The sequence below is a fragment of the Scyliorhinus torazame genome, chromosome 13, assembly GCF_047496885.1.
Source record: "Scyliorhinus torazame isolate Kashiwa2021f chromosome 13, sScyTor2.1, whole genome shotgun sequence".
Lineage (NCBI taxonomy): Eukaryota > Metazoa > Chordata > Chondrichthyes > Carcharhiniformes > Scyliorhinidae > Scyliorhinus > Scyliorhinus torazame.
In genome coordinates, this window is record NC_092719.1 from 223,417,222 (window position 1) to 223,561,400 (window position 144,179).

General features: G+C 49.7%; 4 protein-coding genes across 4 annotated transcripts in view; 2 read left to right on the forward strand and 2 right to left on the reverse strand.

Moving 5' to 3' along the window:
• Positions 1-29,252: 29,252 nt before the first annotated feature.
• On the reverse strand, positions 29,253-68,577 carry lsm3 (LSM3 homolog, U6 small nuclear RNA and mRNA degradation associated). The gene is made up of 4 exons (XM_072473089.1): positions 68,418-68,577; positions 44,617-44,727; positions 38,439-38,534; positions 29,253-29,550 (listed from the first exon to the last, which is right to left on the reverse strand). The coding sequence occupies exons 1-4, from the start codon at positions 68,436-68,438 to the stop codon at positions 29,470-29,472; spliced, it is 309 nt and encodes a 102-aa protein (XP_072329190.1). The 5' UTR covers positions 68,439-68,577; the 3' UTR covers positions 29,253-29,469.
• Positions 68,578-68,947: 370 nt separating this feature from the next.
• xpc (xeroderma pigmentosum, complementation group C) lies at positions 68,948-110,418 on the forward strand. The gene is made up of 16 exons (XM_072473090.1): positions 68,948-69,132; positions 74,122-74,332; positions 74,939-75,030; positions 76,197-76,317; positions 77,592-77,676; positions 79,674-79,831; positions 81,338-81,458; positions 86,655-86,744; positions 89,508-90,509; positions 93,386-93,546; positions 95,489-95,570; positions 100,368-100,502; positions 103,961-104,130; positions 105,604-105,697; positions 106,671-106,760; positions 108,604-110,418. The coding sequence occupies exons 1-16, from the start codon at positions 68,967-68,969 to the stop codon at positions 108,805-108,807; spliced, it is 2,982 nt and encodes a 993-aa protein (XP_072329191.1). The 5' UTR covers positions 68,948-68,966; the 3' UTR covers positions 108,808-110,418.
• Positions 110,419-123,532: 13,114 nt separating this feature from the next.
• LOC140387646 (transmembrane protein 43-like) lies at positions 123,533-143,374 on the reverse strand. The gene is given in 11 exon segments (XM_072470843.1): positions 123,533-124,071; positions 125,249-125,366; positions 125,961-126,062; positions 127,121-127,195; positions 132,256-132,377; positions 136,670-136,740; positions 138,162-138,231; positions 138,978-139,027; positions 142,035-142,129; positions 143,235-143,296; positions 143,299-143,374. Coding segments are annotated over 11 exon segments (1,041 nt in total). The 3' UTR covers positions 123,533-123,871.
• A 35-nt stretch (positions 143,375-143,409) lies between these two features.
• LOC140387647 (mitochondrial intermembrane space import and assembly protein 40-like) overlaps positions 143,410-144,179 on the forward strand; it is a 29,364-nt gene continuing 28,594 nt past the window's right edge. Inside the window, exon 1 of the mRNA XM_072470844.1 lies at positions 143,410-143,470. Coding sequence (XP_072326945.1) covers positions 143,410-143,470 — 61 coding nt within the window. The remainder of the gene's footprint in view (positions 143,471-144,179) is intronic.

The following is a 144,179-nucleotide window of genomic DNA, read 5'->3' on the forward strand; positions in this document are numbered from 1 at the left end:
GTGTGTGGGGAGTGTCTGGGTGAGTGTGTGTGGGGAGTGTCTGTGTGAGTGTGTGTGGGGAGTGTCTGGATGAGCGTGTGTGGGGAGTGTCTGGATGAGTGTGTGTGGGGAGTGTCTGGGTGAGTGTGTGTGGGGAGTGTCCGGGTGAGTGTGTGCGGGGAGTGTCTGGGTGAGTGTGTGTGGGGAGTGTGTGGGTGAGTGTGTGTGGGGAGTGTCTGGGTGAGTGTGTGTGGGGAGTGTCTGGGTGAGTGTGTGTGGGGAGTGTCTGGGTGAGTGTGTGTGGGGAGTGTCTGGGTGAGTGTGTGTGGGGAGTGTCTGGGTGAGTGTGTGTGGGGAGTGTCTGGGTGAGTGTGTGTGGGGAGTGTCTGGATGAGCGTGTGTGCGGAGTGTCTGGATGAGTGTGTGTGGGGAGTGTCTGGGTGAGTGTGTGTGGGAGTGTGTGGGTGAGTGTGTGTGGGGAGTGTGTGGGTGAGTGTGTGTGGGGAGTGTCTGGGTGAGTGTGTGTGGGGAGTGTCTGGGTGAGTGTGTGTGGGGAGTGTCTGGGTGAGTGTGTGTGGGGAGTGTCTGGGTGAGTGTGTGTGGGGAGTGTCTGGGAGTGTGTGTGGGGAGTGTGTGGGTGAGTGTGTGTGGAGAGTGTCTGGGTGAGTGTGTGTGGGGAATGTAATGTGTGTGTGCGGCTGGGATGCGTGTGTGTGGGGAGTGTAATGTGTGTGTGTGGCTGGGATGAGTGTGTGTGGGGAGTCTAATGTGTGTGTGCGGCTGGGATGAGTGTGTGTGGGGAGTGTAATGTGTGTGTGCGGCTGGGATGAGTGTGTGTGGGGAGTGCAATGTGTGTGTGCGGCTGGGATGAGTGAGTGTGGGGAGTGTAATGTGTGTGTGTGGCTGGGATGAGTGTGTGTGGGGAGTGTAATGTGTGTGTGTGGCTGGGGTGAGTGTGTGTGTGGGGAGTGTAATGTGTGTGTGTGGCTGGGATGAGTGTGTGTGGCGAGTGTAATGTGTGTGTGCGGCTGGGATGAGTGTGTGTGGGGAGTGTAATGTGTGTGTGTGGCTGGGATGAGTGTGTGTGGGGAGTGTAATGTGTGTGTGCGGCTGGGATGAGTGTATGTGGGGAGTGTAATGTGTGTGTGTGTGTGGTGAGTGTGTGTGGGGAGTGTCTGGGTGAGTGTGTGTGGGGAGTGTCTGGGTGAGTGTGTGTGGGGAGTGTCTGGGTGAGTGTGTGTGGGGAGTGTCTGTGTGAGTGTGTGTGGGGAGTGTCTGGATGAGCGTGTGTGGGGAGTGTCTGGATGAGTGTGTGTGGGGAGTGTCTGGGTGAGTGTGTGTGGGGAGTGTCCGGGTGAGTGTGTGCGGGGAGTGTCTGGGTGAGTGTGTGTGGGGAGTGTGTGGGTGAGTGTGTGTGGGGAGTGTCTGGGTGAGTGTGTGTGGGGAGTGTCTGGGTGAGTGTGTGTGGGGAGTGTCTGGGTGAGTGTGTGTGGGGAGTGTCTGGGTGAGTGTGTGTGGGGAGTGTCTGGGTGAGTGTGTGTGGGGAGTGTCTGGGTGAGTGTGTGTGGGGAGTGTCTGGGTGAGTGTGTGTGGGGAGTGTCTGGATGAGCGTGTGTGCGGAGTGTCTGGATGAGTGTGTGTGGGGAGTGTCTGGGTGAGTGTGTGTGGGGAGTGTCTGGGTGAGTGTGTGCGGGGAGTGTCTGGGTGAGTGTGTGTGGGGAGTGTGTGGGTGAGTGTGTGTGGGGAGTGTCTGGGTGAGTGTGTGTGGGGAGTGTCTGGGTGAGTGTGTGTGGGGAGTGTCTGGGTGAGTGTGTGTGGGGAGTGTCTGGGTGAGTGTGTGTGGGGAGTGTCTGGGTGAGTGTGTGTGGGGAGTGTCTGGGTGAGTGTGTGTGGGGAGTGTCTGGGTGAGTGTGTGTGGGGAGTGTCTGGGTGAGTGTGTGTGGGGAGTGTCTGGGTGAGTGTGTGTGGGGAGTGTCTGGGTGAGTGTGTGTGGGGAGTGTAATGTGTCTCTGCGGCTGCAGCTTGCCAGCCTCCCGAGTGTCAATCACGGACCCGGTGAATCCGGTCCCGTTTCCCATTGGAATCGATTGTGTTCCACGTGGCGTCGGTGGGAGACCCTTGACGGTCACTGAATCGGTCCACGTGTGCCGTCAGTTTCACTGTCCTGGAACTCCACAAATCCTGCCCAGCATCTTAGTCTCAGAAACGGAGAATCCCGCCGATTGGATTTGAAAGGTACAGCTCGGGAAAAACAGATTTCACGCTTTGTTGATTGCTGACAGCAACTTCGGTGATCCAATTTAAACTGAAACAGGTTTGTTCAGGTGTGTTTGTTCAAACTGTGTTATTACAATCGATTGGAAGAAAATGGCATTGCCAGGTTTTGTACTGATTAACTAAAATCAAGTCAGAAAGCTCATGAATGGACACTTTCTCTACATGGTTCTTATTTTCTAAAGCAGTCCATTGTTCCCTTGGGGGCCATGGAAGGAGTTGGGGACTTATGGCTCTGGTTTGCTTTGGTCCGCACACTTTCCAGCCCGGGATTTACCAATAGGTAAGGGGTTTCGGACAATGGCGGATATCTTTCCCAGCCGCAGGAGAACCACACATTCGGAATTGACCAAGATTACTCTTCCCCCATTGGGGTCGATGACAACAGCATCTGTTTTTCATTGAAACAAAACAGTTGTCGATGCAGATTCATCATCTCACACTTGTCTTGTGTGTAACCTAACTCCAATTATTGGATGTCCTGAGGCTCAATAACCTCACAGAAAATACCAACAGCATAAAAACTGAAGAATAAAATCATTAATTTTCTTGGTCTATAAGCATGACCTTGACCGCTAACTCTATAAGCTTCCATGACAATCCGAGTGTCACGGTACATTGCACAGAGAGACCTGCATTTAATATCGCTTTTCAGGATGTCAGGGCATTCCAAAAGCATATTTCAGAAATCAAAGTTCCTGATAGGCCAATATACGTTCTATTACAGCAACCAGGACAGCCAATTTTAACCCAACAAAGCCTTCACAACAGCAAGGAGACAACAACAGAATAGCTGCTCTCCCTCAGTACTGACCCTCTGACAGTGTGGCACTCCCTCAGTACTGACCCTCTGACAGTGCGGCACTCCCTCAGTACTGACCCTCTGACAGTGCGGCACTCCCTCAGTACTGACCCTCTGACAGTGCGGCACTCCCTCAGTACTGACCCTCTGACAGTGCGGCACTCCCTCAGTACTGACCCTCTGACAGTGCAGCACTCCCTCAGTACTGACCCTCTGACAGTGCGGCACTCCCTCAGTACTGACCCTCTGACAGTGCGGCACTCCCTCAGTACAGACCCTCTGACGGTGTGGCAATCCCTCAGTACTGACCCTCTGACAGTGCGGCACTCCCTCAGTACTGACCCTCTGACAGTGCGGCACTCCCTCAGTACTGACTCTCTGACAGTGCAGCACTCCCTCAGTACTGACCCTCTGACGGTGCGGCACTCCCTCAGTACTGACCCTTTGACGATGCGGCACTCCCTCAGTACTGACCCTCTGACAGTGCGGCACTCCCTCAGTACTGACCCTCTGACGGTGCGGCACTCCCTCAGTACTGACCCTCTGACAGTGCAGCACTCCCTCAGTACTGACCCTCTGACGGTGCGGCACTCCCTCAGTACTGACCCTTTGACAGTGCGGCACTCCCTCAGTACTGACCCTTTGACGGTGCGGCACTCCCTCAGTACTGACCCTCTGACAGTGCGGCACTCCCTCAGTACTGACCCTCTGACAGTGCGGCACTCCCTCAGTACTGACTCTCTGACAGTGCAGCACTCCCTCAGTACTGACCCTCTGACGGTGCGGCACTCCCTCAGTACTGACCCTTTGACGGTGCGGCACTCCCTCAGTACTGACCCTCTGACAGTGCGGCACTCCCTCAGTACTGACCCTCTGACGGTGCAGCACTCCCTCAGTACTGACCCTCTGACAGTGCAGCACTCCCTCAGTACTGACCCTCTGACGGTGCGGCACTCCCTCAGTACTGACCCTTTGACCGTGCGGCACTCCCTCAGTACTGACCCTTTGACAGTGCAGCACTCCCTCAGTACTGACCCTCTGACAGTGCAGCACTCCCTCAGTACTGACCCTCTGACAATGCAGCAGGCACTCAGTACTGACCCTTTGACAGTGCAGCACTCACTCAGTACTGACCCTCTGACGGTGCGGCACTCCCTCAGTACTGACCCTTTGACAGTGCGGCACTCCCTCAGTACTGACCCTTTGACAGTGCCGCACTCCCTCTGTACTTATCCTCTGACAATGCAGCACTCCAACAGTACTGACCCTCAGACAGTGCCGCACTCCCTCAGTACTGACCCTCTGACAGTGCCGCACTCCCTCTGTACTGACCCTCTGACAATGCAGCACTCCCTCAGTACTGATCCTCTGACGGTGCGGCATTCCCTCAGTACTGACCCTCTGACAGTGCCGCACTCCCTCAGTACTGTCCCTCTGACGGTGCAGCACTCCCTCAGTACTGACCCTCTGACAGTGCGGCACTCCCTCAGTACTGACCCTCTGACAGTGCAGCGCTCCCTCAGTACTGACCCTCTGACAGTGCAGCGCTCCCTCAGTACTGACCCTCTGACAGTGCGGCACTCCCTCAGTGCTGACCCTCTGATGGTGCAGCACTCCCTCAGTACTGACCCTCTGATGGTGCGCCACTCCCTCAGTACTGGCCCTCTGACAGTGCAGCACTCCCTCAGTACTGACCCTCTGACAGTGCGGCACTCCCTCAGTACTGACCCTCTGACGGTTCGGCACTCCCTCAGTACTGACCCTCTGACACTGCAGCACTCCCTCAGTACTGACCCTCTGACAGTGCAGCACTCCCTCAGTACTGACCCTCTGACACTGCAGCACTCCCTCAGTACTGACCCTCTGACAGTGCAGCACTCCCTCAGTACTGACCCTCTGACACTGCAGCACTCCCGCAGTGCTGCTCTGGGAGTGTCAGACTGAACTTTGTGCTCTGTTCTGTGCAATGCGTGATGAGTGAATGTCTGACTTTCTGACCCTTAGGTGAGAGAGCAACCCACATCACGTCCAATTCAATAACTTTATTGCTGTATCATCAAAAAGTAAAAATTTGTGTTCACCGAAAATTGTCCAGTTTGCTGGAAGGAGCAGCGAGAATTAATCTCACAAAATCGTTTTTTTCTTTTATTTGTTCATGGAATGTGGGAGTGGCTTTGCGGTGCCAGCATTTACTGCCCATCCCTGAGGGCAATTCAGAGACAGCCACATTGCTGTGGGTCTGGAGTCACCTGCAGGCCAGACCGGGTAAGGACGGCAGATTTCCTTCTCTAAAGGACATTAGTGAAGCAGATGGGTTTTTACGACAATCGGCAATGGCTTCGTGGTCATCGTTTAGGCTTTTAATTCCTGATTTTTATTGAATTCAAGTTTCGCCATCTGTCCTGGAGGGATTCGAATCCGGCTCCCCAGAGCGTGGTTCTGGAGTGCTAATCCAGCGACAGTCCCACACAAAGCCACTGCCTGCCCTGAAATTCACTGTTGCAACTTGGCAACTCTGACATTGGATTAATATTCTTGTTGGCTTTTTGAGCAGAATACAATTATCTGCGCAAAACACGGGGGTTGCCATAAGATCTGGTTTCCATGGCAACTGCTGCAGCATTAATATGGGAAGATTTTTGGATGACATCAAAATGGGGAGGAGTTGCTGATACTGAGATACGTGTAAACATGCAGGGGAAGGTGTTAATGATCCTGCAGAATGGCTGGGTAATTGGCAAATGCATTCTTTCTAAATATCTGTGAAGTGTCATATTTTAATAGGTTATTTAAAGAGATAACTGAGTTTGGGGATTGATACAGGGCTATGGGGAGAGAGCGGGGCATTGGGATTAGTTTGGGATTGATACAGGGCTTTGGGGAGAGAGTGGGGCAGTGGGATTAGTTTGGGATTGATACAGGGCTATGGGGAGAGAGTGGGGCAGTGGGATTAGTTTGGGGATTGATACAGGGCTATGGGGAGAGAGTGGGGCAGTGGGATTAGTTTGGGGATTGATACAGGGCTATGAGGAGAGAGTGGGGCAGTGGGATTAGTTTGGGATTGATACAGGGCTATGAGGAGAGAGTGGGGCAGTGGGATTAGTTTGGGGATTGATACAGGGCTATGAGGAGAGAGTGGGGCAGTGGGATTAGTTTGGGATTGATACAGGGCTATGGGGAGAGAGTGGGGCAGTGGGATTAGTTTGGGGATTGATACAGGGCTATGGGGAGAGAGTGGGGCAGTGGGATTAGTTTGGGATTGATACAGGGCTATGGGGAGAGAGTGGGGCAGTGGGATTAGTTTGGGGATTGATACAGGGCTATGGGGAGAGAGTGGGGCAGTGGGATTAGTTTGGGATTGATACAGGGCTATGGGGAGAGAGTGGGGCAGTGGGATTAGTTTGGGGATTGATACAGGGCTATGGGGAGAGAGTGGGACAGTGGGATTAGTTTGGGATTGATACAGGGCTATGGGGAGAGAGTGGGGCAGTGGGATTAGTTTGGGATTGATACAGGGCTATGGGGGAGAGTGGGGCAGTGGGATTAGTTTGGGATTGATACAGGGCTATGGGGAGAGAGTGGGGCAGTGGGATTAGTTTGGGATTGATACAGGGCTATGGGGGAGAGTGGGGCAGTGGGATTAGTTTGGGATTGATACAGGGCTACGGGGAGAGAGGGGCAGTGAGATTAGTTTGGGATTGATACAGGGCTATGGGGAGAGAGTGGGGCAGTGGGTTTAGTTTGGTATTGATACGGGGCTATGGGGAGAGAGTGGGGCAGTGGGGTTAGTTTGGGGATTGATACAGGGCTATGGGGAGAGAGTGGGATTAGTTTGGGATTGATACAGGGCTATGGGGAGAGAGTGGGATTAGTTTGGAATTGATACAGGGCTATGGGGAGAGAGTGGGATTAGTTTGGGATTGATACAGGGCTATGGGGAGAGAGTGGGGCAGTGGGATTAGTTTGGGGATTGATACAGGGCTATGGGGAGAGAGTGGGATTAGTTTGGGATTGATACAGGGCTATGGGGAGAGAGTGGGGCAGTGGGATTAGTTTGGGAATTGATACAGGGCTACGGGGAGAGAGTGGGGCAGTGGGATTAATTTGGGGATTGATATAGGGCTATGGGGAGAGAGTGGGGCAGTGGGATTAGTTTGGGATTGATATGGGGCTATGGAGAGAGAGTGGGGCAGTGGGATTAGTTTGGGGATTGATATAGGGCTATGGGGAGAGAGTGGGGCAGGGGGATTAGTTTGGGATTAATACAGGGCTATGGGGAGAGAGTGGGATTAGTTTGGAATTGATACAGGGCTATGGGGAGAGAGTGGGGCAGTGGGATTAGTTTGGGGATTGATACAGGGCTATGGGGAGAGAGTGGGGTAGTGGGATTAGTTTGAGATTGATACAGGGCTATGGGGAGAGAGTGGGGCAGTGGGGTTAGTTTGGGAATGATACAGGGATATGGGGAGAGAGTGGGGCAGTGGGATTAGTTTGGGATTGATACAGGGCTATGGGGTGAGAGTGGGATTTGTTTGGGGATTGATACAGGGCCATGGGGAGAGAGCGGGCCAGTGGGATTGTTTGGGGATTGATACAGGGCTATGGGGAGAGGGTGGGGTAGTGGTATTAGTTTGAGATTGATACAGGGCTATGGGGAGAGAGCGGGGCAGTGGGATTAGTTTGGGATTGATCCAGGGCTATGGGGAGAGAGCGGGACAGTGGGATTAGTTTGGGATTGACACAGGGCTCTGGGGAGAGAGCGGGGTAGTGGGTTTAGTTTGGGATTGATACAGGGTTATGGGGAGAGAGTGGGGCATTGGGATTAGTTTGGGATTGATACAGGGGTATGGGGAGAGAGTGGGGCAGTGGGACTAGTTTGGGGATTGATACAGGGCTATGGGGAGAGAGCGGGGCAGTGGGATTAGTTTGAGATTGATACAGGGCTATGGGGAGAGAGTGGGACAGTGGGATTAGTTTGGGGATTGATACAGGGCTATGGGGAGAGAGCGGGGCAGTGGGATTAGTTTGGGATTGATACAGGGCTATGGGGAGAGAGCGGGGCAGTGGGATTAGTTTGGGATTGATACAGGGCTATGGGGAGAGAGTGGGGCAGTGGGATTAGTTTGGGATTGATACAGGGCTATGGGGAGAGAGCGGGGCAGTGGGATTAGTTTGAGATTGATACAGGGGTATGGGGAGAGAGTGGGACAGTGGGATTAGTTTGGCGATTGATACAGGGCTCTGGGGGGAGAGCGGGGCAGTGGGTTTAGTTTGGTATTGATACAGGGCTATGCAGAGAGAGTGGGGCAGTGGGATTAGTTTGGGGATTGATAGAGAAAAGGGAGTGGTGATGGCACAAGGAAAGAGAGAAAACAAATGGTGTGTGGAGGAGGCGGGAATGGGGAAAAAGCAGAACTGTTACCACCAGCTGCTGTCTGGATAACAGGAATAACCTGAGATTGTTGAACTGTGCTGAATTCAGGGGCTACCCACCCTCTTCAGTTTGTTGGGTAGTATCAGAAACTTCCTGTGCCTTGCGGTAACTCAATAGGCAGGCTTCGCTGTGAAAACACCCTGGGGAAGGTACTTCCACTGGGACAATATCCTGGCCTGACTCACCGCCCAGAGGAGAGAATAATATCTCCAGATTATTAATGCTCCTTATTCAAATTTGATTGGCACCTTAATGTCATGCAGAGCCGCACCTGTACAAAACTAATTATAGCCTCTCAATGATCACATGAGCATTCCCAGCCTCTTATTTTCAATCTCCGATCTCGATTATATATGTGTGAAAAAACACATTCTCAGGGAGCTGGTGTCTCTGGCAAGGCCGGTGTTTAACGCCCGGTTTCCCGGGAGGGTGGGTTTGGTGGGTTACACTCCATCACTCGGAGGGTAGTTAATAGTCAGCCATGCTGCCTGGTGTGGGACTGGATGTTAGATCCACACCAGGCAAGAATGGCAGCTTCTTCTTGGTAAGGGGGCGTCGGCGAGCTGTTAAATCTGAATAAATACTCAAAATGTTGTGCTGCCTTCCTTTCCGCGCTCTCTAGAATGTTCTGCGAAGCAAAAGCAAAACCAAAACATGACGCTGGAGTGTTATTTCTACCATCAGCTTTGCACTTCCAGTCGCACACCAACGGGTTTGACCCTTAACACGGTAACAGATATCCCAAGCTGCTTCACAGCAGCATGATCAAACAGGATTTGACATTGTTGTAATGTACAATTTTTTTTGTACACACAGCTCAATGTGTTGAGCAAGGTCCCACAGACAATAATGTCATAAAGGTCATTTAGTACTCACAGGGGAGTCCAGAAAGGAGAGAGAAAGAAAGGGTTTGTTACCAAAAGGAAAGTATTTACAGGTGACAGTCCCAGTGGGGCCGACTCTTTAAGGTCCTACTAACTATCTCGGGGATGGGTCTCCACCCCTCAGCGGGAGCTCGCCCTTCGCGGTCTTCTCAAGGTTAACGTGCAGGTTCAGTCAGCCGTTAGGAAGGCAAATTCAATGTTAGCATTCATGTCGAGAGGGCTAGAATACAAGACCAGGGATGTGCTTCCGAGGCTGTATAAGGCTCTGGGCAGACCCCATTTGGAGTATTGTGAGCAGTTTTGGGCCCCATATCTAAGGAAGGATGTGCTGGCCTTGGAAAGGATCCAGAGGAGGCTCACAAGAATAATCTCTGGAATGAAGAGCTTGTCGTACGAGGAACGGTTGAGGATTCTGGGTCTGTACTCATTGGAGTTTAGAAGGACGAGGGGGAATCATAGGTCATAGAATTTACAGTGCAGAAGGCGGTCATTTGGCCCATCGAGTCTGCACCGACTCTTGGAAAGAGCACCCTAACTAAGCCCACTCCTCCAACCTACCCCGTAACCCCACCTATCCTTTTTGGACAATTTATCATGGCCAATCCACCTAACCTGCACATCTTTGGACTGTGGGAGGAAACCGGAGCACCCGGAGGAAACCCACGCACACACGGGGAGAACGTGCAGACTCCGCACAGACTCTGCACAGACAGTGACCCAAGCCGGGAATCGAACCTGGGACCCTGGAGCTGTGAAGCAACTGTTGTAACCACTGTGCTACCGTGCTGCCCTTATCAGATCTTATTGAAACTTACAGGATACTGCGAGGCCTGGATAGGGTGGACGTGGAGAGGATGTTTCCACTTGTAGGAAAAACTAGAACCAGAGGACACAATCTCAGGTTAAAGGGACGATCCTTTAAAACAGAGATGAGGAGGAATTTCTTCAGCCAGAGGGTGGTGAATCTGTGGAACTCTTTGCCGCAGAAGGCTGTGGAGGCCAAATCACGGAGTGTCTTTAAGACAGAGATAGATAGGTTCTTGATTAATTAGGGGATCAGGGTTATGGGGAGAAGGCAGGAGAATGGGGATGAGAAAAATATCAGCAATGATTGAATGGCGGAGCAGACTCGATGGGCCGAGTGGCCTAATTCTGCTCCTATGTCTTATGGAGGCTCATAGGGAGATTAATCGGGTGGTCCCCATGAGTCTTGTCGGTGTTATAACAGATCAGAAAACCTGTAGTTCTGGTACTTGGCCAGGAATTCTGGACGGGAACGCCATTGACCTTTTTCCGAGGAGTCACCATGGGATCTTCCACATCCACTTTCGCCAGCAAGGTAACATTGTACCTGAAAAGCAGCATTTCGGAGAATGTACTCCCTCAGTACCACACCTCGCAACATCAGCCTGAATTTAGTGCTGGGGTGGGGCTTGAACCCACCACCTTCTGGCTGCAGGGCAAGAAAGAGAGCTTCTCCCTCACTGAGCCAGAGCTGCCTCGCAGCTTCACTCACGCAGGGGATTCTGAGGACCCCCGTCACCAGCTGCAGTGGATTGAATATCCCAGAGAGGGATTCATGCTCATCACCAATTGTGCCGTGCATTAATGACAGGCCCATAATACCTCCTTTGTCAGTTGAGCTATTTCTACATTCTTTCAGCAACAAAGACCGAAAAATGCTGCAGGCAAAATATAGATTTTAAAAATAGCCCACTTGAAATTGTCACGTACTGCAGGCAAGCAGGAGATTGCAGGAGCTGACCACAGCACTGTTACTGATAGACAAACAGGCACCATGGTGTCAGAGACAGGAAAGTGAGAGTACATTACAGCCCCCTGTGCAGAGGAGGTTGGAAAATAAAAATTAATGAAAGGAAAACAAAAACAGTGTGCAGAGGTTCCGCATTGTCCCCTCCAAGAGATGTAAGGCGCGATGTTACTGAATGGGAACAAAGTCCCCTACCGGGCACCTTTTCCTGCCGTTTGCACGCCAAGCAATACATGGCTATAAAACAGCACACACGTTAGACAGAGGGACACAGCGGGGGAAACACGCAGCTGAGGCCACACGTAGCCCCGTTTTGTTCACTGAGGAGCTCCGCTCGCCGGAACTCATGGTGCTCCGATCTCCGAGGCCCCCGCGGCGACCCCCGACCCCACCTCCAAGCCCCAATGCACTATGGGAGGGCTTGATTACGGAAAGTTGAGGAACATCCAACTAACTCTCTCCAGAAAGCCTCTGGGTGCTCTCTCCCGGAACTAAAGACAAACCACGAACTGAAGCGAAGCTGCTAACAAACCATCTGATGCAAAGACTCTCATCTTTTAACTTTCATCCTTATTATTTTTCTCCCCTTTCCCTCCCTCTGTGTTTGTTTGTCTTGTGTGTGCGTAGCGGGTGGGGGCAGTTAAAGTGGGAGTTAAGAGTTCAATGGTCGTTAACCAGTTATATTTACTGCATATTTCATGATAGTTCTGTTATAAGCCAACAGTAATTATGTTTACATTTACAAACCTGGTGACTGTAATGATTGGGCAGCTAAGGGCCAAAGACTTGGGGAGTTTTTCGAAGAATTATTGGTTGATTCACTTGTGTTGTAACTCTGGGGCCTGTGGGGCAGGAATTGACCGCGCCCTGGCCCAGGGTGCGTAACAATGGAACGGAGATATATTTCCAGGACGGTGAATGGCTTGGAGAGGAACCGCCAGTGGTGGTGTGCCCTGATATCTGCTGCCTTGCCCTTCCCGATGCTGGTGGTTGTGGGTTTGGAAGGTGTTGCCCAAGGAACCTTGGTGAGTCCCTGCAGTGCATCTTATAGACGCGTGTCAGGAGGGAGTGAATGTTTGCGGGTGGGATCCCAATCAAGGGGGCTGCTTTGTCCTGGATGGTACTAAGCCTCGTCAGTGAGTCAGAGCTGCACTCGTCCAGGCAAGTTGTTGGCAGATCCTATGTCATGGGCAGGATTATCCAGTAGCTGTAACAGTTCCAGCTGTCATCATGTAAACAAAGAGCCTGGGAGATGAAAAGTTGATAAGGGGCCAGAAGAGGAGGAAGTAAATACTCAGCAGAGAGAGAGAGAGAGATAGAGACATGGGCAGAGATAGCGAAAGACAGGCAGAGACACACAGGAAGAACGAGAGATGTGTGCCGGGATTCTCCGTTGCGGGTCCCCCCCCGTTTCTGCTGCCAGCGAGGACGGAGAATTTGTCGCTCAGTCAAATCTCCCGTTAAGCAGCAGGGTCCCGGGTTCGATTCCCGGCTTGGGTCACTGTCTGTGCGGAGTCTGCACGTTCTCCCCGTGTCTGCGTGGGTTTCCTCCGGGGGCTCCGGTTTCCTCCCACAAGTCCCGAAAGACGTGCTTGTCGGGTGAATTGGACATTCTGAATTCTCCCTCTGTACCCGAACAGGCGCCGGAATGTGGCGACTAGGGGCTTTTCACAGTAACTTCATTGCAGTGTATTTGAAGCCTACTTGTGACAATAAAGATCATTATTATTAAAATCCGCGGCTGTGAAAGGACACAGAATCCCACCCACAGAGCCAGGGAAAGAGGGAGAGGCACAAAGAGAGAGGCCGAGACACAGTGAGAGGAGACAGACAGAGACAAAGAGTGAGTGAGAGAGAGATGGATAAAGTCAGAGAGAAAGTGGTTTTCCCAATTCATTTAATGAGAATAAAAACAGGAAATAGGTTTAAGGCCTCGGAGGATGTTGAAAGGAAAATGAGTCTAAGGACAAACCAGGCTCCAAGACAGAGGGGATGTCATTGGCATTGCGGGGAGCTCAATTATTAGCCACACATGGGGCGGGATGAGGCTTATGTTAACATTTTTCAGCTTTTCCTGAGGGGAGATGCTGACCACATGTGAAGCGGGTTAGCTGCCTGTACAGACAACATAAAGAGGGGTTTGCGGTATCCATTGCCTGCGGCATCAAAATGAGACGTGGTTAAGACATTGTAGAGACAGAACCAGGCTTGACAGATGAAACAAAACATCCCCCCCCCTCCTTAGCTCATGGCACAAGCATCAGGGGAACTAAGGTCTAGGAAAACCTACATGGAACTGCCAGAGAGATATTCAACTGTGTGGGGGAGGCGTCAGGCCACAGCCACTCCTGTCCTTCATGACAGCAGCCGCACAGAATTATTTCAACTGGGATCACTGGGCAGCAAACACAAGCATGGAAACGGGATATTTGTCCTTCCTGACCAATGCTGCTGGGGTCAATCTTGCCCCCATGCCACCAGCTCTCCACTCCCCCAGGTTCACTGTCCTCCATGTAAACGTGAGGCATTGTAATAATATCAATCTTCATTGTCACAAGTAGGCTTACATTAACACTGCAATTAAGTTACTGTGAAAATCCCCTAGTCGCCACATTCCGGCGCCTGTTCAGGTACACTGAAGGAGAATTCAGAATGTCCAATTCACCTAACAGCACGTCTTTCGAGACTTGTGGGAGGAAACCGGAGCCCCCGGAGGAAACCCACGCAGACACGGGGAGAACATGCAGACTCCGCACAGACAGTGACCCAGCGGGGAATCGAACCTGGGACCCTGGAGCTGTGAAGCCACAGTGCTAACCAATGTGCTGCCATGCCGCTCATTAGTCATGTTGGAAATGAAGAATGAGCCTGCATTTACATAGCGCCAATCACGCTACCTCAACACTCAACACACAAGCCAATCCACAAACACGACGTGTAATTTTAGTGATGCTGTCTGAGGAGATAACTATTGGCCCCAGGATACCAAGAAGTTCACGATTCCTCTTCAAAATAGTGACTGCAGGGTCCTTAACATCCACCTGGGTGTGCAGGCACGGCCTCGGTTTAATGTCTCGACTGAAAGACAGCACCTCCAGCAGCGGAGCACTCCCCCGGAACTGCAGGGGAGTGCCAGCCTAGATTATGAGTCAGAGGTAGAGAGAGAGAGGGGGGTGGAGGAAGGGGTGGGAGAGAGAAAGAGAGGGATCCACTGAGCCAAACTACATCTCTCTCTTTTGAGTGCAGATGGTTAACAGGAGATGGCGTGAGTAAACAGGGGAATTTGGTTCCCATTGCCTGAAGGGTCGGTAATCGGAGGGCACAGATTGAAGGAGATTGGCACAAAGATTGCAGGGCAGTGTGGAGAGAGCAGGGGAGTGATAGTAATGGAACAGCCCTCTCAGAGGGCCTGAATGGCCTCCTTCTGCATGCGCTACATGGCTCTATCATTCGTCAGTGTTGAAGCTACTGTGAGTAAATGGCGCCACCCTCAGGCCAGGAGGTGTTACAGCAGGCCAAACATATCCCACAAGAAAAGGCGAAACAGACTTGTTTGTAGAAAGGATAATTTTGTAGGAGGAATGATAACAATGGGTATGCTGGTAAAACATCCCAAGGTGCTGCCGGGGATGTGATTGGAGAAAGATTTGACACTGTGCTATGTAAGGTGATATTAGGGACAGATGAACATAACCGTATGAATGATGTGGAGAGCCTCGTAAAGTGGGAGTGAGGACTGGAGGTTGAGGGAGGAAATTCCAGAGTTTCGGACCGAGGCAGCGTGGCTGCCAGGAGTGGAGTGATTAAAATCAGGGATGTGTAACAGGCCTGAATTGGAGGAGATACAGAGGCAGGCAGGGGGTGAGGCCACGGAAGGATTCAAAACCAAGGGTAAGAATTTCACAATTGAGGTACTGCTTACGCAGGAGCGAACGTTGGTCTGTGAGCACAGGGGAGGTGGGTGAATAGGTTTGGTGTGAGTTAGGATGCGGGCTTTGGAGATTTGGATCAAGGTTTGTGGAATGCAGCAAAGTGGAGGATGGCCAGGGAGCGCTGGATAAGCACAGAGAAATAAAAAACAAATAACTTGCCCATATTGCAAACATGATCATCAATCTGCAGTATCCACTACTCTTCCCTCACTGAAAATCGACGTTTTTTTTTCTTAGCAGTATCGGTTTATGTTGAAAATCTCTCATGGACAGGACAGCTCGGTAGCACAGGGGTTAGCACTGTTGCTTCACAGCACCAAGGTCCCAGGTTCGATTCCCGGCTTGGGTCACTGTCTGTGCGGAGTCTGCACATTCTCCCCGTGTCTGCGTGGGTTTCCTCCGGGTGCTCCGGTTTCCTCCCACAAGTCCAAAGATGTGCAGGTTAGGTGGATCGGCCGTAATAAATTGCCCCTTAGTGTCCAAAAAAGGTTAGGTGGGGTTACTGGGTTACGAGGATAGGGTGGAGGCGTGGGCCCTCTTTCCAAGGGCCGGTGCAGACTCGATGGGCTGAATGGCCTCCTTCAGCACTGTAAATTCTCTGATTATTTTCACAATGGAACGATTACGTAACTCAATGATAACCTGCTCAGGGACATGGGGACTCCATGTCGGGTTGATCGCCCGACCCGAATTTCCTTTCAGCAGCTGGTGTTGAGCTCCGTTCTTGAACCGCTGGAGTCCCTGTTTTTTTTAAACTTTATTCACGGGACATGGTCATCGCTGGCAAGGCCATCATCTGCATCCTTAATTGGCCCTTTCAGAGGGCAGTTCAGAGCCAGACCAGGTAAGGCTGGCAGATTTCCTTCCCTAAAGGACATGAACCTCAGGGGTTATTGTGGCATTCAACAATGGGTTCATCATTACGCTCTGAATTCCAGATTTCTTTTAAACTCAAATTCGAATTTCACCATCAGCTGTGGTGCGATGTGAACCCAGGTCCCCGGATTATTAGCCTGGATCTCTGCATTGCTAGTCCCAGCAACAATACCACAATGCCACTGACTTCCCTGTGGGCACACCCAGGAAGCAGTCAGCCTCTTTGTGCAGCAAAACCTGGACAATACCCAGGCTCGGGGCTGCCAAGTGACAAGTTACATTCGAGCCACACAAGTGCCAGGCAATGCCCATCTCTGACAAGAGAGGATCTAACCATTTCCCTTGATATTCAATGGCATCACCATCGCTGAATCCCCCACAACCAACATCCTGGGGGTTCCAATTGATCAGAAACTGAACTGGACCCAGCCACATTAATACTGTGGCCACCAGGGCAGGTCAGAGGCTGGGAATCCTACAGCGAGTAACTCACCTCCTGACCCCCAAAAGCCTGTCCACCATCTACAAGGCACAAGTCAGGAGTGTGATGGAATACTCTCCACTAGGGGCTGGTTTAGCACGCTGGGCTAAATCGCTGGCTTTTAAAGCAGACCAAAGCAGGCCAGCAGCACGGGTTCAATTCCCGTATCAGCCTCCACGAACAGGCGCCGGAATGTGGTGACTAGGGGCTTTTCACAGTAACTTCATTTGAAGCCTACTTGTGACAAGAAGCGATTTTCACTTGCCTGGATGGGTGCAGCCCCAACAATTCTCAAGAAGCTCGACACCATCCAGGACAAAGAAACCTGCTTGATTGGCACCCCAACCACCACCTGAAACATTCACTCCCTCCATCACTGATGTACAATATCAGCCGTGTGTACCATCCACAAGGTGCACCGTGGCAACTCACCAAGACTCCGAGACAGCACCTCCCAAACCCGTCACTCCCGCCGCCTGGAGGTTCCCTTTCCAAGTGGAACGCCATCCCGTCTTGGAAGTACATCGCAATTCCTGGAACTCCCTTTCTAACAGCACTGTGGGTGTTCCTACACCACACGGACTGCAGCGTTTCAAAGGAGCATAGTACCAACTTCTGAAGGGCAATTAGAGATGGACAATCAAGGCTGTCCCAGCCAGCAATGCCTACATCAACCCAGCAGGAGGGCAGCTCAAAACCCAGAAGGGTGAACCGGGCACAGTTCTCCAGAAAAATCTCGACGTGCTGAAGCGAGCAGGAATTGCCCTGCGGTTCAGCGCTCAGCCCAGCGCAGCCGGCAACACAATTCAAACTCAGATGGTCCATTTAATGAGGCCTCGGCTCTCCCCCCCCCCCCCCCCCCCACCACCACCACCAAATGCCGGCTCGCCAGCTGATTCGCCGGGACCCACTCGCCAGCCCCCCGCTAACAAGGTCGAGCAGCACAGAGACTGCAGTTGCTCAGCCAGCCCCAGCCAGCTCACAGCAATGGCGCCCAGGAGACCGAGCCCAAGATTCGGGGATGCTGACCTGGGGAGGCGCCTGGACGCGATGGAGGCCAGGAGGGGTGCCCCCCGCCCCCCCCCCCCCCCCCCGAGGGTCCCGGAGGGTGAGTCATAGGGCAGCCACTGCTGCCTGGGATGAGGTGTTGGCAGCTGCGAGTTTAGGCAGTGGGACAAGGAGGACTGGTCTCCAGTGTCGGAAGAAGGTCAACGGAAGAAGGGCAGCACGAGTGAGTAGACGCCAACATCACCCCCCCCTCCCAATGGAGTACCCCCCCAGACAACCACCCCCCCAACCCTCCCTCCATCTCCCTTCCCCTTCCGCATACCCTGCACCCACCCCTTCAACCCTCCCCCCACCACAACCCTCCCTCACACTCCCCCCCCCACCCCCCCCCAACTGTGACCCACACGTGTGGCTAACAATGCCATCTCAGTGTCCCCTCAGGAAAAGCTCTCCCATAATCGCCGGGGGAGAGCCTAGACTGGTGGAGGGGTGCTGGACTTGTGAATCCTCACCTCCTTGGAGGAGCGTGCCCTGGAGGTGAGCGGTGTGGCCGAGGACAGGGGGGGGCACCCACACGGAGGCTGGCGGACGCCGCAGAGGTGGGGAACCACCGGGCTCCACCCGGAGGACCTGTCAAACGTGAGTTGTTGTTGCCTTACTGACTGACCCATCCCTCCCACTGACCACCTGTCCATTCTCCCGCAGGACCTCCAGCCGACAGCGCTGGCCATCCCGGGCGGCCCCCTCTCCGGACTCTGAGAGCTCCGAGGATGCAACTGGTATAGTCGCGGCACAGCTGTCACCCCCACCCTCCACCCGCGCAGATACACACCCCTCGGTGGGAAATGTTAGTGGGCAGGCCTCTGGGGCACAATCTGGTGAGCACCACACTGCTGATGATGCACATCGGGTGGAGGCAGGAACCCCCAGGCGAGACAGCAGTCAGCGGGATCCCAGAAGCCAGCTGGGCCCCAGCCTGATGCTGAGCCTGTGGAACACTCTCAGATGGGAATGGCCGAGGCACTGCGGAGCTTGTGCCAGTCACAGGTGAGCACGGCTGAGACACTACAGAGCATGGCCTGGTCACTGAGGGATGTGTCTCAGTCACTGAGGGTCATCGCCGAGGGCGGTGACTCGATGGTGAAGACCATGGGGAGCTGCCAAGGCTGGCATAGCCAGATGATGCAGGGGCAGCCGGAGCTCGAACCAGCTCCCCCTCTGTCCACAGGTGAACCCAAAGGCCTGTGGGCACCGACCGGGGGGAGGGTGTGCTGCGTGCTAACCCATAGGGCGGTGACGGTGGGCACCAGCACTCCCAGGTTCCACCCCTCTGATGAGGCCGCGTCTCGGGGTCAGCGCACGGGACAGGGCGGCTGTGCAAGTGCCGTCGGCAAGTGAGCCGGGACACCCCAGAGGTGCTCGCCAGGGGCATCAAAGGCCACGGGACGAGGTAAGCAGCTGGCTGCCCCCACCTCAGGTTTGCATCCTGGGGAAACACCAAGACGTAGTGTTAGAGCTAGGAGGGCACACTGAGGATCACCGAGAGCACTGGGGAAGGGGGGGGGGGGGGTTAGGTAGGGGGTGGGGTTGGGTAGGGGGTGGTTGGGGGGGGGGGCGGCACTATCGGGAATGGGGTATTGTACAGCACATAAAACAACTCTTTGCACAAACATTATGATGCCTCTGTCACTTTCTTCTGCAATGCGGGCTGATCCCCGGACACTTTGCCTGTCTCTCCAGGTGACCCCCCCCCCTCCTCCCCGTGGCACCCACCCTCTGACTGTGGCCGTCTCCTGGGAGATGTGTCCCGTCCCCTGTGTGTTTGGATGTTGGCTGTTGACTCCCAGAGTGCCCAGGCATCACGGTGCGATCGGAATGCTCGGCAATGACTCCCACATGCTACATGGTCCGCCCACACACGGGAACCCACTTGGCATGTGTCAAGTGCTCACCTTACCGCAATTGCCAATTCCCTATTAGCGATAGCCTTCAGCCGCGCAGCCAGAGACTTCAGCAGTCAGTGGGGGTTATGGGTGATCGGTGGGGTAGACGGGGAGGGGCAGGGTTTGCCCCCGGAATGGCATGGGATCCAAGGGTTGGCATGATGGTGCCGCGGGTGATTGCCCCTCCAGCACTTCCCCGGCCCCCCCACCCTCCCATGGCAGCCCACCCCTGCAGAGACTTCCCCACCCTCCGCCGAGCACTGGGGTGGCAATCCCAGTGTCCCCGGTCTCTTTGCCTGTGAGCAAAGATGGCTACTCCTCTCCCCGGCTCCCCACAGAATCCCTTCCGTCAGGTTCACCTCTTTCAAAAGGAGTGCCAATCGGCGCCAGTGTGACCACTTGCTGGGAAGGCCGCTGAATGACGGGAGGCCGTTGGATATGGGGACGCTCCCGTTAATTGTATGGAAATTGGGCTTAAGTGGTGATAATTGGTTTCTCGCCCCGCTGCAGCGAGATTCCGAATTTGCCTACAGGAGCCGGCCGGTTTCATCACAAACTGTTTGACGCCCGGCGCAGTTCCCATTGGAAATGAAGTGAAATGAAAATCGCTTATTGTCAGAAGCAGGCTTCAATGAAGTTACTGTGAAAAGCCCCTAGTCGCCACATTCCGGCGCCTGTTCGGAGAGGCCGGTACGGGAATTGAACCCACGCTGCTGGCATTGTTCTGCATTACACGTCAGCTGTTTAGCCCACTGTGCTAAACCAGCCCCATTTTTGGCCTCTCCCGCTATTCACCGGCTTATTTACACTGGAGCTCGAGCTTAACGAGGCTGGAAGATCGCTCCCGTCATCTTCTCGGTTCACGTTTTTGATTTTAATCGGCTGCTCGTTCAGGGGAGACTGTTTCCTGCAGCTGGATGTGGCTGTGATGGTAGCTGCTGCCCTGTGTCCGTCTGCAGTTATTGTGCTATGGATATATCATTCTCTCCCTTTGCTGTTACCCACCCCGTGGACCTGCCTTTCAGCATAAAAGTATCAATTCCCTTGTCTCTCCACTTTGAAGTTACCTCTTCTTTAAACCATTGTTTTCCCCGAGTCACATAAACACTTGCTTTTCTCACGGCTATGCGAGTTAGGTCATTTGGACATTCTGAATTCTCCCTCTCTGTACCCGAACAGGCGCCGGAATGTGGCGACTAGGGGAGTTTCACAGTAACTCCATTGCAGTGTTAATGTAAGCCGACTTGTGACATTGATAAAGATTATTATTATTAATCTTTCGGGTACAGAGAGGGTAATTTGGACAATCTGGGGTCCAGAGCCAATACTGAAGACTCCTAGGGCAACTTTTGCCTGACTGTATACCACTGTGCGTCACCTCTGCTGGGTATGTCCGGCCGGTGGGACAGGACTTACCCAGGGTTGGTGGTGGCGGCACCTGGAATAGCCTACTAGGCATAATTCTGTGAGTATGACTGCATCACACTGCTGCTTGACTAGTCTGTGGTTTGACTAGTCTGTGGTACAGCTGTTCCAATTTTGACACAAGCCCTCAGACGTTAGTAAGGAGGACATTGGGAGGTCTGGGCTTGCTGTTGATATTTCTGGTGTCCAGATCGATGCCAGGTGGTCCATTCGGTTTCCTTGTAGACTTTTGAATATTTTTGATACAACTGAGTGGCCAGGCCATTTCAGAGGGTATTTAAGACTGACTGCTGTGGGGTCTGGAGGAGTTGCATGCAGATTCCCTTCCCTAAAGGTCATTAGCAAACTCGGTGGGTTTTGTGACAATTGAATTGTAAATTCCAGCAGTTGTCAATTTGAACCCGTGTCCCCCAGAGCAGTCTGGATGTCTGTTTCTGTGACTATGCCACCACCATCCCAAGGTACTGAGGTTTACTGCCATAAAATAGTGACTGTGGAATTTTTTTTTCATTCTTTCAAGGCTTCCATTAGCATTTGCTGCCCAACCCTAATTGCTCGAGAACGTTGCTTCGAGGACAGCTGGAGCCTCAGGTTTAACTGCCTCAGGAGAGTGACAGAGCAGCCAGTACACAGTACAGTGAAAAGTATTGTTCTGTGTACAGTCCAGACAGATCATACCAGACATGAAAAAACATAGGACATACGATAGATACACAATGTAAATACATAGGCACAGGCATCGGGTGAAGCATACAGGGTGTAGTGCTGTACATTGGAGAGGATGGCTGATCAGATCAGTTCAGTCGATAAGAGGGTCGTTCAGGAGTCTGGTTTCAGTGGGGAAGAAGCTGTTTTTGAATCTGCTTGTGCGTGTTCTCAGACTTTTGTATCCACAGCCCGAGGGAAGAAGTTGGAAGAGAGAATAAACTGGGTGGGAGGGGTCTTTGATTATGCTGCTCGCTTCCCCCGAGGCAGTGGGAGGTGTAGACAGAGTCAATGGATGGGAGGCAGATTTGTGTGATGGATGTGTTCACGACTCTCTGTAATTTCTTAGTCTTGGGCCGAGCAGTTGCCATACCAGGCGGTGATGCAGCCCGATAGGATGCTTTCTATGGTGGATCTGTAAAAGTTGGTAAGAGTAAACGTGGAAATGCCGAATTTCCTGACAAAGTATAGGCGGTGTTGCGCTTTGTTGGTCGTAACGCGACCTGGGTGGTCCAGGACAGATTGCTGGTGATGTGCACACCCAGGAATTTGAAGCTGTCGACCATCTCCACCTCGGCCCGTTGATGCAGACAGGGGTGTGTACGACACTTCGCTTCCTGAAGTCGATTACCCGCTCCTTAGTTTTGCTGACATTGAGGGAGAGATTGTTGCACCATGTCACCAGGTTCTCAATCTCTCTCTTATAATCATTTCTGTGAAGGAGTATTCTCCACCAAATGGTCTAGCTCTGATTTAAAGATTACGCCCCTTGCCCTCGACTTCATCAGTTCCTTGGAAATTTTTCAAAGCGTCCATCAAACCATTCCTTAACCTTCCGCATTGCAGGAAACAGAAGCATGTTATATGTGATCGCTCCTCAGAAACATGGAGGTTGACAACATGTTGGTGGATCTGTGATGCATGATTCCAAGCCAACAAGTCTTTTCTAAGATGTGGTGCCCAGTATTGTCATGATACACACCAGTATATCATGGTGCAGACACACACACACTGATGGACACAGCGGGACCAATCACCAGTTAGAGCACACTCACTATAAGGACAGGGGGCATCAGAGTTCCCACCCACTCGGGATGCAGCCTCTTAGAAGGACAGAGCTTACAGCTTACCGCACAGATCCTCACCATGTGCTGAGTGCATAGACTGGTTAGGACAGGCATAGGTCTTTAGTTTAATCTAACATCGTGTTAACCCACAGTGAAAGTATGTTCAACAGTTTCTAACTTAAAATAGTACAACGTTATTTTATTAAGTGTTGGTGGCCTGTATGTGTTCCACGGATCCAGAGCACCCAACACATCATGGTACCAGGAGTTGAGGGATATTAGAACTTCTTAGACCTACCTGCAAGTGATTTGCCTTCCACCAGCATACCGTCATCCTGCAAAATGGACAGCGTCCGCCCGCCGCCGCCGCTCTGCATCACCGGTAACCTGGGGGCCAACTGGAAGATATTCAAACAACGATTCCAGCTCTACCTGGAAACCACAGACCGGGAAGCTGCCTCAGACACCAGGAAGATCGCTCTCTTCCTATCCACGGCCGGGGAACATGCCATCCACATTTTCAATTCTCTCACCTTTGCTGTGAAGATAAATCAAAATTCAAGACGGTCCTCCTCAAGTTTGACACTCACTGCAGCGTGGAGGTGAATGAAAGTTTCGAGCGCTATGTATTCCAACAGCGTCTGCAGGGTAAGGATGAACCTTTCCAGTCCTTTCTCACCCACCTCCGCATCCTTGCGCAGTCCTGTAATTACGGGCCCACCTCCGACTCCATGATACGCGACCAGATTGTTTTCGGTGTTCAGTCGGACCCCCTACGCCAGCAGCTCCTCACGGTAAAGCAGCACACCCTAACGACCGCCATCGAGACCTGCGTGCTACACGAACACGCCACTAGTCGGTATTCCCACATCAAAGCGGCTGAAACGGCGCTGCAAGGTCCCCAGGAGGCAAAACGGGTCCAAGCAATCGAGCAACTCCAGGGCCTCAGCCTGGATGAGGGCGGCCATTTCTCACGCTTTTCGCGGACTCCCGCGCTTGTGCGCACCGAACGAGGGGACGTCGACGAACGTACTGCGTAGGCGCGCACCACGTACGGCCGCACCGTGCATGCGCGGTGGCGCAGCGAACGTACTGACGCTACAACATGCGGCAACTGTGGCTCCGCCCACTTAAACCGGCAATACCCTGCCAAATCCCGACGATGCCTGCGATTTGGCAAACTTGGCCACTATGCTGCTTTATGCAGATCAGCTCAGCCTGCCAACTCTTATCGCTCCAGCCAGCCTCGCAGGAATGTCCGGGCCATTCAACTCACGGTCACCGAGTCCGATGCGGACCTGCTACCCGATATTAACACCGAGGACCCGAAGGCGCCTTTTTGAGTCAGTATCGTTACAAAAAAACAGGGTGTCCCTGAAGCAAAGAATCCAGCCTCTATCGGTATACAGCATCGATCCAGACGATGAGTGGTGTGCCACCCTGACGGTCGACCAGAATTCGTCGCCCACCTCAGAGACTTCATTTATGAACTTTGCGAAGTGATGGACTCTTTGAATTGTTTCGTTGCTTTGTTTGATTGTTTCCCTGGTTTGTATATAGTGTTGATCTCGTTATTCTTGTTACATACTGCTTCTCTGCACCAGGCACCTTCCCATGTAAATAGCTTAGTTCTCACGTACGTAGTCCTGTAAATATGTCTTCGCACCCCACACGTAGTTAGGAACATTCTCACCATACATTATTTATTGCGCACACATGCATTTTTTTTATAAAAGGGGGGATATCATAATATACACCAGTATATCATGGTGCAGACACACACACTGATGGACACACAGCAAGACCAATCAACACACACAACACCGCAGCCAATCACCAGTTAGAGCACACTCACTATAAAGACAGGGGGCATCAGAGTTCCCGCTCATTCGGGATGCAGCCTTAGAAGGACAGAGCTTACAGCTTACAGCACAGATATTCACCATGTGCTTAGTGTTTAGACTGGTTAGGACAGGCATAGGTCTTTAGTTTAATCTAACATCGTGTTAACCCACAGTGAAAGTATGTTCAACAGTTTCTAACTTAATAAAATAGTGTTCTATTTTAAGTGTTGGTGGCCGGTATGTGTTCCATGGATCCAGCGCGACCAACACATCAAGTATTGCACACACTAATCCAGATGAGGTGCACAGAATTGCACACTACTCCAGATGTGCTGCTCTGATACTCCCAATATAACACAGGAATATAGGGAACAGGAGCATTGGTCCCATCAAGTCTGTTCCGCCATTGAAACAGGTCACGCTGATTATCTCGGCGCCATTTTAGCTTAATATCTTCTTAATATACGTTTATATTCTCATTTCCTTTGATGTTATCAGTATGCAGAAAGCTATCGTTTTTGATGTGGAAACATTTCTCTACGTCGGCCCTTTGTGAGAGACCAGAAAGGTCCATATGTTTTAATGCAAGAAGTATTACGGGTAAGGCAGATGAACTTAGAGCTTGGATAAGTACTTGGAACTATGATGTTGTTGCCATTACAGAGACCTGGTTGAGGGAAGGGCAGGATTGGCAGCTAAACGTTCCAGGATTTAGATGTTTCAGGCGGGATAGAGGGGGGTGTAAAAGGGGAGGCGGAGTTGCGCTACTGGTTAGGGAGGATATCACAGCTGTACTACGGGAGGACACCTCAGAGGGCAGTGAGGTTATATGGGTAGAGATCAGGAATAAGAAGGGTGCAGTCACAATGTTGGGGGTTTACTACAGGCCTCCCAACAGCCAGCGGGAGATAGAGGAGCAGATAGGTAGACAGATTTTGGAAAAGAGTAAAAACAACAGGGTTGTGGTGATGGGACTCACTTAGTGCCAGGGGCTTAGACTGGGCAGAGTTTGTAAGGCACATCCAGGAGGGCGTCTTAAAACAATATGTAGGTAGTCCAACTAGGGAAGGGGCGGTACTGGACCTGGTATTGGGGAATGAGCCCGGCCAGGTGGTAGATGTTTCAGTAGGGGAGCATTTCGGGAACAGTGACCACAATTCAGTAAGTTTTAAAGTGCTGGTGGACAAGGATAAGAGTGGTCCTAGGATGAATGTGCTAAATTGGGGGAAGACTAATTATAACAATATAGGCGAGAACTGAAGAACCTAGATTGGGGGCGGATGTTTGAGGGTAAATCAACATCTGACATGTGGGAGGCTTTCAAATGTCAGTTGAAAGGAATTCAGGACCGGCATGTTCCTGTGAGGAAGATGGATAAATACGGCAATTTTCGGGAACCTTGGATAACGAGAGATTTTGTAGGCCTCGTCAAAAAGAAAAAGGAGGCATTTGTCAGGGCTAAAAGGCTGGGAACAGACAAAGCCTGTGTGGAATATAAGGAAAGTAGGAAGGAACTTAAGCAAGGACTCAGGAGGGCTAGAAGGGGTCACGAAAAGTCATTGGCAAATGTGGTTAAGGAAAATCCCAAGGCTTTTTACACGTACATAAAAAGCAAGAGGTTAGCCAGGGAAAGGGTTGGCCCACTGAAGGATAGGCAAGGGAATCTATGTGTGGAGCCAGAGGAAATGGGCGAGGTACTAAATGAATACTTTGCATCAGTATTCACCAGAGAAGGAATTGGTGGATGTTGAGTCTGGAGAAGGATGTGTAGATAGCCTGGGTCACATTGAGATCCAAAAAGACAAGGTGTTGGGCGTCTTAAAAATATTAAGGTAGATACGTCCCCAGGGCCTGATGGGATCTACCCCAGAATACTGAAGGAGGCTGGAGAGGAAATTGCTGAGGCCTTGACAGAAATCTTTGGATCCTCACTGTCTTCAGGTGATGTCCCGGAGGACTGGAGAATAGCCAATGTTGTTCCTCTGTTTAAGGGTAGCAAGGATAATCCAGGGAACTACAGGCCGGTGAGCCTTACTTCAGTGGTAGGGAAATTACTGGAGAGAATTCTTCGAGACAGTGTCTACTCCCATTTGGAAGCAAATGGACGTATTAGTGAGAGACAGCATGGTTTTGTGAAGGGGAGGTCGTGCCTCACTAACTTGATAAGACTTTTTCCGAAGAGGTCACAAAGATGATTGATGCAGGTAGAGCAGTGGATGTTATCTATATGGACTTCAGTAAGGCCTTTGACAAGGTCCCTCATAGTAGACTAGTACAAAAGGTGAAGTCACATGGGATCGGGGTGAGCTGGCAAGGTGGATACAGAACTGGCTAGGTCACAGAAGGCAGAGAGTAGCATTGGAAGGATGCTTTTCTAATTGGAGGGCTGTGACCAGTGGTGTTCCGCAGGGATCAGTGCTGGGACCTTTGCTGTTTGTAGTATATATAAATGATTTGGAGGAAAATGTAACTGGTCTGATTAGTAAATTTGCAGACGACACAAAGGTTGGTGGAATTGCGGATAGCGATGAGGACTGTCAGAGGATACAGCAGGATTTAGATTGTTTGGAGACTTGAGCGGAGAGATGGCAGATGGAGTTTAATCCGGACAAATGTGAGGTAATGCATTTTGGAAGGTCTAATACAGGTAGGGAATATACAGTGAATGGTAGAACCCTCAAGAGTATTGAAAGTCAGAGAGATCTAGGAGTACAGGTCCACAGGTCACTGAAAGGGGCAACGCTGGTGGAGAAGGTAGTCAAGAAGGCATACGGCATGCTTGCCTTCATTGGCCGGGGCATTGAGTATAAGAATTGGCAAGTCATGTTGCAGCTGTATAGAACCTTAGTTAGGCCACACTTGGAGTATAGTGTTCAATTCTGGTCGCCACACTACCAGAAGGATGTGGAGGCTTTAGAGGGTGCAGAAGAGATTTACCAGAATGTTGCCTGGTATGGAGGGCATTAGCTATGAGCAGCGGTTGAATAAACTCGGTTTGTTCTCACTGGAACGACGGAGGTTGAGGGGCGACCTGATAGAGGTCTACAAAATTATGAGGGGCATAGACAGAGTGGATAGTCAGAGGCTTTTCCCCAGGGTAGAGGGGTCAATTACTAGGGGGCATAGGTTTAAGGTGAGGGGGGCAAGGTTTAGAGTAGATGTACGAGGCAAGTTTTTTTACACAGAGGGTAGTGGGTACCTGGAACTTGCTGCCGGAGGAGGTGGTGGAAGCAGGAACGATAGTGACCGCAAGAAACTTCAGAGTCGTGAACACCACCCAGTCCATCACACGACCCTGCCTCCCATCCATTGACTCCATCTACGCCTCCCGCTACCAGGGGAAAGCGGGCAGTATAATGAAAGATCCCTCCCACCCGGCTTACTCTCTTCCTCCAACTTCTTCCATCGGGCAGGAGATACAGAAGTCTGAAAACACGCACGAACAGACTCAAAAACAGCTTCTTCCCCACTGTCACCAGACTCCTAAATGACCCTCTTATGGACTGATTTCATTAACACTGCGCCCTGTATGCTTCATCCGATGCCGGTGCTTATGTAGTTACATTGTATATGTTGTGTTGCCCAATTACGTATTTTCTTTTATTCCCTTTTCTTCTCATGTACTTAATGATCTGTTGTACACGTGACAATAAACAAATCCAATCCAAACCAATTTAAGGGGCATCTTGACAAATACATGAATAGGATGGGAATAGAGGGATACGGACCCAGGAAGTGTAGAAGATTGTAGTTTAGTCGGGCAGCATGGTCGGCGCAGGCTTGGAGGGCCGAAGGGCCTCTTCCTGTGCTGTACATTTCTTTGTTCTTTTTTTTGTCGACAGGGAATTCAGGAGGAACCTCTTTGCCAAAGGGAATGGTGAAAATGCAGAACTCGCTACCACAAGAAGTGGCTGAGGTGAATACAATAGAGGCATACATAGATACATAGAACATACAGTGCAGAAGCAGGCCATTCGGCCCATCGAGTCTGCACCAACCGATTTAAGCCTTCACTTCCACCCTATCTCCATAACCCAATAACCCCTCCTAACCTTTTGGACACTAAGGGCAATTTATCACGGCCGCAGTTCGGTAAGCACTGGGGAGAAACGAAGGTCGTGCAGATAGGGTGCAATGAAGGAGGGTAAAAGGAGGCTTGTGTGGAGTATAAACATCGATAAGGACCAGTTGGGCTGAATGGCCTGTTCTGTGCTGAAAATTCGACGATCACATATTCCCACACGGGGCATTCACACACGGGACAGTAACCAAAGTTCCTCTCTCCGACCCATAAACGCTGAAGATAGTTGGGGAACTCAGATGTCCCAGTATAACCCAGGAACTGCAACAAAGACATTCGCAGCCTGCAAGCTTCAGGTTTTACGGTGAGCAACACATTTAAATGATCCTTCTGATAGATCAGAAGACACATGCTTAATTACTTACTCTTACTTTAATCAATAAATTAAGGGTGGGTAAGAATCATTGTCCCTGGTCAGGCGAGCTCAATATTCATTCACTGTACAGGTGAGCTTTAACATGTGTGTTTGCTGTAACACCGGAGACGCAGAAAGCTGAGGGAGCGAGTGCTTTACTTCCCTGGTTACTGAGTGTCGAGCGATGTTTGTTCAGTAAATATCCATGTGTTAGGTCTGTTTACCTGGATTGTGAGTGAGGCTCTTTCTACTAAAATTACTGCAAAAGATTAAAAAGGCGCCACCTGTCGCCTTACCTGTGGCGAGTCAGTGGTTTCAACTGAACAACATTGGGTTCGAGAGAAAGAGGTCAAGTTCAGTCTATAATCAAGTGTAGCTGAAAATCAAGGTGTAGAATTTGAAGGCCAATCTTTATTAAAACAAACAAAAATATTTTATTTACTTCTGACAAGAGCCCAGGCTCCTTTTAAAATTAAACAACGTACATGCCTTTCGCATCGTAATATTGAGGTACATTTTATAAAAATAATATCGGAGCATTGTCTCCATCAACTGAAAAATATAATCACAGATTGAAGTTCAGTCCACAATGTTCAGTTTGGTTTTGTTTAAACGACCCTTAGCGGAGGAGCAACAAGAACAACACCATCACCACGGACAAACAGCATTGGGATATTCCTCTTAGTGGACTGGGGAGAGAAAGGATAACAGAGATTGAGAATAAAACATTGTTGATAAAGTTGAGATCATTTTATTGATGGATGAAGACATGTATTTGAAGGACAGAGGCTCCTTTCCTGTTGCTGTTTATCTACCTACCAAGTACACTGGACATTGAAAGCTATGGATTCCTGTGTTTTCACGTTGTTTTGGGCAGCATTGGCTGGGAGAGTTTGATTAACAAACTCAGGTACAGAACTCAACCCGTTGTGTGCTGTAACTGCTGCAACTCTTTGTTACCACTGAAAGTGAGCTGTGAAAATCCCAATTCAAAACAGACATAGTGGTATCTGTAACATGAGAGTCACATATATCCCATGCTCTCCCACCTGTGGCCTGTCGTTGCCTGGGTTTCATTCATTGCTGTCCTCACCCAAGTTGGGATTCAGTCTCCTTTCCACTCTCTTAAACAAAAGACAGCAACAAATTGTGAATACTGGCACATTTTTCAAACTTGCAAACAGTAAGTGGAAGCAGGTAGAAACATTTGTCCAAGGTTATTCCCAACAGAGGGAGAGTTTGGTTTGTACATAGTAAATGCCTTCCATGGCATACTGCACAGAATCCACAGGCCAGTACTGGGGAACATTATTCAATAGTGGTGTAGAGTGCCGTCCGGGTGCCACTTGAATGCAATGCTGGCTGCAGCCTTCAGAGTAACACTGATACACAGGCAGCTTTGGGGCACTCCAGCCACCTTCCTGCAACCTGGAATCTCAAGTCCCTTTGCACCACCTTTAAGCAGTGCACTAACACGGTGGCTTCAGAGAATTGAAGTAGGCGTGGCAAGGCTCAAAGAACTCGCAAACCGGACAATGCAACCAGAACGAAACCACTAGAGACACAAAGCGAGATAAAGAACCCTGGAGAACACCGCTCCTTGCACTGACTGGGACTCCGGTAGACACAGGAACATAAATGGGAGTGGGGGTAGGCCAATACCAGCCTGACCTGCTCCGCCATTCAATAAGACCATGGCTGTTCTGCTACAAAAACTTTGCTTTTCCGCTCAATCCCTAGATTTCTAAAAATCTACTGCCCTCAGTCTTGAATATATTGAACGATTGAGCGCCCACAACCTCTTTGGACAGACAATTCTAAAGATTCACGAGGGTAATTAGGAATGGGCAATAAATGCCGACCTGGTTAGTCAGTCATGTCCACATCCGATGAACAAATAAATAGGATTCACACCCCTTGCCTGAGGAAGTTTCTCCTCATCTCCGTCCCAAATGGGTAATGCTTTATGCAGAGGCTATAACCCTCTTGTTGCAGCCAAGAATAAGCCGTCTCTCATTGTCTGGACCTCCAAGAACTTCAAATGTTTCAGTGACAATCACAATATTTCAGGAATAAAACGCTTCCTGATAGGAGTAGTCACGGGGAAATGGCTGTGGAGCTGAACAGGTTTTTTGGGTCGGTCTTCACAGTGGAGGACACAAATAACATGCCAGTGACTGATGGAAATAAAGATATGATAGAACATAGAACGATACAGGTGAGGACCTTGAGATGATTGTAATCACTAAGGAGGCAGTATTGGGCAAGCTAATGGGGCTAAAGGTAGACAAGTCTCCTGGCCCTGATGGGATGCATCCCAGAGTGTTAAAAGAGATGGCTAGGGAAATTGTAAACGCACTAGTGATAATTTATCAAAATTCACTAGACTCTGGGGTGGTCCCAGAGGATTGGAAAGTAGCAAACGTGACACCACTGTTTAACAAAGGAGGTCGGCAGAAAGCGGGTAACTATAGGCCGGTAAGCTTAACTTCGGTTGTAGGGAAAATGCTGGAATCTATCATTAAGGAGGAAATAGCGGTGCACCTGGAGGGAAATTGTCCCATTGGGCAGACGCAGCATGGGTTCACAAAGGGTAGGTCGTGTCTGACTAATTTGGTAGAATTTTTTGAGGACGTTACCAGTGCAGTAGATAACGGGGAGCCAATGGATGTGGTATATCTGGATTTCCAGAAAGCTTTTGACAAAGTGCCACACAAAAGGTTGCTGCATAAACTAAAGATGCATGGCATTGAGGGTAAAGTGGTAGCATGGGTAGAGGATTGGTTAACTAACAGAAAGCAGAGAGTGGGGATTAATGGGTGTTTCTCTGGTTGGCAACCTGTAACTAGTGGGGTCCCTCAAGGATCAGTGTTGGGCCCGCAGTTGTTCACAATTTACATAGATGATTTGGAGTTGGGGACCAAGTGCAATGTGTCAAGGTTTGCAGATGACACTAAGATGAGTGGTAAAGCAAAAAGTGCAAAGGATACCGGAAGTCTGCAGAAGGATTTGGATAGGTTAGGTGAATGGGCTAGGATCTGGCAGATGGAATTCAATGTTGCCAAGTGTGAGGCTATGCATTTTGGGAGGAATAACAGCAGAATGGATTATTATTTAAACGGTAAGATGTTAAAACATGCTGCTGTGCAGAGGGACCTGGGTGTGCTGGTGTACGAGTCGCAAAAAGTTGATGTGCAGGTGCAACAGGTGATTAAGAAGACTAATCGAGTTTTGTCTTTCATTGCAAGAGGGATGGAGTTCAAGACTAGTGAGGTTATGCTGCAATTGCATAGGGTGTTGGTGAGGCCGCATCTGGAGTATTGTGTTCAGTTTTGGTCTCCTTACCTGAGAAAGGACATATTGGCACTGGAGGGAGTGCAGAGGAGATTCACTCGGTTGATCCCAGAGTTGAGGGGATTAGATTATGACGAGAGGTTGAGTAGACTGGGACTGTACTCATTGGAGTTTAGAAGGATGCGGGGGGATCTTATTGAGGCATATAAAATTATGAAGGGAATAGATAGGATAGATGCGGGCAGGTTGTTTCCACTGGTTGGGGAAAGCAGAACGAGGGGGCATAGCCTCAAAATAAGGGGAAGTAGATTTAGGACGGAGTGTAGGAGGAACTTCTTCACCCAAAGGGTTGTGAATCTCTGGAATTCCTTGCCCAGTGAAGCAGTTGAGGCTCCTTCTTTAAACGTTTTTAAGAAAAAGATAGATGACTTTCTAAAGAATAAAGGGATTTAGGGATATGGTGTACGGGCCGGAGAGTGGAGCTGAGTCCACAAAGATCAGCCATGATCTCATTAAATGGCGGAGCAGGCTCGAGGGGCCAGATGGCCCACTCCTGTTCCTAGTTCTTATGTTCAGTAATCAAAGCAATAAACGCAGGCCCAGCCAGCAACACCAGTAACCCACTGCCGATACTGACTGTCGCTTCTGGATGCCCTGTTCCCAACTATTCACAATGTGGAGATGCCGGCGTTGGACTGGGATGGGCACAGTAAGAGGTCTTGCAACACCAGGTTAAAGTCCAACAGGTTTGTTTCAAATCACTAGCTTTCGGAGCGCAGTGAGTGAAATGACGACTGTTTTAGTCTCTTCCTCAGTCTCTTTCTCCACTATCGGAAAGCACTCAATATTCACTTGGCATCTTCTATATTCATGCAGCAGAGGTTAGGTAAAAAAGTGTTGGGGAGGGGGATTGCAGTATACTGTCCAACACGGAACTCACAGACTAAAGTCTCAATGCCCATGAGAGAAGATAGAGCACCTTTCAATGAGCATGATATCATGCAGTGTAGTGCAATGGATACTGTCAAGATGAATTTTAGGAAACTGTTGACAAAGTATTGTGTAAAGGCTGGTTAACAAAATCAAGGTCCATAGAATATAGGATGAGTGCCAGTCCAGATAACAAATTGACATAACGGGAGAAAACAGTGAACTGGGTAAATGGTTAATGTTTCAGACTGGATGGTGGTAAACAGCAGTGTTCCTGGGTCAGGATCAAGGGTCTGTGCTAGGACCACTGTCTTTTTTTTTGCTTTTTATAAATGACTTGTGTCATGTGAGAGTACCTTTAAAAAATGGATGTTTAGGCAATGTACCTTTAAGAAATGGTACGAAGTCTTACAACACCAGGTTAAAGTCCAACAGGTTTGTTTCGATGTCACTAGCTTTCGGAGCGCTGCTCCTTCCTCAGGTGAATGAAGAGGTCTGTTCCAGAAACACATATATAGACAAATTCAAAGATGCCAAACAATGCTAGGAATGCGAGCATTAGCAGGTGATTAAATCTTTACAGATCCAGAGATGGGGTAACCCCAGGTTAAAGCGGTGTGAATTGTCTCAAGCCAGGACAGTTGGTAGGATTTCGCAGGCCAGATGGTGGGGGATGAATGTAATGTGACATGAATCCCAGGTCCCGGTTGAGGCCGCACTCATGCGTGCGGAACTTGGCTATAAGTTTCTGCTCGGCGATTCTGCGTTGTCGCGGGTCCTGAAGGCCGCCTTGGAGAACGCTTACCCGGAGATCAGAGGCTGAATGCCCTTGACTGCTGAAGTGTTCCCCGACTGGAAGGGAACATTCCTGCCTGGTGATTGTTGCGTGATGTCTGTTCATTCGTTGTCGCAGCGTCTGCATGGTCTCGCCAATGTACCACGCTTCGGGACATCCTTTCCTGCAGCGTATGAGGTAGACAACGTTGGCAGAGTCGCACGAGTATGTACCGCGTACCTGGTGGGTGGTGTTCTCACGTGTAATAGTGGTATCCATGTCGATGATCTGGTACGTCTTGCAGAGATTACCATGACAGGGTTGTGTGGTGTCGTGGTCACTGTTCTGAAGACTGGGTAGTTTGCTGCAAACAATGGTTCGTTTGAGGTTGCGCGGTTGTTTGAAGGCAAGTAGTGGGGGTGTGGGGATGACCTTGGCAAGATGTTCATCGTCATCAATGACGTGTTGAAGGCTGTGAAGAAGATGACGTAGTTTCTCCGCTCCGGGGAAGTACTGGACGACGAAGGGTATTCTGTCGGTTGTGTCCCATGTTTGTCTTCTGAGGAGGTCGGTCCGGTTTTTTGCTGTGGCGCGTTGGAACTGTCGATCGATGAGTCGAGTGCCATATCCCGTTCGTACGAGGGCATCTTTCAACGTCTGTAGATGTCTGTTACGCTCCTCCTCGTCTGAGCAGATCCTGTGTATACGGAGCGCTTGTCCATAGGGGATGGCTTCTTTAATGTGTTTAGGGTGGAAGCTGGAGAAGTGGAGCATCATGAGGTTATCCGTGGGTTTGCGGTAAAGCGAAGTGCTGAGGTGACCATCCTTGATGGAGACGAGTATGTCCAAGAATGCAACTGATTTTGGAGAGTAGTCCATGGTGAGTCTGATGGTTGGATGGAACTTATTAATGTCATTGTGTAGTCGTTTCAGTGATTCTTCGCCGTGGGTCCAAAGGAAAAAAATGTCATCGATGTATCTGGTGTATAACATCGGTTGAAGGTCCTGTGCGGTGAGTAGCTCCTGTTCAAACTTGTGCATGAAGATGTTGGCGTATTGGGGTGCGAATTTGGTCCCCATGGCTGTTCCGTGTGTCTGAATGAAGAACTTGTTGTCGAAGGTGAAGACGTTGTGATCCAGAATGAAGCGGATGAGTTGCAGAATTGCGTCTGGAGATTGGCAGTTGTCGGTGTTGAGTACTGAGGCTGTTGCAGCAATGCCGTCGTCATGGGGGATGCTGGTGTAGAGTGCCGAGACGTCCATTGTGACGAGGAATGTTCCTGGTTCAACTGGTCCATGGGTGCTGAGTTTCTGTAGGAAGTCCGTCGTGTCGCGACAGAAGCTGGGCGTACCTTGTACGATGGGTTTCAAGATGCCCTCGATGTAGCCAGAGAGGTTCTCACACAGGGTCCCATTGCCTGAAACGATAGGGCGGCCTGGTGTGTTGGCCTTATGTATTTTTGGGAGGCAGTAGAGATCTCCAATGCGGGGAGTACGTGGGATGAGAGCACGTAGGGTGCTCTGAAGATCTGGATCCAAGGTCTTGATCAGTCTGTTAAGTTGGCGGATGTGTTCCTTGGTCGGATCTGCGGGTAACTGTCTGTAGTGTTCTTGGTTGTTCAGTTGTCGGTATACTTCTTTGCAGTAGTCCGTTCTGTTCAGTACGACAGTGGCCCCCCCTTTGTCTGCTGGTTTGATGACGCTGCTGTGGTTGGTCTTGAGAGCGCGGATGGCATTGCGTTGTGTTTGGGTGACGTTCGGGGTTGTCTTGTGAATGCGACTGATGAATCTGGCATTGACGCGACTCCTGACGGCTTGAGCATACATGTCGAGTCTAAGGCAGCGGCCTTCCGGAGGGGTCCAATTCGACTCTTTCCTCTTCGGTTTCCGCACCGCAGATCTCTCGGTCTGCTGTTCCGGTTCATTGGTAGTTTGCTTGGGTTCGCTGTTGGCCTCTTGGGGTCTGTGGAAGAATTCCCGGAGCCTCATTCGCCTGATGAATTCCTCCGTGTCTGCCGCGAGACTGATGGGGTCCATTTTGGTGGTGGTGCAGAAATTAAGCCCTCTGCTGAGGACTTCGATTTCGTCTGGTTGAAGGGTGTAGTCTGACAAGTTGACAATAGATTTCCCTGTATTGTTTTCTACTGTGACACCGGGGGTGGCTTGGTTGCTGCCGGTGGTGATGCCAAGTTTCTCAAGCTTTCTGTTCTTGGTATGCATATAGGTGGCATAGTATTGTTGTCTCATCTGTTTGTCGGTGTTCCGCAGCTGGTCTGCTGCATCCTGAGCGCAAATTGAGAATATGGCCTCTATCTTGGTTTCCAGGTTGCGTCGTCTGCTGGAGAGCTGGCGGACGAGGTGGTTGAGGAGTGTGAGAGAGGTGCGACGGCAGAGTCCCTCAGCGAAGTCTGTGTTGTAGGTCGACTTGAGTGGGTTTGTGATCTGTAGCCCTTTCGGGATCTTGTCTGCTTTATTGCATCTTTGTAGAAACTTAATGTCAGTGTCTATATGCGCGATCTTCCTGGAGATACTGGAGATCACACAACCCTGTCATGGTAATCTCTGCAAGACGTGCCAGATCATCGACATGGATACCACTATTACACGTGAGAACACCACCCACCAGGTACGCGGTACATACTCATGCGACTCGGCCAACGTTGTCTACCCCATACGCTGCAGGAAAGGATGTCCCGAAGCGTGGTACATTGGCGAGACCATGCAGACGCTGTGACAACGAATGAACGGACATCGCGCAACAATCACCAGGCAGGAATGTTCCCTTCCAGTCGGGGAACACTTCAGCAGTCAAGGGCATTCAGCCTCTGATCTCCGGGTAAGCGTTCTCCAAGGCGGCCTTCAGGACCCGCGACAACGCAGAATCGCCGAGCAGAAACTTATAGCCAAGTTCCACACACGAGTGCGGCCTCAACCGGGACCTGGGATTCATGTCACATTACATTCATCCCCCACCATCTGGCCTGCGAATTCCTACCAACTGTCCTGGCTTGATGTAATTCACACCTCTTTAACCTGGGGTTACCCCATCTCTGGATCTGTAAAGATTTAATCGCCTGCTAATGGTCGCATTCCAAGCATTGTTTGGCATCTTTGAATTTGTCTATATATGTGTTTCTGGAACAGACCTCTTCATTCACCTGAGGAAGGAGCAGCGCTCCGAAAGCTAGTGACATCGAAACAAACCTGTTGGACTTTAACCTGGTGTTGTAAGACTTCGTACTGTGCTCACCCCAGTCCAACGCCGGCATCTCCACTTTAAGAAATGGAGCTGATCATATTACTGAAGTGATGTCAGAGGGTGGGGAGGGAGCTGAGCTCACTTCTGCTTTTGTGTTTCAGTTTGAGAAGGCAGCTGGGAGTGTCTGTGTGTTTTGCTGTGAGCTGCAGGAAGAAACACAGAGCTGGTCTGTTGATGTCTGCAATCCAAAGACTATAAATATATTGAATGTAACCTCATGTCTGTTGTTGAAGGTTTGAAGTCTTTTGGATGTTTAAAGGAACAGTTTGAAGGATTATTTAGTGTTGTAGTCTTTGGGGTTACCTTTGAAGTAATGGGTGTTAAGATATTCAGCGTTTGTTTTTAAAAGGTTAACTTGAGTTCATAGAATAAACATTGTTTTGTTTTAAAAACCACTTATCCATTTCTGCTGTATCACACCTGGAGAGTACGGCGTGTGCTTCCCACACCACAATCTATTAAAAGTTGTGGGTCGGTTGAACCCCATGAAACACTTTGGGTTCTGTAAACCCGGACCCATAACACTTGGCTATCGGAATTAGAGTAAAAATTTCAAATTCCAAACTTGGTGTTAAAAGGAGGGTGACGAGGGTGGCACGGTGGCACAGTGGTTAGCACTGCTGCCTCAGAGCGCTGAGGTCCCAGGTTTGATCCCGTCCCCAGGTCACTGTCCGTGTGGAGTTTGCACATTCTCCCCGTGCCTGCATGGGTCTCGCCCCCACAACTCAAAAGATGTGCAGGGTAGGTGGGTTGGCCACGCTAAATTGCCTTAATATTGGGAAAAAATAATTGGGTACTCTAAATTTATATTTTTAAAAATTAGGCTAGCAAAATGGGCAGACAAGAAGCAGAGGGGAATTATTACAGAGAAATGTGAGATGATGCATTTTGACAGAAGGGGCAGGGAGAGGCAATATAGGCTTAACAGCACAGTCTAAACAATGTGCAGGGACAGAGAAATCTGGGGGTTCATGTGCATAGATTCTTGAAGGTGGCAGGGCTTTTTTAAAAATTCTTTCATGTAATTGAGGAAGTAATTAGCTAAGTATATGGGATGTAAAGCTTTACAAGTTTGAGTACACAAGTAGGGAAGTTATGCATCTTGGATGTGGGCATTCTTGACAGGATGCAGATGGAGATTTACCAGAATGGTTCCGGGGTGAGGGATTTAAGCTCCAAGGTTGGGTTGGACAAGCTGGGGTTGTTGAGTTTGGAGCAAATGAGATTATGGGGAGATTTTATAGAGGTGGACAAGGTTATGACAGGTTTGACTCCTTAAACACAAGCGCGAAAATCAGAGAAAAGCAGTCCACGCTTACTTTGTAGATCTCCTCATACGTTTCCTCATCAATTTCTACAGTTGTGACAGTTTCTTCAACATCTCCCAAAATCATGTTTAGATGCTGATCGTAGGCCTACATTTAAAAGAGAACACACATTACACTGTAAAGAACAACATAAAAGCTCAAACTATTGAGAAAAGGCAATAAAAGCATTTTACACACAGCTATATTAATTATAAATCGTACATCTGCACACACTTCTGAACTTATTCCATGATAAGTTCCGATTCGACATGTCAGCGAGTCATGCTGCAATTACACTTTCCCACTGGTGAAGATGCTGTTGCATCACCACTGGTTGAAGGGTGCAATTACAGCGTGACAGGTTTACATGGGCAGTTTCCATTATAAATATGGACATTGGAACGCCTCATGGAAAAACGGAAAACTGATGGACAGAATTCCGAATAACGTCTGGTCAAATTACCCACTGACCCTTGGGATCAGTTTCTGGTACGTAATAACCCCCTGATATGAGCAGAATAAGCTTTGTTACATACTAAAATATCTTTCCATAAATGCACATTGCCCTCTTTTTCACATCAGATTGGTTGCCATGTTTCAATCTTACAACACCAGGTTAAAGTCCAACAGGTTTGTTTCAAATCACGAGCTTTCGGAGCGCTGCTCCTTCGGAAGGAGCAGTGCTCTGAAAGCTAGTGATTTGAAACAAACCTGTTGGACTTTAACCTGTTGTAAGACTTCTTACTGTGCTCACCCCAGTCCAACACCGGCATCTCCACATCATGTTTCAATCTGACTGCCCTTCAGAAGTACTTCATTGACTGAAAAGCACTTTCCACGTTTCTCTACCTATGAACACTTAACTGTTCTATCCCCTGCTACCAAGTTACTTCTAATAGTCAATGCAATGCAGCACAGTCGCACACGTGGCTAGCACTGTGGCTTCACAGCGCCAGGGTCCCACGTTCGATTCCCGGCTTGGGTCACTGTCTGTGGGGAGTCTGCACCTTCTCCCCGTGACTGCGTGGGTTTCCTCCGGGTGCTCCGGTTTTCTCCCACAGTCCAAAGATGTGAAGGTTAGGTGGATTGGCCACGCTAAATTGCCCTTAGTGTCCAAAAAAGGTTAGGAGGGATTATGGGAATAGGGTGGAAGTGAGGGCTTAAGTGGGTCGGTGCAGACTCAATGGGCCGAATGTTGCACTCATGGCTATCCTCAACCGTATGGAATTTAATATTCCTTAACAACAGATGCCTGCATATTTTCCCTAAACATTCCCCCCCCCCGCCGAGAGGAGATATGTTTCTTTCTGAAGATTTAATTTCCTGGAAAGCTTCCAATAAGCCAATCCACACAGGAAATGGCAGTAGAATTAAAAGCTGCTCCTGGCATCCGACACACAACTTTTTCCAATAGTCATAAAACTGGGAAACTGATCCAGTGACCGGGTCACATGGGGCTCCAGGGTTTTAACTAGCGCTTTGGCTTTGAGGAATTATATTGCTTTCCCATCCAAATGGAAATCCTAAGACATTGCTCATAATATGCAGGTTACTATTCCTAATAAATCAGGGCCGCCGATTCACAGAAACAAATAAACTTCTATTTTTGTTACAAGCTCCCATGGTTTTTAAACTCATGGTCTGGGAACCAGTCTCTTTAGCAGTGGATCAGTCCCCATCTACAAACATCAATCAACTTTCCAGAAAGCAATGGGGGTGGATTCAGCATGGACTAAATCAATTCTATTTTTAAAAGTTAGCCACATTTTAGCAAATAGTCAAAGAATCATACAGGGCAATAGGAGGTAGCCTTTTGGTCAATTGTGTCCATAATCGCTCTGTTAAAGAGCTATCGAGTGAGTCCCACTCCCCGTGTTCTTTCCCCACAGCCCTGCCATTTTTTCTCCTTTTCAGCTATTTTTCCAAGTCTCTTTTAAAAGTTATTCTTGAATCTGCTTCCACCGCCCTTTCAGGCAGCACCTTCTAGGTCACAATAACCCACTCCATAAAGGAACTTCTTCTTCCTTCCCTTCTGGTCCCTATTACCGTGGGCAGCATGGTAGCACAGTGGCTAGCACTGTTGCTTCACAGCGCCAGGGACCCAGGTTCGATTCCCGGCTTGGGTCACTGTCTGTGCGGAGTCTGCACGTTCTCCCCGTGTCTGCGTGGGTTTCCTCCGGGTGCTCCGGTTTCCTCCCACAAGTCCCCAAAGACGTGCTGTTAGGTGAATTGGACATTTTGAATTCTCCCTCTGTGTACCCGAACAGGCACCGGAGTGTGGCGACTAGGGGCTTTTCACAGTAACTTCATTGCAGTGTTAATGTACTACTTGTGACAATAATAAAGATTATTAGATGTCAATATCCCAAGAAAGAATAAAGCAAAACAAGTGACCGTGAATCTGGTGGACTATCCTAACTTGTTCATTCTACCGTCTCAGAGCAATGAAGGATGGGTGATAAAGGCTGGCCTCGCTGGTGACTCCCACATCCCTACAATGTATAGCAGCCCTGCCGCTTTCAAATTATAAATATCCCTGCTTGTGAAATGGTCAGCAGGACTTGCATCGAGATAGATTAACACTGTCACCCGTGACCTAAATTGCAGCAAAGCCCTATGTCTATCTGATCCGCAAGAGGATGTAAAGATTTAAATAGGAATAAATTAAACAAATGCTGGGAATGCAAAGCAGATCCTACAGCATCTGAAACTGCAGGTCAGTGAGTCAGGTGGATCTCACCCCCCCCCCACAATTATAATTGCAGCAGCTGATTATCCCTCAAGAGGATGGGCAGCTGAGCGTCTGGAGTTGCTATAACTGTTTACAGGGCCATGTGGCTCCTTGTCTCATGGCAGCCTTGGTCCAAACATGGACAAAGAACAGAACTAAAGAGGTGAGGCGAGAGTGACTGCCCTTGGGATCAAGGCAGCATTTGACCGAGTGTGGCATCAAGGAGCCCGAGCTAAACTGGAGTCAATGGGAATCAGGGGGAAACTCTCCGCTTTGGAGTCATACCCGGCACAAAGGAAGATGGTTGTGGTGGTTGGAGGTTAATCATCACAGCTCCAGGACATCACTGCAGGAGTTCCTCAGGGTAGTGTCCTAGTCCCAACCATCTTCAGCTGCTTCATCAATGACCTCCCTTCCATCAGAAGGTCAGAAGTGGGGATGTTTGCTGATGACTGCACAATGTCCAGCTCCATTGGCGACTCCTCAGATAATGAAGCAGTCCCTGTCCAAATGCAGCAAGACCTGGACAATACCCAGGCTCGGGGCTGACAAGTGGCAAGTTACATTCGAGCCACACAAGTGCCAGGCAATGATCATCTCCTACAAGAGAAGATCTAACCACCGCCCCTTGACATTCAATGGCATTACCATCGCTGATTCCCCCACAATCAACATCCTGGGGGTTACCATTGATCAGAAACTGAACTGGACCCAGCCACATTAATACTGTGGCTACCAGGGCAGGTCAGAGGCTGGGAATCCTGCGGAGAGTAACTCACCTCCTGACCTCCCAAAGGCTGTCCACCGTGTACAAGGCACAAGTCAGGAGTGTGAAGGAATACTCCCCGCTTGCCTGGACGAATCCAGCTCCAACAAAACTCAAGACGCTCGACATCATCCAGGACAAAGCAGCCCGCTCGATTGCTCCCTCTTCCGACAAACATCCAACCCCTCCACCATCGACGAACAGTGGCAGCCGTGTGTACCATCTACAAGATTCACTGCAGTAACTCACCAAGGTTCCTTAGACAGCATCTTCCAAACCCACAACCACCACCATCTAGAAGGACAAGAGCAGCAGATACCAGGGAGCCCCACCACCTGGAGGTTCCCCTCCAAGTCACTCACCATCCTGACTTGGAAATATATCGCCGTTCCTTCACTGTCGCTGGGGCAACAGCCTGGAACGCCCTCCCTAACAGCACAGTGGGTGTACCTACATCTCAAGAACTGCAGCGGTTCAAGGCAGCAGCTCACCACCACCTTCTGAAGGGCAATTAGTAATGGGCAATAAATGCTGGGCCAGCCGGCGACACACACATTCTGTAAATGAATATTTACAAAAATTGTTGATGGTTGTAAAAACCCACCTGGTTCACCACTGTGCATTGGGGAAGGAAGTCTGCCCTCCTTACCTGGTCTGCCTACATGTGACACCAGACTCACAGCAATGTGGTTGACCTCTCACTGAAATGGCCCAGCAAGCCACTCAGTTCAAGGGCAATTAAGGATGAGCAACAAATGCCAACATCCCAAGAAAGAATAAAGCAAAACAAGTGACCGTGAATCTGGTGGACTATCCTAACTTGTTCATTCTACCGTCTCAGAGCAATGAAGGATGGGTGATAAAGGCTGGCCTCGCTGGTGACTCCCACATCCCTACAATGTATAGCAGCCCTGCCGCTTTCAAATTATAAATATCCCTGCTTGTGAAATGGTCAGCAGGACTTGCATCGAGATAGATTAACACTGTCACCCGTGACCTAAATTGCAGCAAAGCCCTATGTCTATCTGATCCGCAAGAGGATGTAAAGATTTAAATAGGAATAAATTAAACAAATGCTGGGAATGCAAAGCAGATCCTACAGCATCTGAAACTGCAGGTCAATGAGTCAGGTGGATCTCACTCCCGCCCCCCCGCAATTATAATTGCAGCAGCTGATTATCCCTCAAGAGGATGGGCAGCTGAGCGTCTGGAGTTGCTATCACTGTTTACAGGGCCATGTGGCTCCTTGTCTCATGGCAGCCTTGGTCCAAACATGGACAAAGAACGGAACTAAAGAGGTGAGGTGAGAGTGACTGCCCTTGGGATCAAGGCAGCATTTGACCGAGTGTGGCATCAAGGAGCCCGAGCTAAACTGGAGTCAATGGGAATCAGGGGGAAAACTCTCCGCTGGTTGGGAGTCATACCCAGCACAAAGGAAGATGGTTGTGGTGGTTGGAGGTTAATCATCACAGCTCCAGGATATCACTGCAGGAGTTCCTCAGGGTAGTGTCCGAGTCCCAACCATCTTCAGCTGCTTCATCAATGACCTCCCTTCCATCAGAAGGTCAGAAGTGGGGATGTTTGCTGATGACTGCACAATGTTCAGCACCATTGGCGACCCCTCCAATACTGAAGCAGTCCCCGTCCAAATGCAGCAAGACCTGGACATTATCCAGGCTCGGGGCTGACAAGTGGCAAGTTACATTCGCGCCACACAAGTGCCAGGCAATGTCCATCTCCTACAAGCGAGGATCTAACCACCGCCCCTTGACATTCAATGGCATTACCATCGCTGAATCCCCCACAATCAACATCCTGGGGGTTACCATTGATCAGAAACTGAACTGGACCCAGCCACATTAATACTGTGGCTACCAGGGCAGGTCAGAGGCTGTGAATTCTCCGGTGAGTAACTCACCTCCTGACTCCCCAAAGCCTGTCCACCAAGGTACAAGTCAGGAGTGTGATGGAACACTCCCCACTTGCCTGGATGAGTGCAGCTCCAACAACACTCAAGGAGCTCGACACCATCCAGGACAAAGCTGCCTGCATGGTTGGCACCCCATCCACCACCTTCTCAACATTCGCTCCCTCCACCATTGGCACACGGCGGCAGTGCTGTATACCATTGACAAGATGCCCCATAGCAACTCACCAATGCTCCTCTTCGTCACCTGCTCAAGGGCAAATCAGATGAGCAATAAACGCTGGCCTAGCCAGCAACACCCACAGCCAATAAATAAAATAAAAACCTGCAATTATTCTCCTTCGAGCAGGGAAGGTTAACGCAAGACTTAATAGAGGCGTTCAAACATTATGTAAGATTTTGATAGAGCAGAGGGGAAGAAATATTTACAGCAGTGGGCTGATGAGCAACCAGAATACACACGTTCCAAATAATTGGCAAAAAAGCCAGCTGGGAACTGAAGAGTATTGTTTTTATGCAGCAAGTAATTGTAATCTGGAACGCGCTGCCTGAAAGGCCGATGGAAACAGATATAGCAGTAACTTTCAAAAGGGAATTGGGTAAATACCTGAAAGGAAACATTAACAGGGCTATTGGGAAAGAGTGAGGGGACTGGGACTAATCTTTCAAAAAGCTGGCTCAGGCACCATGAGCTCAACAGCCTCCTTTGCTCTGTGACTCGAATGATTACTAATACAGGACTGAAATAAACCGGCTGGTTACCCACATGCAGCCTTCCTCGGAGCTCCCGATCGTTTCGCATTTTCACATAAATTCGCTCGTCCAGGCTAAGCCTGATCAGGTCAAGAGGCTCCTCGACTGTGTTGGTTGTTTGCGGCTAACAGAGAGGGAGCAGAAAACAGAATCTTAGTACAAGAGAAACATTTGAAGAGGCGTATTACATCACAGTGTGGTCACTAGGATTTCAATAAAGTGCTGTTCACGGCAAGTCAGATTATGCACTGTTTTATCATGACAGGTGTTCAACCACACAACGCACAAAGCAACAACTTGCATTTACACAGAATCTTTAACATAGTAAAATATCACAAGGCACTCCACAGAGGCAAACAAATGTGACACCAGGTTACACAAGGGAAACTAGGGCAAGTGACCAAAAGCTTGGTCTAAGAGGCAGGTTTTACAGAGGTTAAAGGAGGACAATGAGGCAGAGAGAGATTTAGGGAGGAGATTTCAGAGATCAGGGCCCAGGCAGCCGAATGGTAGAGCGATTAAAATCTGAGACATGCAAGAGGCCAGAATTGGGGGAGTGCAGTGTTCTCTCTCGGAGGGATGTAGGCCTAAAGGTGATTATGAACTGTCTGCTGAGGTAGAAATGGTTCCTTGCAGCCAGCAAAGTTTATCTTAGCCACAAACAGGTAAATTATTCAGCCAGTGAACTGTGTAGGCTGCAATGGCTTCAGGCTACAGGAGCATCCGGCATTAGGTGACACTCACTCAGAGATTATTTTGTGGTATCGATGTGCTGCACCATTGTTCCTGATCTGTCAAGTGCATGACAGGCACAGACACCCAATACCGCGTTTAAGGGCTTACAAGTTAAACTATTAGGAAATCTACACCACCTGTGAAGCTTCTTTTTGTTTAATTGTCAATGCAAACTCTTCCCCCAAAGGGACATATCCAGCCTTTACAAGTCTGGATAGCTCAGGCCTGAGTTACCAGTGCCAAGGCTTGGAGACTATGTATAGAACATGGAACATAGAATTTCTACAGTGCACAAGGCCAGTGGCCACTCGAGTCCACACTGACCCTCTGAAAGAGCTAGACCCACTCCCCTGCCCTATCCCTGTAACCCCACCTGACCTGCACATACTTGGTACACTAAGGGGCAATTTATCATGGCCAATCCACCTAACCCACACATCTTTGGACTGTGGGTGGAAACCGGAGCACCCGGAGGAAACCCACGCAGACACGGGGAGAAGGTGCAGACTCCAGGGCAGACAAGGCTATGGGCCAAGTGCTGGAAAATGGGATTAGAATAGTTTGGTGGTTGCTTTTGACCGGCGCAGACGTGATGGGCCGAAGGGCCTGTTCTGTGCTGTCACAGAGACAACCCAAGGCTGGAATTGAACCCAGGTCCCTGGAGCTGCGAGACAGCAGTGCTAACCACCGTGCCACCTGGACTATAAAACAGTTGAATCTCACATTCCAAGTTTAGAGTCATAGAGTTTTACAACACTGAAAGAGTCCATTTGGCCCATCCCATCTACGCCAGCCAGCAAGCACCTATCCCATTATAATCTCATTTCCCAGCACATGGTCTGTAGCCTTGTGTGCTACGGGCGTTTCAACTGCTCAACTAAATGCTTCTTAATGTTGTAGCAGTGAGCACTTTCAGGCAGTGAGTTTCATATTCATACCACCCTCTTGGTGAAAAATGTTTTCCTCAAATCTCCTGCTCCTTAAGTTAAATCTATGCCCCCTGGTTACTGACCCCACCACTAAGGGGAGACGTTTCCTATCTATGTCCCTCATAATTTTCCACTCTCTAGTTGGAGAATGTTAAGCCATGTGGCATTCGCGTATACAGCGATTACAAATCAAACACTGGGAGGGGGACAATTTAACAGCAGCTTGCATTTTTATAGTACAGGCTGGAACAAACCGAGACTCTGGCTGGGGAGGGGGATCAGCAGAGGGGGAACATGAGTTTATGGCAGGGATGAAGGTGATGGGTTTGATTTTCCCAAAGTTTGACTGCAGGATATGGTGACACATCCGAGGCTGGACAGAGGACAAGCAGTCTGACAGAGCCAGCCAGCACTGGAGGGGTTGAGTGAGGTTGAGCTGGAACCAGTGATCATGAAGTGAGTTATCGATCAGAGAATCATACGGCTTATATGCAACATTCCCCAAGCCAACAATGAACAATACTCAAATATTTAAACAGCTTGTGATTAAGATTGGTGAACTGTTGAGATTCATTTAAATATAATGCATTAACTGGAGAACACAGCTGGATTTCAAATTCTGTAGTGAGCCAAGAAATAGTCTCATTGCAAATCTGAAGAATTATGGTTGTCCAGGTTTGGGCTTTGCTCTATTTACCTTCAATGATAATACAACTGGGAGAGTTTCAGTTTGAAGGAGGCTAAAAGCTGGATCATGATTAAAGCACGTTCAAATGATTAATGAAGCAACAGATAAAAATTTTAATATCAAGCTCTGGATTCACTTTTTAAGTAAAATCCCAGAGAAACGCAAGAACAATTTCTCAAATAAAAATGACATGTTTAAAGGTTCCCACTCAAGGGATTCCCCAGCCGGTGGTTAGATGAGCTGCTCAAAGTGAGACTGAGCTAGACTAGGAAGGCAACACTTGTTTAACTGATCGATACTGGCTAACAGCAAGGGTAATACTGCTCTCTGCAATGGGGCAAGCCTGCTGGGAGGAAGGGTATTCAGCCACGTTTCCCTGCTGGAAAGTCTGTGTTGAATATTCAGCGATGGGGTCACCCTGTGGTGAGATTCCATGATGTTCTCCCCACCACTTCCCTCAGCTTAATAGCCACGCTAGACTTACAATGATTCCCAAGATTTACAAATGAAGAACTGAACTTGTGCAAAGGCTCGAAATACTGCCAGTAATCCAAGCTCAAGTCACAGTACCTTCAGGAGAGAACATAAGGAGGAGTGGGTGAGAGAGACAGACAGGAGAAGGCCTGTTTGACAGAAGTTTGTATCTCTGGAAATTCTGGCTCAAGGTACCCACTGCACTTTGAGAGAACAACAGGGCTCCACTAGCACACTCTCCCACCACACATCAGTTAGAACATTAAGCATATCACCCTGCAAACTACAACGTTCTTTGTAACACTTGTTCACTTGGCTCGACAGCTGGTTTGTGATGTAGAGCGAGGCCAGCAGAGAGGGTTCAATCCCCTCACCGGCTGAGGTTATTCCTGCCCAACCTTGCCGCTCGCCTGAGGTGTGGTGACCCTCAGGTTAAATCGCCACCAGTCAGCTCTCCCTCTCAAAGGGGAAAGCAGCCTATGGTCACCTGGGACTGTGGCGACTTTACTTTTACCTGTATAAACTACCGGCATGCAGCTACTTTCAAAGACACAAGTCTTAGAAAAACAAATTAAATGGGTTCTCTTCCCATTATAGTAAGGTGCTCTACTGGGTCTGTTAATGTAACAGTTCCTTAATGCCAAGAGTTCGTAGCCAGATGATAATGTGCTTTCTAAATGAAGTGAATGGATGCCAAGAGATTCTGCCAGACTGGGTGTGTATCCACTTGCTGGCCTAACATTATAGTCTACAGCACCACCATGAGGCAATGGCTAGTCAAATATATACACACAAAATAGCAAGATATTCACGATTATAAAGCACATTTGGATTACCTGTCATTTCAACTCATGTGGTTTTTGATATTCAAAGCAGCCAATTTTATAAAAATGCTCACAATATTTGATTGAAGTGTTCAAAATCATGAAGGGGCTGGACAGAGGAGACAGGGAGAAACTATTCCTGCTCGTAAAAGGGTCAAGAACGAGAGGTTTAAAGAGATTTGCAAAAGAAGCAAATGTAATGGGAGAAATAACTTTTTCACACAGCGAGTGGTTGGAGTGTGGAATGCACGGCCTGGGCGTGTGGTGGAGGCAGGTCCAATCGAGGCACTCAAGCGGGCATTGGATGGGTATTTGAATAGACACAATGTGCAGGGGTACGGGGAAGAGGCAGGGGAACGGCACTAAGTCATGATGCTAATTTGCCGAGCCGGTGCAGACAGGATGGGCCGAATGGCTTCATTCTGCACCGCAACAATTCTGTGATCCTGTGAATACCATTAGAGCTCAGGAAGTACTATATATAGCAACGACCTCTCATCCAGATCAATTTAATGCTTGGTAATTGATATCACTGCAAAGGAAATAAAAGCTCTTACAGGGTCAGTCACGTGACACAGAGCCATGGACAGGTACAATCTGCACCGTTTAATAATTGAAAGTCACCAGCACTGCATTTGAGAAGTGGCTGACACTGTTTAAGAATGAGAAGTCTCCTTTTTAATGCAGATATGAGGAGAATTTACTTTTCTCAAGAGGGACATTAGTCTGTGGAATTCTCTGCCCCAAAATGAAATGAAATGAAAATCGCTTATTGTCACAAGTTTCAATGAAGTTACTGTGAAAAGCCCCTAGTCGCCACATTCCGGTGCCTGTTCGGGGAGGCAGGTACGGGAATTGAACCCGCGCTGCTGGCCTTGTTCTGCATTACAAGCCAGCTGTTGGCCCACTGTGCTAAACCAGCCCCTGGACTGGGTCACTGAACCTAAAGGATAACACCACAGATTCTTCACAGTGAGTTATAATCCTCCAGACGTGCCATACTCAGAAATACTTTCAGCCACCAACTGAGATTTATACATTTAGTGTGATGAATGAAGGGGATTTATATATTGTATTGTGTTTGTTGCAGCAATGGTATTAAAAGAACTTAAGTTAAGGTAAACAGATTGGGGGCACGATCGCATGGCCTCTTTGCGCCGACTTGGTGACACGCCGAGGCTGTGAAATCCTATGGGATTTACCACGCTCGGGGCGCAACGTATTGCGAGGTTAACAAGATCTCGCGAGACGACACCATCTGGATCTAGATTTGGGTATTTATGTGAGCAGTTAGCTTCACGTAAACACGTCTGCGCTGGAGTATCCCAAGGCCTGGGATTGAAAGCCCGCACCTGGGAAACCTTGCCGTGGCGCCATTTAGCGCTGGTTTCCACAAACACACATCAGGCATAACAGCACTTGGTGGTGGTGGTGGTGGGGGGGGGGGATGATGTCGCTGTCTCCCAGGTGATCGGTGGTTAGGCTCTGGGCAGGATGGTACACTGGCACCCCCGATGCCACCTGGACACCTTGGCACTACCACCCAGGCAAACTGGCCATGCCATCCGGTCATTGGCTGGCGGTGCCAAGGATTGGGCCGGGGGGGGGGGGGGGGGTGCCCTGCCCTTATGAGATGGGATGAGGAGGGGCTTGAGGACCCCCAATCAATATATTGGTACGTTGGGGGGATGGGGGGTCCGGTGGCGGCATTTATAAATGCTGCTCCGATCTCTTCCTGTACTAACTAGCTCGTCAGTGCAGGAAATGAATGCAAGTGCGGCATCGGCGGGGTATTTCCCACAGAGTCCCCCAATCAAACCAAAGACCCGTTTAATAACAGAGTCGTTCTCAGAGTTACATGCTCCGAGAAACACCCCGCTATTCACCACGCTATTCCTCAAAACGGGACTCTTTTTCTCCCAATTAAATCGCGCCTTATACGTCTTCTAAAGCTGCGATTAAGGAGTTAACTGTGATGTCACTCACAGGACGGGCTGGGTCTGTTTTAGTTCAGTTTTTCAGCTCTGCCCTGTGTCTGTTTTGAACTTCATTTTGAGAGTTCTGCTCTGGATTCAGAGGAATGGAGGTGTGTTTCTCAGACTGACTCCTGAAAGCTTCTCTCCCAAGGACGTGGTGAATAAATCTGTAAGCCACTGAGAGTTAACACTATTAATAAGTGGCATTTGACCAGTGAGTGTGGTTTTTGCCCAACTGAAAGTTTAGAAGTGGATGGGAAAGTCAGCTCCAAGACTTTATTTTACTTAGAACTGCTTAACTGTTAATTGAAAAGCTAATGGAACTACAAGGGAACAAGCGGTCCTAGATCTGGTCCTGTGTAATGAGGCAGGATTGATTAATGATCTCATAGTTCGGGATCCTCTTGGAAGGAGCGACCACAATATGGTGGAATTTAAAATACAGTTGGGGGATGACAAGGTAAAATCAAACACTAGTGTTTTGTGCTTAAACAAAGGCGATTACAATGGGATGAGAGAAGAACTAGCTAAGGTAGACTGGGAGCAAAGACTTCATGATGAAGCAGTTGAGGAACATAGAACATAGAAAATACAGCACAGAACAGGCCCTTCGGCCCACGATGTTGTTCCGAACCTTTGTCCTAGATTAATCATAAATTATCATTGAATTTACAGTGCAGAAGGAGGCCATTTGGCCCTTTGAGTCTGCACCGGCTCCTGGAAAGAGCACCCTACCCAAACTCAACACCTCCACCCAACACCAAGGGCAATTTTGGACATTAAGGGCAATTTATCATTGGCCAATTCACCTAACCTGCACATCTTTGGACTGTGGGAGGAAACCGGAGCACCCGGAGGAAACCCACGCAGACACGGGGAGGACGTGCAGACTCCGCACTGACAATGACCCAAGCCGGAATTGAACCTGGGACCATGGAGCTGTGAAGCAATTGTGCTATCCACAATGCTACCGTGCTGCCCTTAAGAACAAATAAATCTACACTATATCATTTTACCGTAATCCATGTACCTATCCAATAGCTGCTTGAAGGTCCCTAATGTTTCCGACTCAACTACTTCCACAGGCAGTGCATTCCATGCCCCCACTACTCTCTGGGTAAAGAACCTACCTCTGATATCCCTCCTATATCTTCCACCTTTCACCTCAAATTTATGTCCCCTTGTAATGGTTTCTTCCACCCGGGGAAAAAGTCTCTGACTGTCTACTCTATCTATTCCCCTGATCATCTTATAAACCTCTATCAAGTCGCCCCTCATCCTTCTCCGTTCTAATGAGAAAAGGCCTAGCACCCTCAACCTTTCCTCGTAAGACCTACTCTCCATTCCAGGCAACATCCTGGTAAATCTTCTTTGCACCTTTTCCAAAGCTTCCACATCCTTCCTAAAATGAGGCGACCAGAACTGCACACAGTACTCCAAATGTGGCCTTACCAAAGTTTTGTACAGCTGCATCATCACCTCACAGCTCTTAAATTCAATCCCTCTGTTAATGAACGCGAGCACACCATAGGCCTTCTTCACAGCTCTATCCACTTGAGTGGCAACTTTCAAAGATGTATGAACATAGACCCCAAGATCTCTCTGCTCCTCCACATTGCCAAGAACTCTACCGTTAACCCTGTATTCTGCATTCATATTTGTCCTTCCAAAATGGACAACCTCACACTTTTCAGGGTTAAACTCCATCTGCCACTTCTCAGCCCAGCTCTGCATCCTATCTATGTCTCTTTGCAGCCGACAACAGCCCTCCTCACTATCCACAACTCCACCAATCTTCGTATCGTCTGCAAATTTACTGACCCACCCTTCAGCTCCCTCATCCAAGTCATTAATGAAAATCACAAACAGCAGAGGACCCAGAACTGATCCCTGCGGTACGCCACTGGTAACTGGGATCCAGGCTGAATATTTACCATCCACCACCACTCTCTGACTTCTATCGGTTAGCCAGTTCGTTATCCAACTGGCCAAATTTCCCACTATCCCATGCCTCCTTACTTTCTGCATAAGCCTACCATGGGGAACCTTATCAAATGCCTTACTCAAATCCATGTACACTACATCCACTGCTTTACCTTCATCCACATGCTTGGTCACCTCCTCAAAGAATTCAATAAGACTTGTAAGGCAAGACCTACCCCTCACAAATCCGTGCTGACTATCCCTAATCAAGCAATGTCTTTCCAGATGCTCAGAAATCCTATCCTTCAGTACCCTTTCCATTACTTTGCCTACCACCGAAGTAAGACTAACTGGCCTGTAATTCCCAGGGTTATCCCTAGTCCCTTTTTTGAACAGGGGCACGACATTCGCCACTCTCCAATCCCCTGGTACCACCCCTGTTGACAGTGAGGACGAAAAGATCATTGCCAACGGCTCTGCAATTCCATCTCTTGCTTCCCATAGAATCCTTGGATATATCCCGTCAGGCCTGGGGGATTTGTCTATCCTCAAGTTTTTCAAAATGCCCAACACATCTTCCTTCCTAACAAGTATTTCCTCGAGCTTACCAATCTGTTTCACACTGTCCTCTCCAACAATATCGCCCCTCTCATTTGTAAATACAGAAGAAAAGTACTCGTTCAAGACCTCTCCTATCTCTTCAGACTCAATACACAATCTCCCGCTACTGTCCTTGATCAGACCTACCCTCGCTCTAGTCATTCTCATATTTCTCACATATGTGTAAAAGGCCTTGGGGTTTTCCTTGATCCTACCCGCCAAAGATTGTTCATGCCCTCTCTTAGCTTTCCTAATCCCTTTCTTCAGTTCCCTCCTGGCTATCTTGTATCCCTCCAATGCCCTGTCTGAACCTTGTTTCCTCAGCCTTACATAAGTCTCCTTTTTCCTCTTAACAAGACATTCAACCTCTCTTGTCAACCATGGTTCCCTCACTCGACCATCTCTTCCCTGCCTGACAGGGACATACATATCAAGGACACGTAGCACCTGTTCCTTGAACAAGTTCCACATTTCACTTGTGTCCTTCCCTGCCAGCCTATGTTCCCAACTTATGCACTTCAATTCTTGTCTGACAACATCGTATTTACCCTTCCCCCAATTGTAAACCTTGCCCTGTTGCACGTACCTATCCCTCTCCATTACTAAAGTGAAAGTCACAGAATTGTGGTCACTATCTCCAAAATGCTCCCCCACTAACAAATCTATCACTTGCCCTGGTTCATTACCCAGTACTAAATCCAATATTGCCCCTCCTCTGGTCGGACAATCTACATACTGTGTTAGAAAAGCTTCCTGGACACACTGCACAAACACCACCCCATCCAAACTATTTGATCTAAAGAGTTTCCACTCAATATTTGGGAAGTTAAAGTCGCCCATGACTACTACCCTATGACTTCTGCACCTTTCCAAAATCTGTTTCCCAATCTGTTCCTCCACATCTCTGCTACTATTGGGGGGCCTATAGAAAACTCCTAACAAGGTGACTGCTCCTTTCCTATTTCTGACTTCAACCCATACTACCTCAATAGGGTGATACTCCTCGAACTGCCTTTCTGCAGCTGTTATACTATCTCTAATTAATAATGCCACCCCCCCACCTCTTTTACCACCCTCCCTAATCTTATTGAAACATCTATAACCAGGGACCTCCAACAACCATTTCTGCCCCTCTTCTATCCAAGTTTCCGTGATGGCCACCACATCGTAGTCCCAAGTACCGATCCATGCCTTAAGTTCACCCACCTTATTCCTGATGCTTCTTGCGTTGAAGTATACACACTTCAACCCATCTCCGTGCCTGCAAGTACTCTCCTTTGTCAGTGTTCCCTTCCCCACTGCCTCACTACATGCTTTGGCGTCCTGAATATCGGCTACCTTAGTTGCTGGACTACAAATCCGGTTCCCATTCCTCTGCCAAATTAGTTTAAACCCTCCCGAAGAGTACTAGAAAATCTCCCTCCCAGGATATTGGTGTCCCTCTGGTTCAGAACAGTGGAGAACCTTCCGAGCGATCTTTCACAGTGTTCAGAAAAGGTTCATACCGACAAAAAAGAAAGACGGTAGAAAGGGGAAAAATCGACCGTGGATATCTAAGGAGGTGAGGGAGAGTATCAAATTGAAGGAAAAAACATACAAAGTGGCAAAAATTAGTGGGAAACTAGAGGACTGGGAAGTCTTTAGGGGACAACAGAAAGCTACTAAAAAAGCTATAAAGAAGAGTAAGGTAGACTATGAAAGTAAACTGGCTCAGAACATAAAGGCAGATAGTAAAAGCTTCTACAAATATATAAGACAAAAAAGAGTGGCTAAGGTAAATATTTGTCCTTTGGAAGATGAGAAGGGAGATTTAATAATAGGAGATGGGGAAATGGCTGAGGAGCTGAACAGGTTTTTTGGGTCAGTCTTCACAGTGGAGGACACAAATAACATGCCAGTGACTGATGGAAAAAAAGATATGATAGGTGAGGACCTTGAGATGATTGTAATCACTAAGGAGGCAGTATTGGGCAAGCTAATGGGGCTAAAGGTAGACAGGTCTCCTGGCCCTGATGGGATGCATCCCAGAGTGTTAAAAGAGATGGCTAGGGAAATTGTAAACGCACTAGTGATAATTTGTCAAAATTCACTAGACTCTGGGGTGGTCCCAGAGGATTGGAAAGTAGCAAACGTGACACCACTATTTAAAAAAGGAGATTGGCAGAAAGCGGGTAACTATAGGCCGGTAAGCTTAACTTCGGTTGTAGGGAAAATGCTGGAATCTATCATTAAGGAGGAAATAGCGGGGCACCTGGAGGGAAATTGTCCCATTGGGCAGACGCAGCATGGGTTCACAAAGGGTAGGTCGTGTCTGACTAATTTGGTAGAATTTTTTGAGGACGTTACCAGTGCAGTAGATAACGGGGAGCCAATGGATGTGGTATATCTGGATTTCCAGAAAGCTTTTGACAAGGTGCCACACAAAAGGTTGCTGCATAAACTAAAGATGCATGGCATTGAGGGTAAAGTGGTAGCATGGGTAGAGGATTGGTTAACTAACAGAAAGCAGAGAGTGGGGATAAATGGGTGTTTCTCTGGTTGGCAACCTGTAACTAGTGGGGTCCCTCAAGGATCAGTGTTGGGCCAGCAGTTGTTCACAATTTACATAGACGATTTGGAGTTGGGGACCAAGTGCAATGTGTCAAAGTTTGCAGACGACACTAAGATGAGTGGTAAAGCAAAAAGTGCAGAGGATACCGGAAGTCTGCAGAAGGATTTGGATAGGTTGGGTGAATGGGCTAGGGTCTGGCAGATGGAATTCAATGTTGCCATCTGGAGTATTGTGTTCAGTTTTGGTCTCCTTACCTGAGAAAGGACATATTGGCACTGGAGGGAGTGCAGAGGAGATTCACTAGGTTGATCCTAGAGTTGAGGGGATTAGATTATGACGAGAGGTTGAGTAGACTGGGACTGTACTCATTGGAGTTTAGAAGGATGCGGGGGGATCTTATTGAAACATATAAAATTATGAAGGGAATAGATAGGATAGATGTGGGCAGGCTGTTTCCACTGGTTGGGGAAAGCAGAACTAGGGGGCATAGCCTCAAAATAAAGGGAAGTAGACTTAGGACGGAGTGTAGGAGGAACTTCTTCACCCAAAGGGTTGTGAATCTCTGGAATTCCTTGCCCAGTGAAGCAGTTGAGGCTCCTTCTTTAAACGTCTTTAAGAAAAAGATAGATACCGTTCTAAAGAATAAAGGGATTCGGGGATATGGTGTTCGGGCCGGAGAGTGGAGCTGAGTCCACAAAGATCAGCCATGATCTCATTAAATGGCGGAGCAGGCTCGAGGGGCCAGATGGCCAACTCCTGTTCCTAGTTCTTATGTTCTTATTTTTTCCTTGTATGTTAATAGGGTTATTCCTGTCTTAATCATAGGTAGTTTGTTTTAATTTGAAAGACCCCTAGTTGTCAGTGGATCACTTCTGAAGCAAAATATACTTTCCTCAGTTTGCAAACTATTGGGGTCTCGTCCGGTTCCCTAATATAAATTGGGATCTGTTGCGGGTACAGTAACAGAAGTGATTGACATAAGAATCAAGAGTCAACATGAGAGGTAACATTATTTAAACAGCAGATGGATAGCATCGGGAATGCACTGTTTGAAAAGCTGCAAGCAAATTCAATGATCACTTTCAAAAGAGAATTTAAAAAAGAGGAAGTATGAAAAAAAGGGAGGTGAGTGGGAACAGCTACATTTCTCTGGCAGGGAACCAATTTGTGTTCAATGGGCCGAATAGCCTCTTTCTGTTCTATCGGCAATCTGTGAATCGCCTGAGCCAGTGCCTCATTTTCTAGGTTCAGCTCAGCTCCAGGCTTCGGAACTACTGTCATTTACTTTATTTGTGATATCCCAAGATCCTAAATGGCCATTTAAATCAACATTTTTAAAACTGTAATTGACATGATCAGAGTAAGGAAGGACTAGTGAGAGTCATGGTACCCTCAGACTTGACCTCTCCTCTTTCTCCTCAATGTACTGTCTGCAGACATTGTCAGAAGGCGTGATTTTCGGTTCTGCATAGGAAGCTCAGTAATAACAGACACAGTAAAGGCAGCAGGGTAGCATGGATAAGAGAGATTCACGGATTTATTGTGGCCTGCAGTGAGCTAAGCCATGATGTCCCCCAGGGGTCAACATTAAGGTCACTGCACATCTGAACACGAGTATGGGGAGACATTATCAATACTCAGCAGCCAGCAAACAGATGTGCAATTAACTGAACGAGGCTGCAAGCAATTTCAGGTCATAGGTTAGCAAAAGGGGTGGGCGAATGGTAGGTGATATTTAACAGCGGATAAATAAGAGATTGAAGAAAGACTAAAGCGGCCGCATGCACTAAATACTGAGCCTTCAAAAGGAGTAGCAATGCAGAGATTTAGGGGTTCAGCTAAACAGAGGTCTGGTTGATAAAGCTGAAAATGAAAAGAGCATATACAACCCAACGTTTCAGCGATAGGAATTTAAGAGTGCAAAAGCAAAGAGCCAATATTAAACCCAAGATAACTTTAAATTGAGGAGGACCAATATCAGCAGAATGAGAACACATCACTCCCAGGTAAACTGGAATCAAAGATTGGCAGGCAAAATGGCAATCGAACAATGGGCAGCCTTTAACGAGGAGATGGTTCGGGGAGTCTAAAGGTGTGCAGGTTACATGGATTGGCCATGCTAAATTACCCCTTAGGGTGGGATTGCGGGATTAGGCGGATAGAGCGGTGCGTGGGCCTAGCAGGGTGCTCTTTCAGAGAGTCGGTGCAGACTCAACGGGCCGAATGGCCTCCTTCTGCACTGTAGGGATTCGATGATTGTCTACTTGGTAGAGTGTGAAGTGGTGCATTTTGCTCGGAAGACAAAGTGTCAAGATAGGTAGTGGAGCAAAGAGATATGGGGTGGAGATTTGATAGGGATCTCCATCCCGCCTGAACCCGCCAACCTATCAAATCTCCACCCCGCCAACCCCGCCAACCTACCAAATCTCCACCCCGCCAACCTATCAAATCTCCACCCCGCCAACCTACCAAATCTCCACCCTGCCAACCTACCAAATCTCCACCCTGCCAACGCCGCCAACCTATCAAATCTCCACCCCGCCAACGCCGCCAACCTATCAAATCTCCACCCCGCCAACCTATCAAATCTCCACCCGCCAACCTATCAAATCTCCACCCCGCCAACCTATCAAATCTCCACCCGCCAACGCCGCCAACCTATCAAATCTCCACCCCGCCAATGCCGCCAACCTATCAAATCTCCACCCCGCCAACCTATCAAATCTCCACCCTGCCAACCTACCAAATCTCCACCCTGCCAACGCCGCCAACCTATCAAATCTCCACCCCGCCAACCTATCAAATCTCCACCCGCCAACCTATCAAATCTCCACCCCGCCAACCTACCAAATCTCCACCCCGCCAACCTATCAAATCTCCACCCCGCCAACCCCGCCAACCTATCAAATCTCTACCCCGCCAACCTATCAAATCTCCATCCCGCCTCCCACGACAACCTATCAAATCTCCATCCCGCCTCCCCCGACAACCTATCAAATCCCCATCCCGCCTCCTCCGACAACCTATCAAATCTCCATCCCGTCGATCCCCGACAACCTATCAAATCCCCATCCCGTCGATCCCCGACAACCTATCAAATCTCCATCCCGCCGATCCCCGACAACCTATCAAATCCCCATCCCGCCTCCCCCGACAACCTATCAAATCCCCATCCCGCCTCCCCCGACAACCTATCAAATCTCCATCCCGCCGATCCCCGACAACCTATCAAATCTCCATCCCGCCGATCCCCGACAATCTATCAAATCCCCATCCCGTCGATCCCCGACAACCTATCAAATCTCCATCCCGCCTCCCCCGATAACCTATCAAATCTCCATCCCGCCGATCCCCGACAACCTATCAAATCTCCATCCCGCCTCCCCCGACAATCTATCAAATCTCCATCCCGCCGATCCCCGACAACCTATCAAATCCCCATCCCGCCGATCCACGACAACCTATCAAATCCCCATCCCGCCGATCCCCGACAACCTATCAAATCCCAATCCCGCCGATCCCCGACAACCTATCAAATCTCCATCCCGCCGATCCCCGACAACCTATCAAATCTCCATCCCGCCTCCACCGACAACCTATCAAATCTCCATCCCGCCGATCCCCGACAACCTATCAAATCCCCATCCCGCCGATCCACGACAACCTATCAAATCCCCATCCCGCCGATACACGACAACCTATCAAATCCCCATCCCGCCGATCCCCGACAACCTATCAAATCTCCATCCCGCCTCCCCCGACCACCTATCAAATCTCCATCCCGCCGATCCCCGACAACCTATCAAATCCCCATCCCGCCGATCCCAGACAACCTATCAAATCTCCATCCCGCCGATCCCCGACAACCTATCAAATCTCCATCCCGCCGATCCCCGACAACCTATCAAATCCCCATCCCGCCGATCCCAGACAACCTATCAAATCTCCATCCCGCCGATCCCCGACAACCTATCAAATCCCCATCCCGCCGATCCCAGACAACCTATCAAATCCCCATCCCGCCGATCCCCCACAACCTATCAAATCCCCATCCCGCCGATCCCCGACAACCTATTAAATCTCCATCCCGCCTCCCCCGACAACCTATCAAATCTCCATCCCGCCGATCCCAGACAACCTATCAAATCCCCATCCCGCCGATCCCAGACAACCTATCAAATCCCCATCCCGCCGATCCCCGACAACCTATCAAATCTCCATCCCGCCGATCCCCGACAACCTATCAAATCTCCATCCCGCCGATCCCAGACAACCTATCAAATCTCCATCCCGCCGATCCCCGACAACCTATCAAATCTCCATCCCGTCGATCCCCGACAACCTATCAAATCTCCATCCCGCCTCCCCCGACAACCTATCAAATCTCCATCCCGCCTCCCCCGACAACCTATCAAATCTCCATCCCGCCGATCCCCGACAACCTATCAAATCCCCATCCCGCCGATCCCAGACAACCTATCAAATCCTCATCCTGCCGATCCACGACAACCTATCAAATCTCCATCCCGCCGATCCCCGACAACCTATCAAATCTCCATCCTGCCGATCCCCGACAACCTATCAAATCTCCATCCCGTCGATCCCCGACAACCTATCAAATCCCCATCCCGCCGATCCCCGACAACCTATCAAATCTCCATCCCGCCGATCCCCGACATCCTATCAAATCTCCATCCCGCCTCCCCCGACAACCTATCAAATCCCCATCCCGCCGATCCCCGACATCCTATCAAATCTCCATCCCGCCGATCCATGACACCCTATCAAATCCCCATCCCGCCGATCCCCGACAACCTATCAAATCTCCATCCCGCCGATCCCCGACAACCTATCAAATCCCCATCCCGCCGATCCCCGACAACCTATCAAATCTCCATCCCGCCGATCCATGACAACCTATCAAATCCCCATCCCGCCGATCCCCGACAACCTATCAAATCCCCATCCCGCCGATCCCCGACAACCTATCAAATCCCCATCCCGCTGATCCCAGACAACCTATCAAATCCCCATCCCGCCTCCCCCGACAACCTATCAAATCTCCATCCCGCCGATCCCCGCCAACCTATCAAATCCCCATCCCGCCGATCCCCGACAACCTATCAAATCCCCATCCAGCCGATCCCCGACAACCTATCAAATCCCCATCCCGCCGATCCCCGACAACCTATCAAATCCCCATCCCGCCGATCCCCGACAACCTATCAAATCCCCATCCCGCCGATCCCCGACAACCTATCAAATCCCCATCCCGCCGATCCCCGACAACCTATCAAATCTCCATCCCGCCGATCCCCGACAACCTATCAAATCCCCATCCCGCCGATCCCCGACAACCTATCAAATCTCCATCCCGCCGATCCCCGACAACCTATCAAATCCCCATCCCGCCGATCCCCGACAACCTATCAAAACCCCATCCCGCCGATCCCCGACAACCTATCAAATCCCCATCCCGCTGATCCCAGACAACCTATCAAATCCCCATCCCGCCTCCCCGACAACCTATCAAATCTCCATCCCGCCGATCCCCGACAACCTATCAAATCTCCATCCCGCCGATCCACGACAACCTATCAAATCCCCATCCCGCCGATCCCCGACAACCTATCAAATCTCCATCCCGCCGATCCCCGACAACCTATCAAATCCCCATCCCTCCGATCCCAGACAACCTATCAAATCCCCATCCCGCCGATCTCCGACAACCTATCAAATCCCCATCCCGCCGATCCCCGACAACCTATCAAATCTCCATCCCGCCGATCCCCGACAAACCTATCAAATCCCCATCCTGTCGATCCCCGACAACCTATCAAATCTCCATCCCGCCGATCCCCGACAACCTATCTAATCTCCATCCCGCCGATCCCCGCCAACCTATCAAATCCCCATCCCGCCGATCCCCGACAACCTATCAAATCCCCATCCCGCCGATCCCCGCCAACCTATCAAATCTCCATCCCGCCGATCCCCGACAACCTATCAAATCTCCACCCCGCCAATCCCCGACAACCTATCAAATCTCCATCACGCCAACGCCGCCAACCTATCAAATCTCCATCCCGCCGATCCCCGACAACCTATCAAATCTCCATCCCGCCTCCCCCGACAACCTATCAAATCCCCATCCCGCCGATCCCCGACAACCTATCAAATCTCCATCCCGCCTCCCCCGACAACCTATCAAATCTCCATCCCGCCGATCCCTGATAAGCTATCAGCTGCTTGCTTATCAGGAATCTATCCACCTCTGCCTTAAAAATATTCCGTCTCGGCTTCCACCGCCTTTTCAGAAAGAGTTCCAAATACACACGACCCTCTGGAAGAAAGAATTTCGCCACATCTCCATCTTAAATAGGCCACCTCTTATTTGTAAACAGTGACCCCTAGTTCTATATTCTCCCACAAGTGAAAACATCGTCTCCTCATCCACCCTGTCGATACCCTACAGGATCATTTATATTTCAATTAAATCACCTCTTACTCTTCTAAACTCCAGCAGATACAAGCCTAACCTGCACAGCCGTTCCTCATGAAACAACCCACCCATTCCTGACATCAGTCTAGTGAACCTTCTCTGAAGTGCTTCAAATGCATTTACATCCTTCCTTAAATGTTACTAATAGCACGATAGCACAGTGCTTAGCACTGTGGTTTCACAGGACCAGGGACCCGGGGTTAATTCCCAGCTTGGGTCACTGTCTGTGTGGAGTCTGCACGTTCTCCCCGTGTCTGCGTGTGTTTCCTCCGGGTGCTCCGGTTTCCTCCCACAAGTCCCGAAAGACGTGCTGTTAGGTGAATTGGACATTCTGAATTCTCCCTCAGTGTACCCGAACAGGCGCCGGAATGTGGCGACTGGGGGATTTTCACAGTAACTTCATTGCAGTGTTAATGTGAGCCTACTTGTGACAATAATAAAGATTATTCGCCAGATCTTTGTCCACTCACTTAACCTGCCGATATCTTTTTCTAGCCTCACGTCCTCTTCACAATTTATTTTCTGATGGGATAAGCAGTGTGACAGGCTTAGAGGGGGCAGAAGTCTTGAACTTCATCCAGGTGAGCTTTTTGAACATCCTTCAACAGAGAAGGCAGTACTTGACCTAGTTTTAGGGAATAAAGTCCGGCAGATGGTAGGCGTGTCACTGGCGGAGCATTTTGGCGACGGTGACGATAACTCATTCGGATTTACGGTAGTTATGGAAAAGGACAAAGGTGGACCAGAAATAAAGTTGCTGAACTGGGGGAAGGCCAATTTTAATAGGATAAGTGGGCAGCACGGTAGCATTGTGGATAGCACAATTGCTTCACAGCTCCAGGGTCCCAGGTTCGATTCCGGCTTGGGTCACTGTCTGTGCGGAGTCTGCATGTCCTCCCCGTGTGTGCGTGGGTTTCCTCCGGGTGCTCCGGTTTCCTCCCACAGTCCAAAGATGTGCAGGTTAGGTGGATTGGCCATGATAAATTGTCCTTGGTGTCCAAAATTGCCCTTAGTGTTGGGTGGGGTTACTGGGTTGTGGGGATGGGGTGGAGGTGTTGACCTTGGGTGGGGTGCTCTTTCCAGGAGCCGGTGCAGACTCGATGGGCTGAATGGCCTCCTTCTGCACTGTAAATTCTATGTCTATGTTAAAATCTGGCCAAAGTGAACTGGGAGCAGCTAGTTGTAGGAAAATCCACATGAGAGTAGTGGGAGTCATTCAGAAAGGAAACAGAGGGAGTACAAACTAGCATGTTCCCATAAAGGTAAAGGGCTGGGACCAATAGGTCCAGAGAACCCTAGGTCAAGGGAAGTGCTGGGTTGGATAAGGAAAAAAAAGGAAGGCTTATGGCAGATACAGAAGGCTTGAAACTGTCAAAGCCCATAGAGGAATATAGAAAGTGAAGGGGCTACTTAAAAAAATAAATCAGGAGAACAAAGAGGGGGATAATCACTGGCAGGGAGAATAAAGGAAAATCCAAAGGTGTTTTATAAATATATTAAAGACAAGAGTGTAACCATGGAGAGAGTAGGACCCATTAGAGACCAAAGTGGCAGCCTGTGTATGGAGCGAAAGAGGTAGGGGAGGTTTTAAATGAGTATTTTGCATCCGTATTCACTATGGAGAAGGCCGACGTGGGTATAGAAAGCAGGGTGGGGGAATGTTATGTAATTGAACAGATTGGCATTGAGAGGGAGGTCCCTCATGGAGACTGGCCAAGATGGTAAGAACCCATGGGATCCAAAATTGAGTAAGTGGCAGGAGGTAGAGGGTGTTGGTGATGTGGTAAATAGTGAGGAGGAAAGCCTTGGATTAGAGGGTGATCTAGACGGCCTGGTCAGATGGGCAAAACAGTGTCAAATGGAACTGAACCTTGAAAAGTATGAGATGATGCATTTTGGGAGGATTAACAAGGCAATGGAACATACAATGAACAGTAGGACATTAGAAAGGACAGAGGATCAGATGGATCTGAAGACAGCAGAACAGGTAGATAAAGTGGTTAAAAAGACACATGAGACACATGCCTTTATTAACTGAGGCATTGAAAGTAAGAGCAGGGAGATTATGATGGAGCTGTATAAAATGCTTGTTAGGCCACAGCTAGAGTACTGTGTGCATGTTCTGGCTGTCACACCACAGGAAGGATGTGATTGCACTTGAGAGGCGTTAGGAAAATAAAGGTAGTTTTAAGGGATTTATGTTTGAATTGGTAATCATTAGAAACAAGGTATAGTTTTAAGTGGGTTTAATTTCATGTTTCTGTGGAAGGAAAGTTAAAATCTATAGTTCGATTCATGCTGGACAAAGGTGTTTGTATGTGTGGGGGTTGGTTAAGTTCCAACTGTGTTTATCTTGTGCTTAGAGAGGGCGATGGCATGAAGAATAAATAAACCAGCAGTGATTGCTTAGCAACAGGTAGAGAAGCTTTTAAGTTTTAGTTTTGTTAATTTGATTGCGGTTGACGATAGGTAGTGAAAGAAAAGGCAGTTCCCCTCAGCTCGGCTAGAAGCAGCTGGATTAGAAGCTAGAGAGGGACCATCTTGCTCAGTTTTCCTAAAGAAAAACTGGAGTAATAGTTAAGAAAACAAGTGCCAAGATCTCAAAAGCAGCTAGTTAAGAAAACTAGAGAAATGAAGATAAGAGTCCAAGAACTCGAGTTAATTAACAGAGACCAAGGTATGGTTCAGAAGAATTCATGGAAGAGTAAACAAAGTGTTCTGAGTTAAAGAGACAATTGCATTAATTAGATTTAAAGATGAGCATTTGAAACACCATAGCATACAAGGCTACAGGCCAATGGGGTTAGAATAGATAGATGTTTGATGGCTGGTGCAGCAATAATGGGCTGAAGGACCTCTTCTTTTGCTGTAAAACTCTATGTGTCATCAGCAAATTTGACAACCATCCCTTTATCCAAGTCATTTATATAATTGTAAAGAGTTTGGGTCCCAGCATTGATCCCTGTGGCACCCCATCATTACATCTTGCCAACCTGAAAAAGATCCAATTATATATTCCAATATGTTACCTTTTTAATAAACTTCATTTTTTTCTACGACAAATGTTTACCTAACTGGCCTGTCGCTTTCTCTCTCCCTTTTTGAATAATGCAGTTACATTTGCTATCTTCCGATCTAATGGGACCTTCCCCAAATCTAGGGAATTTGGAACATTAAAACCAATGCATCAACTATCTCACTGGGGGGGGGGGCACGTGATGTGGGCACAGGAGCGGCTACGTTTCCGCGAGCTCCAACTCTGCTCATCTTTTAATCCGTCTTTTTATCCTTGTGCACATTTCCTTTTTGTCTTTTCTTGGTTTGTACTCTGTCCTGAGAATTGTTAGTTGGTGTTTCTGCATGGTGGAGCCGAATTAGAAGGTTTAAATCCTCATTTGTTTTCGGCAGCTGGAAGTGGGGGTGGGGCCCTGCCGTTAGTGGCGCAGTTGCTGCTGAGTAGGCCCCCACCCTGACGGTGCGGTGTGCATCAACAGGATGATGGCTACCAACGAAGGTGCTGTTCTGGCTGAAAGTCTCAGCTCGGAGGTATAGGTCGTCAAGGCCTAATTCCAAGATTGTGGGTGTTTTTATGGAGGGAATGGAGGTGCACGAGGAGGTTCTTGCATTAGAGAAATCTAATGGAGTACATCCAGCCCTGTCTTTTGAGGTCTGGGGGTGGGGTTGGTGTTACATCCCGACCACTGGCCCTGTGTGTCCTGTTCTGGATGTCGCTCGTGAGTGGTTGGGGGTGACCAAGCAGGTCGCGTCATCCCTCCCTGGCTGGCATCTAGGTTGTTAACCGCCTGGGTTCTGGTGGGGTGGCATGGTGGAAGTAATGGTGTCTCATGCTTCGAGGGTTGGAACCCTTGAAAGATACTGAAGAGACCTCACTGGTCCTGCCTCATCCTTGATTTGGGCTTTCTTCATGCGCCTGTAAACCCATTAACCCTGCGCACGGCCTTTAATTACAGCATCTCAGTTGTTACCCTGGACTTTGCTCCCTGTTGATCATGTTGTTGTCTGCATGATGTTGTCAATTGTTTCAGTTTACAGGGAGGTAAATAGTGTGGGTGTGGTTATCCTGATTTAGCAAGGTTATATCATTTAAAAAAATGAATTTAGAGTACCAAATTCTTTTTTTCTCCCAATTAAGGGGCAATTATCATCTACCCTGAACATCTTTTTGGGTTGTGGGGATGAGACCCACGCAGACACGGGGAGAATGTGCAAACTCCACACGGACAGTGACCCGTGGCCGGGATCGAACTCGGCTCCGTGAAGCAGCAGTGCTAACCACTGCGCTGCCCTTTGCATGAAGATTATATCATGTTAAGCTGAATGTTGGATGTGGAATTTGTGCACAGACTTTATCCTAAATGCATTTGGCCTTATATTGTCTGAAAATCGGTGTGGTGGAAGAGGGTGTTTTTGTTGTCTCTCCCCCTCTCATACCCTTGTCTCACTTTGGAAGGAAGATGAGGGGGGCTGAGGGGTGGAGTTGGCAACCATAGCTCCCACAACTTACTCAGCACTTCCCTGGTGATTGGAATTTTCCTGAATTCATCCGTTCCTTCCATTTCCTGGTTGATGGCTGCTCTGGGATGTTACTTGTATCCTCTATGGCGTAGACCACTGCACAATTCCAGTTCAATTCATCTGCCATCTCCTTTGGTAACATTATCAATTCCCCAGACTCACTTTCTATAGGACCAATGCTCACGGAGTTAACTCTCGTCTTTTAAAAATATTTTACAAACTTTCAGTTTTTATATTTCAGGCTAGCTTTCTCTCGTACCCTAATTTTAAATGTCTTTAGCCATCCTTTGCTGTTATTCATATTCTGTCCAGTCTTCTGACCCGCCACCTATCATTGCGTAATGATGTTTTTTCTTGATGGGGAGATGCCAGCGTTGGACTGGGGTGAGCACAGTATGAAGTCTTACACCAGGTTAAAGTCCAACAGGTTTGTTTCGATGTCACTAGCTTTCGGAGCGCTGCTCCTTCCTCAGGTGAATGAAGAGGTATGTTCCAGAAACATATATATAGACAAATTCAAAGATGCAAGACAATGCTTGGAATGCGAGCATTAGCAGGTGATTAAATCTTTACAGATCCAGAGATGGGGTAACTCCAGGTTAAAGAGGTGTGAATTGTCTCAAGCCAGGACAGTTGGTAGGATTTCGCAAGCCCAGGACAGATGGTGGGGGATGAATGTAATGCAACATGAATCCCAGGTCCCGGTTGAGGCCGCACTCATGTGTGCGGAACTTGGCTATAAGTTTCTGCTCGGCGATTCTGCGTTGTCGCGCGTCCTGAAGGCCGCCTTGGAGAACGCTTACCGGAGATCAGAGGCTGAATGCCCTTGACTGCTGAACTGTTCCCCGACTAGAAGGAAACATTCCTGCCTGGTGATTGTCGCGCGATGTTCGTTCATTCGTTGTCGCAGCGTCTGCATGGTCTCGCCAATGTACCATGTTTTTTCTTGTTTGACACTAATTTTCACCTTTTTAGTTAGCCATGGATGGCGAGTTCATCCCTTAGACTTTATTGAACTCGTTGCAATGTACCTGTTTCATGCAGGCTGGAATACCCCCCTCAATGTTTCCCACTGCAACTCTGTTTTACATTACGAAAATTTCGACAGGACCAATGTAGAAAAGAGGTTTCAACTTGTGGTGGAATCCAAAGTCAGGGTTTATAAATATGAGTCACTACTATGTTCAATGGTGATTCAGGAGAAACTACGCTCCCCAGAGAGTGGTGAGAATATGGATCTCTGCAGCACAATTGAGTGGTTGACACAGATTCATTTAAGGGAAGTTAGACAAGCACGAGGGAGAAAGCTGGCTTTGGAAGCAGACCAAGGCAGGCCAGCAGCGTGGGTTCAATTCCCGTACTAGCCTCCCCAAATAGGCGCCGGAATGTGGCGACGAGGGGCTTTTCACAGTAACTTTGTTTGAAGCCTACTTGTGACAATAAGCGCTTTTCATTTCATTGTCATTTCAATTGGGGGATATGGAGGCAGAGAGGTGTGTGTTGGATAAACACGGGCATGGATGGACAAGAGTACAACACAAATCTCTGGAACACTCCATCTTACATTGTCATTCTGAAAACATTGCCAAACTACAGCTGCTCTTCCAACCATATTTCTGTCCATATCATTTCACCTTTAAGAACATGGAAATTATCCTTCATGAGAAGCCCCAAGTATATTCCACCTTAGTCTATCTGATATCTCACTGCCTTTATTTCTCTTCCCTCTCTGTAAACATCTCAATCTGTTTCTCTTCCCATCCCTGTTTCCATCTCTCCTCCATTAATCGCTCAGTGCCTCTTGCACCCATCTATCCTCCTCTCCTGTCTTTATCCCTCCCTCACTCTTCCCTCACTCCCTCTCTGCCCCTTTCCTCAACTTCCCCTGCACTCCTCTCCCTCCATCCCTTTCTTCACGCTCTATCCCTCTCTCCCAATTCCCCCCCCCCCATCCCCAATTCCCCCTCTCTATCCTTCTCCCTCTCTCCGTCACTAACCCCCCCTCTACCCCTCCCTCTGTCACCATCCCTCCCTCTGTCACCATCCCTCCCTCTCCCCTCCCTCCCGGTGTGTTACCTGCTCTCCTTCCTCCGCCATGTTTCAATCCGGGTCACTCGGGTCCCGCGCATGCGCACTTGCCCTCAATGGCGGGAAAGGGGAGATTGTGAGAGAGGGGGAGGGAAGGAGTGAGTGTGGGTAGGAGAGGGGGAAATGGCCATCAGTCACTCACCTCCAGCCGTGGGGCCGCGGTTGCTATGGGAACCCTGGTCCTCCGGGCGCTGCGCCCCCTGGCGGGCGGGAGGGCACGGTGTCGGCGGGGCGCATGCGCGGCTGGGGTGAGTGCTTCATAGCCCAGCGGCGGGGCGCATGCGCGGCTGGGGTGAGTGCCTCATATCCCAGCGGCGGGGCGCATGCGCGGCTGGGGTGAGTGTCTCCCAGCGGCGGGACGCATGCGCGGCTGCGGGTGAGTGCCTCCCCGCCCAGCGGCGGGGCGCATGCGCGGCTGGGGTGAGTGCCCCCCCACCAGCGGCGGGGCGCATGCGCGGCTGGGGTGAGTGCCTCCCCGCCCAGCGGCGGGGCGCATGCGCGGCTGGGGTGAGTGCCTCCCCGCCAGCGGCGGGGCGCATGCGCGGCTGGGGTGAGTGCCTCCCCGCCAGCGGCGGGATGGTGAAGAGGAAAGGGCCGGCGGGCCAGGCTGCCCCCCCTGGGCCTCTCAGCAGAGGGCCCAGGGAGCAGAGCATCCCGGGCTGCCCAGCCAAGCGGGCCAAAGCCGCCCAGCAGCTTCCTTTCGGTAACTATACCCGACCTCGCATCTCCTCATAGCTAACTTATTAGCTAACTAACTAACCAACCAACAGTGCCATTTACTATACCGGACTGCGCCTCTCCTCATAACTAACTCATTAACTAACCAACTCACTAACTAACCAACAATGCCATTAATTATACTGGACCTCGCATCTCATAACTAACTCATTAACTAACCAACTCACTAACTAACCAACAGTGCCATTTACTATACCGGACTGCGCCTCATAACTAACTCATTAACTAACTCACTAACTAATCAACAGTGCCATTAACTATACCCAACTGCACCTCTCAGAACAAACTAACCAACTGACTAACTAACTAAATAACTTATCAACAGGGCCATTAACTAAATGCCATTAACTATACCCAACCGCTCCTCCTTTCATAGCTTCCCCACTAACGAACTTATCAAAAGGGCCATTAATGCAATTTACATGCAAGTTGTAGATTAATTGTGATATTCAGGGTGGCAAGTGATTAGCACTGCTGCCTCGCAGCGCCAGGGACCTGGGTCCAATTCCACCCTCCGGTAACTGTGTGGAGTTTACACGTTCACCCTGTGTTTGTGTGGATTCCTTGGGGTGCCCCTGGTTTCCTCCCACAGTCCAAACATGTGCAGGTTAGGTGGATTGGCCAACTCTTTGTAAACAAGTGCATAATTAAAATGAATAATTATCTCACTTTTACAACATCTTAATTGCATTTTTTGCAGACATGCTGCGGGGATAGGATTGGAGCTGGACCTAGGTAGGGTTCTCTTTCAAAGGGTTGGTGCAGACTCGATGGGCTGAATGGCCTCCTGCACTGTATTGATTCTATTATTCTATGATTTAATTCCCCTAATATAGACAGATAGTAATAACCTGAAGGGTTGGGAGAGGTAAAGGCTCTAAATTTTAAAGATCGGCTGATCGAGGAAGGAAGCATTGTTGGTTGCGATTCTAGGACTGAGGAGGGTCAACTGCCAGCAGGGAAACATTTCTGGGGAAATTATGATAGTATAATGTTTTTGTTAACATTGGAAAGGGAGGAAGAGCAACCCAGAGGAAAGATAATTAATTGGATGAGGACCAATGTCACTGGGGCAGGGCGGATCTGACCCAGGCAAATTGAAATTGAAGATAGGCAGGCAACAATATTACAGAACAATGGGCTGCGTTTAACGGAGAGCTAGATCGAGTACATTTTGTGGAGGGGAAAGATGGAACAAACAAAACCAGAGATCCTTCTGTCAGACTCCCCCTCAACCTGGCAGCATTTGGCAAAACTGCAGCTCAACTTAAAACGTCTCGCACACTGCCAAACCTATGTCAAATTGCAAAACTACTGACAGACCTGGCTCCTCCAATTAACTACACCACCTTTATTTCACTCCGATCCCATGACCTGCTTACCTCAGTCTAAACAAAATGCCTCAGGTTATCTACTCTCCAGGAATTTTCCAGCAATCCTATCCAAGTTCCATTTGGCATCTCTTTGTAAATAAGTACATGGTTAAAATGAATAATTATCTCACTTTTACAACATCTTAATTGCATTTTTTTTGCAGACACACCGCCTGCCTGTATGTTTAACCAGAATTTCAAACAATATTGCTGTAACTGATGTATATAATACAATCTATATAAAATGTCCAACATTCATCACAGTATATGTACCCAATTTATTGAAAGTGACCGGGCAAGTTAAATATCATGGTTAATAAGGCACAGGGGCCTCTGGGCTTTATAACAGAGGGCAAAAGTGAGGAGGCTATGATGAATTTTTATAAAACCTTTTATATAAAACACTGGTTCAGCCTCGACTAGAGTATTGTTTCCAATTCTGGGTGTCACATATTAGGAAAGATATGAAGGCATTGGATTAGGTGCAGAAAACATGTACAAGAATGGTTCCAGATACAAGAGACTTCAGTTATGTGTGTAGATCGGAGAGGCTGGGGCTGTTCTCCATTAGAGAAGAGAACTTTAAGAGGACATTTGATCCGGGTGTTCAAAATCATTGGGGGGGGGGGGGGGGTGCCTGGACACAGTAGATAGGAAGAAATGTTTCCATTGGCGGATGGGTTGACAACCAGAATATATTTAAGGTGAATGGCAAAAGAACAAAGGGTAAGATGAGGAAGATCTTTTTTATGCAATGCGTTGTTAGGGTCAGGAATGCATAGTCTGAGAGGGTGCTGGAACAAAGAACAAAGAAAATTACAGCACAGGAACAGGCCCTTCGGCCCTCCCAGCCTTTGCCGATCCAGATCCTTTATCTAAACCTGTCACCTGTTTTCCAAGGATCTACTTCCCTCTGTTCCCCGCCCGTTCATATATCTGTCGAGATGCATCTTAAATGATGCTATCGTGCCCGCCTCTACCACCTCCGCTGGCAAAGCGTTCCAGGCACCCACCACCCTCTGCGTAAAAAACTTTCCACGCACATCTCCCTTAAACTTTTCCCTCTCACCTTCAAATCGTGACCCCTTGTAATTGACACCCCCACTCTTGGAAAAAGCTTGTTGCTATCCACCCTGTCCATACCTCTCATAATTTTGTAGACCTCAATCAGGTCCCCCCTCAACCTCTGTCTTTCCAACAAAAACAATCCTAATCTACTCAACCTTTCTTCATAGCTAGCACCCTCCATACCAGGCAACATCCTGGTGAACCTCCTCTGCACCCTCTCTAAAGCATCCACATCCTTCTGGTAATGTGGCGACCAGAACTGCACGCAGTATTCCAAATGTGGCCTAACCAAAGTCCTATACAACTGTAACATGACCTGCCGACCCTTGTACTCAATACCCTGTCCGATGAAGGCAAGCATGCTGTATGCCTTCTTGACCACTCTATCGACCTGCGTTGCCACCTTCAGGATACAATGGACCTGAACTCCCAGATCTCTCTATGTCAATTTTCCCCAGAATTCTTCCATTGACCGTATAGTCCGCTCTTGAATTAGATCTTCCAAAATGCATCACCTCGCATTTGCCTGGATTGAACTCCATCTGCCATTTCTCTGCCCAACTCTCCAATCTATCTATATTTTGCTGTATTCTCTGACAGTCCTCCTCACTATCTACAACTCCACCAATCTTAGTATCATCTGCAAACTTGCTAATCAGACCACCTATACCTTCGTCCAGCTCTTTTATGTACATCACAGATTGGAGCATTGCTCTTGCAGCGAGTCTGTATGGATATGGTGGGCAGGATTCTATTCTCCTGTGCTGAAATCATTCTAAAATTATATGGAAGGATGTTCTAAGGTCTTTTACAGCACCGTCCCCCACCCCAGCCTCGGCCCCTCTCTTCTCTTTCCCCCCCCCCCCCTTTCACATTCCCCTTTTTAGATAATCTAATCCCCCCTTGATAGCCTCGATTGAATCTGCCTCCACCACACTCTTGTCAGTACATTCCGGATCCTAACCACTCGCTGTGTGAATCTGCCTCCACCACACTCTTGTCAGTACATTCCAGATCCTAACCACTCGCTGTGTGAATCTGCTTCCACCACACTCACAGACAGTACATTCCAGATCCTAACCACTCACTGTGTGAATCTGCTTCCACCACACTCACAGACAGTACATTCCAGATCCTAACCACTCGCTGTGTGAATCTGTCCCCACCACACTCACAGACAGTACATTCCAGATCCTAACCACTCGCTGTGTGAATCTGCTTCCACCACACTCTTGTCAGTACATTCCAGATCCTAACCACTCGCTGTGTGAATCTGCCTCCACCACACTCGCAGACAGTACATTCTAGATCCTAACCACTCGCTGTGTGAATCTGCCTCCACCACACTCACAGACAGTACATTCCAGATCCTAACCACTCGCTGTGTGACTCTGTATCCACCACACTCACAGACAGTACATTCCAGATCCTAACCACTCGCTGTGTGACTCTGCCTCCACCACACTCACAGACAGTACGTTCCAGATCCTAACCACTCGCTGTGTGACTCTGTCTCCACCACACTCACAGACAGTACATTCCGGATCCTAACCACTCGCTGTGTGAATCTGCCTCCACCACACACTCAGACAGAATATTCCAGATCACTCACTATGTAAAGATATTTCTCCTCCATTCTCCATTGCTTCCTTTGCCAATTGCCTTAACTCTGCACCCTCTCATTCTCGATACTTCCACCAATGGGAACAGTTTCTCTCTATGCACTCTGTCCCAGAGCCCTCATGATTTGGAACCTCCATCAAATCTCCTCTCAACCTTCTTTTCTTCAAGAAAACAGTCCCAACTTCTCCAATGTGTTTGTGTAATTGAAGTCCCCCATCCTGGAACTATTCTCGTGAATCTTTGCTGCACCATGGGCAGTGGATTCACATCTTCCCAGCAGAGTGCCACCCAGAACTGGATGCAGTGCTGGACGTGAGGCTGAACCAGGGGAGGTGATGGCGCAGTCGCAATCCAGAGACCCAGAGTAACGCTCTTGGGACCCGGGTTCGAATCCCACCACTGCAGATGGTGAAATGTGAATTCAATAAAAACCTGGATTCAATTAAGAGTCTAATGGTGACCATGGAACCATTTTTGATTGTTTTAAAAACCCATCTGGTTCGCTGATGCCCTTTAGGGGAAGGAAATCTGCCGTCCTTACCCGGTCTGTCCTACACGTGACTCCAGACCCACAGCAATGTGGCTGACTCTGAATTGCCCCATTAAACCACTCAGTACAAGGGCAATTAGGGATGGGCAGTAAATTCAGGCGACGCCCACCTCCCCTGAATGAATAAAAAAAATATAAATTTAAAATAACCTCCTTCCTATATGGGTCTGGAATGATTAAGGACATCAGATTCATTCGTGAAAGGAACATTGGTGAAGCGATTGTGGTTTTCTGGCCATTTTTCTGGCGTTAGAACCTCTCATCTTGTGTAGACAATTATTACGACAGCTGATATATTTTCATGAGATCTGATGCGTCCTGTCATTCTCCCGATGAACAGATGATGATAGCCAGGACTTTGAACCCGAAAAACCTCCGTCGAAATCCAAGGTCCGTGGAAGGAGAACTGCGAGGCCGGCGGTTTGCCCGATCCTTGGGGATAATAGTGCCAGAGGACAGAAACCATCAAAGGCCAGGGGGAGAGAAGGATGCTCCCCGGTCAAGGAGGAAGGTGGCAAACAGATGAAGCGCAGTGCAGCTCCCACTGGGAGGTACGGTTTGCACTCCTCCGAGAGGGAAGGGAACAGAACTGTAACCGGTTGTAATTCAAGGTTCCTGGGTGGGAGTGGGAGTGGGGTGTGGGGGGGGTAAATTCACGTAATTTCTCTCTGAGGCTCAGAGTGTTGACATACCAGAAATGGGTTCACTTTCATTTTTGCAACTAAGCACATTTAACTTGGCACATTCGACATCTCTAAAATGTACAGGTGACACTAAAACTGGGTCAGAGACTCCAAAGAATTCTGGCGTCCCATCATCGGCGTTAAGATGTCCAGAAATTCGGTTGCCGGAGTTTGGATCAAAATAGAATTTCTGTCAGCCAAATGAGTCATTTATTGCGGGGGAGAAAGAATGATTTCTTCATTCCGCAGTAAACACGAGTGATACCTGGTAATGTACGTACAATATTGCCTTTCCTTCGCTTATTAAATGACAGCTGGATTTACAGGAACTGTTTTATTTTACCAGCCTTGTTTACAGCTTAAAGTGAAGCATTCAGCTCAACACAGCCAGGGGATGGAATCCACGGCTTCCCCTCACAGTATGTTTGATTGAATGGTATTCACATTCTCTCTCAAATCTCCCTTTCATGTCAGTTTGATAGACCAATTGAAGGAGCAGAAAGGAAACCGTTCCCAGGAGGATGACTGTGCGGAGGACAGTGAGGACGAGTGGGAGGAGGTGGAAGGTAAATTGCCAATTCATTGACCAATGGGACGTAATTTAACCTGGTTCACTGGGCAGGAACAACTGAGATTCAACCCAGTTTACACTCGACACTAATTTGTGCCCCATTTTCTGACCCAGATCGAGTAACACGAGATGGGACAGCGTAGAGGGAGCTTTACTCTGTATCTAGCCCCGTGCTGTACCTGCCCTGGGAGTGTTTGACGGGGACAGTTTAGAGGGAGCTTTACTCTGTATCTAGCCCCGTGCTGTACCTGTCCTGGGAGTGTTTGATGGGGTCAGTGTAGAGGAAGCTTTACTCTGTATCTAACCCCGTGCTGTACCTGTCCTGGGAGTGTTTGATGGGGTCAGTGTAGAGGGAGCTTTACTCTGTACCTAACCCCGTGCTGTACCTGTCCTGGGAGTGTTTGATGGGGACAGTGTAGAGGGAGCTTTACTCTGTATCTAACCCCGTGCTGTACCTGTCCTGGGAGTGTTTGATGGGGACAGTGTAGAGGGAGCTTTATTCTGTATCTAACCCCGTGCTGTACCTGTCCTGGGAGTGTTTGATGGGGTCAGTGTAGAGGAAGCTTTACTCTGTACCTAACCCCGTGCTGTACCTGTCCTGGGAGTGTTTGATGGGGACAGTGTAGAGGGAGCTTTACTCTGTATCTAACCCCGTGCTGTACCTGTCCTGGGAGTGTTTGATGGGGACAGTGTAGAGGGAGCTTTACTCTGTATCTAACCCCGTGCTGTACCTGTCCTGGGAGTGTTTGATGGGGACAGTGTAGAGGGAGCTTTACTCTGTATCTAACCCCGTGCTGTACCTGTCCTGGGAGTGTTTGATGGGGACAGTGTAGAGGGAGCTTTACTCTGTATCTAACCCCGTGCTGTACCTGTCCTGGCAGTGTTTGATGGGGACAGTGTAGAGGGAGCTTTACTCTGTATCTAACCCCGTGCTGTACCTGCCCTGGGAGTGTTTGATGGGGACAGTGTAGAGGGAGCTTTACTCTGTTTGATGCTGACCCACCTTCTGTCACAATGTGTGTGTGAATTGTGGCTTCACATTTGTGCTGTGAGACTGAAGCAATGCTTGACAGTTGAGTCCTGGCCAGTCAGTTGAGTGAGTGAAACCCAATGGTGCAATGTACCCAGAGTTTAATCGCCCTTTTTCCCCTTTCCTCGCAGAGCTGCAGAATGTCGTGCCGGAAGAACCATTGGTCTGTCCCCTTCCTCCGCCCGCCCTTGCTGCAAAGACACTGGAGATTGAAATTGAAAGTCCAGCCCATGCCAAGAAAAGAGAGCGAAGGCCTGTGACTTATTATCGCTTTATAATTTACTCCTGTTCTTATAATGCAGCCTGGCAGCTTCTCTTTGCCTCTTCGCCCCCCCCCCCCCAAAACTGAGTAGCATCCCCTCTGAATCAGAACATCCTGGGTTCAAGTCACACTCCAGAGACACACGCCGTAATCCATCTGACACCATCTCCACCCCAAGGATCTGTACTGAGGAAGCTCTGCTCTATCAGGCGATATCTGTCAGTTCGGGGCCTTAGTGTTAACGTTCGAGCGATGCTATTCAGGGTGATGTCAGGAAGCACATCTTCACGTGAAGGGTAGTGGAAATCTGGGACTCTTTCTCCCAGAAAGTTGTTGAGGTTGTGGTTAATTGGGAATTGACGGATTTTTGTTAGTGTTGGGTCCAAAGCGATAGGGAACCAAGGCAGGTCGATGGAGTTGAGATTTCGATTAGCTCCGTTCCCATTGAGTAATGGAACAGGCTTGATGGGCTGATTGGCCTCGTCCTGTTCCTGTGTTTGGAAGAGATTTTAAAATGTTTCTGTCTCACGGTAGTGCTGCATGGACAAAGAACAGGGATTTCCCCTTCATTCCCTCAACACCTGGAACACGCTACTTGCTCACCAGGGTAGAACTGCAGTGGCCAAAATAATTAACAATACTTTTGCTTCAAAAAGTAATGAACGAGGAGACTTTCTAAAAACATGTCCAGGCATGGTATAAACTAGATTCAGAAAATCGAAGCAGCTACATAGAAACAGACCTCTCAGTACCCACAGAAGGCCAAAGCTTCCTTCCACCCCTGTTCTCCAAACCTTCACCACTTGAAGTCTTTCTCTGAGCTACAAGATTATGGATTCAGGTCCCACTCCCGAGCCTTGAACACATTGATACCCCCAGTGCCAGTATCGAGGGTGTTGGCACTATTGGAGGTGCCATGTTTTTGATCAGATAAACTGAGGCCTTGTCTGCTTGGTCAGGTGACCAGCAGAGTTTGGGAGTTCTCCGTGTCCTGGACCAACATCTATCCCTTAAACAACATTACCTGGTTGTTATCACACTGCTGTTTGTGGGATCTTTCTGTGTACAGATTGGTTACTGCATTTCCTACAGTACAACAGTGACTACATTTCAAGAGCTTTGAAAGGTTTTGGGAAGTCCAGTGGTCTTGAAAGGCGTATATAAATGCAGATTTCCCCCCCCCCCCCCCCCCCCCGTTATTTGAACTTGCTATGAATCGAACTTCCAGTCCATTTTGTACTTAATCCACTGCTTCGTGTCATAGAGAGAAGAGGCAAGCTCAATTTGAGGACTATCTCCGTCGAATGATAAACCGTTTTACTAGGAACCTACGCGTGGACATCCACAAGGTATGTACGTGGACGGTAGCGGCTCACCGCCACCTTCTCGAGGGCAATTAGGGACGGGTAATAAATGTTGGCCTAGCCTGTGATGTCCACATTCCCCGAACAGATATTTAAAAAACCCAGGAAAGTGTGTTTTATGTTTGCAGTTTAATAAATTGCAGACTTCTGGGATTTTCCAACAGGCCCGTCTGGGGAACTAACCTCAATCATTGGTCTGGGCCCAGTCAGCTGATCTCTGAAAGGTGGCCTAGCTGACCCACACAGATAGTCCGGCAATGTTGTGATTTTGAAGGTCTCCCCTATGTTTTCAAATCCCTTCATGCCCCCTGCCCGCCTCATATTTGTCCGTGCTTTCAGTTATCTGGGGCCCCAAGCTCTGCAATTTGATCAACCGTCCTAATACAAGTGTCAAATGTTGTTTGATAATGCTCCCGGAAAGCATTGGAATATTTTACTGTGGTCAAGGTGTAAAGTGCAGGTTGTTCATGTTGGGTTCCTGTTTACGATCTGCCGTCTATTGATTGCGGCTGGAACACACGCGAGTCTGAGCATTAATTGGGTGAGGCTCTGATGCCGTTTATGGTTGAATAGCCTGCCAGATGCTCTGTGCATGAGGAACACAGGCGAGGTGCTGACATTGTCCCTGGAACCTTCACTCCTCTCTTCCCCCCCCCCGGCAAAAGTCCACCGCTGTGGGGGAGGAGGGACCTTGTTCACATGCTGGCTGATGTCAGAGCGGGTAAACTCTTGCCTGTCAAGCCAGGAGATTGTGGGTCCAGGTTTCACTCGAGGCCATAATCCAGTCCTTCACTCCTGCTGCCGTATCGAGGGAGTGTTACACTGTTGGGGGTGAGAGGTTAAACCAAGGCCCCCTCTTCCCTGACATCTGGACGCAAAAGATCTCATGGCGAATCTTGAGAAGAAGAGTTCCCCCCGCTGTCTGAGGCCAATGTTTATCCCTCAAAGAACACCACTTGGATTGATGAACTGGTCATTTATTGCTGTTTGTTGTGCAGAAATTACCAAACACGTTTCCCACAGCACAGCAGCGCCAACATTTCATAGATATCGCATTGGCTGTGAAGCACTTTGGCACGTCCTGAGGTCGTGGGAGGCTCTATATAAATGCAAGCCGTTTATTGTACACTTGCTTCTTTGAGCGGTGAATGTTAGGGGGAGTAAAAGCTGAACGTGCTGGAGGTTATGGACGGTTTCCCCTTCAATGTATCTATTTTATTCACCTGAACCACTCCCTGCGAGAGTTATCCGGGGTGATGGAGGTAAGATGGGAAAGTGGAGTTTGAGGATTAGCAGATGAGGTCATTCATGAATTCATTGAATGGCGGAGCAGACCCGATGGGCCGAATGGTCTACTTCTGCTCCTATTTCATCTGGTCTTATAATTGGAAAGAAAATTGCTTGGCAATGGGGAAAGAACAGGGGGTGAGACTAACTGGATGGCTGTACCAGAGACTGAGCATGTGCACTCGGGGTCAAATGGCCTATTTCTCTGCTGCACCATTCTGTGATTCTATACGCACCTATCAGGAAAGATTGAGCAGGGTGGGCTCTTCTCTCAGACAAGAGATTGAGGCGTGCATTGGTAAAGGTCATTGACGTGTGAAAGGTTTTGATAGATGAGGCATAGAAAATATATTTCTAATTGTGGGGGAGACCTGAACTAGGGCACGTTATTATAACTTAGTCATAAGTCCAGTTGAAAATTTGGGAGAAAATCTTTTCCCAAAAAGGGTGAGAATGTGGATCCCACTCTCGCAGGGAGTGGTTGAGGTGAATAGAATAGATGCATTGAAGGGGAAACTGGATAAATACATGAGGGAGAAAGGAATTGGAGGTTGTATTGCTGGGGTCGGACGAGGCTCATTTACACTGCCATTGACCTGTTGGGCCAAATAGCTTGTTCCTCTGCTGTGAATATTATGAGAAACCAATTGTTGAATTTACAGCCCAGGATCTTTTGGTTGCTCTCCCTGCTGCAGGTGCATCTTGTGTGTCTGTTGGCCAATGGGATGTTCCGGAACAGGATGTGCAATGAGCCGGAACTTTGGGCCATGGCACTGTCCCTGATACCTACCAATCTCGCCATGGTGCCAGGCGGTGGTGTGGAGATTCCATACATCTCCAAGCTGCTCAAGTGGTAAGTGGATGAGACTGGCTGTTCATTACCTCCTAAGCTTGGTCTTGAATTTCGAGGAGGAGAGGGGGGTTTAGGGAGGGAATTCCAGGGCTCAGGGCCCTGGCAGCTGCAGGCATGGACTCCAAATGGTGGAGTGATTAAAATCGGGCACGGTCAGGAGGCCAGAAGTGGGGGAAGTCCAGATATTTCAGAAGTCTGTGATGCTAGGATGCTAGAGGAGGTTACAGAGGGGGAGACCACGGAGGATTTGAAAACATGCTTTCAAATTTTATAATTGAGGTGTTCATACCACGAAAGTGACGAGTTAGACCAAGGATTGGTGGTGAACAACCTTCCCGAGTGGGAAAAATTCTGGGAAATAGTTTCCTGTTGAATCTAGTTCACCGGAGCGCTGTCTGCATGTAACCCCCCCCCCCCCTCGCACGGTGATGTCGAGCCACTGCGAGATGACCCATTCCCGATTTCACACGTCAATCCGAAATTAGTTCAATTTCCTGGGCCTTTCCCCAGAAATAGCCGCATTGTCTTGGTTACTCCTTTCTCTGCCATTCGCAGTAGAGAAAGATCCTTCCCACGTTGGCCATTATCTCGAGGAGGGTGGAATACAGAGGTGAGCACATGAAGCTTCAGGCCTACAGAGATTTGGTCAGTGGCTGGATTCCGTTCTGGGCTCCTCATTTCCGACATTACAATCTTAGATTTGATGGAATTATATTGCGCTAAAGAGGTTAAATTGTGAGGACAGTTTACAGAGACTAGTCTTTTATTCCCTGGAGTTTAGGCGGTTGAGGCAGGGTCTGATCGAGGTGTTCAAAGTGATTGAAGGACTCATTAGGGTCAGTAGAGCAAAACTGCCAGGGGCAGCACGATGGCACAAGTGGATAGCACTGTGGCTTCACAGCGCCAGGGTCCCGGGTTCGATTCCCGGCTAGGGTCACTGTCTGTGCGGAGTCTGCACCTTCTCCCCGTGTCTGCGTGGGTTTCCTCCGGGTGCTCCGGTTTCCTCCCACAGTCCAAAGACGTGCAGGTTAAGTGGATTGGCCATGATAAATTGCCCTTAGTGTCCAAAAAGGTTCGAAGGGGTTATTGGGTTACGGGGATAGGCAGAGCCGAGAACAAGGGGCAGAACCTTACGATGAGAGCCAGGTCGTTCAGGGGAGAGGTTAGGAAGCACTTCCTCACACAAAGTGAGGGGTGGCAATCTCGAACTGCCCCAAAGGAAGGTGGTACGGTTGGAGTTTAATTGAAAATTTCACGTCTGAGATCGCTAGATTTTTATTGGGTGAGTATATTGAGGTAATGGAGCAACGGTTGGGTAAACGGATTTGAGGTACAGATCAACCATGACCTAATTGAATGGAGGTACATGTTTGAGGGGCTGAATGGCCTCCTGTCCCTTTGGTAGAAATGAAGAGGATCTCATGAGGTTGCTGGTCAAAGGCTGGTAAAACAAACAGATTTTCATTTGAAACTTGTGCCTCCAGTCTCCCTCTTTCCTGTTTGCAGGTTTGTTTCAACCTTTGATATTGATCCTTCGCTCCCCAGTGATGAGATGGACTCTCTACTCACTGTGCTGAAGAGGAGATTCGGCAGCCATTCTGCAAGGAATGGACAAGAGATGGTTCACGTGTGTATTCGCTGTGTAACTGGTAACGATGAATCCCTGAGCCTCCTGCACCTGAACAGGCCCCAACTAATCCGGAATTCCTGTTTCTCTAACTCGTCCATCTCCTCCAATTATCCTTCCATTTTCCCAGCTCCTCTTTTACACTCCCCTCCTCTTCCCCTCCATTTTCCCTCCCAAACCCTCCTCTTCTGTCTCCTTACCCCACACGCCTCCCTGAGCGAGATCTACCAATTCTGTGCAGTATTAGAGCCACTATTTTGCCCAGAGTCAGACTCATTGTCTGGGAGAGCCTGCAGCCAGTCAGCAGACAGGAGTTCCATTGCACAAACCCACCTTGCAGTGATTTGGGATGTGACGCTATGATTATTGTTTATTGGTAGTTTATTGAGGGGGAGATGGTGGTGTGCTGGTAATCTCATTTGTCCAGTAATCCAGTGGCAATGAGACGGGTTAAAATCGCACCACGGCAGCAGGTGAAAATTCAATTCATTAATCAATTGAGAATTGGTCTCAGTGATGGTGACCATGACAATATCATTGATTTTCCCCAAAAAACATCTGATTCACTAATGTCCCTTTGGGAAGGAAATCTGCCGTCCTTACCCGGTCTGGCCTACATGTGGCTCCAGACCCACAGCAATGTGGTTGACTTGTAGCCATCCTCTGAAGTGACCAAGTGGCCCACCGTGAACATAGATCATAAAACATTACAGCGCAGTACAGGCCCTTCGGCCCTCGATGTTGCGCCGACCTGTGAACCCACTCTAAAGCCCATCTACACTATTCCCTTATCGTCCATATGTCTATCCAATGACCATTTGAATGCCCTTAGTATTGGTGAGTCCACTACTGTTGCAGGCAGGGCATTCCACGCACTTACTACTCTCTGAGTAAAGAACCTACCTCTGACATCTGTCTTATATCTATCTCCCCTCAATTTAAAGCTATGTCCCCTCGTGCTAGACATCACCATCCGAGGAAAAAGGCTCTCACTGTCCACCCTATCCAATCCTCTGATCATCTTGTATGCCTCAATTAAGTCACCTCTTAACCTTCTCTCTAACGAAAACAGCCTCAAGTCCCTCAGCCTATCCTCATAAGATCTTCCCTCCATACCAGGCAACATTCTGGTAAATCTCCTCTGCACCCTTTCCAATGCTTCCACATCCTTCCTATAATGCGGCGACCAGAATTGCACGCAATACTCTAAATGCGGCCGCACCAGAGTTTTGTACAGCTGCAACATGACCTCGTGGTCCGAAACTCAGTCCCTCTACCAATAAAAGCTAACACACCGTATGCCTTCTTAACAACCCTCTCAACCTGAGTGGCAACTTTCAGGGATCTATGTACATGGACACCGAGATCTCTCTGCTCATCCACACTACCAGGAATCTTACCATTAGCCCAGTACTCTGTCTTCCTGTTATTCCTTCCAAAATGAATCACCTCACACTTTTCTGCATTAAACTCAATTTGCCATCTCTCAGCCCAGCGCTGCAGCTTATCTATGTCCCTCTGTAACTTGTAACATCCATCCGCACTGTCCACAACTCCACCGACTTTAGTGTCATCTGCAAATTTACTCCCCCATCCTTCTACGCCCTCCTCCAGGTCATTTATAAAAATGACAAACAGCAGTGGCCCCAAAACAGATCCTTGTGGCACACCACTAGTAACTGAACTCCAGGCTGAACATTTCCCATCAACCACCACCCTTTGTCTGCTTCCAGCTCGCCAATTTCTGATCCAAACTGCTAAATCACCCTGAATCCCATGCCTCCGTATTTTCTGCAGTAGCCTACCGTGGGGAACCTTATCAAACGCTTTACTGAAATCCATATACACCACATCAACTGCTTTACCCTCATTCACCTGTTTGGTCACCTTCTCAAATAACGCAATGAGGTTTGTGAGGCACGACCTGCCCTTCACAAAACCGTGTTGACTATCTCTAATCAAATTATTCCTTTCCAGATGATTATACATCCTATCTCTTATAAACCTTTCCGATATTTTGCCCACAACAGAAGTAAGGCTCACTGGTCTATAGTTACCGGGGTTGTCTCTACTCCCCTTCTTGAACAAGGGGACAACATTTGCTATCCTCCAGTCTTCTGGCACTATTCCTGTAGACAAAGATGACTTAAAGATGAAAGCAAAAGGCTCAGCAATCTCCTCCCTAGCTTCCCAGAGAATCCTAGGATAAATCCCATCCGGCCCAGGGGACTTATCTATTTTCACACTTTCCAGAATTGCTAACACCTCCTTATGAACCTTAAGAAGGAGAGACTGCAGCAAATAGGGATGGGCAGCAAATGTTGGCCCTGCCAGCGATGCCTACATCAGATGAAAGAATCATTTTTAAAAGTCTGTGCCAAATAATAACTTTAAAAGTCGATGTTTGGCTGAACTGCTTCGACTTCGAGACAGGGCAGAGAAACACAACCAAGGTAGCCATTCAGTCACCAAGAAAATCCGGGTGACCAAGACCCTGTACCCACCTCTCCCCCTTTACATCGAGTCCCCATCTTCCTCCTCCCTCGCTCCCCACTCCTCCCTCGCTCCCCGCTCCTCCCCCGCTCCTCCCTCGCTCCCCGCTCCTCCCTCGCTCCCCGCTCCTCCCCCGCTCCCCGCTCCTCCCTCGCTCCCCGCATCACCCTCGCTCCTCCCTCGCTCCCCGCTCCACCCTCGCTCCCCGCTCCTCCCTCGCTCCCCGCTCCTCCCTCGCTCCCCGCTCCTCCCTCGCTCCCCGCTCCTCCCTCGCTCCCCGCTCCTCCCCCGCTCCTCCCCCGCTCCTCCCTCGCTCCTCCCCCGCTCCCCCCCCGCTCCTCCCTCGCTCCCCTCTCCCTCGCTCCCCTCTCCCTCGCTCCCCTCTCCCTCGCTCCCCTCTCCCTCGCTCCCCTCTCCCTCGCTCCCCTCTCCCTCGCTCCCCTCTACCTCGCTCCCCTCTCCCTCGCTCCCCTCTCCCTCGCTCCCCTCTCCCTCGCTCCCCTCTCCCTCGCTCCCCTCTCCCTCGCTCCCCTCTCCCTCGCTCCCCTCTCCCTCGCTCCCCTCTCCCTCGCTCCCCTCTCTCTCGATCCCCTCCCTCGCTCCCCTCCCTCGCTCCCCTCCCTCGCTCCCCTCCCTCGCTCCCCGCTCCCCTCCCCCGCTCCCCTCCCCCGCTCCCCACTCCCCTGCCCCGCTCCCCACTCCCCTGCCCCGCTCCCCACTCCCCTCCCCGCTCCCCACTCCCCTCCCCGCTCCCCTTCCCCGCTCCCCTTCCCCGCTCCCCTTCCCCGCTCCCCTTCCCCGCTCCCCTTCCCCGCTCCCCTTCCCCGCTCCCCTTCCCCGCTCCCCTTCCCCGCTCCCCTTCCCCGCTCCCCTTCCCCGCTCCCCTTCCCCGCTCCCCTTCCCCGCTCCCCTTCCCCGCTCCCCTTCCCCGCTCCCCTCCCCCGCTCCCCTCCCCCGCTCCCCTCCTCCGCCCCCCCGCCCCTCCTCCGCCCCCCCGCCCCCTCCTCCGCCGCCCCGCCCCCTCCTCCGCCGCCCCGCCCCCTCCTCCGCCGCCCCGCCCCCTCCTCCGCCGCCCCGCCCCCTCCTCCGCCCCCCCGCCCCCTCCTCCGCCGCCCCGCCCCCTCCTCCGCCGCCCCGCCCCCTCCTCCGCCGCCCCGCCCTCTCCTCTGCCGCCCCGCCCCCTCCTCCGCCGCCCCGCCCCTCCTCCGCCACCCGGCCCCTCCTCCGCCGCCCCTCCTCCGCCGCCCCGCCCCTCCTCCGCCTCCCCACCCCTCCTCCGCCTCCCCACCCCTCCTCCGCCGCCCCGCCCCCTCCTCCGCCGCCCCGCCCCCTCCTCCGCCGCCGCCCTGCCCTCGCCTCCGCCGCCCCGCCCTCGCCTCTGCGCCCCGCCCTCGCGCCCCCTGCGCCCCGCCCTCGCGCCTTTGCGCCCCGCCCTCGCGCCCCCTGCACCCCGCCCTCGCGCCCCCTGCGCCCCGCCCTCGCGCCCCCTGCGCCCCGCCCCCTGCGCCCCGCCCTCGCGCCCCCTGCGCCCCGCCCTCTCGCCCGCCCACTCACCCGCCGCGCCCTCGCCCGCCGCCCCGCCCTCTCGCCTGCCGCCCCGCCTTCTCGCTCACTCCTCCACCCCTTCGCCCGCTGCCCCGCCCTCTTGCCCACTACGCCCTCTCGTCTGCTGCCCCACCCTCTTGCCCACTGCCCCGCCTTCTCGCTCACTCCCCCACCCTCACGCCAGCTGCCCTGCCCCTCGCTCACTCCTTCGCCTGCTGCCCCGCCCTCCCGCCCGCTGCCCCGTCCTCCTCCACCCTCTCGCCCGCTGCCCCGTCCTCTCGCCCGCTGCCCCGTCCTCTCGCCCGCTGCCCCGTCCTCTCGCCCGCTGCCCCGTCCTCTCGCCCGCTGCCCCGTCCTCTCGCCCGCTGCCCCGTCCTCTCGCCCGCTGCCCCGTCCTCTCGCCCGCTGCCCCGTCCTCTCGCCCGCTGCCCCGTCCTCTCGCCCGCCGCCCCGTCCTCTCGCCCGCCGCCCCGCCCTCGTGCCCGCTGCCCCGCCCTCGTGCCCGCCCTCGCGCCCCCTGCGCCCTGCCCTCGCGCCCGCCCTCTCACCCGCCGCACCCTCGCCCACCGCCCCGCCCTCTCGCCTGCCGCTCCGCCTTCTCACTCACTCCTCCACCCCTTCGCCCGCTGCCCCGCCCTCTTGCCCACTACGGCCTCTCGCCTGCTGCCCCACCCTCTTGCCCTCTGCCCTGCCTTCTCGCTCACTTCCCCACCCTCACGCCAGCTGCCCTGCCCCTCGCTCACTCCTTCGCCTGCTGCCCCGCCCTCTCGCCCGCTGCCCTGCCCACTCCTCCACCCTCTCGCCCGCTGCCCCGTCCTCTCGCCCACTCCTTCGCCCGCTGCCCCGCTCTCTCGCCCGCTGACCCGCTCTTTTGCCCGCTGCCCCGCCCTCTCCCTCACTCCTCCACAGTTTCCCCCATTCCCAGTCCCAGGAGTCACAGGGAAATGGATGTAGGAGATTTTTCTTCTTATTTCGATAACGAGATACAAAGACAAACTGATTAACGACAAGCTAGCGAAGGGAGTTGGGATCACAAGCATTCCCCGACAATAAAATAATGTTTGAAGATTTGGTACTTTTCCATTATTTGCAAGCTCTTGTATTCTGCATTTCCCAGTCTCTGTGATTTTATTCACCAGCTGGTTTTGTTTTTTACAGTTGTTTCTAATCACCCTTCGATGTCTCCCCGTGGCATCTCGTCTTCTCATTTCACTTCAACCTGTTCCATTCAAAGAAAGTTCGAAAGTGGTAAGAAACTGACGCCAATTATGTTCATCTCACCTGTCGGATTGTTCGGAACAGGAAGGGGTCATCCAGCACTTTGTCCCTGCTCAAACCAATCAGGGCTGACCAGCACCTGGACTCTGAAACTGTTGTTTCCACAACTCTTGAGGATTCTTAACCAAAACCGAACAACCAGAGTTTCAAAATTTCAATTAACCCCATCCTTAACATTTGGGAGGTGGGGTGGCCTCGGGTTTCCACCAACTGTTGTGTGAAGAGTTTCTTCTTGTCACTCACTCAGTACTGACCCTCTGACAGTGCGGCACTCCCTCAGTACTGACCCTCTGACAGTGCAGCACTCCCTCAGTACTGACCCTCTGACAGTGCGGCACTCCCTCAGTACTGACCCTCTGACAGTGCGGCACTCCCTCAGTACTGACCCTCTGACAGTGCAGCACTCCCTCAGTACTGACCCTCTGACAGTGCAGCACTCCCTCAGTACTGACCCTCTGACAGTGCAGCACTCCCTCAGTACTGACCCTCTGACAGTGCAGGACTCCCTCAGTACTGACCCTCTGACAGTGCGGCACTCCCTCAGCACTGACCTTCTGACAGTGCGGCACTCCCTCAGTACTGACCCTCTGACAGTGCAGCACTCCCTCAGTACTGACCCTCTGACAGTGCGGCACTCCCTCAGTACTGACCCTCTGATAGTGCAGCACTCCCTCAGTACTGACCCTCTGACAGTGCGGCACTCCCTCAGTACTGACCCTCTGACAGTGCGGCACTCCCTCAGTACTGACCCTCTGACAGCGTGACACTCCCTCAGTACTGACCCTCTGACAGTGCAGCACTCCCTCAGTACTGACCCTCTGACAGTGCGGCACTCCCTCAGTACTGACCCTCTGACAGTGCAGCACTCCCTCAGTACTGACCCTCTGACAGCGTGACACTCCCTCAGTACTGACCCTCTGACAGTGCAGCACTCGCTCAGTACTGACCCTCTGACAGTGCGGCACTCCCTCAATACTGACCCTCTGACAGTGCGGCACTCCCTCAGTACTGACCCTCTGATAGTGCAGCACTCCCTCAGTACTGACCCTCTGACAGTGCGGCACTCCCTCAGTACTGACCCTCTGACAGTGCAGCACTCCCTCAGTACTGACCCTCTGACAGTGCAGCACTCCCTCAGTACTGACCCTCTGACAGTGCGGCACTCCCTCAGTACTGACCCTCTGACAGCGTGACACTCCCTCAGTACTGACCCTCTGACAGTGCAGCACTCGCTCAGTACTGACCCTCTGACAGAGCGGCACTCCCTCAGTACTGACCCTCTGACAGTGCGGCACTCCCTCAGTACTGACCCTCTGACAGTGCAGCACTCCCTCAGTACTGACCCTCTGGCAGTGCAGCACTCCCTCAGTACTGACCCTCTGACAGTGCAGCACTCCCTCAGTACTGACCCTCTGACAGTGCAGCACTCCCTCAGTACTGACCCTCTGACAGTGCAGTGCTCCCTCAGTACTGACCCTCTGACAGCGTGACACTCCCTCAGTACTGACCCTCTGACAGTGCGGCACTCCCTCAGTACTGACCCTCTGACAGTGCGGCACTCCCTCAGTACTGACCCTCTGACAGCGTGACACTCCCTCAGTACTGACCCTCTGACAGTGCAGCACTCCCTCAGTACTGACCCTCTGACAGTGCGGCACTCCCTCAGTACTGACCCTCTGACAGTGCGGCACTCCCTCAGTACTGACCCTCTGACAGTGCAGCACTCCCTCAGTACTGACCCTCTGACAGTGCGGCACTCCCTCAGTACTGACCCTCTGACAGTGCGGCACTCCCTCAGTACTGACCCTCTGACAGCGTGACACTCCCTCAGTACTGCAGTGATCTCTGTCTAGATTTTTTGCCAAAGTCTCTTCAGTGGAACAAGAACCTCCAGCTGTCTCACTGAGTTGGGTGTGATTCTCACTCAGATATTGCTGACACTTTTAGCTCCTCATACTTTTCTCTTTCCCTGAGGTATTTTGCTCCATTTGGATTAATTGCAGAAATTTGAAAGACCTTCTGTTGCAGTTGAACGTATTTCCTTTTTCCTGCCAGTGGGCGTTCCCTTGTCCTTAACTTGACATGAATCAGTTTATCAAAAATATGCAGCAGCAACCTTTTCGTCAAAGAAGTCTCAGTTTTTACTATAAAACCTAAATTCAGCTCCAAAACCAGAAACAGGTGGAGCGGGAAACAGTGATCGTTTCAGCTGAGTGACTTTTCATCAGAACTGGGAAAGGCTGGAGGGGAGATAGTGACATTGCAGTAATATAGCTGCATGAGGGATAAGCAGGAATCGGGCAAAGAGAAGGTGTGAGAATGTGACCGCGAAAAGGGTCTGGGACACCGCTGCTCCTTCTAATGTCTACGTGCACATTTTAAAGGGAGCCTTGCTTGTTTGGTTCCTGAGTGGCCCATTCCTACTGTGTCCACGCACACAGGAGGCCCAGAGAGAACTCTGGGGGACACCCCGTCGATGTGGACCACACACTGGTGGTGTACCGATGGGGAACGCACCCTCCACACCAGCCTGCATCTCCCCAGATGTCTCTGCTGTAGCCGTCCTCCATCACCGACATAGTCCCAGAGAAAACAGGAGAGAAAAAAAGGTTTAAAGTTGTTGAAGTCGATTTGTGCCCATGATGGGTCTTGACCCCACGGGCTTTCGAGGTGTGAAATGTGCATCTGAACTTGGCCCCAGCTCTGAAACTGGCTTTTTGTTTTCTTTTGAAGAACCCGAGGGGCAGCAAATCCACTGATCATCTTCAGCAAACCCGGAATCCAGCGCTGGACGCAAAACCTGAGCCTGCGTCCCAGAGTGGAGCCAAAGGTGACATGGAGGCTATCCTGGAGGGAGGACACCGTGGTTCAATGAAGACTCTAACTGCAGGGGAAGAGGAGCCACAGCCGGTACCCAAAAGGAAGCAGGCTGAACATGTGAATAGAAGAGGATATGATAGAGGAAGACATAAAAAAGTTGAAGGAGCTTCTGCTGAATCTGGTTTTGAGGATGAAGAGTGTCTGGTATCCAAAAGACCTGGATCCCCGAGGCCGAAGAACGATCGGCGACGGAGAGTAGCTTCGAAAGTTTCTTATAAGGAGGACACTGAGGACGATGATGACAGCGATTCTGACTTCGAAGTCCTTGATGGTTCGGGTTCCAGCAATTACTCGGATGGAGATAATAGGAGTGCCTCTTGGAGCAAGAGAGTCTTATCACAAACAAATACTCCCCGAGGAAGACAGACTGACCAAGAAAAGAACAAGGGCATAATCTTCAGCACACCAAAGAGCGAGAAGGACAGTGAGGATGATGACTTTGAAAGCGATCCAGGGAAAATCAATCCCAGGAAGAGAAGGTCCTCAAAATGCAACAAGACCAAAGCCAACACCAGAGGTGAAAGAACGAGTTTGGTTAGCGAGGTGTCTCCGAATTCGAAGGGTTCAGACCAGTGGATTGAGGTTTACGCAGAGGCAGAGAAGAAATGGGTCGCAGTCGACTGCGTTCGCAACACTTTGAACCACCCGGAACTCTGTGCCAAACACGCTTCCAAACCGCTCTCCTACATCATCAGTTTTGACAATGAGAGTTGTGTGCGAGACGTCACCCAGAGGTATGACGTGGCTTGGATGACCAAAACGAGGAAACAACGCATTGACCCCGGATGGTGGGATAAAACTCTGGCAGTGTACAAAAGCGACTGTACAGAACGTCAGAAAGAGGAAGACCTGGAGGTAGGTGGCATTTACTTTGGACCAGTGTATGCTGAGAGGCCACCCTGATATGCCAGTGGCAAAACACTTGCTTTGGATGTCTTTTTAAATGCTGTTCTGTGCTGTTGATATTAGTTTACTTACAACAGCACCTCGGCAAGTGGAGGTCAGACTTGCATGGATGCCACTTGCATGACCTTCCTATTTCCAGTTGCTTAGATCCAGGCGAGACAGGAAGCAATATACAAAACTGTTCAAACATGAACACCAACTTACACCAAAAGAGCTGCCAGGTTTTCTGAAGCAGGAACTTCTGGCACAGATTTGAGGGGCTGAATGTCCTCCTGTATTTTACTCATGATTCTGTGATGATTTCAATCAGGTACAGTCCTCATTTCACCTTACATCCAGGAGAAGACCCTTTACAGCAGTAAAGGTCGGCAGTAAAAGTGGTTAGCATTGTTGTTTCACAGCTCCAGGGTCCCAGGTTCGATTCCGGCTTGGGTCACTGTCTGTACGGAGTCAGCACATCCCCCCCGTGTCTGCGTGGGTTTCCTCCGGGTGCTCCGGTTTCCTCCCACAGTCCAGAGATGTGCAGGTTAGGTGGATTGGCTATGCTAAATTGCCCCTTAGTGTCCAAAAAGGTTAGGTGGGGTTACTGGGTTACAGGGATAGGGTGGAGGCGTGGGCTTAAGTAGGGTGCTCTTTCCAAGGGCCGGTGCAGACTCGAGAGGCTGAATGGCCTCCAATGTAAATTCTGTGAATAATTCTATGAAATATGACGATTCCAGGCAGATCATCTCTCACCCCTATCCAAACCAAACTTATGGGAACTGCTAAATTATAAAGCATCAAGGTCCATCTATTCCACCTTGCACCATCTCAGTGGTCCCATTCGAACATAGCACCTTCATTCAAGCAAGGAGGGAGACAGGAAGCAGGGAACAAGAGGCCCGTTACTCTAACATCTGTCACAGGGAACTTGCTAAACCCTATTATTAAGGCAGTTCTAGCAGGATATTTATAAAATCATAATGGGATCAGGCAGAGTCAATATGGCTATGTGAAATGAAAATCGTATTTCACTAATTCTTAGTTATTGAAGAAGTACAGGCAAGGTGGATGAAGGATGACTTGTAGATGTACTGTACTTACATTTCCAGAAGGCATTTGATAAGGTGCCACATCAAAGGTTACTATACAAGATAAGAGCTCATTGTGTAGAGGGGGGAGGGTGGAGACATATTAACATGGATAAAGGATTGGTTAGCTAACAAAGTAGAGAGTAAGGATAAATTGATCTGTCTCAGGTTGGCAACTAACTAGTGGAGTGCCACAGGGAACAGTGCTGGGGCCTCAACTATTTACAGGCTGCATCCATGATATAGATGAAAGGACTGTATGGTTGCTAAATTTGCTGATGACACAAGATAGGTTGGAAAGTAAATTATCGAGAGGAAGACGAGAGTCTACAAAGGGCTGTAGGCAGGTTAAGTGATGGGCAGAAATTTGGCAGATATATAACATGGGGAAAATGTGAACTTGTTCAATTTGTTAGGAAGATTAGAAAAGCAATATACCATTTAAATGGAGAGGTTCTGAACTCTTGAGGTACAGAGGGATCTGGGTGTCCTGGTACATGAATCACAAAAGGTTAGCCTGCAGGTACAGCAAGGGATTAGGAAGGCAGTGGAATGTTGCTGTTTAGTACAAGAGAAATGCAATATATTCCATCCAATATCTACAAGTCAGGAGTGTGATGGAATACTCTCCACTTGCCTGGATGGGTGCAGCTCCAACAACACTCCAGAAGCTCGACACCATCCAGGACAAAGCAGCCAGTTTGATTGCTCCCCATTCCACAAACATTCCCTCCCCCACCGACACACAGTGGCAGCCGTGTGTACCATCTACAAGATGCACTGTAGTAACTCACCAAGGTTCCTTCAATGGCACCTTCCAGAACCCATGACAACTATCATCTCGAAGGACAAGAGCAGCAGATACCTGGGAACCCACCACCTGGAGGTTCCTCGGCAAGTCACCCACCACCTTGACTTGGAAATATCTTGCCGTTCCTTCACTGTCACTGGGTCAAAATCCTGAAACTCCCTCCCTAACAGCACAGTGGGTGTACCTACACCTCAGGGATTGCTGCGGTTCAAGAACATAGAACATAGTGTAGAAGGAGGCCATTCGGCCCATCGAGTCTGAACCGACCCACTTAACCCTCACTTCCACTCTGTCCCCGTAACCCAATAACCCCTCCTAACCTTTTTGGTCACTAAGGGCAATTTATCATGGCCAATCCACCTAACCTGCACGTCTTTAGATTGTGGGAGGAAACCGGAGCACCCGGAGGAAACCCACGCAGACACGGGGAGAACGTGCAGACTCCACACAGACAGTGGCCCATCAGGGAATCGAACCTGGGACCCTGGAGCTGTGAAGCCACAGTGCTATCCACTTGTGCTACCGTTCTGCCCCCAGAAGGCAGCTCACCACCACCTTTATCAAGAGCAATAAGGGATGGGCGATACATACTGGTCCTGTCAGCGATGACCGCATTCCGTGAAAGAAAGTAACAGACCAGGAATTTAGACCAGTTTAAGCATTCTCCCTTTGTGTGATTCTGAAACTGGGGGCCATAATTTAAACTAACCACTAATAAATCCAACTGGGAATTCAGGAGAAACAGAGAGTGTGGAGAATATGGAAGTGGCTGAGTAGTAGAGATTTAAGGGGGAAGTTGGATAAACATGAATAGAAGGTCAGGGCACGATGAAGTAAAGTGGAAGGAGGTCCAGGCACAGCATAAACACTGACATGGGCCAGTCGGGTTGCATGGCCTGTTTCTGTGCTCTGATATATTGTAGTCTTTCTCTCGTATTTCACAGTTGCAATCCAAGTTGCTCGATCGACCATTGCCCACTTCTGTGGCCGAGTATAAAAACCACCCTCTCTATGTACTGAAGAGACATCTGTTGAAGTACGAGACCCTGCATCCTCCGACAGCGACTATCCTGGGACACTGCAGAACAGAGGCCGTCTATTCAAGGTAAGGACGTTTGCCAGCTGACCCGATCAAGTCCCCTCAGGATCTTCAATGTTTCAATAAGATCACCTCTCACTCTTCTAACCTCCTGTTGCTATGGCCCAACCTGTTCGACTTTTCTTCATAAGATACGCCCTTCATCTCAAAACTAGTGAAATTCACACCTCATCTCATTGTCTCTCGTGACGGTGTAGACCCTTGCCGGTAGAGCGTTGTTGCTCTCTGATAGTTCACCCAAACAACTGCTCTTCTTGCATGAGCCTCGTCACTTCATGCTGACAGGCTTTGCAACACTTTAGGCATCACAGCTAACCCCTTTCTGTTTTCATCAACACATACTCACTTCACTCACACACACACAAACTATCTCTGTCGCCCTCTCTCTCTTGTCTGTCTCTGTTTCTCCCTTCAACTCTTTCTCCATCTCTATCTCTTTCTCTAATTCTCTCCCTTCTGTCTGTTATATCTCATTTGATTCTGCCTCTCTCTCTCTCTCTCTCACTTACGAATCCTATCCCTTAGTCTCTGTCTGTGTCTATCTGTGTCTCCAATCCTCTTTGTTTCTCTCTTTGTTTCACTCTGTTTCTCTCTCCCTGTCTCTTAGAACCATCAAACCACTACTGTGCTGTAGGAGGCCATTCAACCCATCGAGTCTGCACCGACCCTCTGAAAGAGCATCCTACGTAGGCCCTAACCCCACCTAACCTCCACATCTTTGGACTGTGGGAGGAAACCCACACAGACCTGGGGAGAAAATGCAAACTCCACACAGACAGTGACCCAAGGCCGGAATTGAACCTGGACCTCTGGTGTTGTGAGGCAGCAGTGCTAACCATTGTGCCACCGTGCAGTCTCTTCATGCTGAGGTGATTGGATACAAGCCAAGAACCAATGGCTGATTTTTTTTTTTCTCTTCCCTAATCTTGCCCTGGTGCATCTAACTCCGAGGAGAAGCCTGGGACCCCTCTGGTCTAACAGTTCTCCCCATCCAATACCGGGCAGTAAGTTTGTTAGCCAAGCCGCCCTGTGACTTTTTTTCAATCACTATTTCAGCTGAACTATTGTTTGTTGATTTATGTGGTTGGCAACAATACGCAGCCACAGAGGTGGCACAGTGGTTAGCACTGCTGCCTCCCAGCGATCCGGGTTCAATACGCACAGTCACAGAGGTGGCACAGTGGTTACTACTGCTGCCTCCCAGCTCCAGCGATCCGGGTTCAATACGCACAGTCACAGAGGTGGCACAGTGGGTACTACTGCTCCCTCCCAGCGCCAGCGATCCGGGTTCAATACGCACAGTCACAGAGGTGGCACAGTGGGTACTACTGCTCCCTCCCAGCGCCAGCGATCCGGGTTCAATACGCACAGTCACAGAGGTGGCACAGTGGTTAGCACTGCTGCCTCCCAGCGCCAGCGATCCGGGTTCAATATGCACAGTCACAGAGGTGGCCCAGTGGTTAGCACTGCTCCCTCCCAGCGCCAGCGATCCGGGTTCAATACGCACAGTCACAGAGGTGGCACAGTGGTTAGCACTGCTGCCTCACAGCGCCAGCGATCCGGGTTCAATACGCAGTCACAGAGGTGGCACAGTGGTTAGCACTGCTGCCTCCCAGCGCCAGCGATCCGGGTTCGATTCCGGCCTGAGTGACTGTGCAGAGTCTGCACGTTCTCCCCGGGTCTGCGTGGGTTTCCTTCGGGTGCTCTGGTTTCCTCCCGCAGTCCAAAGATGTGCAGGTTAGGTGGATTGACCATGATCAATGTGCTGAGTTATGGGAATAGGGCGGGGGAGTGGTCCTACGTAGAGTGCTCTTCCAGAGGGCTGGTGCAGACCTGATGGCCCAAATCCGCCTCCTTCTGCAATGTAGGAATTCTCTGTGCACAAGTGTCATACAAACATACACAAACACACTTTTATCTTCTCACCCATTGCTGCTTAATATTGCAGAGAGTGCGTACACACACTTCATTCCAAGGACACATGGATGAAGGAAGCCCGTGTGGTGAGAGATGGAGAGGTTCCCTGTAAGGTACTGTAGTTCTCAGTTCTCTCGCTTTAACCCCTGTATGATTGTACTCAGCAACCCAAGCAGCTTGTTTTATAAGTGCTCCTCATGGCCTTTCCCTGTTAAGTAATGAGTTAAGCGTTAAGTAATGCATTAAGAGACATTGCAATTAGTTGTCTCATTTATGTTAAGTATCCATTAATTGACACTGATATGTAAAGGGGCTTCAGGTGGCTTCTGTCAGGTGATGTGTTGTAGTTTTGTGCAGAGGTTGTGGAAGTGAAATAAATGGTGTTTGGTGAAAAGGAACAGGACTTCTCACTCTTCACACAACGGTAACTAAAACGTATAACAATGGTAGCAGAGGATGGTTGCTGTGCAAATGTGAAGGTTTGAAAGATACAACCTTTCCTGATCAAACCAAGGAGTGAGTGAGAAGGGGGAAAAAAAAGATACATGGCTGAACCGAGGATAAAGATGGCTGGATAAGACTATCCTCCCTTATTTTCTGAAATGGAATCGTACGACCAATGGAGAAGTGCAGTAGTTATGTGGACTAAGGTAACTGCTTTGGGAAAGAGAAAACAAGGTATGGCATTGGCTCTTTCTCTACCATATGGCAGTAAAATCCGAAACAAAGTTCTTTCTGAGCTGGAATTGGAAGAGTTAGCCTCTGAAGAAGGTCTGGGGACTCTATTACATTATATGGATAAGATTTACAAAAAAGATGACTTGTTAAGTGCGTATGAAGCAAGGTCGGAATTTGATAAGTTCCGGAAAATAGAGGAATTCTCCATGGAAGACTATATAATGGAATTTGGCAGACTATATAAAAGGCTGCAGAAACACAACCTGGAATTTCCACAGTCTATGTTGGCCTTTAAATTACTTGACTGTGCTAGAGTGAGCAACATGGATAGGCTCCTGGTTTTAACAGGAGTTCAGTTTACGGATGAGGATACCTTATTCGATCAGATGACAAAAGCTTTAAAGTAGTTTCTGGGGAAACATTCGATTCCGATGGCTCTGATGACTCAAATAGGTCAGCCTGCTATAAAGCAGAATATGGAAGATACATTACTAACAGGATGGTGAAATTGTACAGCTACGAACAGGGCTCAAGACTATAGAAGGAGATCGAGACAAGGAAATTATGAAGACAGAAACCCAGTTAGAACCTACTATAGGAAGATGAACCCCAGAAATGCACGGGGCATGCAACTGTCCAAAACGTTATGATAGAGTGTTTGAAGTGACACATGACATGGAAGAGTCAGAAGAGGAAAAAGATAGTGTTCAGAGAGAAGACATTGTCCTACTAACAAGCAGTTTTACGCCGGTAATGAGGGTGTTGGTTGCAGAATCCTTCAATTGTGCTGTATTGGACAGTGGCTGCACATCTACTGTGTGTGGAATTAACTGGTTAAAATGTTACCTGGACTCTGAATGCTGAAAATCGTAACAAGGTTAAGGAATTTGAAAGTTCCACAAGTTTCAGGTTTGGGGATGATAATACTCTGAAGTCGCTGAAAAGAGTGGTGATCCCTTGCCGGAGTGAATCATTTCATTAGCACGGATGTTGTATCAAGTGAGATACCTTTGCTTCTGAGCAGACCGTCGATGAAGAAAGCACACATGAAACTGGATATGGAACAGGATAAGGCAACAGTTTTTGGAAAGACGGCGGACTTACAATTTACACAGTCGGGACACTATTGTATTTCATTACTGACGAATAATATTTCAAGTAGAGTGGTTAAGGATGTGTTAATGGCAGTTGAAAATGGAACTTTCGCTGATAAGCTTGTTGTATTAAAACTGCATAGGCACTTTGCACATCCGTCTCCTCGGAGGCTGAAAAATTTATTGAAGGATGCAGGGGTAAGGGATGAAGACGACACTGAACTGATAGAACAGGTTAGTGATTGCTGTGAAGTTTGTAGGAAGTACCGAAGGACACCAGCACGACCGATAGTGACCCTACCTATGGCCAGGGATTTTAACAATGTTGTGGCTGTGGACCTTAAGATCTGGGATAAGGCCATTTTTCCGAAAGGACAACTACCAAAAGTTGGTACAAAGGTGACATGCTTGCTTGAAGGGCCTAGTCAATGGAAGGATGCAACTGTTATTAGAGCAGGGAAGGCCACTGTAAAGTATAAACATTGGTTGAATGTACAGCATTCAGGGGAGGGAGTTAAGACAATGGGTTGGGAACACAAAGTTCAAAAATGGAGGGCACAGAAACGCAGTGCCAGTTCAGATAGTACATCGGATGGTGAACAGGTCCGCAGGAAAAGGTCGAGAATTTTGAAAGGACATCCCACAGCAGATAGGAAAGATCAAGCAGTAGCAGTATAGAACAAGTTACCAGGCGGGAGAGGGGACGTAGTTTATCAAGGTCTCCGAACATGAGTAAGACTAAGAATACTAATAGGAGTAGAAGCCCACATGCACGTGAGATTTTGGTGGCTTCCAATAAATTATATGAAAAGTTAGCAAAGATGCTAAACAGCAAGGACTGCATAGTTGGAGTGAATTTGGGGTATACACGGAAGTACCGGATAGGGGACAAAGAACTCTATCCCACAGATGGATTTGCACGGAAAAGGTTCTTCCGGATGGAATTTATAAGGCAAAGGCCAGGCTTGTGGCAAGGGGATTTGAAGAAAACTTAGAAGATCAGGATTTAAGGGTAGATTCACCTACAGCAGGAAAGGTTATTTTAAAGATCTTCCTGGCTCTATTAGCCACAAAGGCATGGGAATGCAAATCTATAGATATAAAAGCTGCCTTTTTGCAGGGGCATCAGCTCCAGAGAGACATTTTTCTCCGTCCTCCTAAAGAAGCAGCTAACACAGAAGGGGTATTCTGGAAGTTGAACAAATGTGTATATGGATTAAATGATGCATCTAGAGTCTGGTATTTTTTGGTAAGGTCAGTTTTGTTAAAGTTAGGCTGTTGCCAGTTGTAAGCAGATCCTGCAATGTTTTACTGGCACTATAAAGGAAATCTTTCTGGCATTTTTATGATGCATGTCGATGATTGTTTGTGGGGTGGGACATGGCTGATATTTTTCTCATCCCCATTCTCCTGCCTTCTCCCCATAAACCCGATCCCCTTATTAATCAAGAACCTATCCATCTCTGTCTTAAAGACACTAAGTGATTTGGCCTCCCACAGCCTTCTGCGGCAAAGAGTTCCACAGATTCACCACCCTCTGAAGAAATTCCTCCTCATCTCTGTTTTAAGGGATCGTCCCTTTAGTCTTAGATGGTGTCCTCTGCTTCTAGTTTTTCCTACCAGTGGTGAAGGTGAAAATATTCACGAATAGACCTTTGAGTGAGTAAAGAAGCAATTTATAAATTTTCAGAGCTCTGGGAGAAAAGGCCTTTGACCCCCACGGTCTGTGCAGCACCTTTTCTCGCCTGAGCTGAGGTCGCACTGGGTTAATATACAGAAGGAAAGCGGAATTAGTTTGTATTCGCATATACCCAATCAATTCTGTTCGCGTCACAATTCATAACATGCTTCTTCAATGCCATAAATGGCTACGAGTTAGCTCCTATAGCCTCTAATTGGCAGTTTGCCTTACCCGATCAATTCATTACATAGATAACGGTTACATAAAGTCACGGGGTCAATAGTGCAGCCACGTTGAGACATGTCCTTCATCATTCCTTGCTAGTTCCTTAATTTGGGGCCCTTTTGTCAGTCACAAGTAGCTGAGAATACAAACATTGGGCAAAGGTTGCCAACGGCTCATTGTCTCTCCGGATGCATCAGGTTGTGGATCACTTGTTTTGCACAAAGCTTCACTACTTCAGCAGCTGACACTGATAATAACATGGGGTCAAGAACACTGACAGAATCCATTTTATATCAGGCGGCATCCATTTTGTATCTTCAGTAGTCCGTTCGGAATTCTACCTCTTCAGTGGAAACATCCTCTCCACATTCACTCTATCCAGGCCTCGCTGTATCATGTCAGTTTCAATAAGATCCCCCCCCATCCTTCTAAACTCCAACGAGTACAGACCCAGAGTCCTCAAACGTTCCTCATATGACCAACTCTTCATTCCAGGGATCATTCTTGTGAACCTCCTCTGGACCCTTTCCAAGCCCAGCTCATCCTTCCTTAGATACGGGGCCCAAAACTGCTCACAGTACTCCAAATGAGGTCTGTCCAGAGCCTTATACAGCCTTAGAAGTACATTCCTGGTCTTGTATTCTAGCCCTCTTGACATGAATGCTAACATTGCATTTGCCTTCTTAACTGCCGACTGAACCTGCACATTAACCTTAAGAGAATCGTGAACAAGGACTCCCAAGTCCCTTTGTGTTTCTGCTTTCCGAAGCATTTCCCCATTTAGAAAATAGTCTATGCCTAAATTCCTCCTTCCAAAGTGCATAACCTCACACTTTTCCACATTATATTTCATTTGCCACTTCATTGCCTGCTCTCCTAGCCTGTCCAAGTCCTTCTGCAGCCCCCTTGCTTCCTCAATACTACCTGTCCCTCTATAGATCTTTGTATCATCTCCTCCTCCTCTTTCTCCTCCTCCTCCTCTTTCTCCTTCTCCTCTTTCTCCTTCTCCTCCTTCTCCTTCTCCTCCCATTCTACTTGCTCCTTAATACTTCTACCTTTGATCAAGATTCTAGTCACCGTTCCTGACACCTCCTTTTGTGTCTGTGTTTGTTCAGAGGTAAGCACTTTGGGGATTTTTACAATGTTCAAAGCTCCATATAAATGTAAATTGTTGTTGTTGTGGGGCGAACAGCAGCTAAAACACACTATATTTTTCTCCCTTCTTTTGCCAGATGGTGAGAAGCCAATCTAACCGAGCACGGCAAGCGCGACAGGCCCGTTTGGAAGATCAGGATAAGGCTGACCTGGGTCTGTATGGACGCTGGCAGACAGAAACCTATTCCCCTCCGAGCGCCGTCAACGGGAAGGTGTGGATACCATTCAGATGTGTTTTGGACAGGAGGAGGAGTTGGGATTTGTATCCCTGATTTCATACATCCCAGAGTGGCCATTTAGCCTCAAGCTAGTTCGACTGTTCAATGCATTCACCTCTGATCTGAGCCTCAACTCCATCCATGTGTCGGGGATCCGTAACCATCAACATCCTGATCAACATCAACAGAACCTTGGGTTGCGTGTCTGGTCTGAGAGATGGTCATTCTGACAGTGCGGCACTCCCTCAGTACTGACCCTCTGACAGTGCAGCACTCCCTCAGTACTGACCCTCTGACAGTGCCGCACTCCCTCAGTACTGACCCTCTGACAGTGCGGCACTCCCTCAGTACTGACCCGCTGACAGTGCAGCACTCCCCAGCACTGTCCCTCTCACAGTGCGGCACTCCCTCAGTACTGACCCTCTGACAGTGCAGCAGTCCCTCAGTACTGACCCTCGGACAGTGCGGCACTCCCTCAGCACTGACCCTCTGACAGTGCAGCACTCCCCAGCACTGACCCTCTGACAGTGCAGCACTCCCCAGCACTGACCCTCTGACAGTGTGGCACTCCCCAGCGCTGACCCTCTGACAGTGCGGCACTCCCTCAGTACTGACCCTCTGACAGTGCGGCACTCCCTCAGTACTGACCCTCTGACAGTGCAGCTCTACCTCAGTACTGACCCTCTGACAGTGCTGCACTCCCTCAGTACTGACCCTCTGACAGTGCGGCATTACCTCAATACTGACCCTCTGACAGTGCGGCACTCCCTCAGTACTGACCCTCAGACAGTGCTGCACTCCCTCAGTACTGACCCTCGGACAGTGCAATACTCCCTCACTACTGACCCTCTGACAATGCAGCTCTCCCTCAGTACTGACCCTCTGACAGTGCAGCACTCCCGCAGTACTGACCCTCTGACAGTGCAGCACTCCCGCAGTACTGACCCTCTGACAGTGCGGCACTCCCTCAGTACTGACCCTATGACAGTGCTGCACCTCCTCAGTACTGACCCTCGGACAGTGCAGCGTTCCCTCAATACTGACCCTCTGACTGTGCAGCACTCCCTCAGTACTGACCCTCTGACAGTGCTGCACTCCCTCAGAACTGACCCTCTGACAGTGCAGCACCCCCTCAGTACTGACCCTCTGACAGTGCGGTACTCCCTCTGTACTGACCCTCTGACAGTGCTGCACTCCCTCAGTACTGACCCTCTGACAGTGCTGCACTCCCTCAGTACTGACCCTCTGACAGTGCTGCACTCCCTCAGTACTGATCCTCTGACAGTGCTGCACTCCCTCAGTACTGACCCTCTGACAGTGCGGCGCTCCCTCAGTACTGACCCTCTGGCAGTGCTGCACTCCCTCAGCGCTGACCCTCTGACAGTGCGGCGCTCCCTCAGTACTGACCCTCTGACAGTGCGGCGCTCCCTCGGTACTGACCCACTGACAGTGCTGCACTCCCTCAGTACTGACCCTCTGACCGTGCAGCACTCCCTCAGTACTGACCCTCTGACAGTGCTGCACTCCCTCAGTACTGACCCTCTGACAGTGCTGCACTCCCTCAGTACTGACCCTTTGACAGTGCTGCACTCCCTCAGTACTGATCCTCTGACAGTGCTGCACTCCCTCAGTACTGACCCTGTGAAAGTGCGGCGCTCCCTCAGTACTGACCCTCTGGCAGTGCTGCACTTCCTCAGCGCTGACCCTCTGACAGTGCGGCGCTCCCTCAGTACTGACCCTCTGACAGTGCGGCGCTCCCTCAGTACTGACCCTCTGACAGTGCTGCACTCCCTCAGTACTGACCCTCTGACCGTGCAGCACTCCCTCAGTACTGACCATCTGGCAGTGCAGCACTCCCTCAGTACTGACCCTCTGACAGTGCTGCACTCCCTCAATACTGACCCTCTGACAGTGCGGCACTCCTTCAGTACTGACCCTCTGACAGTGCAGCATTCCCTCAGTACTGACCCTCTGACAGTGTGGCACTCCCTCAGTACTGACCCTCTGACAGTGCAGCACTCCCTCAGTACTGACCCTCTGACAGTGCGGCATTACCTCAATACTGACCCTCTGACAGTGCGGCACTCCCTCAGTACTGACCCTCAGACAGTGCTGCACTCCCTCACTACTGACCCTCGGACAGTGCAATACTCCCTCACTACTGACCCTCTGACAATGCAGCTCTCCCTCAGTACTGACCCTCTGACAGTGCAGCACTCCCGCAGTACTGACCCTCTGACAGTGCGGCACTCCCTCAGTACTGACCCTATGACAGTGCTGCACCTCCTCAGTACTGACCCTCGGACAGTGCAGCGTTCCCTCAGTACTGACCCTCTGACTGTGCAGCACTCCCTCAGTACTGACCCTCTGACAGTGCTGCACTCCCTCAGAACTGACCCTCTGGCATTACGGTACTCCCTCAGTACTGACCCTCTGACAATGCTGCACTCCCTCAGTACTGACCCTCTGACAGTGCTGCACTCCCTCAGTACTGACCCTCGAACAGTGCTGCACTCCCTCAGTACTCATCCTCTGACAGTGCTGCACTCCCTCAGTACTGACCCTCTGACAGTGCGGCGCTCCCTCAGTACTGACCCTCTGGCAGTGCTGCACTCCCGCAGCGCTGACCCTCTGACAGTGCGGCGCTCCCTCAGTACTGACCCTCTGACAGTGCGGCGCTCCCTCAGTACTGACCCTCTGACAGTGCTGCACTCCCTCAGTACTGACCCTCTGACCGTGCAGCACTCCCTCAGTACTGACCCTCTGACAGTGCGGCGCTCCCTCAGTACTGACCCTCTGACAGTGCTGCACTCCCTCAGTACTGACCCTCTGACCGTGCAGCACTCCCTCAGTACTGACCCTCTGGCAGTGCAGCACTCCCTCAGTACTGACCCTCTGACAGTGCTGCACTCCCTCAATACTGACCCTCTGACAGTGCGGCACTCCCTCAGTACTGATCCTCTGACAGTGCTGCACTCCCTCAGTACTGACCCTCTGACCGTGCAGCACTCCCTCAGTACTGACCCTCTGACAGTGCGGCGCTCCCTCAGTACTGACCCTCTGACAGTGCTGCACTCCCTCAGTACTGACCCTCTGACCGTGCAGCACTCCCTCAGTACTGACCCTCTGGCAGTGCAGCACTCCCTCAGTACTGACCCTCTGACAGTGCTGCACTCCCTCAATACTGACCCTCTGACAGTGCGGCACTCCCTCAGTACTGATCCTCTGACAGTGCGGCACGCCCTCAGTACAGCACAGGGAGTAGTGTCATCCTAGATTCTGCGCTCATGTTCTCCGGAGTGGGGCCTGAACCTACGACCATCTGTCTCTTAGTTGGCACACCTTTGCGGGTGGAGTCGAGGGGCAATGTTGCGCGGGGTGAAAAGCTTTGTTAAAAAAGGCTTTGGTTAAATGGAGCGGGTGATTCTCACTTCATTCCTGTCATCTTTAAGGTCCCCCGGAATGATTTTGGAAACGTCTATCTCTTCAAACCCTGTATGCTTCCCGTGGGCTGCAAGCACCTGAGGGTGTCCAACATCAACCGAGTGGCTCGGAAACTGAACATTGACTGTGCAGCAGCCGTGATAGGATTTGACTTCCACTCGGGACATTCGCACCCCATGTAGGTGGTATATTGCCATTCGCTAGCACAACAACATCTACAAACTTACTGTGAAACCGTCCATAGTCCTGTCACCTTCTTCAGCCTCACAGCCCTCCGAAACCTCTGCACCCCTCCAACATCCTTCATTTCCTTCACTCCATGACTGCTTCCTGGAGCCAAAGCTCTGGAATTCTCCCCCTCCTGCCTGCCCCCAAGCCCCTCCACCTCTCTCTCTCTTTCCTCCATTAAGGTGCTCCTCAAAAGCCACCTCTTTGCCTGAGCTTATGGTCACCTTACTTTAAGTGACTCAAGATTACACTTTGTCTGATTGCGCTAGTATGTCGCGACTTGGGATTATTGACACTATTTAGAAAACTAGAATAATAAAAGCTATTGATAATGTTATAAAACTGAGGTAAATCTCCCATCTATACACCAGGAGTGAGGAACAATTACCCACATTCCGTGTGACACTATGAATATAAGATCACCTCAAACAAATCCAATCGGGATTCAGGAGAAAATTCTTTATCCAGATCAGTAGAAGAAACATGTTGACTTGAAACGTCAGAAGCTCTGTTTCTCTCCGTAGACCAGAAACGTTTGCATTTCACGACAAATCAGAAGAGGTGTGTTAATTACCCGGCTCCTTGTCACAAGCGAAAGTCAGACATTTATGCCTTTACCTGCTCATCATTGATTGAACGGGGAAGCTGAATAAACACAAGGGAGAGAGGAATGAGGGAGATATCGACAGGCTGTGATGAAGGGGGGTGGGGTGGCTGCAGGATGGGGGGCGCAGGGGATTGGTGACAGGTGGCTCTTGTGCAGAGGAATGGCAGCACAGACCTGATGAGGTGACTGACCTGTTCCTGTGCTGTAGATTCTAATGTGTGCTGTGCAAATATCCGAAACGTTTGAAAGTGAGATGACCAGGAATGGGGAATCTAATTTAGAATCATAAAATTTACAGTACAGAAGGAGGCCATTCAGCCCATCAAGTCTGCAACTGCCCTTGAAAAGAGCACACGACTTATGCCCATGCCTCCACCCTATCCCCGTAACCCCACCTAACCTTTCTGGACACTAAGGGGCAAGTAATCATAGATTATCATGGAATTTACAGTGCAGAAGGAGGCCATTCGGCCCATCGAGTCTGCACCGGCTCTTGGAAAGAGCACCCTACCCAAGGTCAACACCTCCACCCTATCCCCATAACCCAGTAACCCCACCCAACACTAAGGGCAATTTATCATGGCCAATCCACCTAACCTGCACATCTTTGGACTGTGGGAGGAAACCGGAGCACCCGGAGGAAACCCACGCAGACGCGGGGAGAATGTGCCGACTCCGCACAGACAGTGACCCAAGCCGGGAATCGAACCTGGGACCCTGAAGCTGTGAGGCAGCAGTGCTAACCACTGTGCCACCCATGTCGTCTTGTACTCAAATTGTCTCCCTTTTCTCACCCCGACTCCTTTCCCCCACCAGAAATGACGGGTACGTTGTCTGTGAAGAGCATGTGGAGATTTTGCTGGCGGCCCGCGAGGAGGAAGAGGCAGAAATGGCGAGAAAAGAACAAAAGGTGAGTCATTTGGGAGTGAGCAGGGTGGGTGTGGTGGAGCTGCTGGTATTCCGGAGTTGGGGAATATGACGATGATCCTAGAATCACGAACAGTACAGAAGGCGCCATTCGTCCCTTTTGAGATTGCACCAACCCTCGGAAAGAGCACCCTGCCTACGCACACTCCTTCGCCCTGTCCCCATCACCCCAACTAACCTGCACATCCCCAAGGGCAATTTCTCACGGTCACTGCACCTAACCTGCACATCTTTGGTCTGAAGGAGGAAACCAGAGCACCCGGAGGAAACCCACGCAAACTTAGGGAGACAGTCACCCGGAATTGAACCTGGATCCCAGGTGCTGTGAGGCAGCAGTGCTAACCACTGTGCCAATGTGCTGCCTCTTGTGGGGTGGGTTGCAAGGGTCTGAAGTGAGATCAGTTCGGTAATCGGATATCCCATAACCAGTCTTGCAGGTCAGCGAATGTATAAAACAGTAATAACATTGATACATATGTACGGCTTTACTCTGTATCTAACCCCGTGCTGTCCCTGTCCTGGGTGTGTTTGATGAGGACAGTGTAGAGGGAGCTTTACTCTGTATCTAACCCCGTGCTGTACATGTCCTGGGAGTGTTTGATGGGGACAGTGTAGAGGGAGCTTTACTCTGTATCTAACCCCGTGCTGTACATGTCCTGGGAGTGTTTAATGGGGACAGTGTAGAGGGAGCTTTACTCTGTATCTAACCCCGTGCTCTACCTGTCCTGGGAGTGTTTGATGGGGACAGTGTCGAGGGTGCTTTACTCTGTATCTAACCCTGTGCTGTATCTATTCTGGAAATGCAATGTCCAATTGTTTTGTGATTTGGGGAGTGTGACTATTTGGTCTCCCGCACTGACATCTCACACTTTGTTGATTGAAACGTGCCAGAACAAGTAGTTATCACCTTTTAAACCTGTTATGACTGAAATCTGCGGCGTGATTTTGTTGTTTAGAAACGGGAGCAACGTGTAATGGGAAACTGGAAGTTGTTGGTGAAAGGACTTCTCATCAGGGAAAGGTTGAAGGCAAGATACGGCAGAAAGGTAATCACCGCAAACTATTTATCCTTCTTCCTGGACCACGGTCTGTCTAATCCGCTTTCTCCCATCCTGACTGTCCCATGATGCACCACAAATGCGGTTATTGATTAATCACACTGATCACTCTCTATCAATGAGTCAGACATGAGTTGAGGAAGACCCCCAGTGGGTGTGAATGTTGTGAAGAATAGGTGTGAAGCTCTGTTCTTCCTGAGCGCACTCCACCTACTGCACATCATTTCCGTGTTTTGGAATCCCTCCATGGCCTGTGTTCTCCCCAATCCTGACTCTCCTCCAGACCTGCAACCTCTGGGATTTCTGAGCTTTCTCATTCTGGCCGATTGGACATTCCTAATTTGAATTTCTCCACCATTGGCAGTCGATTACCCACATCCCTCTTATGGACTGACTTCATTAACACTACACCCTGTATGCTTCATCCGATGCTGGTGCTTATGTAGTTACATTGTATATGTTGTGTTGCCCTATTATGTATTTTCTTTTATTCCCTTTTCTTCCCATGTACTTAATGATCTGTTGAGCTGCTCGCAGAAAAATACTTTTCACTGTACCTCGGTACACGTGGCAATAAACAAATCCAATCCTAAACTCTCAAATTCCTCCCGTAAACGCCTGCATTTTACTTTCTACCTGCTCAGCAGAGTGCCCACACTCTGACTGAAATATTGCTTTTTCAGGTTGGTTTTGAATTTAACCTGATCAAGTCCCGGCTGCGTCCTCTTGAGTTTACTGTTCAGAGCGCGGGTTATCATTAATCAGCACGGATAATTGTTCTTAATTTGTCTCCTCTTCTGAAGTACATGAATTGCAGGAGTCCAGATCCAGGGTAACCAAGGGAGGGCTGCACTGTCAGAGGGTCAGTACTGAGGAAGCGCCGCACTGTCAGAGGGTCAGTACTGAGGGAGTGCTGCACTGTCAGAGGGTCAGTACTGAGGGAGTGCTGCACCGTCCGAGGGTCAGTACTGAGGGAGTACCGCACGGTCAGAGGGTCAGTACTGAGGGAGTGCTGCACTGTCAGAGGGTCAGTTCTGAGGGAGTGCTGCACTGTCAGAGGGTCAGTACTGAGGGAGTGCTGCACCGTCCGAGGGTCAGTACTGAGGGAGTACCGCACGGTCAGAGGGTCAGTACTGAGGGAGTGCTGCACTGTCAGAGGGTCAGTACTGAGGAAGTGCTGCACTGTCAGAGGGTCAGTACTGAGAGAGTGCTGCACTGTCAGAGGGTCAGTACTGAGGGAGTGCTGCACTGTCAGAGGGTCAGTACTGAGGGAGTGCTGCACTGTCAGAGGGTCAGTACTGAGGGAGTGCTGCACTGTCAGAGGGTCAGTACTGAGGGAGTGCTGCACTGTCAGAGGGTCAGTACTGAGGGAGTGCTGCACTGTCAGAGGGTCAGTACTGAGAGAGTGCCGCACTGTCAGAGAGTCAGTACTGAGGGAGTGCTGCATTGTCAGAGGGTCAGTACTGAGGGAGTGCTGCACTGTCAGAGGGTCAGTACTGAGGGAGTGCCGCACTGTCAGAGAGTCAGTACTGAGGGAGCGCTGCACTGTCAGAGGGTCAGTACTGAGGGAGTGCCGCACTGTCAGAAGGTCAGTACTGAGGGAGTGCCGCACTGTCAGAGGGTCAGTACTGAGGGAGTGCTGCACTGTCAGAGGGTCAGTACTGAGGGAGTGCTGCAATTTTTATTTGCATCTTCTCCAGTGGCTTGATATGTGCACAGTGCTCCAATGTGGACGAAGACTTGATGCATGTTTGACAGAACTTCAGACTCACTTCTTTATTTTATGCCCCTTGTTTTAAACCCTAACCGTTTACATCTTTTTGTACTTCAGGATGAAGCTGCCCTCCGCTCGAGTCAGGAGTTGGGAATGGGCTGTTCTCTGGTGCAGGAAGGCCGCAGTGATTCGGTCCCAGTCAGTGACCTAACCTCTTCATGGCCCTTGAACAGGCAGGAGGCGGGCCCGAAGGAGAAACTGAGGAGCCAGAGACAGACGAAAGGGCAAGAGAAGTACCTCTTCCCGTTCGAGAAGCTCTGATGTCGAGTGTCTGTCCTCGGTGCCGCTTGCGAGTGGAGCATTTCATGTCTCGCTTCGTAGCAATAGAATGGGGGTTGCCCATGCCAGCTTTTGAGGGGCAGATTGCCATGGTGACAGTCCATAGTTTAGTATATCACAGAATGCAGAACACGAGGTACTTGTGGTTGGTTATTTTGTCATAGTTAGACTGGTGACCCTCTTTCTCTTCATTGTTATGGAGTTGCTGAGTGCTTGGGCTCCCGGAGACGGAGCAGAGGTGGGGGCTGCTGGCAGAGGCTTCACCCCAACTACTCATGTTGCTGGCGTAGATCTCCCCCCTCGGGGATGAGGGGGGAAATTTACTCCCGGTCAACTGGCCCACTGTGTATACCCTGATCCCAAAGGAAAGCCATGAACCCCGAGTGGGAAAAACAAAATCCCAATTCTTCCTGGCAGGGAATTCCAAAATTTTACAGTCTTTTACAGATTCCCTGTCATTCCATCCAAATGTGCCTGGGAGGCATCGAGCTCTGTCTGTGAATGGGCTGGGGGGAGAGGCGAGCCTGGAAAACTCCCGAAGATTTTTGAATGAAGATTGGGTGCAGCTCACGTCTGACGGTAACCGTGTGCCTGGGCCAGTTTGTGGTTACACAAACCCTTTGTTTCAGAATGGCTGGACTGTGCTCACTGTACAGGGGGAGGGGGCGTGAACTCTGCTTCTGCGCATAACTTTACAGAGGGGTCATTGATAAATCCACCATTGTACAAAACAATCCCCAAGAGACCGCCAGCGAATCACCTCTGCAGAACAGGACCCGTGCGTACATGTGGTGCTGCGTTCGGTGGACAGAGTGCCAGAACGCTGAACTTTGCTGCTCTTCAGGCTGAAGAAAGATGTCTATGATGGAGAGGGTAATGCACGGAGAGTGGGAGAGAAGAGTTCGAAAACCCTAGAAAGAAAAATACAAGACAAAAACAAAGACAAGTATAATTTTGTCACTGGGATAAGTGGTGGCTTTTAGTGTCTCTCCACCCCATCGGTTGGATCACTGTCCAATGTGTCCACACATGTGACTGCTCCCTGAGGGTACTGATGCTGCTCGTGGTCGCAGAGCTCGGGCACCTCTGCCCGCTACCTGAACTTGGTAGACGATCCTGACTCTTGAGGTTTAGACTCTGCATGCAGGCTGACTATTCCACCACAGTGAGCTTCGCAACTGTCCCCGGACCTGTTCTCACCCAAAATCCACACCCTGAGAATTCCTGACAGGAATCACTGGATTATCAGAAGCTACAAAGTGATTTCCCCCCCCCACCCATTAGCCACATTCCTCCCCCAATTCCTCAAGTCGGCCCCAACCTTCACATGAAGAAGATTCAATAACCTGACACAGATTAGCGATGGAACCAGAGACACATCAAAAAGTTTATTTCTTATCTTGCAAGATCATGTTTTTTAATTCAAAGCCAATCTCCCGTCCCGCAGCCACCAGCTCCCCACCTGTAAAATTATCGTGACACTCTGGTACCTCGTCAAATATTACCAAATCCCGTTTGCGACCTGTGTATATTCTGTACTATTGTTTTTTTTTCTACTTTACGGAAAATAAAGTGTGTTGATTTGTAATAAAACTCATTCCTGTCCTTGCATCAAAGTAAAGGCAGCTACCTGGTTAACCTGAGAAAGGCGAAAGTTTGGGTGTGTCCAACACTGGTCGCTTGGCTCAATAATTACATTTGGTCAATTTCAATTAATAACTTTTAAATATCGGGATGCGGGTGTCGCTGGCTAGGCCGGCATTTATTGCCCATCCCCAATTGCCCTTGAGAAGGTGGGGGTGAGCTGCCTTCTTGAAACGCCGCAGTTCATAGGAATAACTGTCACATGGAAAGGCAGCGACAGTCAGCATGGATTTGTTAAAGGAAGGTCTTGCCTCACTAATCTGATTGAATTCTTTGAGCAAGTGACAAGAAGAGTTGATGAAGGTAGTGCAGTGGATGTGGTGTACGTTGCAAGGCATTTCGCAAGGTCTTAACATGGCAGATTGGTCAAGTAAGTGGAAGCCCGTGGGATACAGGGCGATGTGGCAAACTGGATAAAAAGTTGGCTTAGTAACAGGAAACAAGGGATAACGGTTGATGGCTGGCCTTGCAAATGGAAAGTTTTTTCAAGTGGTGTTCCACAGGGCTCGGTATTGGGATCCTGACTTTGTGTTAAATATTAACGATTTGGACGTGAACGTGGGGAGCACAACTGGGAAATTTGCAGACAACACAGATTGGGCGAGTGGTGGACAGTGTAGAGGATAGCTACAATCTCCAAAACGATATAGATGGGATGGTGGAGTGGGCGGTAAAGTGGCAGATGGAATTTAACACAAGAGAAGTGTGAGGTCGGCATTTGGGGAGGTCGAACATTTGTAGGGCGTACACAATAAATGGGAATATACTGAGGAGAGTAGATGAAGTGAGCAATCTGAGCTGACAGGTACACCGGTCTCTAACGTTTAGGTGGACAAAGTTGTAAAAGTATATGGAATGCTTCATTGGCAGAGATATAGAATATAAAAGTAAGGATCTAATGTTAGAATTGCATAAAACACTGGTGAGGCCACAACGGGAGTATTGTGTGCAGTTCTGGTCAGCACATTACAGGAAGGAGGGTATTGCTGTGGAGAGAGAGCAGAGGAGGTTTACAAGAATGTTGCCAGGGCTGGAAAAGTGTGGCTACGAGGAGAGATTGGATAGGTTGGGGTTAATTTCCTTCGAAAAAAAGGTTGAGGGGTGACTTAATTGAGGCGTACAAAGTTATGAGGAAGAGTTAGGGTGGACAGGATAAAATTGTTTCCCTTGGTGATGGCTGGCCTTGCAATTGGACTGGGTGCAGGAAGGTGAGTTCGAAAGGGCTTGGACTGGCATGGACTGGATGGGCCGAATGGCCTCCCGTGCTGTAACTTTTCTATGGTTCTATGTGGTGTAGACACACACAGAGTGCTGTCAGAGAGGGAGTTCCCGGACTTTGACCCAGTGACAGTAAAAGGATGACGAGTGACTTGGAGGTCATGAAGTTCCCATGCCCCTGCTCCTTTCCTCAAGATGGTTGAGATTGCAAATCTAGAAGGTGCTTTCGAAGGTGTCTTGGTGAGTTGCTGAAATGAATCTTCTGGATCATATTTGGGACTGTAAATAATTGAATCCAACCAAAAAAAGCATTTATGTTTAAGCAGACAGGGCTGAAGATGATATCAATGAGGGACCACCTGTGCAACACAGAGAAACAGCATTACGCACATTGTATGATGAGGTTGATCAACTTGGTTTGAATGCCCTGGAGTTTTGATCAGGGTAATTGAAACATTTATAAGGATGTGACAGACAGAATGTGAAGTAGCAGCGTAGAATCTAGGAGAGGAGGAGGAAGTGTAGTGGAACTATGGTGGGAGCATTATTCTGTATCCAACCCCGTGCTGCATCTGTCCTGGGAGTGTTTGATGGGGACAGTGTAGAGGGAGCTTTACTCTGTATCTAGCCCCATGCTGTACCTGTCCTAGGAGTGTTTGAGAGGGACAGTGTAGAGGGAGCTTTACTCTGTATCTAACCCCGTGCTGTATCTGTCCTGGGAGTGTTTGATGGGGACAGTGTAGAGGGAGCTTTACTCTGTATCTAGCCCCGTGCTGTACCTGTCCTGGGAGTGTTTGATGGGGACAGTGTAGAGGGAGCTTTACTCTGTATCTAACCCCTTGCTGTACCTGTCCTGGGAGTGTTTGATGGGGACAGTGTAGAGGGAGCTTTACTCTGTATCTAACCCCTTGCTGTACCTGTCCTGGGAGTGTTTGACGGGGACCGTGCAGAGGGAGCTTTACTCTGCATCACACCCCTTGCTGTACCTGTCCTGGCAGTGTTTGATGGGGACAGTGTAGAGGGAGCTTTACTCTGTACCTAACCCCATGCTGTACCTGTCCTAGGGGTGTTTGACAGAGACCGTGTAGAGGGAACTTTACTCTGTATATAACCCCGTGTTGTACCTGCCCTGGGAGTGTTTGATGGGGACAGTGTAGAGGAACACTACTCTGTATCAAACTCTGTGCTTTCATCTGTCCTGGGAGTGTTTGATGGGGACAGTGTAGAGGGAGCTTTACTCTGTATCTAACCCTGTGCTGACACCTGTCCTGGGAGTGTTTGAAGTGGACAGTGTAGAGGGAGCTTTACTCTGTATCTAACCCGTGCTGTCCCTGTCCTGGGAGTGTTTGATGGGGACAGTGTAGAGGGAGATCTACCCTGTATCTAACCCCATGAGTACCTGTCGTGGGAGTGTTTGATGGGGACAGTGTAGAGGGAGCTTTACTCTGTATATAACCCCTGCTGTAACATGTCCTGGGAGTGTTTGATGGGGACTGTGTAGAGGGAGCTCTACTCTGTATCTAACCCCATGCTGTACCTGTCCTAGGAGTGTTTTTTTGTCACAATGTCGAGGAAGCTTTACTCTGTATCTAACCCTGTGCTGACACCTGTCCTGGGAGTGTTTGATGGGGACAGTGTAGAGGGAGCTTTACTCTGTATCTAACCCCATTCAGTACCTGTCCTGGGAGTGTTTAATAGGGACAGTGTAGGGGGGGCTTTACTCTGTATCTAACCCCGTGCTGTACCTGTCCTGGCAGTGTTTGATGGGGACAGTGTAGAGGGAGCTTTGCTCTGTATCTAACCCCGTGCTGTACCTGTCCTGGGAGTGTTTGATGGGGACAGTGTAGAGGGAGCTTTACTCTGTATCTAACACCTTGCTGTACCTGTCCTGGGAGTGTTTGATGGGGACAGTGTAGAGGGAGCTTTACTCTGTATCTAACCCCTTGCTGTACCTGTCCTGGGAGTGTTTGACGGGGACCGTGCAGAGGGAGCTTTACTCTGCATCTCACCCCTTGCTGTACCTGTCCTGGCAGTGTTTGATGGGGACAGTGTAGAGGGAGATTTACTCCATATCGAACCCTGTGCTGTACCTATCCTGGGAGTGTTTGATGGGGAGAGTGTAGAGGGAGCTTTACTCTGTACCTAACCCCATGCTGTACCTGTCCTAGGGGTGTTTGACAGAGACCGTGTAGAGGGAACTTTACTCTGTATATAACCCCGTGTTGTACCTGCCCTGGGAGTGTTTGATGGGGACAGTGTAGAGGAACACTACTCTGTATCAAACTCTGTGCTTTCATCTGTCCTGGGAGTGTTTGATGGGGACAGTGTAGAGGGAGCTTTACTCTGTATCTAACCCTGTGCTGACACCTGTCCTGGGAGTGTTTGAAGTGGACAGTGTAGAGGGAGCTTTACTCTGTATCTAGCCCCGTGCTGTACCTGTCCTGGGAGTGTTTGATGGGGACAGTGTAGAGGGTGCTTTACTCTGTATATAACCCCTGCTGTAACCTGTCCTGGGAGAGTTTGATGGGGACAGTGTAGAGGGAGCTCTACCCTGTATCTAACCTCATGCAGTACCTGTCGTGGGAGTGTTTGATGGGGACAGTGTAGAGGGAGCTTTACTCTGCATCTAACTCCGTGCTGTAACCTGTTGGGAGTGTTTGATGGGGAGAGTGTAGAGGGCGCTTTACTCTGTACCTAACCCCATGCTGTACCTGTCCTAGGGGTGTTTGACAGAGACAGTGTAGAGGGAGCTTTACTTTGTATATTACCCCGCGCTGTAACCTGTCCTGGGAGTGTTTGATGGGGACAGTGTAGAGGGAGCTTTACTCTGTATCTAACCCCATGCAGTCCATGTCCTGGGAGTGTTTGATGGGGACAGTGTAGAGGGAGCTTTACTCTGTATCTAACCCCGTGATGTACCTGCCCTGGGAGTGTTTGATGGGGACAGTGTCGAGGGAGCTTTACTCTGTATCTAACCCCGTGCTGTACCTGTCCTGGGAGTGTTTGATGGGGACAGTGTAGAGGGAGCTTTACTCTGCATCTAACCCCGTGCTGTGCCTATCCTGGGAGTGTTTGATGGGGACAGTGTAGAGGGAGCTTTACTCTGCATCTAACTCCGTGCTGTAACCTGTTGGGAGTGTTTAATGGGGAGAGTGTAGAGGGCGCTTTACTCTGTACCTAACCCCATGCTGTACCTGTCCTAGGGGTGTTTGACAGAGACAGTGTAGAGGGAGCTTTACTTTGTATATAACCCCGCGCTGTAACCTGTCCTGGGAGTGTTTGATGGGGACAGTGTAGAGGGAGCTTTACTCTGTATCTAACCCCATGCAGTCCATGTCCTGGGAGTGTTTGATGGGGACAGTGTCGAGGGAGCTTTACTCTGTATCTAACCCCGTGATGTACCTGCCCTGGGAGTGTTTGATGGGGACAGTGTCGAGGGAGCTTTACTCTGTATCTAACCCCGTGCTGTACCTGTCCTGGGAGTGTTTGATGGGGACAGTGTAGAGGGAGCTTTACTCTGCATCTAACCCCGTGCTGTACCTATCCTGGGAGTGTTTGATGGGGACTGTGTAGAGGGAGCTTTACTCTGTATCTAACCCTGTGCTGTACCTGTCCTGGGAGTGTTTGATGGGGACAGTGTAGAGGAACACTACTCTGTATCAAACTCTGTGCTTTCATCTGTCCTGGGAGTGTTTGATGGCGACAGTGTAGAGGGAGCTTTACTCTGTATATAACCCGTGCTGTACCTGTCCTGGGAGTGTTTGATGGGGACAGTGTAGCGGGAGCTCTACCCTGTATCTAACCTCATGCAGTACCTGTCGTGGGAGTGTTTGATGGGGACAGTGTAGAGGGAGCTTTACTCTGCATCTAACTCCGTGCTGTAACCTGTTGGGAGTGTTTGATGGGGAGAGTGTAGAGGGCGCTTTACTCTGTACCTAACCCCATGCTGTACCTATCCGAGGGGTGTTTGACAGAGACAGTGTAGAGGGAGCTTTACTTTGTATATAACCCCGCGCTGTAACCTGTCCTGGGAGTGTTTGATGGGGACAGTGTAGAGAGAGGGAGCTTTACTCTGTATCTAACCCCATGCAGTCCATGTCCTGGGAGTGTTTGATGGGGACAGTGTAGGGGGGGCTTTACCCTGTATCTAACCCCGCGCTGTACCTGTCCTGGGAGTGTTTGATGGGGACAGTGTAGAGGGAGCTTTACTCTGCATCTAACCCCGTGCTGTACCTACCCTGGGAGTGTTTGATGGGGACAGTGTAGAGGGAGCTTTACTCTGCATCTAACTCCGTGCTGTAACTATCCTGGGAGTGTTTGATGGGGACAGTGTAGAGGGAGCTTTACTCTGTATATAACCCCTGCTGTACCTGTCCTGGGAGTGTTTGAAGTGGACAGTGTAGAGGGAGCTTTACTCTGTATCTAACCCGTGCTGTCCCTGTCCTGGGAGTGTTTGATGGGAACAGTGTAGAGGCAGATCTACCCTGTATCTAACCCCATGAGTACCTGTCGTGGGAGTGTTTGATGGGGACAGTGTAGAGGGAGCTTTACTCTGTATATAACCCCTGCTGTAACATGTCCTGGGAGTGTTTGATGGGGACTGTGTAGAGGGAGCTCTACTCTGTATCTAACCCCATGCAGTACCTGTCCTGGGAGTGTTTGATGGGGACAGTGTAGGGGGGGCTTTACTCTGTATCTAACCCATGCTGTACCTGTCCTAGGAGTGTTTGATGGTGACAGTGTCGAGGAAGCTTTATTCTGTATCTAACCCTGTGCTGACACCTGTCCTGGGAGTGTTTGATGGGGACAGTGTAGAGGGAGCTTTACTCTGTATCTAACCCCATTCAGTACCTGTCCTGGGAGTGTTTGATAGGGACAGTGTAGGGGGGGCTTTACTCTGTATCTAACCCCGTGCTGTACCTGTCCTGGCAGTGTTTGATGGGGACAGTGTAGAGGGAGCTTTGCTCTGTATCTAACCCAGTGCTGTACCTATCCTGGGAGTGTTTGATGGGGACAGTGTAGAGGGAGCTTTACTCTGCATCTAACCCCGTGCTGTACCTATCCTGGGAGTGTTTGATGGGGAGAGTGTAGAGGGCGCTTTGCTCTGTACCTAACCCCATGCTGTACTTAGAACATAGAACATAGAACAATACAGCGCAGTACAGGCCCTTCGGCCCACGATGTTGCACCGAAACAAAAGCCATCTAACCTACACTATGCCATTATCATCCATATGTTTATCCAATAAACTTTTAAATGCCCTCAATGTTGGCGAGTTCACTACTGTAGCAGGTAGGGCATTCCACGGCCTCACTACTCTTTGCGTAAAGAACCTACCTCTGACCTCTGTCCTATATCTATTACCCCTCAGTTTAAAGTTATGTCCCCTCGTGCCAGCCATATCCATCCGCGGGAGAAGGCTCTCACTGTCCACCCTATCCAACCCCCTGATCATTTTGTATGCCTCTATTAAGTCTCCTCTTAACCTTCTTCTCTCCAACGAAAACAACCTCAAGTCCGTCAGCCTTTCCTCATAAGATTTTCCCTCCATACCAGGCAACATCCTGGTAAATCTCCTCTGCACCCGCTCCAAAGCCTCCACGTCCTTCCTATAATGCGGTGACCAGAACTGTACGCAATACTCCAAATGCGGCCGGACCAGAGTTCTGTACAGCTGCAACATGACCTCTCGACTCCGGAACTCAATCCCTCTACCAATAAAGGCCAACACTCCATAGGCCTTCTTCACAACCCTATCAACCTGGGTGGCAACTTTCAGGGATCTATGTACATGGACACCTAGATCCCTCTGCTCAGCCACACTTTCAAGAACTTTACCATTAGCCAAATATTCCGCATTCCTGTTATTCCTTCCAAAGTGAATCACCTCACACTTCTCTACATTAAACTCCATTTGCCACCTCTCAGCCCAGCTCTGCAGCTTATCTATATCCCTCTGTAACCTGCTACATCCTTCCACACTATCGACAACACCACCGACTTTAGTATCATCTGCAAATTTACTCACCCACCCTTCTGTGCCTTCCTCTAGGTCATTGATAAAAATGACAAACAGCAACGGCCCCAGAACAGATCCTTGTGGTACTCCACTTGTGACTGTACTCCATTCTGAACATTTCCCATCAACCACCACCCTCTGTCTTCTTTCAGCTAGCCAATTTCTGATCCACATCTCTAAATCACCCTCAATCCCCAGCCTCCGTATTTTTTGCAATAGCCTACCGTGGGGAACCTTATCAAACGCTTTGCTGAAATCCATATACACCACATCAACTGCTCTACCCTCGTCTACCTGTTCAGTCACCTTCTCAAAGAACTCAATAAGGTTTGTGAGGCATGACCTACCCTTCACAAAGCCATGCTGACTATCCCTGATCATATCATTCCTATCTAGATGATTATAAATCTTGTCCCTTATAATCCCCTCCAAGACTTTACCCACTACAGACGTGAGGCTCACCGGTCTATAGTTGCCGGGGTTGTCTCTGCTCCCCTTTTTGAACAAAGGGACCACATTTGCTGTCCTCCAGTCCTCTGGCACTATTCCTGTAGCCAATGATGACATAAAAATCATTTGTCCTCACGGTGTTTGACAGAGACAGTGTAGAGGGAGCTTTACTCTGCATCTAACCCCGTGCTGTACCTATCCTGGGAGTGTTTGATGGGGACAGTGTAGAGGGAGCTTTACTCTGCATCTAACTCCGTGCTGTAACCTGTTGGAGTGTTTGATGGGGAGAGTGTAGAGGGCGCTTTACTCTGTACCTAACCCCATGCTGTACCTGTCCTAGGGGTGTTTGACAGAGACAGTGTAGAGGGAGCTTTACTCTGTATATAACCCCATGCTGTATCTACCCTGGGAGTGTTTGATGGGGACAGTGTAGAGGGAGCTTTTCTCTGCATCTAACTCCGTGCTGTACCTATCCTGGGAGTGTTTGATGGGGACAGTGTAGAGGGAGCTTTACTCTGTATATAACCCCGTGCTGTACCTGTCCTGGGAGTGTTTGAAGTGGACAGTGTGGAGGGAGCTTTACTCTGTATCTAACCTGTGCTGTCCCTGTCCTGGGAGTGTTTGATGGGGACAGTGTAGAGGGAGCTTTACTCTGTATCTAACCCTGTGCTGCACCTGTCCTGGGAGTGTTTGATGGGGACAGTTTGGAGGGAGTTTTACTCTGTATCTAACCCCGTGCTGTACCTGTCCTGGGAGTGTTTGATGGGGACAGTGTAGAGGGAGCTTTACTCTGTATTTAACCCTGTGCTGTACCTGTCCTGGGAGTGTTTGATGGGGACAGTGTAGAGGGAGCTTTACTCTGTATCTAACCCCGTGCTGTACCTGTCCTGGGAGTGTTTGATGGGGACAGTTTGGAGGGATCTTTGGCTGACGCATCCAGGCACTGTCAGAGGGTCAGTACTGAGGAGGTGCTGCACTGTCAGAGGGTCAGTACTGAGGGAGTGCTGCACTGTCAGAGGGTCAGTACTGAGGAGGTGCTGCACTGTCAGAGGGCCAGTACTGAGGGAGTGCCGCACTGTCAGAGGGTCAGTACTGGACAGGTGCTGCACTGTCAGAAGTGCCATCTTTTTTGTGGAGTGTTATGCAGAGATTGCAGTTGCTGCCTCTGGTGGATGTAAAAATGATGGGAGAAGCAGGTGCCAGTGATGTGTTTGATGAGGATTATGAAACATGGGATTAATATGAAGAAAGATCCCAGTTGTTTTTAATAGTTAATCAGACACCAGGGGACCTAAAGGTCTCAGCAATTCTCAGCTCGGCGTAAAACGTTTTTGTTGCTTAAGAATCTCGTTCACCCAGCAAAACCAGGAGATGAGTCCTTCAGTGGATTCATGAAAATGTTCGAGGGACGTTTCTCTCCTGAACCGTTGTTGATTGCAAAAAGATTTCGGTCCCACCATCATAGTCAAAAAGGTGAAACCATTTTGCAGTTTATTATCTTTAAGAAGGTTAGTGTTTATTATATATATTTCATGCTGTAAGGGTTAAAATCCTGGGTTCGAGTGTGTGTGTGACTGTGCAGTAATAATTTTTTTAAAATTTAGAGTATCCAATTATTTATTTATTTTTCCAATTACGCGGCAATTTAGTGTAGCTAATCCACCTAACCTGCACATCTTTGGATTGCGGGGGTGAAACCCACGCAGACAAGGGGAGAATGTGCAAACTCCACACGCACCGTGACCCAGGGCCGGGATTCGAACTCGGGTCCTCAGCGCCGCAGTCCCAGTGCTAACCACTGTGCCACATGCCACCCCTAGTAGTATTTTTAAGGATCCTGGTTTGAAAGTCAGCCAAGCATTTCGGGAGGCAGCGGTGCAACTAAAGCATCGCAAATGGTTGGGTTAATGGATTTTTCTTTATGCTGTGAGGGATCCCTGTGGATTAGTTAATTTGAAAAATTGGGCTGGATTCTCTGATTCTGAGGCTATGTCCGGAGCATGTGTCTCGTCTTCTGATGAAAAAGCCGACACTGGTGGGAGAGGCTGGCAGCCCACACCACGTAAAACCCCCGGCATTCCCAACAGAAACGGCCGGAGAATTATCAGGTCCATGGCCGTGCATGCAGACAGCGGAAACCTACACCAGTCACGCCATACAACATGGCGCTGGCTGTGTGCGGACTCGGCCTGCCAGATCATGCCCTCCTGTACACCACCAACCCCCCCGAGCATCCCCCACAGACCACAGCCGCCATGAGAAACCTCAAGCCACAAGTGATCCACGCCGTCGGGAAGTCAGCCCATTAGGGGCGGAGCATCGGAGGAGGGCCTTCAGGTGATGTCCTGAGGGCATCCCAACGCCCTGCTACGTACTCACAGAGATGCCGTTTCGGAGTTGTGACACACAAACTATTTGTGTGGTTAGGTAATGAGCAATTTAACTATAGGGAAAATTCAAAATTTATTTGTAAGAAGAAAAAGTGATGGGTCGATGTGACGAAAGAGGACTCAATTGGGTTGTACCCCCAAAAGAATGTATTAAATGTGCTTACCGAGTCCTCGAGGTGGTTTTGTGACAACTGTTGGCTTATTATGTTGCAAATGTTCTAATGGCAAATATACACTTCATGTGGGAAGGGAAATGATAACGGACGATAGGGATTTGAAGGAAACTTGGCAGAAAGTTCCTATCTCATGTAAACCAGGGGCTAGGAGACGTACATGGTTTAGAACAATGTTAGACATCAATAAGAGTCAGGAATAGAAGCAGGATCGATTGAACCTTTTAAATTGATGAAGCAAGGGAATCAGTGGATAGTACATGATATCATAACTTATGATTCCAATGAGTAACGGAAAGCAATTTGGATGACAGAAAAATGGGACACTAGGCAGCCAGTGATGGACTGAGTTGTGTGCTTTTTCTAAGGGACATGAGGAAGCTTCTACGGTGCTGCTACCCCAAGGAAGTAAAATGCTTTGAAGGTAGTGGAACACACGGATATAGCTATTGTGTTACCTTCCTGAGCAGCTCCAGCTATAGTTCACGGTTATTGGACTTGAGGAAAGAACAAAAAAAAGAGTCTTATCGACATTGGCCTGAGATATGGATAAATTTATGGATTGATTTCGGTGCACAATTTAAAATCAGGACATGTAGATACAAATGACAAAGATCGGAGATATATGTTAGTCAGTACAATTGGATGGGGGTTAATTGACAAAGATATAGTTATGTTTCAAATGCCAAGAGGGGGTGTAAAGTAAAAATGGAAAAATGTCATTTGAAACATGGACGTCTGGCAGAACCTGAGGATACATGAGAAAAGATATCCCACGAAGGGTTAACAGCAGCCACAAAATATGGTTTTAAATTTCAGATAGCCTTTATCAAACCGGCGTTAAGAAAACAGCTTGTAACAGCTCAAGCTGTAAAACTGATGCCCGTCTTTCAAGTTAAAGCAAATTGAACTTTTAGTTACATGAAGGGAAACAATATTTTGCACCTTCTTTGAAGTTAATTATTTTAGTAAGCAGTTATTAAAGAATTGCCAGGATCTTCAGTTGAATTGGGTGACAAATGTTTAGATGTGAAATCCTGCTGACACCAGTTGAATATGCGAAGCCCGAGACGACGTGTCCACGAGAGCACAAGTTAACCCCAAATTGGGGTCAGAGTTCTGAGCTGGGCGCACTATTTGGTAATAAAGCAACTTTAGAAGTGACAGTAACCAGATGTAACACCCCTCTAGGATCAAAGCACTTTTGAACATTACAAGGGAAAAAATCTAATCGGAGTTCAATGAACTAAAGTCATTCTCAACATGAATACGTAGTCGTGTTAGAAGTTATTAAGATTAAAGGTACACTGAACAATCGAGCAAAACAAAGTTACTTTACAATAATGTCATATAAACTTAATAACTGTGACAAGGGAAATATAAACCCTAGATCGGGGACAGCCAGCAGTGTCAGCTCTCATAGTTGCCCTCGGTCATGGGAAGGATAGAACACAGAAACCGAGCAGAACAGCGAATCCATCAGGAGAAAACCGAAAGATAAAGAAGAGAGATTGTCAAGGTAGACCTGAAGGTCTAACAACTGACCAGGAGAATCCAAAGAAAAGATCTTTTTACCTTTCTGCAAAATCAGTGATTTTATCTTTTAAAAGAAAAAATAATAAAATAACTTTAAAGTTTGAACCAGAAACAGTGGTTACTGCAAAGTCTACTTTACTTACTTAGCATTGCGGAACCCAGGATCAATGCTACTAAGTTGTAAGTAGATAATCTTCTATGAAGATATGGGTTATACCAGGGGATAACTTGAAAATATAGTTTGACCTGAATAGCGCCCACCTAAGTCTGCATAGGAGTCAGGGAGTGAGAATCCCTGTTCACCATTTAGAATGTCGACCCTTTTTGGTATAGGGGGAATTCTAAGAATAGTGGTGAGTTTTTTTTTTTAAACTTCACACCCCACCACTAACTGCCCTGGCAGTGCCAGGCGAGAGGTATGTCAGGGGGTGATGGTGTTCCATTTTTAATTCTTTGTATTGGAGTGGCCTTTAAAAATGGCACCTAGAAAAGACTAAGTTGCTGACGGGATGGGCTCTGCGATGTCATGGGACCTGCCCTTTTGTATTTGTTTTTGCAAATCAGCCGAATGATTCAGTGGAGAAGGTCACCGTGGGGCTGGGGGCTTCAATATCGCTCTACACGATATTGATCCAGTTAATAACAGAAAAGGATCCGCACCGTCTGAAAGCAAAACCATGAGAACGGGATACAGATTGGCACGAGGGGGGAAATATACAAAATGGAGGACAGAGTTCACTGTCTGAATGTGTTGAACTCAATGTTGAAGCCAAAAGGCTACGAAATTCCCAATTGGAAGGTGGGGTGGTGTTCCCTCAGCTTGTGTTGGGCTTCACTGGAATGTTGATAAACGAGGACAGAAATGTGAGCGTGGGAGCCAGATGGTGAATTGGAATGTGACAAGCGACTGGAAGGTCAGGGACATGCTTCCCGACCGAGTGAAGATGTCCCGCAGAGGGGTCGCTCCGTCTGTGTTTAGTCTCCCCGATGTAGAGGGACCACATTGTGAGCAGCAAACACAGGCGTCCAAAATGAAAGAGTTGCATGTGAATCAATGGTTCACCTGGAAGGCGTGTTTGGGGTCTCGGATGGCGAGGAGGTAAAGTTGCAGGCGTTACACCCTCCGTGATTAGATGGGAAGGTGGATAGATTGCTTGTTTTATTTAAAAATACACTTGTTCATCACAAAAACGTGTTTCTTTGCCTCCTTCAAAATAATAGATTTGCGACCTCTGGCTGATCGGAGCCGCATGGCGATAAATCACTGAGCATTCAAAGATTGTCTCAAATTTTAATACTGAACATTTTTACTGAGAATTAGTGCTGGGGGCAGGTACACACACAAACCCAAAATTCAGGCACCACAGTTTGACCAATTTAGCCACAGCAGCAAGAGCTGGAAGGGCTTGGCCAGGGCAATTCAGAATAAACAGAACGGCAAAGGGGGAACATCGGAGTAAACTTGCTTCAGTGTCTCAGGTTTGTTGCAGGTATGTGAAATAACGTGAACGAGAACATTGGGTTTTTCCAACTGGCGGCTTGCTTCCCACAAAAGATGGGCGGACGGTCAGGAAGGGAGGAAGTGCCCGTATGGGCGGCTGTTTCTCCAACAGAGATCAGAGCATCTTCGGCCGGTGGCGGGACCTTGCGATCAGGATGGGCATAGCTGCCAGGATGCCCAGGAGCAGGGCCACCAGGGGACGATAGAAGATCCAGCCCATCGCCACGGTCAGCAGGGTCAGTGATGTCGCTACACACAGGCCAAAAACGGTCAATCCCAGGCTGACCAAGTCGCGGATGCCTGGGATCCAGTCCACTGCAGGAGGAAAACAGGGACAGCGTTACAAACGGAATCCAACGTAACTCAGCCCCAGCACTAGATACGCCCCCAGCCCCTTGGACCAGGAGCAGTCACAATGATCAAACACACTTGGAACCATACAAATGCACAAGGTTAAAACACACCGTACGAATATCAATACCGAGATCACATGACAAGTACCAGTGTTTATTTCCCATTTTAAAAATTTACCAATCAGAAATGTAGTGATCCACAGTGATTGATGCACCAGCCTAGGTTCCAGGTGAGATGCTGCACCACCAAAAAACTTCGTGTAGATAACCTTTAACCCCGATAACCTCTCACCCGGTGATACTCATATTTATTTGGTATCAGTACCCAAGGCACGCACACATAGAAAGCATCCTATCGGGCTGCATCAGAGCCTGGTATGGCAACTGCTCGGCCCAAGACCGCAAGAAACTTCAGAGAGTCGCGCACACAGCCCAGCCCATCACACGAACCTGCCTCCCATCCATTGACTCCATCTACACCTCCCGCTGCCTGGGGAAAGCGGGCAGCATAATCAAAGAACCCTCCTACCCGGCTTACTCACTCTTCCAACCTCTTCCACAGGGCAGGAGATCTAAAAGTCTGTTCGTGAACAGATTCAAAAACAGCTTCTTCCCCGCTGTTACCGAACTCCTAAACAACCCTCTTATGGACTGACCTGATTAACACTACACCCCTGTATGCTTCACCCGATGCCGGTGACTATGTATTTACATTGTGTACCTTGTGTTGCCCTATTATGTATTTTCTTTTCTTCCCATGTACTTAATGTTTGAGCTGCTCGCAGAAAAATACTTTTCACTGTATCTCGGTACACGTGACAATAAACAAATCCAATCCAACACATTGGTGTGCAAAGCAGAGTACCATCTCTGTTCCCAATGGGAATGGGTATTAGCACTACACTTTCTGAATCCTGTAATGGACATTTTGTGGAGCGGAGGAATAGTCCAGGGTGGCATCAGGAGACATTCTTTCCACTCATCGAGAACACAAATCAGGAACTCTCTTCAGGATGGTGACTGATGGTATAGGGAGGGAAACGGAGTGAGGTTCCAATCAACTCTAATCGTCAAACCGGACTGATAGACAACAGACAGAAATCCAGCAACAAACCCGGAGAGAGCAGGCCCTGGCTCACCCAGTGTGTGGAAAATCTTGGTCATGAGCTTAATGCCGACAAACATCAGCAGCCAACCAGCAAATCGCAGGGCCCAGGTTAGCATCGAATTGGCAGCATGCTCCTTTTCAAACACTTCCTGCAAGGTGAGGGATAGAATCAGTCAGCAATTAAACAGCGGATTTAACAATCTGATAATCAGTAGCTTCTGTTCTGGCCTGCCCATCTGCCCCCCCCCCCCCCCCCCCCCGGTTTCCCCCTCCAGTCTGCACTGCGCTGTTGGAGGGCAGACCCCCACAGGCCTCAGGAATTTCCCATGTACAGAACTGTAGGGTACCGTCTCTTGCAGGATACAATTCAAAACTACAGACTATAAAGATGGGACAGTTACTGATAAATCCAGTTGGGGAATTCAGGAGAAACGTCTTTATCCAGAGAGTGGTGAGGATGTGGAATTCGCTCTCACAGGGGGTAGCTGAAGTGAATAGTTTAGAGATACACAAGGTGAGACCGTTCAACATGAAAGGAATAGAAGGATTCGCTGATGGATACATGTTGTACCACGTGCGAGCGTAAACATTGGTAGAGACTAGATGGACCAAATGGCCGACTGCTGCAAACCTGACGTGTAGACTGAGGAGTCTGCACTATTTGCCTCGCACTGTGCCAAAGCAGGTGAGAAACAGAAATAAGAATGGTTAAACCCGTATCTGTTAACTATTTCAGTACTGACCACTGCTGACAGCGACCCTTCGTACAATAGCTCCAGAACGTTCCCAGATTGTGTCTGGTACGGAGTCAGCTGGTTCTCCTTCTGATGAGCCACGATGGTGACCTGCGGAGAGCAACCACATCACAACCAGTCAACAAACTCACCCCAACATAAAGCGGGAATTCTAACGGGCTCTTTCTCTGCATTTCTCCCTGTTCCTCCCAATTCAGAGGGACAATCTCCAGGGGTCTCTCCTTACCCTCCCTCCTGTAACTCTGGTTAAGGGATAAATATTGGCCACAACACAGAGGAGAGCTTCTCCCGCTCTTCTTAAAATTAACAGCCGTAGGATCATTTACAACCCCCCCCCCCCCCCCCTCCATGCTGAGCCTCTGATTAATGCCCCGTTTGAAAGGTTCCCCCCTCTGATAATGCAGCCTCCCCCTCAGTACAGCACGGCGGTGTCAGCCTGTATCATGTACTCAAGGCTCTGGAGTGGATCTTGAACCCACAACGTTCCGACTGCTCACCGGGTCATGGCTGAAATAATCATAATAATAATCGCTTATTGTCACAAGTCGGCTTCAATGAAGTTACTGTGAAAAGCCCCTAGTCGCCACATTCTGGCGCCTGTTCGGGGAGGCTGGGACGGGAATTGAACCCGCGCTGCTGGCCCTGTTCTGCATTACAAGCCAGCTATTTAGCCCTGTGGAGTGAGAAGGTAAGAGCCGGAACTTCAGTTCACGGTTAAATAAATCATCAAGAGATTGCAGATTGGAGTCACGTCTGCAGTCACTCGGATAGGCGAGTGCAGAAGCTATTCCAAGGGTTGAGGACCTCACAAAGGTGGAACGGACGGTGCAACTGAACAGATCAGAAGCTCCACGAGCATTGAAGCTAATCGAGGGCCAAGGGTTAGAGTGTTGGGAATTTCTCAAATGTCGCTGTAACTCACTTGGCCAAGAGTTTTTTTTCCCAGAGACAGGGAAAGTGGGAGGTTGAGAGATCAAAGTGTTACCTAGATTATGTGTTCAAGTCCCAGAGTGGGACCAACTCAGCCCAACTTGCATTCGTCCATCAACATACATGGGCCAGACTCCCGAGGAAGCCACATTCCCACGAGCCAACGTCACAGAGGGGAAGGGAGGGGAAAATAGAGAGCAATGGAAAATGGAACTTACCACATCAGGCCGGCCAAGGAAGGACCATTCTCCACTGAGCCCTGCGAAATGGAAGGAAACGCGGAGATCACCAACCTGGGAAATCAAGCATTAAAAGATTGTTAATGGCAACCGTTACTGATCTGGAACAGAAAGAGGTCATTCAGTAGTCAGAGCCTATCCCTTCTGACAGAGCACAACCAATGTTCCCTCTCACCTTCCTCAGAGAATGCAGACAATTTATTTAAGTGCACTTTCCCTTTACATTTTTTTGTAAATGTTTTACAATTTAAAGGCTTGTGTGCGGCCTGCAAGGAGATTTTCAGGTTTCTAGGTGGTCACACAGAGGGAACACTGATCACAACTCCTCTTATCTGTTGCGGGGAGTTCAGATGAATTCAAGGGTTTGTTGAGACAGGGAGAGCGAGGCGAGGAGGCATCGAAAAGTCTCTTCCCGTCACACAGGGTATCCTGCAATGGGGTGGCACAGTGGCTAGCACTGCTGCCTCACAGCGCCAGGGACCCAGGTTCAGTTCCAGCGTTGGGTGTCCGTGTGGAGTTTGCACGTTTCTCCCCATGTCTGTGTGGGTTTCGTCCGGGTGCTCCGGTTCCCCCCCACAACCCAAAGATGTGCAAGTTGGGTTGACTGACCTTGCTAAATTACCCCTTAGTGTCAGAAAGATGTGCAGGTTAGGTGGATTGGCCATTCTAAATTGTCATTAGTGTCCAAAAAGGTTAAATGGGGTTATTGGGATAAAGGGGATAGGGGGAGGCATGGGGCTTAAGTTGGGTGCTCTTTTTTCAAGGGCCGGTGCATACTCGATGGGCTGAATTGCCTCCTCCTGCACTGTAAATTCTATGAAATCTATGAAGGTAAGGTGGGCTCATGGGGTTACAGGGATAGGGTGGGGGCAGTGGGCATAGGTTGGGTGCTCTTTCAGAGGGTGGATGCAGACTCGATGGGCCGAATGGCCTGCTTCTGCACTGTAGCGGTTCTACAGTTCTATCCCTCTGTCCAGAAATACATTCACTGCACCATTCCCACTTCCCCACTCAATAAGGTCATTCGCGATGGCAGATTCTTCCGATGGTTCCGTGGCCGCTGTTCTGATGCCAAGAGGAACTGAGAACACTGCTGTCCGCTTGTTCTCGATCTGTCTGCTGGTGAACAGCGTAGTGATGATGCAGGGAAATGCCATGGAATATATCCACAGAAATCCTGGACTTTAAAAAGACCAGAATTTTATATTTTAAAATGGACACAAACTCCAAAGCTGGCTGAGAATGTGCAGTTAGCCCGTGATAGGAATATCTGCAGGCCTTTCGTAATGGATAATGGAACCCCCTCCCTTTGTTTCCAGACAAGGTCATTCTAAACCCCTCCAGGGACCAATCACCATCTCCGGAAAGACAAAGGAACATAATGAGAATCTCATCTCAAAGACCCTGGGTGTAATTGCCTCGATGGTCTGGTGTATCCGGGTTTCCAGGTGGAATATACAAAGAGGGCGTTAAAAGCTAGCTGAGAAACCTGCCCAGTGCCTGCCCGGTGCCTGCCCGGTGTCTGCCCGGTGCCTGCCCGGTGTCTGCCCGGTGCCTGCCCGGTGTCTGCCCGGTGCCTGCCCGGTGCCTGCCCGGTGTCTGCCCGGTGCCTGCCCGGTGTCTGCCCGCCCTGTCAGTCTGGGCTGTGAGGGAAAGCAGCTGCAAGTTTCCCAACCTGATACAGAAGCAGTACCCCCGCAAACAGGCAGTAGCGACCTTTCCAGCAATATCTAAAAGTCTCTCCCTGATTGGAGAAGTCAACCAGACAGCGAAAAGCCCACCCCCCCCCCAACACCACTCTTCACCCAGGTGTAAGTATCCCAGCCAGACGGTCACAAATCGAGAGGTCTCGACCGGATTTACAGCTTTCGGGAAACCCCACCTGGGGCTGGTTGTGACTTCGAGCTGTGTGTGTGTGGGGGGTGTTTATGTGGGGGATGGAGGAGATCCATCAGTCCGGATTTTGCCCCAGGGCTCACCTGTAGGAGGAAGAGGAGGTCAGTGGGTCCCTCGAGCCCGTCCACCTTTCTAAATAGAAAGACAGACCTGCATTTCTACAGCACCTTTCACAACACAGGATGTCTCAAAGCGTTTTATACCCAATAAAGTGTAGCCACGGCTGCAATATAGGAAACAGAGCAGCCACTTTACAGGCCGCAAGCTCCACAAGACCATAAGACATAGGAGCAGAATGGGCAGCACGGTAGCAGTGGTTAGCACAGTTGCTTCACAGCTCCAGGGTCCCAGGTTCGATTTCGGCTTGGGTCACTGTCTGTGCGGAGTCTGCACGTCCTCCCCGTGTCTGCGTGGGTTTCCTCCGGGTGCTCCGGTTTCCTCCCACAGTCCAAAGATGTGCAGGTTAGGTGGATTGGCCATGATAAATTGCCCTTAGTGTTGGGTGGGGTTACTGGGTTATGGGGATAGGGTGGAGGTGTTGACCTTGGGTAGGGTGCTCTTTCCAAGAGCCGGTGCAGACTCGATGGGCCGAATGGCCTCCTTCTGCACTGTAAATTCTAATGAGTATGAATTAGGCCACTCGGCCCATCGAGTCTGCTCCGCCATTCAATCATGGCTGATATTTTTCTCATCCCCATTCTCCTGCCTCCTCCCCATAACCCTGATCCCTTCATTAATCAAGAACCTATCTATCTCTGTCTTAAAGACACTCCGTGATTTGGCCTCCACAGCCTTCTGCGGCAAAGAGTTCCACAGATTCACCACCCTCTGGCTGAAGAAATTCCTCCTCATCTCTGTTTTAAAGGATCGTCCCTTTAACCTGAGATTGTGTCCTCTGCTTCTAGTTTTTCCTACAAGTGGAAACATCCTCTCCACGTCCACTCTATCCAGGCCTCGCAGTATCCTGTAAGTTTCAATAATATCCCCCCTCATCCTTCTGAACTCCAACGAGTACAGACCCAGAGTCCTCAACCATTCCCCATACGACAAGCTCTTCATTCCAGAGGCCATTCTTGTGAACCTCCTCTGGACCCTTTCCATGGCCAGCACATCCTTCCTTAGATACGGGGCCTAAAACTACTCACAGTACTCCAAATGGGGTCTGACCAGAGCCTCATACAGCCTCAGAAGTACATCCCTGGTCTTGTATTCTCGCCCTCTCGACATGAATGCGAACATTGCAGACTTTAGTGTGATCTAATCAGTTAATCTATTTTTGTGATATTTCTTGAGAGCTAAATATTGGCCAGGAAACTGGGGAGAACTCCCCCCGCTCCTCTTCAAAGTGGTGGCCAAGGAATACTTTACATCAGTCTGAGAAGGGAGACAGCTCGGCGATTTAACATCTCGGCTGTAAGACTGCAGCTCTGACAGTGCAGCACTCCCTCGGAAACCGCTCTGTAGGGTCAGCCTCCGTTTTCCTAATCAGGTCTCTGAAGTGGGACGCGATCGCACGACCCTCTGACTCAGGGACGGGAGTGCCTCCTCCTGTGCCATTGGCTGACACTATTCAGGATCAGCTCCATCTACCTGCCTTCAGCCACACACGAGGCAATCACAGATCAAACCCATCACTGCCTGACTGCTGGGTTGATGGGTACCCACATTGCTCAGCCGTTGACAAAGGACGGATAGTAATACATTTCCAAACAAAATAATGGAACCTGTGTGACCTCAGAATGCGTCGCGATGCTTCGCAACCAATTCAGTAGTTTGTGGAAGCTGTTATTGAAAATATGGAAAGATGTGTCATTTGAAACATGGAAGTCTGGCAATATCTGGTCTGGGAGAAACATGAGAGGATACAGGGAAAGATCCCACAAAGGGTTAACAGCAGCTGCCAGGGAAGGATTGTAAAATGCAGATATCCTTGGTCAAGCAGGCTTAGCAAACAAGACAAACAGGATTTGGAATGAAGCCAAAAACAATGGCCCACACCTTCATTGAAAGTAACTGTCTTAGTTATTAGCTGGAAAAGAATGGATGAGGTTCAGTTGAACTTGGTGATAATTCTAGGTGTGAAAATGTGCTAATACCAGGTAAATTAAAGAAAACTGGAGACTATCAGTCTACGAGAAACATAATTCAAAGCCAAAATCAAAGTCAAAATTGAGCTGAGGACACAATTGGAAAATAAAACTATAGAAATGACAGGAATTAAAAGTAACACCTCTTGAAACCAAAGCATTTTTGAATATCACAAAGGAAACACTGTAATCAGATCTATGAGATGAAGTTATGTCAAAATGAATACTTAGTTGGATTAGAAGGTTTAGATCAAAGATACTTTTTACAATCAAAGTGAAAAATGTTACTTTACAATAACGTCATAAAAACTTAATAACTGTTAGAAAAATATATAAACCCGAAGAAAGGGAACCAGAACGAGAACGAGAACCAGAGGGCGAGAGAGAGAGAGGGGAGAAGCAGAGTCAGATTACAGTCAGCTCGGCCATGGGAAAGGGACAGGGCAGAGCAGCCGAGCGAAAACAGCTAATACATCTAAGGCAGACTAGAACTTAAAGAGTCGGCAGAGTCAGCTCAGAGACAGCCAGCAGAGTCAGCTCTCACAGCTTGGTACATGGGAAAGATAGGACACAGCAACCGAGCTAACCAGCAAATACATCTAAAGAAGACCAGACTTTAAAGAAGATTGATTGTCAAGTTGGGCCTGAAGGTCCGTTCAACCAACCAGAAGGATCCAGAAGCAAGATCTTTTTCCTTTTCTGTAAAGACAGTGATTGCATCTTTTAAAAAGAGAAAAAATATATAATAATAAAATAACTTAAAAGTTTGAACCTGAAACAGTGGTTATTCCAAAGTCTACTTTACTTACTTAGCAATGCGGGACCCAGGATCGATGCTACTAAGTGGTAAGTAGATGAAATCTTCGGTGAAGGTATGGGTTATACCGGGGGATAACTTGAAAATATAGTTTGACCTGAATAGCACCCACTGAAGCCTGCATCGGAGTCGGGGAGTGAGAATCCCTGATCACCATTTAGAATGTCAGCCCTTTTTGGTATAGGGAGACTTCTAAGAATAGTGGTGAGTTTTCAAAAACAAAGCATAGTTACTATTGAGGGTGGGTGACAATGTTAGAGAGAAGGAGGTGAGTGCAGGGGCAGGTGGAGTACGAGGGGGGAGGGGTTACTCACCTCTGGCTTACTGGGGTTGATGCTGTGGTAAAAGTAATCATCTTGGACGACGATGTCTGCGTGAGGGCTCTCAAACTTGGCCAGCCTGATCCTTTTAAAGGTGTTGATCTTGTCAATTAGGCCTTAAAAAGAGCAAAGGGGAGACTCAAAGTAAGGCTCAGTAGAGGGACCCAGAGTGGGGGCTTCAGAAAACCCCCTTGGGTTCACGGACTCCAGGCTGGTTACTGACGACATGTAAAACAACACTGACCGTATTTTGCACCAGCTTTCGCTCGAGTCAGTTTGGGACCCGACATGCGAGTTGGCCGTTCGCCTCCACATCAGTGTAAAACAGCATTACAGAAAGGACAGCAGGCCATTCTGCCCAACATGTCTGGACTAGCTCGCTGAAAGATTTAACAAATTGATCTCACTCTCCCCATAAGTTCTGCAATTCTTTTCATTTTTAAATATTTATCTACATCCTTTTTGGAAGTTTTATTGAATCTGCTTCTACCGCTCTTTCCAAAAGCCCCTTCAGGATCACAACAACTCGCTGTGCAAAATACACATTTCCCTCATCTCCCCTTCTCGGCTTTTATCAATCATCTTACTGTGTCATCAGATTCAGACAGAATTACATTTCTATAGTGCCTGGAACATACCTTAGGCATTAGAGCCATTGCAGTACTTGTGAAATATAGTCATTGTGGGAACATGGCAGCCAATCTTCACAGAGCAAGATCCCACACCATGGGAGATCTGACAAAGAGTCACCCAAACTGGAAACGTTCGCTCCCTCCTCCGCAGAGGCTGGCAGACCTGCTGAGATTGTCCAGCATTTTCTGTTTTTCTTCCACATCATGGACCAGCATTTATTGCCCATCTCCAATTACCCTTCAGAAGGTGGGGGTGAGCTGCCTTCTTGAACCGTTGCAGTCTATGTGGTGTAGGTACACCCACCACGCTGTTAGGGAGGGACTTCCAGGCTGTTGCCCCAGCAACAGTGAAGGAGCGGCCAATATATTTCCAAGTCAGGGTGGTGAGTGACTTGGAGGGGAACCTCCAGGTGGTGGGGTTCCCAGGTATCTGCTGCTATTATCCTTCTAGATGGTAGAGATTGGAAGATGCTGTCAAAGGAGCCTTGATGAGTTGCTGCATTGCATCTTGTCGATGCTACGCACGGCTGATGCTGTGTGTAGATGGTGGAGGGAGTGAAATTTGCAAGTAATAGATGGGGTGCCAATCAAGCGGGGCTGCTTTGTCCTGGATGGTATCGAGCTTCTTGAGTGTTGTTGGAGCTGCGCTCATCCAGGCAAGTGGAGAGTATTCCATCACACTCCTGACTTGTGCCTTGTAGATGGTGGACAGGCTTTGGGGGGTCAGGAGGCGAGTTATTTTCTGCAGAATTCAAAACATGTTCTTGTAAGGGACTGGTTTAGCACAGTGGGCTAAACAGCTGGCTTGTAATGCAGAACAAGGCCAGCAGCGCGGGTTCAATTCCCGTACCAGCCTCCCCGAACAGGCGCCGGAATGTGGCGACTAGGGGCTTTTCACAGTAACTTCATTGAAGCCTACTTGTGACAATAAGCGATTATTATTATTGTAGCCATAGCATAGATACAGCGAGTCCAGTTCAGTTTCTGGTCAATGGTAACCCCCAGGGTGTTGATTGTGGGGGATTCAGCTACAGTTAAGCCATTAAATGTCAAGGACAATAGTTAGATTCTCACTTGTTGGAGATGGTCATTCCCCAGCACTTATATGGCGCGAATGTTACCTGCCATTTAACAGCCCAAGCCTGGATATTGTTCAGGTCTTGATGCCTTTGGACATGGGCTGCTTCGATATATGAGGAGTCGCGAATGGTCCTAAACATTGTGCAATAACGAGCGAACTTCCCCACTTCAGACCTAGAGGGAAGGTCTTTCATGCCTTGATGTCACCTTCACCTCACCTCGGCATTCAGCTCTTTTGTCCATGTTTGAACCAAGGCTCTAATGAGGTGAGCTGAGTGACCCTGGCAGAACCCAAACTGAGCGTCCGTGAGCAGGTTATTTCTGAGTAAGTGCCGCTTGACAGTCGAGAATATTCTGATCGGGCTGTAATTGGCTGGGTTGGATTTGTCCTGTTTCTTGTGTACAGGACACACCTGGGCAATTTTCCACATTGCCGGGTAGATGCCAGTGTTGTAGCTGTACTGGAACAGCTTGGCGAGGGGTGCGGCAAGTTCTGGAGCACAAGTCTTCAGTACTGTTGCCGGAATATTGTCAGGGCCCAGAACCTTTCCAGTAACTAGTGTCTTCAGCCGTTTCTTGATATCACGCGGAGTGAATCGAATTCACTCTGTGATGCTGGGACCTCCGGAGGAGACCGAGATGGATCATCCACTCGGCATTTCTGGCTGAAGATTGTTGCGAATGCCTCAGCCTCGTCTTTTGCACAGATGTGCTGGGCTCCTCCATCATTTGAGGATGGGGATTTGTGGAGCCTCCTCCTCCAGTGAGTTGTTTAATTGTCCACCACCATTCACAGCTGGATGTGGCAGGACTGTGGAGCTTAGATCTGATGCGTTCATTGTGGAATCGCTTAGCTCTGTCTGTTACTTGCTGCTTATGCTGTGTGACACACAAGTAGTCCTGTGTTGCAGCTTCACCAGGTTGACACCTCATTTTTCGGTGTGTCTGATGTTGCTCCCGGCACGCTCTCCTGCACTCTTCGCTGAACCAGGGTTGATCCCCTGACTGGGTGGTAATGGGGGAGTGGGGGAACCAGGATTGATCCCCTGGCTGGGTGGTAATGGGGGAGTGGGGGAATGCTGGGCCGTGAGGTTACAGATTGTGGCTGAGTACAATTCTGCTGCTGCTGACGGCCCCCCAGCGCCGCGTGGAGGCCCCACCTTGAGTTGCTACATCTGTTCAAAGTCTGTCCCATTTAGCGTGGTGGTAGTGCCACACAACAGGGTGGGTATCCGCAATGTGAAGACGGGACTTTGTCTCCACAAGGACTGTGCGGTGGTCACTGCTACCGATACTGTCAGGGACGGATACATCTGCAGCAGGCAGGCTGGTGAGGATGAGGCCAAGTATGTTTTCCCTCTTGTTGGTTCCCTCACCACCTGCTGCAGTCCCAGTCTGGCCGCTCTGTCCTTTAGGACCCGGCCCGCTCGGTCTGTGGTGGTACTGCCGAGCCTCTCTTGGTGATAGACACTGAAACCCCCTCACCCAGAACATATTCTGAGCCCTTGCCACCCTCAGTGCTTCCTCCAATGCGGTTCAACATGGATGAGAATGGATTAATCAGCTGATGGAGAGGGGGGGGGGGGTAATTGGCTAGACTAGATTCCTTGCCCACGTTCAGCTGGTGCCATGAGTCTTCATGAGATGACAAATGGGAACTCCCAGGAATAACTCCCTCCGGACGGTATCCCACTGCGCCGCCCACCTCCTCTTGCTGCGTCTGGCGCAACTGAACTCCAGCGAGCGCTTTCATGTTACCGCAAATTGCCAGCTACAAGCCAGGGCCGAGGGACATCTTCCCACTTCATTCTCAATGTTGAGCTTCTTTATTTAATCTCTCGGCAAAACCCCGCACAGTCTGAAATTAACCGACATATTGCTGACAACCTCAAATTAAACAAGGTTCTAGCGCGGAGGATTAAATGGCAGCTTGTGAATTCCCGACTGGTTTCGATTTGTGCCATCCCCACTCTCCCCTTCACCATTTTTACTTTGAGAAATTTATTATTAAATCATGAGGGGTTCCGGTGGCACAGTGGTTAGCACTGCTGCCTCACGGCGCCGAGGTCCCAGGTTCGATCCCGGCTCTGGGTCACTGTCCGTGTGGAGTTTGCACATTCTCCCCGTGACGGTAAGTGACGGCAGCGCGCAAACATTTTGGAAGAACAATGCCAGACAGCAGAGTGGACGGTAGCAAAGGCCTTAACAGGGTCAAAGGGTAGCGAGAGTGAGGGTTGCAGATAGCACTACTTTAATTATAATTCAATCATAATTTCTAAAACAGTTTAGAAAATGGCTCCAGGCTGGCTGGCTTTACCCAGCATTCTCGGCCTTTAGGACAGGGCTTCTCCGTGTCACCACTTGCATCGCTTTCCTCACTCCATCTGCTGTGTCTCCAAGATTGAAAAGGGTTAATTTGTACAGTCAGAATGCACAGGCAAGTCTTCTATTCCCGCAAGGCTGACAGTCAGCACTAATGGGATAAGTATGTGGTTCCTCTCCACTTTCTACCTTTGAAACTCTTCTCAAAACCCCAATCTTTCAGCAAATCTTACACTCGCCCCTTTCCGATCCCTCTCCTATCCTTTACCTATTTCTGCGTTTTCCTTCCCCACCCCCCCAGCCAACCAGCTTTGGGGAGTTTTCTACATCAAAAAGTCAAGGTCAAAACACAACTTCTCATTGATCTCACTTACCTTTAGAAAGGTGGAAATTGCCCACATTAACATCAGCGGCCACGGCTATGAACGATTCGACCGCCATTGAGCTAAGGTGGGAATAGCAGCAGATTAACTCTCAGATCAGAACAGTCAGTTACTGCCTGTTGGCAGGGCGGAGGTCACAAGGTGGTTTTAAAAAAAACTTCAATTTATATAATGTCTTTAACATGAGGGGGTGTCACGGTGGCGTGGTGGGTTAGCACTGCTGCCTCTCGGCGCCAAGATTCCAGGTTCGAATCCGGTCACTGTCCGTGTGGAGTTTGCACATTCTCCCCGTGTCTGCGTGGGTCTCACCCCCACAACCCAAAGATGCGCAGGCGAGGTGGATTGGCCCTTAATTAGAAAGAAATAATTGGGTGCTCTAAATTTATAGAAAAAAACATGAGGTTTCTGGGAGATTTTTTTGAAGCAAAGTGAAACGAAAGTGCGGCTCAAACAACACAAGAAGCTCGACACCACCCAGGACAAAGCAGCCCACCTTGATCGATTTTAAATATTCAACCCCTCCACCACCGACACACAGTGGCAGCCGTGTGCACCATCTACAAGATTCACTGAAGCAATTCACCAAGGCTCATTTGACAACCCACGACCACTACCGTCTAGAAGGACAAGAGCAGCAGATACCTGGGAACCCCACCACCTGGAGGTTCCCCTCCAAGTCACTCCCCACCCTGACTTGGAATTTTTTCTTTTTCTTTAATTAAGGGGCAATTTAGCGTGGCCAATCCACCTAACCTGCACATCTTTGGGTTGTGGGGGTGAAACCCACGCAGACACGGGGAGAATGTGCAAACTCCACACAGACAGTGACCCAGAGCGGGATTCAAACCCGGGCCTTCAGCCCCGTGAGGCAGCAGTGCTAACCACTGTGCCGCCCTCCGACTTGGAGATATATTCGCCGTTCCTTCACTGTCACTGGGTCAAAATCCTGGCTCTCCCTCCCTAACAGCACAGTGGGTGGACCCACACCACAGGGGACTGCAGCGGTCAAGAAGGCAGCTCACCCCACCTTCTCAAGGGCAATTAGGGATGGGCAATAAATGCCGGCCTGGCCAGCGACACACACATTCCATGAACGAATAAATTAAAAAAAATACTTGACACTGACCCAGACAAGGTGTTATTAGACAAGATAACCAAAAGCTTAGTTAATTATGCAAGTCTTAAGGAGCATATTGAAGGAGGAGAGTGGGTTTGAGAGTCAGGGAGGCTTGGTGGTGGAGGTGGGGCTTCGGGTCCAGACAGCTGAAGGTAGGGCTGCCAATGGGGGAGCAGTTATTTTGGGGGATGCCTATCCATGTAGGCCGAGGTAAAATAGAGCAACGCAAAGATCATGGGCTGGAGTATTTGAAAGCCCGTTGCTGTACTGTCCAGGAGAGGGCACATCCTGACAACTCTCTGCCAATTTGGTTCTGAGTGAACAGTCCGATCAGTAGATTTACTTCTCACTTCAGAAAGATCTTACCTTGGGTTGTTGTGTCCAATTTCACGATCAAAGCTCTTGCTCTTGACAACTTCTGACTTCCACTCGGTATCTGAACAGCAAACGTTGTGGATATAATCTCCTGAGTGATGTTAGCGACATTCTGATTATGTTAGTCACCGTTTGTGTCTCCCCAAATAATTGAATCTTTATTTTTATTTTCAAGTCCCTCCATAGCCTTTGGCCTTGTCCCTCGCCGTCACTGAAACCTCCTTCCAGCCCAGCCACCGTCCGAGATCCCTGCGCTCCTCCAATCCTGGCCTCTGCAGCATTTCCAATTCTATTTGCTCCACCGATTTGCAGCCATACCTTCAGCTCCCTGCCCCCCGAGCTCTGGAGTTCCATCCCCTCTCCAACGCTCTCCCCCCTCCCCCTTTAAGTTGCTTCTTAAAACCCCCTCCCTGAAGAGGCTGCAGAGAGAAGGAGAGTGAGGCTGTGAAGGAATTAAACTCTGCGTTTAACTCAGCTTGGCCTGAACCAACGTTTATGAAATGAAAATCGCTTATTGTCACAAATGAAGTTACTGTGAAAAGCCCTAGTCGCCACATTCCGGCGCCTGTTTGGGGAGGCTGATACGGGAACTGAACCGTGCTGCTGGCCTGCCTTGGTCTGCTTTAAATGCCAGCTATTTAGCCCAGTGTGCTAAACCAGCAAAAACCCGAAAGAAACTTTCTGGCATTAAAGGAATAAGTTGTGCATCACAGCAAGGCGCTCATATCACTTGACTCAACAGCGAGCGATGCCACAGAAGCGGTGTTAGTGTTGCACTGATTCAGTCTCTGATCGATTGGGACTTACTGTAGGAATATTTAGTCTCTGTCTTCTTCTCCCCATTCTCTTCATAGTCTCTATGGATAAAATTGCAGCAATTAATTCCTCGGACTCACTGCTCAGCGAAATCTACGAAACGTAAGCGGCCTTTCATGCCCGTTTCTCCTCCCCACCAAACCCTTCTCCCTTCACCTCCCGAGGATCCCAGGCAATATCCGACAGAATGCAGGACAGGCTGGAGGGGCTGAATGGACTCCTCCTGTGCCGAGGTTCACTGGGTTACGTGGAGTCTGGAGCACGCAAACAGACCATTCGACCCAACTGGTTAATGCTGGTGCTTATGCTCGTCACGAGTTGCCCTCCTCTGCCATCTTACCCCAATGCATCAATTCCCTTTACTCTGGTGCGTTTACCCAGATTCCCCTTCCATGTGCTGGGGTAGTGCAGATTTGAAATAGTTCCGAAGAGTCGCGGTCCGAAAAGGACCAAATGCTGGCACGTGGATGACACATTCTCCCCACTCCCCGTGGGAGCGAGTCCCACATTATCCCCACTCCCTGTGGAGCGAGTCCCACATTCTCCCCACTCCCTGTGGGAGCGAGTCCCACATTCTCCCCACTCCCTGTGGGAGCGAGTCCCACATTCTCCCCATTCCCTGTGAGAGCGAGTCTCACATTCTCCCCACTCTCTGTGGGAGCGAGTCCCACATTCTCCCCACTCTTTGAGGGAGCGAGTCCCACATTCTCCCCACTCCCTGTGGGAGCGAGTCCCACATTCTCCACACTCCCCATTCGGAGCGAGTCCCACATTCTCCCCACTCCCTGTGGGAGCAAGTCCCACATTCTCCCCACTCCCTGTGGGAGCGAGTCCTACATTATCCCCACTCCCTGTGGGAGCGAGTTCTACATTCCCCCCCCACTCCCCGTGGGAGCGAGTCCCACATTCTCCCCACTCCCCGTGGGAGCGAGTCCTACATTCTCCCCAGTCTCTGTGGGAGCGAGTCCCACATTCTCCCCACTCTCTGTGGGAGCGAGTCCCACATTCTCCCCACTCTCTGTGGGAGAGAGTCCCACATACTCCCCACTCCCTGTGGGAGCTAGTCCCACATTCTCCCCACTCCCTGTGGGAGCGAGTCCCACATACTCCCCACTCCCTGTGGGAGCTAGTCCCACATTCTCCCCACTCCCTGTGGGAGCGAGTCTTACATTCTCCCCACTCTCTGTGGGAGCGAGTCCCACATTCTCCCCACTCTCTGTGGGAGCGAGTCCCACATTCTCCCCACTCCCTGTGGGAGCGAGTCCCACATTCTCCCCACTCCCTGTCGGAGCGAGTGCCACATTCTCCCCACTCTCTGTGGGAGCGAGTCCCACATTCTCACCACTCCCTGTCGGAGCGAGTGCCACATTCTCCCCACTCCCCGTGGGAGCGAGTTCCACATTCTCCCCACTCCCCGTGGGAGCGAGTTCCACATTCTCCCCACTCCCTGTCGGAGCGAGTGCCACATTCTCCCCACTCCCTGTGGAGCGAGTCCCACATTCTCCCCACTCTCTGTGGGAGCGAGTCCCACATTCTCCCCACTCCCTGTGGAGCGAGTCCCACATTCTCCACACTCCCTGTCGAGCGAGTGCCACATTCTCCCCACTCTCTGTGGGAGCGAGTCCCACATTCTCCCCACTCCCTGTGGGAGCGAGTCCCACATTCTCCCCACTCCCTGTGGGAGCGAGTCCCACATTCTCCCCACTCCCTGTCGGAGCGAGTGCCACATTCTCTCCCACTTCCTGTGGGAGCAAATCCCACATTCTCCCCACTCCCTGTGGGAGCGAGTCCCACATTCTCCACACTCCCTGTCGGAGCGAGTGCCACATTCTCCCCACTCCCCGTGGGAGCGAGTCCCACATTCTCCCCACTCTCTGTGGGAGCGAGTACCACATTCTCACCACTCTCTGTCGGAGCGAGTGCCACTTTCTCCCACTCCCTGTGGGAGCGAGTCCCACATTCTCACCACTCCCTGTGGGAGCGAGTTTCACATTCTCCCCACTTCCTGTGGGAGCAAATCCCACATTCTCCCCACTCCCCGTGGGAGCGAGTCCCTCATTCTCCCCACTCCCCGTGGGAGCAAGTCCCACATTCTCCCCACTCCCCGTGGGAGCGAGTCCCACATTCTCCCCACTCCCTGTGGGAGCGAGTCCCACATTCTCCCCACTCCCCGTGGGAGTGAGTCCCACATTCTCCCCACTCCCTGTGTGGAAGATTTTCCACTCTTGCTGTGTATCCCCATCACCACCATGTCACAGTTTACGATGCTGATGCAGCTTCTGTCCAGATTCAGCAGAGCGACTGGCTGATACCCAGCGATGGAGTCCGAGTCTCAAATCCAGTCAGCTTTCAGGACTGTAAATGGTTGATGTACAAAGTGAACGTTCTGAATCTGTGCTGGAATGGGGGACAAATATCGACAAAGCCTTGACAAGCCTCTTGTCCTTTTCTTTCTGTTCACCGAATGTTTCAAACATCTTCTCTGACACCAATGGTGACAGGACATTAAAAAATCCCGAGGACGTGTAAGTCGCTATAGAAATGCCAGTGCTTTAGAAAGCATTTATATGAATTATGAGCCCAATAGGCCATTCAGCCCCTCGAGCTGCTACGCCATTCGACAAGACTATGGCGCCTGATCATTACCTAAACCAATTCCTGATTGCCCCTTAAACCCTTCGACTCCTTGTCAATCTGTCAGACTCAATGACCCCCCCCCCCACTGCTCTCGGGACAAGAAAGTTCCACAGACTAGCCACCCTCTGCTCACATCTGTCTTAACTGGGAGCCCCCTTATTGTTAAACCGTGTCCCCTGGGCCTCCCCCTCGAGGGGAAACAGCCTCTCAGCACCTGTCAAATCCCCGTCAGGACCTTATCTATTTCCATCAGATCACCTCTCATTCTTCTAAACTCCAATGGATGTGGGCCCATCCCGCTCAACCTATCCTCAACCCCCCACTCCCCGGGGAATCAGCCGGGTGAACCGGAGAGACAATCCTCCCTGTTTGAATCCCGCCCCCCCCCCCTCCCGCTCCACCAGCACTGACCTCGAATCACCATATTCCACCCACTGGTACATTTCCACACGGCGTTGTAGCTTCACCACGTGGAGCGAGATCCCGTAGTTTGGGTCAAAAAGTGGCTGCGAGAGAGAGGAAAACGCAACAAAATCAAACATGGAGCTGCCGAGGGTGACATAACAGGTCGAAAAATTGGATTTAAATGGAGTTTTAAGACATCTTAAAGATGAAAGTGATGTTCGGAGGGAGGGGGAATTGGGGGGGGGGGGGGGGGGGGGGGCGAGGGATTGGGAATTCCATCGGGACCCAAACAGCTGAAGGCACGGCCGCCAATGGTGCAGCAATTAAATTCGAGGATGCTCCAGAGGTCACAACTGGAGGAGGGCAGAGATCTCAGAGGGCTGAGGAAGATTGAAGAGATAGGGAGGGGGGGGTGAAGCCACGAAGGGATTTCAACTCAAGGATGGGTATTTTAGTGTGCTTTTGGACTAGGAACCAATCAAGGTCGTGCTGGGGTTAACAAGCCCTCCAAGACGCAACTCAAACCCCCAGCCAGAAAAGCAAAATACTGCGGATGCCGGGAATGGCAAATACTAACAATGAATTCAGGGTGTCTGGCAGAACCTGTGGAGACAGAAACAGAGTTAACCATTCCTGTCTGCGTGATCCTCTTCCGGGTTCAAGAGAGAGAGAAAAATGCGATGGATTTTATACTGTGGAAGAGGGGGTGCAGCAGCTGGAAGAGGGGAAGGTTTGTGTGGGCTGCGAGAGATTGCAACAAAGATGTTGAGGGCACAAGATAAAGAAGGTATTAATGGTAAGGAGTACAGATAGTGGCATAAAGTTTGTGTTAATAGGAGAACAAATCAGCAAGTGGGTTATTTGTGAAGGGGAAGGAAATGGGGAGAATGGACAATATCACAAATGATAATTGAGGAGTAACATCGCCCATTGCACCGGGCAGCTATTACACCAGCGAGATGGGACCCCACCCCCACCTTCCTCCCCAGCCTCTAAGCAGTCCTCTCCCCTATTCGTCCCTCTCCCACCCACCCCCTAAATCCTCCTCCTCCCACCTCCACCCCCTCCCCTCCCCCCCATCTCGCTCACTGAATTCCCCACTCCGTCACCCGCACTAGCCTCTTACACGGAGCCTCCCCAGGTTTAATTTGTCCCGCTTTGGGATTTGAACGCAGTACCCTCAGGAACAGAGTATTCCTCACTCACCTGCAGCGTCATAAGGGATCCCGATAGATGCACCAGTTTGCCGTCATTCTGAGGTAATGGTGTGAAGCATCGTTCAAGGACGTCACAAGGGAAAGGCCCTCGTCCAGGGAATTCTGAGTTGTGACACACCTTCCCTGCATGAGAAAGAGGGTTTTGGAAGGGATGTAGAGGCGAAATGGGAATAAAGGAAAACTCACTTAACTTTCACAACAGCGTTATTGTGGGGGGCTCCGTAGGTACAACGTTTCTAGGTTTGGTGGGGGAGGGTGATAGCTGATCTGGCAAGGTGGGATGGTCTCCCTCTGTCGCTGGCGGGTCAGGTACAGGCGGTTAAAATGAATGTGTTGACACAATTTCTGTTTATTTTCCAGTGCTGCCGATTTTCCTGTCAAAGGCAATTTTTAAGAGAGATTGAGGGAAGGATTACCACGTTCATATGGGGAGGGAGGTAGCCAGAGTGAGAAAGGTGCTGCTACAGAGGGGAAGGCAGGCAGGGGTTTGGGTCTTCCGAACCTGATGTATTACTACTGGGCGGCGAAACGACAACGGGGAGATGCAGGTGGGGGTAGTCTGGGAGGCGTTGAAGGCGGTGGACAGGGGAGAGCTAATCTCCATTAGGGCCCACAAGGAGAAGAGAGAGGGGAGGGAGAGGGAGAGGTTGGTGGGGAGATTTTAAGGGTGGACAGGAGTTATGCAGAGGCCGAGGAGGGACTACTCAGGGAGAGGCGGAACCTCCAGTCGGGAATTCGACCCGTTGACCACGGGGAAAGCAGAGGCACAATGGAGGAAAGCGCAGGGGCGAAGTATGAGTATGGGGAGAAGGCGAGTCGGATGCTGGCACATCAGCTTCGTAAGAGGGAGGCAGCGAGGGAGATTGGTGGAGTTAAGGATAGAGGGGGGAATACGGTGCGGAGTGCGGTGAGAATAAACGAGGTATTTTGGGAC

Coding starts and splice junctions, on each gene's coding strand:
- lsm3 (XM_072473089.1), bottom strand. CDS start 68,438: ATGGCGGAGGAAGGAGAGCAG. Junction 38,535..44,616: donor AGCTCCGAGGAAGGCTGCAT/GTGGGTAACCAG, acceptor TTTTAAATGTAG/GCCTACGATCAGCATCTAAA. Junction 29,551..38,438: donor CGTATGAGGAGATCTACAAA/GTAAGCGTGGAC, acceptor TTCTCTCCCCAG/TCCACTAAGAGGAATATCCC.
- xpc (XM_072473090.1), top strand. CDS start 68,967: ATGCGCGGCTGGGGTGAGTGCCTCCCCGCCAGCGGCGGGATGGTGAAG. Junction 93,547..95,488: donor ACAGAGGCCGTCTATTCAAG/GTAAGGACGTTT, acceptor TTAATATTGCAG/AGAGTGCGTACACACACTTC. Junction 95,571..100,367: donor ATGGAGAGGTTCCCTGTAAG/GTACTGTAGTTC, acceptor TTCTTTTGCCAG/ATGGTGAGAAGCCAATCTAA.